Raw genomic sequence first — 122024 nt, forward strand, 5'->3', positions numbered from 1 at the left:
TTGCTTTGTTTGTATATTGTACAATCAAATTAGAATATGATATTTACAGGTTAAACTTTGCCTATAAATTTATTGTTATAAGATGTCAATCTTGTCTACAAATCTTGTATAAACAATTATACAAACAAAGCAAGCAAGCCAACCAAAGTTTTACTTTGCAAGCATTAGGAAATCAGCTGTAAAGGTTTTATCTTAAGCCCTATTGCAATAATGAGTTAAATGAACCTGTCAGTATAGAAAGTTTAATGTGCTTCAGTCAGTATCCCATTGTGTCAAACAATTGAAACATGTTCCATTATCACACGTATCTAGTAGGAAATTATATGAAGGAGCAGACGTACAAATCTAATATAGGTGGCATAGTTACCAATGCAACCTGAATATCAATCTATTACTCCAGATAAACAGATCTATGTTGCTTCCAATAATCAAAAGTAGGCCAATATTTTTTGGGTGAAAATTCTACCTAAAAAGCAATAATGACTTAACAGGAACTGATTTAAAGCAAAAGAGCACAGAACGTTAAATTATTTTTTTTGATAGGAATAGAACATACTGGTAATTTTTTTTTCATATCCTTGTTTTGACTTACATTTGGTTCAACTCTGTTTTCCTTGTCTGCCATTCTTTGAACAAGTTCTTTTCTGCATCTTGAACACACCCCTGTAAAATTGAAATTGAAAATTTAATTGTAGCAAGAAAGCATATTTCAAGACATTGATTTTCATTTAAGAAATAAGAATGATCATATGGCTGATTCACTTCTCCTGGCTCCTTGGGCTAATTTGCTTATAAATGATAGTACAAAACGGGTGGTTCATTTTTTTTATATGCATGTCCCAAGTTAGGTACATTGTTAGTAGTTTTTGCATGTTTATTCTTTTATGTTCTTAAAAAAAATTTCTGTGGAGATTTTTTTTTGTACAACTTTTATAGACTTGGGATGATGTCTGACATATAGTTGAAATGTGTAATTTGGTGAAGATTGTATGTTTACCTCTAGTCTAGATGTATGTGTTTACATTTGTTATTGGGGGTCTGTCTAATTTAGCTGGGGTAGCTTATTGTATTCAGTGACATAATTTCTGATAACCAAATGTATGTCTGTATCAGGATCAAAATGACATGTACATCAGATTTTTTGTTCAAAGAGTCACATGCAGACTACCAAGTTATTGGTACTAGCTCACATGAACATTTGATTCATATATATGAGCTGGCAATTGGAACAGCAACAAAATACATGTAAGCATGCACAAACCTGATCCAATTCCAAGTAGGACATGATGATATTTCTTGAGAAAAATAGACTGCTCCTTTGTGATAGCCCTTACAGAAATGAAAAGTTTGCTGCAATATTGCAACAATATAGCGGCAATATTGCGGCAAACAAATTTGTTTGCAAGAAGTGTTTGCAAGAAAGTTGCAGGTTGTTGCAGCTACCTGCAATATTCCCGCAATGTTACTGCAACAAAATTTGTTTGCAAGAAAATTGCAGCAAGTTTGCTGCAATGTTGCAAGAAAGAATTTGTTTGCCAGAAAGTTGCAGGAACCTTTTCTTTTATTATTTAAGGCTATAAAGACTATTTGCAACAACTTTGCAAGAAAAATTTCTTTAATAATGTCAGACATGTAGTAATGCACCAATATTTCAAGCATTTTAAAATATTACATTTTTAAAGATTTAAGGTTCAAATAATACACAACGTATATGGTTTCTTTGAACATTCAGTTATGGAATTACTTCAAATTATCTAAATTTGTTATGGTCATACTTTATTTTTCGCAGATAAATCTGGATATTTGAATAATTTATTTGAAATAATCTTCAAATAACAATTAATGCTTATAAAGAATTCCTAAACTGCACGTTTATCACAATTTTAGATATTTTGTAAGGAAAGAATACTTTGGGATTCATTTCAACAAATTAAATCTAAATAATTGAGTCATAATACTTTTTGTTCTATATGTATTATTATGCCTTTTTGTCACTTTTTTGTGACATTTTTCTATAAACAATATTTTTAATTCTAATATTTTCCATCAAATGAATTTAGCCTCACCTGCAGTTTAATTTCTAGTATCATTATTTTAAAATTATTTATACACAAATTATCTTTCTCATCTCAGTTAGTAATATGAGCTGGTGATAGAAATGTAATGTGCACATCTGGTTTTCATTATCTGTGGAGCTGTAGAGACAGGAAGTACCATAAATTAATGTACACAGAGTTTGAGGCCAAATTAAGGGCAGAGCATTTCTTGTTTGTATATATTTCCATTATAACTTATAAAACCAAAGATAAAAAAGATGTATTTATAATTATTTATATATTATAATAAATAACAAATATTCAAGATTTAGGCAATGGATATTTATAATTATGGGCAAATTTCAAAGGGATCACATTGAAACAATACCCTAAGCAACCTTGATCAACATATATTCAAAATTTGAACTGGACATGACCATGCATACAACAAACAAAGATGTCTTCTATCAGGAACAAAGTAATATGAATTTTACAATGGATTTAGACATGTTAGATCCAAAAGATCCAATTGATTCTATTGACACTGGGTAATGCAGATGCTAGCCTTCAGTTGACATGACTCTTGGATTCAGGAAGATTGGTGTTTACACACAATTTGGACAACATCTTTTGGTAAGTAAAATGGAGTTGAATGTCCACCATTTTGAATAAGTGCATGCTCTTTAACAGTTCAAATAGTGATAAATAAAGAGTCTTCTTAATTTAATAGAGTTGGCAAAAGTATTAGACAATAGATTTATGCACATGAATATTATCAATATTGTGTAAGACAGGAGATATTTTTTTAAATCTTTTAATTACTGTATGTTTTAGAAATAACATTACTTATATTGAAACAAGAAATCTTCTAATAAAAGCAGTTTGGTATTAAATTAGAGATCTGTGATTTAACTGTGCCAATAAGAGGTTTGTCAACAAATGGCAACAATGTATAGCTTTCATATATAGCTTTCATATATATATATATACACAACTTATCACAAAAATTAACATTTTAAAGAATAGACTAGACCAATTATGTTATAGTTCAATGAAAAACAAATATTCAAAAAAACCAATAACAACCTAGTACTGACATGAGGTTAAATGTATTCTATAGTTATATGCAATTTCTAGAAGGACTTGATCACTTTTAGACTTTGGCGCTTTAAGTGAAACAAATTCACGCGTAGCGAGTCATTTAACAGTGAGCACCAAATTTGTTATGTTATTTTGAATAGACAGAAAAAATATTACAGTCATTTCTTATAATTTAATACTAAATTCCATTTTAAACCGTAAAAAGCTATGATAAAACGTTGATGATATCACGGTCACAAGACTAAATTATGTACATGGGCTGATAACAAAATAACGTCAGCCAATCAGAAGACAAGTTACATCCAAAATTAAACCATATAGTAGTAACTTATATCTGTGTATCTTTATAATTTTAGTTATTTTTTTTATGTCTACTAATTAAAATTCTTCAACTTTTATTTTGCAGTATTTTTGAAATCAGAAAATTCAACTTAAAGGACAGTGAGACTTATAGAGAAACAGAACTGAAAGCTACACAGATGTAACACGACAACCTATAGAGGACAGAGACCATTTCCAACCTACAGAGGACAGAGACATTTTTTTTTATTATTAAATCATAAATTATTAAATGTTTAGTTTTTAATTCCAAATTTTACACCTGAATTGTTGAAAGATTTGCTGCAATGTTGCCGCAATATTGCAAGAAATTAATTTTCCTGCAATATTGCTGCAACATTGCAGCTAATGAACTTGCCGCAATATTGCTGCAACAATCACCGGTGCAGCTACTGATTTTCCCACAAACATTTGCTGCAATATTGCCGCAATTTGTTGCGGCAATGTTGCAGCAACTGTTTGCAAGAAAACTAATTTGCATACGAAAAATGAATATTTGCAGCAATATTGCCGCAACTATTTGCAGCAACATTGCCGCAAATATTTGCAAGAAGCCTTATTTTTCTGTAAGGGAGTGCCTTTCAAGTTGCTCTTACTGTTTGTACATTTCCATCCTATGGAACATAGTGTACTTGGTCTCCAACCAACACCAAGAGCAAACCTTTAAAAATTGAAAAAATAAAAGGTAATAACTTACTAGAACAATAAATTCTATGTAAAAATCACAACAAAAACAGCCAGGATATCGAGTCAGAAAAAATCTTGTTATTACTTCAGTACAGATTGTTCATTTGAGGGTGGATTGACTTTTTTTCTTCTATTAAAACAACTTATTTTTTAGACTCAAATAAATACAATGATCTAGTTACCCTAATCTTTATAGCACACCTCAATTTTTTTCTCTCATATACATGTGGTCATTGCATAAATCCTTTCAGGAATGTGGTAAGTGACATTTTCAGCAGTTACAACTTTAGAAAATTAATCATAATTTGGATAGACAAGGGCTCAAGTTCTGGAAAGTTATTCTTATTCTTAGAATAAAAGTTGCCTAGGTACCTGTGTTTCGGGCATATAGTTAGCGTATCATCATCTTCCTCAAAAAGACCAGCTCTTATCTTCAATAATGAACTTTCACTGTCAATACTCCTACGACTTATTGAATATTTGTAAAGATGCGAGTCCACTGAATCTTTACAACATGTTAGGGGAAGAATTCGACTTGGCCAGGTCTTTTTATATTCAATTAAGCCACACTGCTGTACTGTTGACTTAACAAAACTGCAAACAAATTGTGACTCGCCTGTAAATACAAATACATGTATGAATATCATAATGTGAATGTATTTAAGAGAAGTTTAGTTAACAATGGTTAATAATAATTTGTTTTACACCTTTTAGCAAACTTTTATAGCAGACTTTACTATAATATAATACAGTATTGTCAAATGATTGTGTTTTGCTCATTGTTGAAGACAATATCAAGTGACTTTCATTTGATTAATTATACTCTATGTTATTTGTACAAGCTGGTCTTATTGGCAATTATAATCACATTTATAATTGCTACCTAGATCATATAGATGAAACAATTTAAGATTGTTTTCCCTTCATGATTAGAATAGGTAACTTATCAACTAGTTTGAACTCATATAAGCAACACGACTGCTGCAAATATGGACCAGGATCTGCTTACCCTTCTGGAGCACCTAGTTTCACATCAAAATTTAGTGGGGTTTGTGTTGCTCAGTCTTTAGTTTTCTATGTTGCTTGTTATGTACTTATGTTTGTCTTTTTCTTTTTTAGCCATGGTTTATTTTCAACTTATGAGTTTGAATTTCCCTTTTGTATCTTTTTCCTCTTGATCTATTGAATAATAATAATATTTGTATTTTAAACAGTAAGCTATGGACAAATTAGATAATTTGCATAAAAATAGAATGGCATGAGCTATATACTTTCAATAACAATGAAATTAGGGCATTTTTGGTAATGCATGTTTCATTATCATGATTATAATACATTATTCTGATTGGCTAACTGCACACCACATGTTATTCCTCAAGCAATTGCATTACACAATAAAGCATATATCAGTCATAATAACACAAGGTCCCACAATAAAGTCCACAGGTGAATTAAATAAAAAAAAATGATATGACTTGTGGTTTCTTTATCCTAGCTTAAAAAAGTAATTATACATACATGTAGAATATTTAAGAATTGAATACTTCTTTTTGTAACTTATAGGGTTGTAAAAGCTTTGACTGTGCCCAATTTTTTTGGAATGAAGAGCTTACACACTTCATACAAAATGTACTTCGGTCAACACTTTTACACCCTAATGAAGTTACAAAAAGAAGCATTCAATTCTTAAATAAATTTAAATATTTCACACTATAATGATCATGTGTACTGTACTACAAGTCAACATGCACAACTTGGGGGTAAATTTATCTTTAACTAATAATCTTCAACCTGATATGGAACAGAGCATCTAACATATGTACAGGCTTACAAACAGACATACATCATGTACATACAGACCAGAAAACATAATCACCATCATAGGCACAGTGTAAAAAAATAACCATTGTTTAAACATGTATGTGAACCTCTAGTCCAAATAGTTATGACGTCTGGCAAGGCTTTTTTAAATTTTTTCTGGGAGTAAGAAGGCGTCCCAGAAAAAAAAAATAGCCTTGCCAGACGTCATCATTATTTGGACAAGTCAACCTCTAAATGTTTTTTGCCTAATTGAGTTATTGGGTTGATTTCCTCCTTGACCTGGCTTTTTTCTGTTATTTACATTATAGACCAAAAAGTTATAACAAGCATGAAGTCTTTAGTCTCAGCATGTGTCTCATATTATATTATAAACATATGTGCATGCAAAAATGATAAACCTGGTTGTTATTTTTAAGCCCTTTTATTTCATCATGTTCATAGGTATAGGAAGATATGGTGTGAGTGCCAATGAGACCACTCTCCATCCAAATAACAATTTGAAAAAGTAATCCATTATAGGTCAATGTAAAGTAAACCATTATGGGTCATAGACCATGTAGACATGATAAAAAAAATATTGCGTTAAATAAATAGGGTGGGCATCTTTAAATCACATATATATAAAAAGAAAAAGTTTGAGTCAGGATTCTTATGAAAAATCTCATTATTGTGCTCTTTCCAATAAAATATTGAATTGAATTGAATTATGAATGATAAATTTAAAAAATATATTTGTTTGTTGATTTCAAAATCACCCCCCCACCCAAAGTTTACTAACATCCATAATCTGACATATTATCTAAAACTTACCATTGGCAGATCAATAGGGGGGTCAGGGGTTTGGAACCCTCTTTTTTTTATGACAACCAATGGTGAATGCATTTGAATGGGAGCATATAGTTGGACACCCCTTTTACTCTGGGTTGGGCCCCCCTTTTTTAAATGGTTGGATCCTCCCCTGTTTACACTGAAGGAACAGTTATCACCTTCATTATGACATCATGATTATATTCAAAGACAAAGTCAGTCATTAGTTTAGAACTATCTTTTGAGAAACTTTTTTATTACCAATACCATGTTGTACAGAATTTTAATGTAAATATGAATTTTAAAGAAACTTACAGGCATTGTTTTCTGTCATGTTTAATAACGATTCCTCCTCCTGTTCCACATTATCATTGCTTCAGAGTGTGAAAAACAAAACCGTCTGCTTGTCTGCTTGTTGACAATTAAACTGGTCCGCCGTTCCATCTGTAGCTTTGCACCGAAGGAACGGGTTGGAGCTATTGTCACATTGGAATTAATTGGACGAGTCTTACAAATTCAACGATTCGCTAATAAAATTGGCCAATTAAAGTGATAGGATTTTGACCTCAAATGTTAATACTGCGATGCCGCAAAATAAACAAGTATCTGTTAATTAACCCCATGGTAGTAGCACGGATAAATGACCAACGAGCTTGTTAACATGTTCTTGAAAAACTGAGCCGGTATCTTTTATTCCCTTCAGAACTCAGTAGGGTAATAAATGTGCTAATTTTTCTTTGATTTGTTATCAGTATAATACATGATTAAACATAGCCCATGATGTACTAGTCTCGTCGAATTATTAAATCCCGTGGTCAGAATTCTGACCACGAGATTTAGGCCATACCTGTTGTCAGTGTAGCGATAAGTGAACACAACAGGGGTCCAGTTTAGTTGCGTCCGTTTAGTTGACAATGACAATCTTGTCAACATCCTGTGCATTTAGTTTATCTCTAGGCGAAGAGTTCAATCAGGGGAGATAATCATCTTCAATACAAGCACTTTTAGTACTATGTTCTGAAGCAAATTTTGTCTTTTCTAGTTGCTGGCTACCAATTTTTATTTTTGAACTTATTAGTCCAAATTATTCATTTTGGAGTACATATCGAATATTTCCACAACTGTGTTGCGTTTTTGAGTTTTATCATTTCACAGAAGTCAAGAAAAATTCTGATTTCGAATCAAAAAGGACCATTTTATCTAACAAACAACAAATTAACACATATTTTTGGGCTATTAATCACTATGAACACTTGAAAATGTCACATACAATCAGCCTGAGCAATGTTTTTTTTATTTGTGATCTATATCAAAATAAAACACAATACTGTAACAATTCACATTTTTCAACAAAATTGTTTATCCGTTACCATGGAAACAGTGGATATATAACTTCAGTAACATGTATATGAATTACCAATCATGTATGCTACCATATATCAAAACATCAAAAGGAAATATTTTTTTTCACTTTCTGGTCATAATATGGACAATACTTGATAGTTACTGACACTGTCTCTTTAAAATTGTATTTTGCCGTTTTGTAGAATATACAGTTAAAAACTCTTTTCGTTTTTGATGGAAAAAAAAGATAGAAATAAAATATAGAAAACAAGCATGACTTTTAAGAAAACCATCAGTCGACTTCCACAACCTTTGCCGAAAAAAATCGAATTTGTTCCTATAACATCGATAAGTAAAAGACAAACGAAAAAAACTATCAATTGCCTTTAAATCATAATGTATAAAGACATTAAAGAAAACTACAAATATAATCAGTTTCAACAGGATAACTTTCGCAACCAAAGAATGTTTTGAACAGCCTTGCATCCAAAAGCCGTCATATAGTATCAATTCCATGTCCAATGATCACTTGGTAAATTCAAGTAAAAATAAATAAATTTGATATATTTACTGTCTTCTGATTGGTTTAAAATATTTCTTTTATTTTCAATGTTGACAATTTTATGGCGACACGCCCACTCTGACGTTGTGTATTCATACGCCAACATTGGTGTACTTTGTTATTATTGTATAAATTATATAAAAAGCCTCAGTTTTGGTAGAAATTTATTTATAATGAATGGCCTTTATTTATTGTGAATTTTTTGAAGCATATAAAATAACAGATAATTGTGCTGTGTAAAAGGTTAACAGCTACCTACAATCATCAAGTGCTTTCATCATCTATCCCAAGTTATTTATGTAGCATAAATTTTCATAAACATGTCATGCATTACTACCTTTGACTTGAGTGTAATTATTTTTTTACATATATATCAACAAAAACATCCTCAAAATGGTGGTCTACCAATACGCCCCGAGTGCTGGCTTGCAATGTTTTTACCTTTTCATAGGACGTTGACTGATCATTCGTTTGATTGTTACCGTCAAATGCTACAAATGAAACTGCATGTCTGGCAAAACAAGATAATGTAGCGACGTTTTTTGTAACATCCTTCTCAGTCAACTGAGATAAAATTGTCATTGCCGTCTAGAAACTTCTACAAGAAGTACTAACTATTTAGACTATATCATGCCTTAACATTTCATTTATGTGCCCGTCTGATATATCAAACATTGTCTTTTTTTGTATAAGTTTATTATATATTCTGGAAATGTATTTAAGGAATATGACAAATGAAAGATACGTGAATATGTTTTTATGATAAATAATTATATTGATGCGAATTTTCTTCCCGTCTTATATCACTCATTTTTATCATAATGTTATGTTTTATTACTTTCGAACGGCAGTATACTACTGTTGCCTCTATTTCTTTCTTTTTTGAAACACTAAGAAGCAAAACAGATTAAAAGTTTAGTAATTGCAATAGTAGAACAAGTACAATGGCTGACAAATTATTTATTAAATTTTCATTCATTTAATGAAATCAAAAATTGAGTTCCCATTAGATCTATAGTTAAGGCTGTTCTTTTATAAAAGGAGAAGTAATCCAACGACTGATGTATCTGAAAACAAAATTCATTTCAATCAATTTCATAATTCATAAATTAAAAAAAAACCATTATAGCATTACAGAATCCGGATTCAAAAAAAATAAAATATAGAACTATGTAAGACATAGTAAAGGTATAGGATTCTAAGTGTATTTTTCTTTAAGTTCTAAATACAATTTAAATACTCTATGAACACACGTATACACCATTGTAACTATATAATCTTGACAATCTCTCCCTTATCCTCGTTACTGAAAAACACATCGAATAGTGTTCGTGTGAAAATTGGTTTTAGAAGTTTGAATATTTGTGCATCTCCGAGAATGATATTCATTGAACATGATATATTCCGTTTTATCTGATACTTTTGAAATTAATTCTAGTAGAACATACTATTTTGGATGGAGAGTTGTCTCATTGGCACTCACGCCACATCTTCCTATATCTATTTACCTCTATTGACATAAACACAGCACTCTGTGTTCAAGGCCTTACTTTGACCGTTAATATTTTACTTTTGACCTATTGTAACTTGAACGGAGAGTTGTCTCATACCATATGTTCTTATTTCAATGACATTCGTTGCATATATAACTTACCGTGATGTACAATGACGTGAGCAGAGGCAGCATCTTTACCAAACTCATTTAAAGCTACACAGGCAATTATTCCGGATTCTTGCATATTACTTATTTCCAAAACTTCTCCATGTTTGAATAATGTATGTGGTGGTAAAACAGATGTTTGGTGTGAAAACTATAAAATTCATAATTATTTCAAACAATAGATATTTCAATTGCAAGTTTCAAAAGTCTTTATTTTTCCCCATTTATAGATTATTCATTAAACAATTTTTAAACTATAGTTAAGGCCACACCAATTTAATTTTTTGGTCTACTGATGTTTTGACCTCCAAAAATGAGGCGAGCGAGCGAATTGAAAAGTTTGATAAAAAAATATTTAATTTGCAAATAATTGAGGCTTGAAAAGTAAAGGCGAGCGATTTTTTTTTTATTAAATATAAAATAGTAGGTTTTGACAATATCAAAACTGGATTTATCACTTGTATTTTGTCATTCCTTTAATCTATGAAGATTTTTTCCCTATTCACCAACAAATAATTGAATAATAGAATCTAATCTATGTGGATGTAGGTGTGCCTGACAATGAGACGTTTCTCCATCCAAGTCATAAATAATCTGGTTTGGATCAATTTCTTAATGTTTTAAGTATCCCTTTTAGGGGGAGTCAATCTAAGTTATAACATTTTTTTTGTAAAAAAATACTTTTTAGTACAAAAGGGCTCATATTTTCCAAAGTTACGATACATCAATCTGGTATTAAATAGTCAAAACATGTCCAAGAATTTTGTAATATTTCTTGACTTTTATCATTTTAACACATTTACTTTAACAGTTTAATATTATTCAAAATAAATGGACCCCTCTTTTAGAAAAGTTTAAAATATGATATATTTCTCAAAGTTTTCAAAGGTTTTGTAAAGTAGCACATTTTTTTCTTTTTTTTTCTTTTCTACAACAGTTAAATAACCCCTTGTCTGAGGGAGGGTTGTTCCAAACCTAATAATAAAAAAACACTGTTCAAAGTACGGCCTTTTACACAGGGCTTTGATCCAGACCAAACAGCAAGCTATAAGAGACCCCAGAAATATTAGTGTACACAATTCGAGTAGGAAAATCAACGATTCAAACGGGAAAATACAAATGAACCACATCAACAAACGATAACTGCTGAACGACAGGCCACTGAATCAATCAGGACAGGTGCATAAACATGCAGCGGCTATGGAGAGTTTTGTTTCACCATCATAAAATATAATTGCAGTTGAAGGCAAATCCTTCAGAAGTTATTTGTACTTTATTCTAAAAACGAACAGTTTTTGATAGGGAAAACAAGTAAGGGGGAAAGAAACCAATGTTTTGTCCTGTACAGGTATTTCGGCTGTTGTAAATTTATAGGGAAACGGTACTATTTATTCTGCCATAGGCGACAATACTAATATTTTCAAATTTACCAGTTTTTATAATAAAAACCTGGATAAAAGAGTTATGTGTGGTGTTAGTACTTTATTACTGTATTACTTTATTCTGAAAATTGAAGCCACATAGTATCATGACCAATTTCCAACGGAGCTTGTTTATGTTATTCATGCCCACCGTCATTTTGCACCGAATTTATGATATTTGGGAAGCCTTTTCGAATTATTCTCTAGAAACTATTTCAATAGGTTTTAAAATTTATATTGTAAATTTACACACTGCAGTTATTCATAGATAAATAAAAATAAATGGTACCCTTACACCCAATCTCAGCGCTCCTAAGTTGACTTCCTTAAACTGTCTTGGGTACACAAAAGGCCAACCTAATGCTGGGAAAATATAATACTACCGTTTTCCCTAAATCGATGCACTCCCACTTGGGATAAATTTGTTTCATGCTGAAACAAATATTCTCACAGATATTTACAGTGTGGTGGGGTGCTTTTATGTTTAAAGTCGATATATACAGGTAAGACGGGTTACACTAATGACAGGATTATTGACCGGATAATGACAGGATTTTGACAGGATGAAATATAAAAGATCATAACTTTTTTGTTATTTGATAGATTTAAAAAATATTTAAAACCCGAAAAGATACTAAACTATATTTAATGAAAATCTAAAAAAAAATGGAAAAAAATATGTTTTAGAGCAAAAAAAGTTGACCGGATGGATTTCAATTGCGCCGAGATATTGCCAGGATTTTGACTATGAGGAAATATGAATGGTCATAACTTTTTTATTATTTGACAGATTCTTAAAATATTAAAAACCCGAAACGATGCTAAACTAAATTTTAATAAAATCTAAAAAAAAATGGAAAAAAATATATTTTAGAGCAAAAAAAGTTGACCGGATGGATTTTCAATTGCGCCGAGATATAGCCAGGATTTTGACTATGAGGAAATGTTAAAGGACATAACTTTTTTATTATTTGATAAATTTTTAAAATATTAAAAACCCGAAACGATGCTAATAAAATAAAAACTATACAATTCATCATCTTAAATTTTGTAATTCATTCATATCATACAGCATAACTTGATGTAGATTTTTGTTATTTGATATGTATATTAGCGACAACAAAATATTAGCCGACCTCTTCCGTCTGCCAGAATTAATCTGCCCCCTGCTCACCAACGGGGAGGTGGAAGTAGGAATTTTGAGCAGGATATATTTTATTCAAAATCATTATTACAAAATAATCTAGTGTTGTTCATTCACAAAATTTCATACAGGAGAAATCCTTTCAGTAAATAAAATAAGCACTATCTCAAATAAAAAAGACACAGAAACAACATAATATTCATAACATTTAGTTCAATCAAACTTTTAAAAGTTCATACAGGACAGATACTTTTAGTCAACATTAGCACTAATAATTAACATGTATTGAAATTGGGAAGAATTATTTCTATTCAACAACTTATGCAGTTGAACGGTGTTCATCACATTTTGGGTCAAATGAACCCCCATTGAAACAAAATTCAAGCAAATTTGCTATGGAGTAAACCCCGCAATCATAACCATTTGGTTGCTGTTGTACCTCGGGAAGTTTGACTGAAATGTTCTTTTTACCGTGACCATAAATAGTCAAAATCCTGGCTATATCTCGGCGCAATTGAAATCCATCCGGTCAACTTTTTTTGCTCTAAAATATTTTTTTCCATTTTTTTTTAGATTTTTATTAAATATAGTTTAGTATCTGTTCGGGTTTTTTAATATTTTAAGAATCTATCAAATAATAAAAAAGTTATAACCACTCATATTTCCTCATAGTCAAAATCCTGGCAATATCTCGGCGCAATTGAAATCCATCCGGTCAACTTTTTTTGCTCTAAAATATATTTTTTTCCATTTTTTTTTAGATTTTTATTAAATATAGTTTAGTATCTGTTCGGGTTTTAAATATTTTGAAAATCTATCAAATAACAAAAAAGTTATGACCATTCATATCTCATCCTGTCAAAATCCTGGCAATATCTTGACGCAATTGAAATCCATCCGGTCAACTTTTTTTGCTCTAAAATATATTTTTTTCCATTTTTTTTTAGATTTTATTAAAATTTAGTTTAGCATCGTTTCGGGTTTTTAATATTTTAAGAATCTGTCAAATAATAAAAAAGTTATGACCATTCATATTTCCTCATAGTCAAAATCCTGGCAATATCTCGGCGCAATTGAAATCCATCCGGTCAACTTTTTTTGCTCTAAAACATATTTTTTTCCATTTTTTTTTAGATTTTCATTAAATATAGTTTAGTATCTTTTCGGGTTTTAAATATTTTTTAAATCTATCAAATAACAAAAAAGTTATGATCTTTTATATTTCATCCTGTCAAAATCCTGTCATTATCCGGTCGATAATCCTGTCAATAGTGTAACCCAGGTAAGACTGTGATTTTAAAAACAACTGTTGATATCTTTTTATAATATTTACAAAAAAAAAAGGTGCGGGAAATGGACATGATTATATTTTCGGATGCGGGAAGCGGGAAAATAAAAAAAATTAAACTAATCGGTTTTTAAAAAATAGGTGCGGACGGGTCGTCGAACAAGAAATTAAATTGGTGTGGCCTATCACATTCTCAATTTTTAATTGTTTGTTTAAAACTATCACCCGGAGTGTCATCGAATAGAGAGCGGATGTATGTAACATAGGCGTTCAATTGGTCGAGTCTTTAAAAAATATATATAGGACTGTTCGTTTTTGAACTCTATAAAGTACTAATTATATATCATCGAATGCTTACATTAACTCCAATGTTAATGTGGATTGAAGTATCTTTCATTGCTATGGGCTTTTGTTGATGATAAACGACTATAAATTGTTTAGCTGACGTCTTTGTCATATTTACTTTAGATTACGGACTTTCCGATTTGAATTTCCTTGGAGTTCGGTATTTTTGCTATTTTACTTTTAACTATTAACTTCACCACCTTTTTCGTTGGCGTCAGTTTTAAATTCATTTGAATGTTTTCCACAGTTCTTTTGTTGCTACAATCAAATATATTCGAAATAACCTATTATGTCTTTTTATATTTGTCATACCTTTTGTGAGGGCTTCCCATTTTAAATTTACATAGGTTATGATATTTTTTGTTATGCTTTTCTGTCAATCGAGTGAATATATTGTATGTGTTTTAAGTTATAACTTGAAATACATTTCTTTTTGTAATTATATCAGGTACATAATCATATCTTATTTTAGGAATGAATCATACGTTTGTTTGCCTTAACTGTATATTATGTTTACTCTTTCTCATCCAAATGGTTGAGGTTAAAAGCCTCCAAGTTGAATGCATTTATTTTGTATGATATGATATATTTGAATGTCAATCAGATGTTTGAAGAATGCAAAGAAACAGAAAACAAATGTTGATTCGACATACCGATGTAAATGTCCATGTTATCTTTGGATGCGGATGACCAGAAGCTTCACAAGTAAAATTTTGAGAAACACCAGCTTTGCCACCAAAAGGGTTTGGAGGAAACAATATGGAAGGTGGGTCTGCGAATAAAAAAAATATCAATGGAATCTTATCTACCATCAAACATTCATAATTAAAATTGTGTGGTTTTATATATTTTCTTGTAAACACAGTACCGTTCAGATAATTTCTTACTAGGCAATTTCGCATTGCTTTTCTTTAAAGTTGATTGAAGTATTTATCTGATCCTTTTCATGTCTTGAACTGTATGAGCATGCTTTCTTTATTTCATGAATTGACACAGTACTTTGACTTAATTTGAAAATGTAGATGTCCATTAGACATGTGCTGATTGCAGACGATAGGAATATTATGAGTTAAGCTGTAAGCACGCTCTGATAATCTTGCTTGATCATTAGAAATATAGATTGTTGGAAATTTACGAATGGCCTTGGTCGTGATATTCATTAATTTTACCTCTCGCCAATGCTCAGGAATAAATTCGAAAATCACGGCCCATGCCATGTGAAAATTTCCAACAATCTATGGCTTCCATGAATTATTTCTTAATTATGTTAATGGCTATGAACGTATGCTCTAGAATAAATCCTACAAACCGTGAACAACCTCAACTTTTACAAATGCCTTTGCTGAACCTGCATCATTTGAAGCGATACATGTGTATAAGCCGGTAGCTTCATTTGTTGCATTTAAAATTCGAAGAGTTCCTCCGGATACCAATATTGCCGTATTGTTGTCCTTAAAATAATGTAGATATTTATTAATTCATTTCATTTTTATCGTGTTTATATCTCAGATTTCCATAAACATCAATAGAACAAATTTAATACTATAGCTCTTCATCTTTTATATAAGCTTTGGATTTCAAATATTTTGGCCACGAGCATCACTGAAGAGACATGCATTGTCGAAATGCGCATCTGGTGCAAGAAAATTAATACCGTTAATTTTATTATACCCAATTAAATATAGTGATCTCATGTGAATTGATGTTACAAACATCATTGGAGGTTTATGAGAGAATGAAAAACAATAGGAAAAATCTAAGACACGGTTTTGGAGGTCAAACTGTGTTGTATGATTTATAATCAGAGCTTTAATCATACTTTGTTGTTGATGAACTGATGAATACATATGTTTTTGTACAAGTTTTTTTTTGGTAAGAATGTAATTTGTATGTTAACTTTGCTCAAAACATGATTTGTCCACAACATGATTGTTCAAATTACAGGAGTATTTGTATAGGTATTGTTTTATTTTATATAATTTCTGGTTGATCTACCTAGAAAGTTTTGACGCGACGAATGTCGATATATTACAAAATAAAGTTATACTGTATAATCAGAAACTTACATGGTCGTATTCCCATTTTATATCTGGTGTAGGATAACCGGTTACATTACACACAATCTCAGCTTCCGTGTAATATTTTTCTATAATACTTGGAGGAACAGTTATAACAGGTGCAACGAGATGTTTTTCAGTTACTAAAATTCAGAAAAGTGATATATAACAAGAAAAAAAAGACAAAACAGAGGAAATATTTGTATAATCAATGAAAGGTATTTAAGTCTCGCAATGGTTGGTTTGTAAAATCCGACCGTGCAAGGACTGTATAGCCGGTCAAGGTAGTTAAACATTTACATTTGTTGTTTGTGAAATCGACATATAGAATGTAACTACACATAGTGTAGCGTATCCTTTTCTTTTAAAAACACCTTTGTATCAATTTTAGCAAGGAAATGATTGGAATGAATTAACAAATTCAATGACATTTGCAATATTTTTTGTTTTTTTGTTTTTTTGCAAGGTTACTAGAATCAAATCAAATTTAAAAAAAATATTGTTGAATGCATTGATAGATCCTTTCTAGAAGGTCATTAGCAATTGCCTTGTCATTTACAATGTTTTAAATTCGAAAAGAAGTTTTCATATGTTTACGCTCATGAAAACTCATAATTGTGAGCATGTTCAAATTTCAATTTCTAATAGCTTTTGATTTTAAGTCTTGCACAAACTAAGTATCTTGTCTTCCCCTAATTGTAGACGCCAACAAATCCTATGGTAATACAACTACCAGAAAAAAATCCTAATTCTCTTAACAGTGAAGGAATCATATCATAAAATTGAGAAAAGAAATGGGGAATGTGTCAAAGAGATAAAACCCGACAAAAGAGTGGAAAACAGCTAAAGGCTTGGTCTTCAATACAGCGAGAAAATCTCGCACCTATAGCATACATAGATAGAGCAGTTGAATCATGGTTAATCGGATATCGATCCCAGTATGTAGGGAACAAGTACACGGTACATGGAATGCGCACAAAAATGAAATAACCAACACAATTGTGCATATGGTAAACAAATTTCTAGCAAGAATTACCTCGAAATATGAAAGCAAGGTTGAATTTGGCCTACTTCTGTAAAGATAAGATACCAAAAAGCAAACAAGGCTGAATATCCACGCTTTAATTATCAAGTTCAATACAATTGTTTATTTCAATTTTTATTTGATCACACGTTAAATGACTCTCGTTTAAACGGAAGGTATATATTATCAAAATTGAAATAGATCAATCAACATTCATCTGATATTATTTAGTGCCTTCTATTATATGTTTTGCAATTTCAAGATATTAAACACATAATAAATCGATATTTTAAAGAAACATGCGGTATTCCCTTTATACACCATTATAGAAAAAGATGAATTTGAGCAAAATTATATGGAATTTGCAAAAGAAGTCTACAGTCAAAATTGCTGATGTCGTTTGGTTTGTTTTGACAGAAACTGTTCATTATGAGTATTTAAGACCTCTTCATTGAACAATGTTGATCTCTTACTTTTCGAAATTCAATTTATATGTACAATTTTGAGTAATGTTGTGAACTCTTGAAAACAGATTACTTATTCTTTTTATTTGGGTCAAAATATTAGTTAAAAAATAAAATAAATATTATAACTTACCATTGACAAGGACATGAACAGCTTTAATGTCGACCCCAACACGATTCTTTGCAGTGCAGGAATAATATGCTGTGTCTAAGACGGTGACGTTTTGTATGACTAGGTAATGAGCTATTTGTTTTACATTTGACGGTAAAGTACCATAAACAAAAACATTTTCTAACAATTTATAGTGCACAACTACTGCATTGTCCATATTTATATTAAGTTTACATATACAACCAATTCGGCAGTTTTTAAACTCGATTCAGTAACAATGTTTTTTCAATTTCATATGTGTCGGTGGCACATTTTTTTATATATACGAACGCTTATCGTTAATGGAGAAGAATCGGTACACATTGTGTTTGTGAAGGATGTATATTCAGAGTTAGGTTATTCTATAAGTTCGTGTTATAATATAGACCATACGCCTAGATTGTATACAAAATCTGATTTGAATTAATTTTGTTGTACATCGCATGCTTCTTGTACCTGGCCTGATGTTTTCTTTGAGTCTAGTGAAAAACTAATGTACAGGGGATCTCACTTACGTGGTACCACAATTTTTGAGTCAAGATTAAGTTAAAAGAATGTGCTAGCCAGACTTTTTCATCTAACTTTTAAGTTAAAATCAAATTGAAAATAAAGAAGAAAAAATTAATTGCCTCAACAGAAATGCAGTTGCAAACTTTAAAAATGTTTCAGAATCTAAGTTATTTCATATATAATATCACATATGCATAAGAATGATCTTACATCAACTGCCTCCCATGTCACGACTGGAATAGGAATACCCTCTGCAAAACATGGAACCTTCACCAGGGTGGTACTATCTGCAATTACTTGGACAGGAGCAAGTGAGATTCTTGGTGCGTCGGTTATACTGTAATCTTTAAAATAAAAATATACAACTGTAAAGTGTTTCACAATAAATGTTTGTTTATTTTTCCTGGATGATAGATAATTTTCGATATAATAATAATATAAGCAAAAAGTATATCGTGGATTTTGTTTTTAACTGTACAAAAGGGTATTATCAAATGTTTTGTTTTACGTTGCTGCCTACATTTATGTTTGTGTTATAACGCTTACCTTTGCGAAATAACGAAAAAAAAAATCGATTGCAGCATACATTTTGCAAAATATAAATACTGGGGACTCATTTATTTTCACGGGTACTTATTTTTTTGAGAAAACTTGCATATTCATATGAAAATCGGCAATTTCAATAGCAGTGTAGGCCTAAAAGGAAAACTCTCTTTATTTGACATATTTTGTATCATGCTGATAGCTACTTGTAAGAACAAACCACAAGCGTTAGCACTCGTTTTATTGATTCATCTGGTTTTTGAAGTACCGCAAGGGAAACAACCCAAATCTAATAATACAAAACTTATTGTGGAAACCCGCCAACAAAGTGTAGAAATAATAGGTATTGCTTTTATATTACTTGTGTTACAAATATTACTGATTCTTAGTGGTATTAAAACAAATCCAGGTCCATCTGATTACGAAGCATCGTCAGATAGTTCTATCAACTCTAACGATTTGTCAAATTTTTACGATTTGTTCTCGAAATATTTATCTTTCCTACATCTAAACATCCAGAGTTTAGCTCCTAAGATAGATCTAATTGCAGCTGAATATGAAGAATTCGATATATTAGCATTTACTGAGTCTTGGTTAAATTGTCGTAATACTGAAGATTCAATAAACTTATTAAACTTCCATAGTCCTTTCCGACGCGATAGGGGCCCTCAAAAACTGGGAGAGGAGTGGTAGTGTATGTTAAAAAAAAGTTGAATGTACGACGTCGCCCTGATTTAGAAATTGACGAGCTTGAAGCTATCTGGTCGGAGCTTAAAGTACAAAACAAAAATATTTTATTTGGTACTTTTTACATTCCCAAATAATGGACACGAAACATGGGATAAAGTTGAAACAAGCTTAGATCTGGCATTAAACGACAACAAAGATAATATTATAGTCTCAGGGGACTTCAACGAGAACCAACTGAATACCTCTAACTCTAAAGTCAAAGCTCTACTAAAGCAGTTCAGCCTAACCCAAATGATAGATGAACCAACACATTTTACAGAAAATTCAACTTTACTGATAGGCATAATAATGGCAAGTAACGTAAATGATATTTCGCACTGTTGCGTTGGCCCACCGTTGACAGACCAAATTCGGTATCACTGTCCAGTTATTGGCTTTTTGAGCTTATTAAAAACTCCACTTAAAGCTTTTAAACGTAAAATATGGTTATATGACAAAGGCGATTACGAATTATTTAGAAATACTCTAAATGAAGCGGACTGGAACTCGATAATAGCATCCGACATTGTAGAAGAAGTAACTGAGAATATAACAAATACGATACTTCAAGCAGCTGCTATAAGTATCCCCAATAAAATTATTACAGTTCGAAAAAACAGCCCTGTATGGCTAAGAAATGATATTAAAAAAGTTAGTAGGAAAAAAAATAGAATTCACAGAAAGGCTAAAAAATTTAATAAACAATCTGACTGGAATAAGTTTAAAAAGTTAAGAAACAAAGTCACTGGACTTGTTAGAAAATCTAAAGAAGATTACAATAATAACCTAATAAACAAAATTATGAATGGTTCTCCGTCTAGCACTAACTGGTGGAAAACAGTAAAACAATTTTCTGGTATTAAACATAGCGATAAAGGTATACCACCTATTGAACGAAACGGAACATTAATCTTTGATGATATTGAAAAAGCAAATGAATTTAACTCTTACTTTGCTTCACAGTCTAAAGACGACATAGAGACCGATAACCTAAGTAACCTTAACGATGCTGTTAACAACGAAATTGAATTAAATGAAACAGAAATTGAGGAAGCCTTGAATGTTCTTAATACGTCTAAAGCATCTGGATTTGACTTGTTAAGTCCAAGGTTATTAAAAGAAGCTTCATCGATCATAAAATATCCTCTTTGCAAATTATTTAATCTGTCGTTAAGGAAAGCTGAATTTCCTAGCCAATGGAAAAAAGCTTATGTCATACCCGTCTTCAAAAATAGTTCACCAAACGAAGTTAAAAATTACAGACCCATATCTCTTCTCAGTGTCTTTTCAAAATGTATGGAACGCTGTATTTATAAACATATTTATAATTACCTAAGACAGAATAATATTCTAACACAAAACCAGTCTGGCTTCACCAGAGGGGACTCTGCTGTAAACCAGTTAGTAGACATTGCGAATGATTTTGGTAAAGCTTTGGATAGTGGCAAAGAAATACGGGTTGTGTTCTGTGACATAAGTAAGGCATTTGATAGAGTTTGGCATAAAGGTCTTCTCATTAAATTGCAGAGATATGGTATATCTGGAAACCTACTTAAATGGATAGAAAACTACTTGAATTGGAGGTCTCAAAGAGCAGTTATAAATGGTTCAAATTCTGACTGGTTATCTACTAACGCTGGCGTCCCACAAGGTTCTATATTAGGTCCCCTTTTGTTCTTGGTATTTATTAATGATATAGTCACTGATATTGAAGCCCAAATTAAGCTTTTTGCTGACGATACAAGTCTATATTTAACTGTTGATAACCCAATAAAGGGCGCTGAAATTTTAAATAGCGATTTGAATAAAATTCACGAATGGTCCCAGAAATGGCTTGTAAAATTCAACCCCAAGAAAACTGAAACCATGACTATTTCCCGTAAAATTTCAAAACCTTACCACCCACCTTTAAACATGAATAACGAAGAACTACATCTAGTTGAAAAGCACAAGCACTTAGGAGTCTATTTTTCTAATAATGGTTCATGGAATGTCCATATTGATTATATTGTACAGAAAGCATACAAAAGATTTAATATATTAAGGAAAATAAAACACACTTTAGATAGAATGACCCTGGAAAAAATATATATATCGTTTATAAGACCTATCATTGAATATGCTGATGTTATCTGGGATTCAGGAAATCAATCTTTAATGAATAAACTTGAAAACATCCAGTTGGACGCCGCTCGTATAGTTACAGGGGGGACTAAGCTCACAAGTACGTCGATGTTATATAAAGAAACCCAATGGGAGAAACTTTCAGATCGAAAAAGTAACCACAAATTAATATTGCTTCATAAAATTGTAAATAATAAAACCCCAAATTATTTGCAAGAGCTATTGCCTGGCTATGTCTGTGGTCGACACGACCACAGTACAAGACAAAGTAATAATCTATTACAGGTTAAATCACGTACAAAACTTTATTCTGATTACTATCTTCCGTCATCCATCAAATTATGGAATCATTTACCTTTAAGTGTTAGAAATTGTGAATCTATTTCTCTATTTAAGAAACAAATTTGTAATCAGAACGATCGCGTCCCTTTATACTTTTATGCTGGATGTCGGAAAGGCCAAATTCTTCACGCGCGACTTAGAATGAATAGTAGTTCTTTAAACTGTCACTTGTTTCCAAGAAACTTAGTTTCTTCCCCTAAATGTCGCTGTGGTGACTTAGAAACTAGCTCACATTTTTTATTATTTTGCCCATTATACTCGGACATAAGACACGAGCTGATAATATAATTTGGAAGCCTAAAACTAACGGCACTAATGGACACCGAATTTCTATTAAATGGTTCAGATACAATTTCGAACGAAGAAAACATTAGTTTATTTCTCATGGTACAAAGGTTCATTATCAAAACTAAAAGGTTTACAAACTAATGACTCACACAATAAACCTGTAAGCATTTCGTCTTATCAGTTGCATTTTTTCTTTACTTTTCAGTTCATTATGTAACTCAACTGACAATATCAATATTCTTATTATGTAACAGAGCATGTAGTTTTGATATATTTGTGTATAATGTATTTAATTTACCAAGGAAACAGATTAATATAAGCAATTGTTGCTTGTTTCTGGATCCTTTTTGTGTATGTGTTTATAATTAATACTTGTATTTACCATAATAAAAATATTGTTTACACTGATATATAGTTTGTTTGTTTTGCAAATTCTTCGTACAATAGGTATATGAAAATGCGGTATGAGTGTCAATGATACAACTCTCCTTCCAAATAATAATTTATGAAAGTAAACAGTTATAGGTCAAGGTACGGCCTTCAACACGGAGCCTTGGCTCACACCGAACAACAAGCTATAAAGGGTCCCAAAATTACAAGTGTAAAATCACTCAAACGGGAAAACCAACGGTCTACTCTATATAAAAAAAGATAAATGAGAAAAATTTATAAATTGTATAAACACTAGAACACACCCGCGAAATCGCGGGCATTCAGAGCGTATTTGAAAGGATGTAAAGTGTTGTAGGAAGAATTTTGTAAAAGATTTAATGACTTGAGAATTTCAGGAAAAGTATCAAAAGTACTAATAGGTACTTGGGGACAGAAAAATGTTTTTTTTTTTTAACCCTGCTCCTTTATTTCCAAAGTTCCCATTTTTTGTTTTCTATCAATTTCATTATTAACATACATTTAGTGTACATGTATTATGAACACTCACGTCAGGAGCCTGTAATTCAGTGGTTCAGTGATATTTGTTTTTCGTTCATTTTTTGTACATAAATAAGGCTGTTAGTTTTCTCATTTCAATTGTTTAACATTGTCATTTCGGGGCCTTTTATATCAGACTATGCAGTATCGGCTTTTGCTTATTGTTGAAGACCGTAAGGTGACCTTTACATGTTAATTTCGGTGTCATTTTGGTCTCTTGTGGAGAGCTATCTCAATGACATTCATACCACATCTTCTTTTTTTGTAAAACATTTAGTGACTTGAGAATTTAAGAAAAGGTATCAAAAGTCATAGGTAATTTAGGACAGGATAATTGTTTTTTCTAGCCCGGCTCCTCCTTTTTCCATCAAAAAAATCCTTTTTTTGTTTGTTCTCTATTAATTTTAATGACACATGAATAATTTTAGTATATAATGAACTTTCATTAAAGGGGGTTGGGACTGGGCGGATTTAGGGCCCCCTCTTTTTCTGGAAAATAATTGGTTGCTTATATAGGGAATCACTGAAGCATGACTGGAGCGGGCCCCTGTGTATGAAAATTTCTGGATCCGCCACTGCGGAGGGATCCCAATATCCCGGGCTTAAAAAAATGAAATCCTGAGGTTCTGAATTCATTTTATCAATTTAATATCTCGACATCCCGAAATTTGAAAAAAGAAATGCCGGATCCCGAAATGGTCAATCCTGAAATTTCGATCTTAAAAATACCCGTTCCAGACGTCCCGAAAGTGTATTTTCTTTTTACAGTCAATTCTTAGTTTAGTAATTGATCCACAGCGGTCATTGATTGATTATTCAGACACTCTCTATTGAATAAACCCTGTGACTGCCGTAGATAGTAGTAAACTTGAAATTTATATATATTCGTAGTATATTTATTTGTTTCAAAGTAAAAAGAAAAATGCAAACCGGGGTTCTAATTAGATTTCGTCCAATGACGGATATAAGACAGAAGATACACTGTATTCGTAGTATTAATGTATGTTCAAAGTATACAGAAAAACGCAAACCGGAAGTCTAATCTGACTTAAAATTTCGCCCAATGACGGAAACATATCCGGACGTCTTTTTTTCTCGTTTTTCACCCAAAATAACTCAATCCGAATAATCATATGAATGGATGACAAATGCGATTATGCACTGTACCCATAGGACACAGATAGAGGCATGATGATTACCTTATTGTGGAAAGAAGAGAAGCGACACCCAAAATGATGTCTTCTCGTTTAATAGTATAGAAACGACAACTATTGTACATTAGATTTCTGACTTAGGACAGGTGCAAACATTTGCAGCCGGATTAAACGGTTTAATGGTACCAAACCTTCTCCCTTTTACTGAGACAATAGTATAACACCACATAATAGAAAGAAACATATGACATCCTGATAATACTCAAAAAAATTTAAGGACTGAAAGTATATATATACATAATAGTTATGTTATTTAGATTAAGGGTACAATGGTACAATCACGGCGAGCAATCATTATTATCTTTAGGTTCATTACATATAAAAGTTAAACGGGATTTTGTGGCAAATAAACCAATATTTTTGTAGAAAATCCACAGATATTTTAAACAATAGATTGGTAAATTGGTTAGATAATAAAGATATTTTACATGAAGAACAAAATGGATTTCGTAAAAGTAGAAGTACTATAGATCACTTAAGCACAATGACGTCCATTATTGAGACAAGGAAATTGAAAAAAAGTCAACTTTTGCTGTCTTTGTAGATTTTAAGAAAGCTTATGATACAGTTAACAGAAGTATATTGTTTAAAGATTTAAATGATATTGGTATCAGTTCAAAATTTTTGAATACTATTAAAACGATTTATTCTCAGGTTGAATGTGCAATTAAATTGAATGGAAATTTAACTGAGTGGTTCAGTGTAAACTTAGGCTTAAAACAAGGGTGCGTTTTATCACCTATATTATTTAATATTTTATAAATAGTTTAATCACAGACATAAAAGGTCTAGACATCGGTATTGATATTGATGGTGAAAAAAATCTTTTATATGCAGATGATATTGTATTAATTGCTGAAAATGAAAATGATGTACAACTAATGCTAGATATTCTTAATACATGGTGTTAGGATAAGTTATTGAATGTTAACTTTGAAAAGACGAAGATTGTGCATTTTAGAAATCCCTCTGTACAACCAACAAACGTAATATTTTTACTTGGTGAAAAACAATTGTGTATTGTATCAAAATATCAATATCTTGGTCTATTTTTGACTGAATTTCTTGATTATAATGAAATGGCAAAATCTGTAGCCAGGTCAGCAGGGAGAGCATATAGTTTACTGATTGTAAAGAGTAAAGCTCATGGAGGGTTCCACTTTAATACATATCCAAAACTTTTTGATAGCTTAGTCTGGTCAGTCATAAGTTATAGTGCTGCCATTTGGGGCACCAGAGATTTTTCTTGTATTAATGCTGTTCTGCACAGAGCTATCCAGTTTTTTATGAGTCTTGGTAAATATACACCTAGTGATGCCATTAATGGTGATATGGGTTGGAAACCTCCATGTGTGAAGCAGTGGAGTTGTGGTTTTAGACATTGGGCTAGATGTAATGTTATGTCAACAGATAGGGTGAATTATAAAGTATTTCAATGGGCAGTTAGAAATGCCATTGATAAAAAGAAAAATTGGTGTTATAGAATTATGTCAAAATTTAGAGAATATAATGTTGATTTATACACTAATTTGGATAATGTGTTACATAAAAATGTTATTACACAGTTAGAATATTTTTTATTTGAAAACTATAAGATAAATTGGCGGAATAGAAAATTGTCTCAAAATGCTGGGAAAAAATTACGTACTTATAAATTGTTTAAAGATATTTTTGGAACAGATATGTATTTGAAGGAAAACATTTCCATACGATATAGAAGTGCATTTGCTAAATTTAGGTGTGGCGTTGCGCCCTTGCGAATAGGAACAGATCGTTATGAAAACAATACTGTAAATGAAAGAGTTTGCTTTGTGTGCAATGATCAAGTTGAAGATGAGAAACATGTTATTTTAGATTGTCCTTTATATGCAGATTTACGTGAAAGTTTATTTTATGAAGTTAAAATAAGTAATGGTGATTTGAATATTTTATCTAATGATGAGAAGTTTATATACCTTTTTAAAAGTACTGATTGTTGTGATATGGTTGCCAAGACCTGCTTTAATATTTTAAGTAGAAGAAACAGTTTTTTATATGCTTAATTGATATCTATGTTTTTACAGACCTGAAATATTTTATAGACATCATAAATGTAGTTTCATAGTTTTACATAATGAAAATGTTTTATATACATGATAAATATATAGTTAATAATTTATATTGATTTCAATAGTCTCTCATAATTCTTTATAGAATGGCTCTTGTATTTTAATCACTAAAATTACTGTTTTATTCAATGTATATATTATGATGATTGTATTATATGTATTGCTAGTGGGGAAACTCTAATAAATTATTGAATTTGAATCTGTATTTTTGTTATAAAAGTTTAAGCATAGATTTCTCACTTGATTTTCTATGATGTGCTAGTGTTTATAGCGTTTATTATTTACACAAAGTCCTTAACAACATTTAAATTAAAAAAAAAATCGACCGCACACTTGAAGGTGTTCTTGAATTTTTTCCATATTTGTTTAAACCACTACCTAAATTTATGAACTTGTTTTTAGGAATTCATTGATAGCACTGCTTGCAATATCCTCCATCTATCAAGCACCAAACTGCCAACTATGAGAGTACAAGGGGAAATGCTGTGGATTTTCTATAAAAGTTCCATTTGTTAAGCATTGAATCATCACAAGGGTACATCCTCCTTGAACAAAACATAAACTGTAAATCCGCTTCTAACTTATTGTAATTCAAAGAACTTTTTAATTCAAACTAAGACTATAGGAAATGAAATTTAAGGTAAACCTGTGTGTATGAAACATACATATTATGAAAAAGGCCATTTATATGAGTTTTTTCAGTGGATGATGAATTGGTGCCGTGCTCCTCACAATTTTAAGGTAATAATCATTTCATGGTTGAGATAGCAAGTAAGCTATCCAAAGAATCTACCTGTAGCTTCATACTCGTTTGAATCTGCTGTGAATGTATATTCTAAATGAAATACCATATAAAACTTACGGACTTCACAGTTTTCCCCAGAATCTCCCTCTACGCAAGTACACATGTACTGATTCCGAAGATCGTTACACGTCCCTCCATGCATACATGGATTACTTGCACATTCGTTAGTATCTACGAAAACGAGACACTGTTTAAATAGCAGTAAGGTACTATAATCAGAAACCTAAACACTTTGCTAAGAATTAAATTTAGAATCTTTATTAGCACGGGTAGTAGGGTCGTCACATAGAGGACTGTTTAGTACAGTGATTTTGTCATAGTTTGGTAAATTTGGTCATGGATAAGTTATGTCACTTCCCAAATCGATTTCCTTAGTTCTTCTCAAATGAGTAAATAAAAAGCAAATTACATGTTTGAATCCATTGTGTAAGTCAAACAATCTAAATTCTAATTGTTGTATTTAAGAAATTAACGCAGGATAACCAAATTATCGAAATTGGTATGGTTTGTGATAAGCGATTGACATGGTTCAGTTAAGAGTCTGAAATTGGTCATGGTTTTTGTTACACTTGTAATGGTTTACATCCAAATATATACATATGTGTGGCACACTAATATCGTTAATTTGTATCCGGACTTGTGCCCAAATGAGAACGACAAAACGTTAATAAAATCGAAGAAAAGGGAACATTCTAATTACAATAAAAACATAATTTCAGACATTGTATAAATAAGAAATACAATATTAACAATATTAAACGCTTCATATCTAATTCACAACATTGTCCTGTATATCCATTATTACATGCACAATAACCGTGAGACGAACCCACGCTGCGATAATACCCGTGATGGCGACATACATATTGATCGTAGCATATACTTGAAAGTAAATGTTTTCATTTCATATTTGTGATTTTCGTTCCTTATTTCATACATAAATGAAGCCGTTACTTTAAGCATTTGTATTGTATTATGTTTGTCATTTTGGGGCATTTAATGCGGTGTGGGTTTGCTTATTATGGAAGGCTATACGGTGACATATTTATTTCTTTGACATTCAGGCTCTGGTAGAGAGTTGTGTTATTGATGGTCCAATTTGATATCTTTCGCCCCTCTTTTGATTAACTGGATAACACTTGAACCTAGTATGTATTAGTTCTGTAAGGAGAAATTAACAACAAAAAAGGAATACAAGCATTATACATCTAAACACGAGAACGATGGTATGTATGATAGATATATATAATACATTCAATTTCGAATTGAATAAGTTACCTTATCTTTATTTACTTGTCATTATGTTTGAGCAAAACCAGTGGTTTTGACGACAATTGATTGAAATGGTTAAGATGTTTGAAAAAAAACAGGATGAAAGTCAAAGAACATAAATAGCTAATACGCTTACCTTCAATGATTATGGGTAGTGTCAATAAAATACCTTAAAAAACAACCAATGAAGGTTAATTCTTTTAAATACAAATAGTGATAGTGAATACTAAAATTTCAAAATAAGTGTACATCATTTTGAAATGTATACTTTAATATGATGGCCTATTATCGTCAGCCAATATGATTGCAGTTTATCATATACTCATTATCAATATGATAGCTTTTGCATATGTGTTTTGAGCGGAGGTACACAAGCCATAACCCATCCGGGCTGAAAACTAATATCATGTGCATCTCGTGCACAAAACCCGTAAAAGTGACTCTCTTGCAAGTTACTTTCGGTATTTCCGATATCGTCTGTTTACTTTTCCATTGTGACGTCAGATATTTTTTATGATGACGCCAAAATTTACAGGAACTTTTGTGATGTCCATTAATGACGTACAAGTATCGATAAGGTTTATTGGATCCAATGGTAAATCTGTTTGTACAGAACCAGCTGTTATTGAAATATAGAAACATGGAGTAATAATGATCATAAAACTCTTATACATTTTCAATGTTTCAAAATGCCTCTAAGGAAATGGTATCATAAGTAAATATGGAAGTAGTGATGCTCTTGTTGGACAATTATAGTGTATTTGTTGGGTTCATAATTTTTTTTGATAAGTTTATTTGCCATACACAAAACAATTGTCGGAAGTATATGATAATTTAAAACGTGTCGGGCTAATATGGGGGTCTCGGTATGATACCAGCGGCCGATATGATAAATGCCATGTAATAATCTCTATCTACTTTAAGCACAAGCGCAATACACAAGCCTGACTGTTAGCCTGACGTCAACCCTAATAATACTTCTAGATATTCTCATTTTTTGACATCAAAACCAACAGTTTGAATAGACCAAGAATCAGATACAATTAAGTTCCCTCTATTCTAAAAAATAATAAAAAAATCAGTCCATTTCAATTTGTTTTTCGTAGTAAAATTTCATAAAAGGAATATTCCACGAAATGTTATCTTTTTGCACGGCAACGAAACAAGGTGACGTCATATGTATGTTTCCGTTAACAAAACAAATCAAATGTAAACACCGGGCTTCTTGTACGTCTCAGATTGCAATGAAATTACATAAAAAGAACATATATATAGATAAAAGAAATTATCATTTAATAATATAATATTACTTATATTATTATATTGGGGTAAAACAGAACTTTCAAAACACTATCGTGTGTAAATGGCTTTCCCAGTTAACAAAATGACAAAAATAAGTTTTCTTAGAATCCAAATAATTCATGGCAGCGTACGCTCAGGGTAAAATAATTGAATATAAATGCCCAACCGATGGTTAAATGAAAACAAATCTACGGCTTTCAAATATTTTAAATCATCTTTAAATTTTGCTAATTTTTCCTTTTTGTGTTATTTGTCTGGTTGAATGTTTGCATGGTATTTTCACCTGAAGCATAGCATATGGTAGCTAATCATCGTGCAAACCGTATTGTAACAAAGAGCTGCACGCATCCACCTCATTTGGTTATTCGTGGGTAGTTGACTAATTGTCAATTATACTCTCATGTGGGGCAAGATCTGCTTACCATTTATTCCAAAAAGATATTCACTAATGCACAAAAACAGAAGTCGCTGTTAAAATGATTCTTATCCTACAATGAATGTTAATTTGTTGAATATTATTTACAAACACTAGACGTAATAAACATAAAGCAATAACACAAGTGTTTTCCCCCGCAACTATATGATGTGTTTAGTTATGTATTTAGGTATTCATTAATATATATTATATCAATCCATTTCAACGTGTCTAATTGTATTTGCGGCTTGTTAATTGCACTCATATGAATAAGAATGCATTAAGAACCTTCAAAAACAGAACGATCAATGCATATGGCAAAGTACGTTAGACATAGTCAGAGAGTATGTGACATGTGTGATACTCTCAGTATTTGTTTGTTTGTTGGCTTGATAAGTCTCTTTTGAATAGATGTACCATATTCTAAAATCAGTAAACTAATGAAGCTTTGAATAAACGTTTTGCTTGATATATATTCCATACTGTTTCATGTGATTAAACATTTTTTTAAGACTTTGTATAGTTCGATAGCATTCACATTGACATGCCAAAATTTCCGTTAATCCATAAAAATGAGCCTGAGATAAAAATTAATGTACATAAATCGATAACAGACAATAGAAGTTATACAATAAGTATTCATTACATAAAATAAAAATATTATTATAACTTTAGAATAGAAAATGAATAAAACTTACAAATAAACAACATGGCTGCGTTGTTTATCTGCCAAATGCACGCATGTCATTCGTAATGTTTCATTACCAGTGCAAACCGTTTAAACTAACTGTGATAAGCAACGTCTATTTAACTCACACTATAGGTAATATGTAGAAGCCGCCAAGGATTTATTTGATTAATTCAAATGTGTAAACTGCACAGGCATGGTGACTTATATAAGGCGATGTGACAAAGTCAAAGAGTTGGTTGACCGTTATGGAATAACCGTTTCACAACTGATATCGGATATGTTCCTTACGTCGTGACTACAATCCCCTTCCCTTTCATGAATGTGACCTAGCGAATTAGACTATTTACCGGATGTGTATCACATAAACAACACGACGGGTGCCACATGTGGAGCAGGATCTTTTTACCCTTCCGGAGAACCTGAGATCACCCCTAGTTTTTGGTGGGGTTCGTGTTGTTTATTCTTTAGTTTTTATTGTTGTGTCATGTGTACTATTGTTTTTCTGTTTGTCTTTTTCATTTTTAGCCATGGCGTAGTCAGATTTTTTAGATTAATGAGTTTGACTGTCCCTTTGGTATCTTTCGTCCTCCTTCTATGTAGTCAGATATATAGGTCTTATGCAGAAGAGAATGCTTCTAATAATTGGTTTGCCTCGTCATTTTGTCATTTGTTCTGCTGTTATATATATATATATATATATATATATATTACTAAATGAATATAGTTGAAATTTGGTGTCGCGTTTTCTTCTTTCACAAAAAATATTAAATATTGTTTTATACCACAAAGGGGTAATGACCAACGTAGTTTAGTATGTGTTCATAGTAATATCTATTATGGGGTATTTGGGAGTTAAAATAGAATAAAACCCAGTTCGGATCGACTATCCTTCACGACGTTCGGCTCTGATGTTTACGTGCTGTCATTGCACGTCTGCCCGGTCATTTTTTTTTGTAGTGGATACGGTAAATAATTACCTTACTCTGAAACACTTTGTTTGTGATACACATTCCCTTGACAATAGATTTATACACATCAAGTGCTTTTTAGAAATTTTGGTCTAATGCCCTTCAACTTCGTACTTTTTTTGGCCTTTTTAACTTTTTTGGATTCGAGCGTCACTGATGAGTCTTTTGTAGACGAAACGCGTCTGGCATATATACTAAATTTAGTCCTGGTATCTATGATGAGTTTATTTACAACCACTGGGTCGATGCCACTGCTGGTGGAGATTTATTTCCCCGAGAGTATTACAAGCCCAGTAGTCAGCACTTTTGGTGCTGACATGAATTGTCATTGGTATGGTTATATTTATAAATTTACTGTTTACAAATTTTTGAATTTTTTGAAATACTAAGGCTTTTCTACCTCAGGCATAAATTACCTTAGCTGTATTTGGCAACACTTTTATGAATTTTAGTCTAATGCTCTTCAACTTCGTACTTTTTTTGGCCTTTTTAACTATTTTAGATTCGAGCGTCACTGATTAGTCTTTTGTAGACGAAAAGCGTCTGGCGTATATACTAAATTTAGTCCTGGTATCTATGATGAGTTTATTTACAACCACTGGGTCGATGCCACTGCTGGTGGAGATTTATTTCCCCGAGGGTATCACAAGCCCAGTAGTCAGCACTTTTTGTGCTGACATGAATTGTTATTGATATTGTTATATTTATAAATTTACTGTAAACAAATTTTTGAATTTTTTTAAATACTTAGGCTTTTTTACCTCAGGCATAGATTACCTTAGCTGTATTTGGCAACACTTTTAGGAATTTTGGTCTAATGCTCTTCAACTTCGTACTTTTTTTGGCCTTTTTAACTTTTTTGGATTCGAGCGTCACTGATGAGTCTTTTGTAGACGAAACGCGTCTGGCGTATATACTAAATTTAGTCCTGGTATCTATGATGAGTTTATTTACAACCACTGGGTCGATGCCACTGCTGGTGGAGATTTATTTCCCCGAGGGTATCACAAGCCCAGTAGTCAGCACTTTTTGTGCTGACATGAATTGTTATTGATATGGTTATATTTATAAATTTACTGTTTACAAATTTTTGAATTTTTTGAAATACTAAGGCTTTTCTACCTCAGGCATAGATTACCTTAGCTGTATTTGGCAACACTTTTAGGAATTTTGGTCTAATGCTCTTCAACTTCGTACTTTTTTTGGCCTTTTTAACTTTTTTGAATTCGAGCGTCACTGATGAGTCTTTTGTAGACGAAACGCGTCTGGCGTATATACTAAATTTAGTCCTGGTATCTATGATGAGTTTATTTCCACTCAGGTAACTGCATTAATTCAACATGAAAAGTTTGGGGGAAATACTTCAGTTTCTGCTTAAAAATTGATACACAAGTTCGACTGGAAAGTGACCCCCATTTGTAAAACACATTCCCCTGACGCGATCATCAATTAAACAAGAGCTTTTCCTTCCGAGGATATTGATTCTTTGCGCACATTTTTTTCTAAAACCAATTGATGGCATGATACGTGTAATCAGATATAGGAAGACGTGGTGTGAGTGCCAATGAGACAACTCTCCTTCCAAACAACAATTTATAAAAGTAAACCATTATAGGTCAAGTGTACGGCCTTCAACGCGGAGCCTTGGCTCACACCGAACACAAAGCTATAAAGGGCCTCAAAATTACTAGTATAAAACCATTCAATAGGGAAATTTTCTTCTAATATATTTCATGATGGTATAATTGTAAACCGTAAACAAGTTGTGTATTTTGTTCATACAAAGACAAATCTTTCAATCAGTTTAATGCTAGTAGTCCTTTGTTCCTTCAAGTATCACTGTTAGTATGCTTAGTTTCTTTAGTTACTTATTTTGACATCGGACTCGAACTTCTTTACTACAGAGTTTTATTGAACGTATTGCTAAGTGTTAGTTTTGTTCTACATTAAATAGGGGTAAAGGGGAGGGTTGAAATCTCATAGAACATGTTTAACTCCGCCACAATTTTTGTGCTTGTCCAAATTTAGGAGTGTTTGGCTTTGGTTAGTCTTTTATAGTTTTATAGTTATTAATTAATATTTCATTTATAGGTTTTGGAGTTTAGTACGTCGTCCATTTTTTACTGAACTAGTACTCATTTTTATTATGAGCCAGCTGTAGTCTGCTTTCCGGTGCATGATTTGTTCACTGGGTTGAAGACCTATTGGTGGACTTCGGCTGTTATCTACTCTTTGATCGGGTTGTCTCTTTGACATATTCCCCATTTCCATTCTCTATACCATTATCCAGCAACGCATATAAACCATATTTCAAGTAACATGGCACAGTAAATGCTTAGCTAATTTCTTGTTAAAATATCGTTTAGATAAATTCTATTTATTGAAAGAAGTGAATATTTAGTGAAGTATTAATCATTTATACTTTGGTCAATCTGTGCTAGGAATCCTGTTCCGATTCCTATCGGTTCTATCATTGTTTTATGGAGAGCAACTCAATTTATCCGGCTACTAATTTGACATCAAACATAAACATCTACGGCATAACTAGCCAAGAAAAGAAATTAGATTTAGATATCGCAATTATTGTTAAAATGAATTTTGTGACAGGGTTTTCGGGATCCTGCTGGTAGAGTATACATTGACCTATAGTTGTTAAGGTCTGTGTCATTTTGGTCTCTTGTGGACTGTTGTTTCATTTACAATCATACCACATCTTCCTTTATATATATATATATATTGTAACGATTCCAACCAAATTGCATTAAGCTTATTATATGGAAAATCTTTTGTTGAACTGAATTCAGTATAGCAAAGGATGGCACATTGAATCCACTATTTTATTATATAGGTAAGTAGTATGAATGCCAATGAGACAAAATGTAAACATCCTGTGTACTATTTTATCTAGCTTTAAAATTAAGCGTAGTGTCTAGTTTCCATGAATGTTCACCAATGAAGTTAATACAAAAAAACAAGAAAAATATATGTAAACGAATAAATCGTTATTAAACATATCAATTTGTCTATACGTTGTTGACAGACAAATGGAATGTACAATTAGAATGAAAACACAATATTCCTCAAAAAGATTGATTCACGTGACATTCGATTTGACAATTACATTAATTTTTAAAGTACTCAGAACAATTTGAAGATATCGTATCATACATACAATTTAATTGTGTTCTCAACTAAGGATATAATAAAGGTATATCAATAGTTTGAATGTAGTTAAGGGTGACAATCTTCTTTATATAATTAACCTTCGAAAAGATTTCACTATTAATGTTCTTCATATTTAGCCGCCTGACAAGATGGTTTATGCAAACTATCATTTAACTGTGAAGCGTTATGTTCCCGGTTGTGAAGGCATTGACAGACAAACCAAACTTTTTTTTAGTATTTCGTATTCTGTATATGAGCTGTACAACAGTTAAAAAGGCATAATAGACTAAATGTTCATGCACAAATGATTACATTCGTGACGAATGTTTACCTACTTTGGTCCAACTGACGACTTTCTCGTGATAACGTTTTTCTTCGCGTTTTGTCGTCTTTCTATTCCAACATAGTGAGAGTAGAATAACAGAAAATTATTAACGAGTACCGGAATCAGTAGAGCAAGAAGGCACACCCCAGTTATTGCACAAATTGACGCGATCAGCCTTCCTTGGACAGTTGTCGGGTAGATATCTCCATAACCAACTGTCGTTAGAGTGACAATAGCCCACCATGCAGCGTCAGGGATATGTGCAAAGGCAGAATCTTGCGAGAAGTAGGCGAGAGACGAGAACAACAAAACAGCTGTACACAAAGTTAGCAGCATAACTAATAAATCCCCCACACTAGCACGTAACGTGTACACCAATATTCGGAATCCGCTGATGTGCCTTACCAGTCGAAATAATCGAAAGACTCGAAATAACTGAAGTGAATACACAATATCATGACCAGAATCCTTATATACCTCTTTAGGATTCACTTGATCTACGATGAGCGACGTATACATTACAATAAGGGCCAAAACGTCTATGAAGTTTAAAAATGTAATAAACTCCCTCCATGGCAAAGGAAACACTATAAGTTTGCAGATAAGTTCAATCGTAAAGTACGCCAATGTTATCATTTTGAGATACCAAAAAGCATCGATTTCAACGTAAACATGTTTTGGTAGTATAATTGCGGTGTCGTAATATGTTTCATTAAACCAGTAATCATCGAACAGTTCCTCCTCCTCCTCAGTGAAGTAATCAAACCATTCATCTTTTGTTAATTTCCTTCTAAATAATGGATGTGTGCTGCTGACCAGTAGGAATAAAGACAGCAAGACTATCGCATTGCTGATGTATAAATATATCTAAATGTAAAAATAAAATAAAGAAAACTTTGTTAGTATACACAACTGCATATGTAATAACATTGTATACTTTTTTGTCCACATTGGCTACATGTACAGGAGGAGGTTTGAGATCTCAATCACAAGTTTAACCCCGCCGCATTTTTGCACTTTCTCAAGTCTGAAGCCTCTGGCCTTTGTTAGTCTTGTATGATTTTCATTTTTAGTTTTTTTGATTTGTTTATCATATACATGATATACATTTCGGAATTTAGTATGACGTTTATTATCCCTGAACTAGTATATAACATTGTTTATGGGCCAATTGAAGCACGCTATTGATGTGGAATTTGTCTCGCTACATTGAAGATCTTCTGGCGGCCGTGGGCTATTATTTGATCTGTAATTGGGTTTACATTGATATATGTAAATTTTAAATTATAGATATGGGTATTACATGTAATAAAAATCTAACAACACTTATATATCATACTTATATCATGATATACAAAAAAAACATTGATGTTGTCATATAACAGTGCGTTTTATAATTTCACAGATGTATCAATTGATCTTTATTACTTTCTGTGTCATATGTATTTTTCTGCAATTTAAAAAAAAAACTCTGTGGTTATTCCTTTTGTGCAGCCATATTAAACAAATATTGTGAATACAAGTTTCTTTTATAGTCATTAGACAAATATAAATATTTAATTTCAATTCACACACAGCAAAATAAATAGGGTCGTAAATTTGCCTGTTTTATAACCTTTTTTTATGGACGAGTACAGTTGATGCTTGTTGCAAGACAAACATGTTGTTCTTTTTCAAGTGTATATCTTCATTTTCCACAGGTTGTCAACAAAGTCAATTTCCTCCAGGTATCTAAATTTTCAGAATCTACTAATTGGAATGACTAGTTTGCATTTTCAATGTTAAACCATATTCAAGCAATTGCTATCATTTTATTTTTCTTTACTACATATTTGATCTTTTTAATTAACTGCTTGCGCGAAAAGATACACAATATGATTACAATCTCAAGATAGTTAATTTATAGAAAGTAAAATATCAATAGTTCAAAACTACAAGGAAAATTAAGTCTGTTAAATTGTTGGATTAAACCTACTTTTTTAACAATTGTCATTTACATCAGACTATCCAATTTACTGCTTGTAAGAAATAATGGTTACAAGCATTCAAGACACACATAATGATTACAGTCGATCTCCCAAGAGTTAATTAATGGGGTTCATGACACGTTCCACCAAATTAATTCAATGTTCATTCATTGTGCTAATTTTCATAAATTTCCCGATTACAAAACTTTGAATTTTTCGAAAAACTAAAGATGCTTATTACAGGTATAGACTACCTTAGTCGTATTTGGCACAATATTTTGGAATTTTGGATCCTCAATGGTCTTCATCTTTGTACCTGTTTGGCTTTATTCATATTTTGATATGAGCGTCACTGATGAGTCTTATGTAGACGAAACGCGCGTCTGGCGTACTAAATTATAATCATGGTACCTCTGATTACTATTTACATGACTGGGTCGATGCCACTGCTGGTGGACGTTTCGTTCCCGAAGGAATCACCAGCCCAGTAGTCAACACTTCGGTGTTAACATGAATATCAATAATGTGGTCATTTTTATAAATTTACCGATTAGAAAACTTTGAATTTTTCGAAAAACTAAATATTATCTTATCCCAGGTATTAATCCCTTAGCCGTATTTTGCAAAACTTTTGGGAATTTTGGATCCGCGATGCTCGTCATTTTTGTACTTGTTTGGCTTTATACATATTTTGATATAAACGTCACTGATGATTCTTATGTAGACGAAACGCGCGTCTGGCTGACTTAATTATAATCCTGGTACCTTTGATATCTATTTACACCACTGAGTCCATGCCACTGCTGGTGGTCGTTTCGTCCCCGAAGGAATCACCAGCCAAGTAGTCAACACTTCGGTGTTGACATCAATATCAATAATGTGGTAATTTTCATAAATTTCCAAATTACAAAACTTTGAATTTTTCGAAAAACTAAGGATTTTCTTATCCAAGGTAAAGATTACCTTAGCCGTATTTGGCACAACATTTTGGAATTTTGGATCCTTGATGCTTTTCATATTTGTACATGTTCACTGATGAGTCTATGAGGACGAAACGCGTGTCTGGCGTACTAAATTATAATCCTGGTACCTTTGATAATTACTTTTATAGTGTGTACCATTTTATCTAGCTTTAAAATTGCAGTCAACATTTGAATTATTGGTAAACATATCTGCCTATGTCTAGATTCCTTGAAATGTTCACTTTGGTAATACAAAGGAGCAAAAATGTATATGTAAACGAATTAATCACATTTAAATTTGTCGATACGTTATTTTCAGACAAAGGGAAAGTACAGTTATAATGAATAATTCCATGTTGAAGGACCCCGGCATTTTAAAAAATTTAGAAAAGTAAAATCCCAAAAATACTGAACTCCGAGGAAAACAGAAAGTCCCTAATCAAATAGCAATATCAAAAGCTCTAACACACCAAACCAATAAACAACAACTGTCATATTCCTGACTTGTTGCATGCCTTTTTTGTGAAGAACCTTGTTTTATAGCTAGCTTAACCTCTAAGGTTTATATTTATTAACGTCATATTATTTTTTTTATAATTATGTTATGACATATAACATTATGATCTCTCGGTTTAATCCAAATAATGAGTATGAATCGCTCATCTGGATATAAACATAGATACCGAAAATGTAGTACTAGTGTTACGTTTTGCTCACTTGTTCAATCGTAGGTAATTAATGAAATGAAATAAAAACAACTTAGGATCAAATTAATGACCAGTGAATAAATTAACAAAATTTAAAACCAGATATGGCAACATGTATTCCCAAATTTGATAAATTCTATTGTTTATTGGCTTTGATTTCGATTTTAAATTGTTTAAAGGCCGCCCGACATTATTTGCCTAATTTTACCAATTATAATTTTCCTGTGCATATTGTGAAATAAAGTTTCTGGCTGTGTGATTTCTGAGAAAAAGTGTTGAAGGCTGTGCCCTTCCATTTTTAAAGGCTGTTGGGCTGTGTGTTTTCATTACACAAGGTGTTTGAGCCTTGTGTTTTCAGAGTACAAGGTTTTTACATTGTATTTTTTTCCGGATCATAAGGCTGTGCGCTGTTTGATTTCAGAATGATAGGAAATTTGCTTGCATGCTTTCAGTGTAATAGGGTTCTGGGCTGTACGTGTTCTTCATAATATATTTTTGGTCTGTTTTATTTTGGAATAAATGTAATCTAGGCTGTGCGATACAAAAATTATTGGGTTTTAAAAGGAAACGTTCCAATTTTAAGTTTTTCAGAGAGATTAGAATACCTTTAGAACTTAAAACATTGTGCCACTACAAAGCATCTATACATCAATCTAACTCTCTTTCATCTTGTAACAGTATTAAAACATTTGACTTTTCTACTCTTTACACAAGTATTCCACATTCCAAACTAAAAGACAAATCAAAATAGTTGGTATTACTTTGCTTCATAAAAAAGAATGGCCAACGTACATACAAGTATCTTGTCTTAGGGAGGGATAAATCCTACTTTGTAAAGAATCACTCTGATTCTAACAAAAAATTCTCTGAAACCGATATTATCAAGATGCTTAATTTCTTGATTGACAACATATTTGTTACGTTCGGAGGACGTGTTTTTCAACAGACTGTCGGCATCCCAATGGGAACAAACTGTGCCCCTCTACTTGCTGACCTTTTTCTTTATTATTATGAGGCTGACTTCATGCAGGAACTTCTTAGGAAGAAAGATAAGAAGTTAGCAATATCCTTTAAATCTACTTTCCGCTATATAGATGACGTTCTTTCACTCAACAATTCAACATTTGTGACTATGTGGAACGCATCTATCCCATCGAATTGGAGATAAAGGATACTACAGATACAGTTATGTCGGCTTCATATCTTTACTTACATCTAGAAATTGACAATGAGGGTCGGTTGAAGACAAAACTTTACGACAAAAGAGATGATTTGAGCTTTCCAATTGTGAACTTTCCATTTCTAAGTAGCAACATTCCAGCAGCACCTGCATACGAGGTATATATCTCCCAATTGATACGATATTCCCGTGCTTGCATTTCCTATCATGATTTTCTTGATAGAGGGTTACTGCTCACAAGGAAGCTATTAAACCAAGAGTTCCAAATGGTGAAGTTGAAATCATCCCTTCGTAAATTTTACGGACGCCATCACGAGTTGGTTGGCCGTTATTGAATAACGTTTTAATACTGTTACAAGATGAAAGAGAGTTAGATTGTATGTTCTCTAAAAGATCTTTGGAATTTTTAAGTATTCACATCTGATTCACGCCACCCCTAAAATAGGCAGTTTCACAATAACTTTGAAGCCCGTCTTTGATTGCTGATAAAATAGATGTTAATAATTTAGAAAAGGGGTTTCGTGGAGCACTTGGAAGACCCAGCAATATACCGTTGTTTGTTATGACATTTATGTAGTTTAGGTATCCAATACAGTGATTGAAGATCCAGTTCTTCATCTTTGGTTGCAATACCAAAGGAACAAAGAACAGACCTATGATTATCCAGGATTTCCTCTTTGGTAAGTATCGTGAGGGTATATGTTGAGTTTCCAAGTGAATTGTCTATACCTAATTCGTTTATCAAGCAATTAATGTAATGACTTTTACAGACAAAAACGATGTTATTTGGGCTTTTGTCTGCGGGGACAACAACATATTTATCATGGAGGTCGGATAGGTGTTTAGCAACATTTGGGTCATTGCAGATTGACGACATACATTATGATTACAGTCTCCTGAAGGAAAGAAAGTAAAATAACAAAAATAGTAAACTCTTTCGAAAATTTGAAATGGCAAAATCAAAAGCTGAAAGGTAGGAAACGAATGTAGAACAGGCATTTAATTTTGTAAAAAAAGTTGCATTAAACGTGATTTTCTAGCTAGCTAAACATTTGTTGTCATTACCATGGTTAAAAGCAGTTAAGACACTCATAACGATTACAGTCGATCTCCTGCGAGGTAATTAATGGGGTTCATGACACGTTCCATCACATTAATGTAATGGTTTATTCATGCAATTGATTTAATTTTAAGATCAAACTTTTGTTCTTGAAAAAGTTTATTGACAGTCATTTCACAGTTTATAAACTAACATCAACATATATGAATAAGCTACTATTAGTTACTGGTTCTTATGTTCTAATGATTACCTTGTTCGATTAATCAATTTATATTCACCTTGAAGATGAAATGTATTTATCAAAGTTGTACAAAATCGAACATGTAAACTGTTGTTTGTTTATAGTTAACACGTGTTTGGTTAATTATAGTAAGGTCGGTTAGATTGGGATATTGAGTTCATGCACGAGTGAACTCAGGTGGTTTAAAGTCATTCGAGCCATTGCAATCAAAGTGTACAGTAGCATTTTGCAAAATAAATAATATTATTAATCATATTATTTATTTTCAGATTTGTGGACCACAAGTATGGGGAAACCAGTACAAGCTGCTTAATAGTTATATATTATATGAACTTTCAACAATATTATACTCATATTATATTTATAATAAAATGTGCGCTTGTCTCTGCAAGTGGCGTCTCCCATGTAAGAGATTGTGGTTATTTGATACATATTTTATATTCGTTTGAGTTTACGAATTAGAATTTAAAATAAGATATTCGCCATTTGATATTGAGCAATCCGTTATGTATAACATATCTTTTCGTCATATTTATAAAAATCAACAAACCACTTGTGACTTTAATGATTTTGTTTATAATAATTTTATTACCTTATATACTCAAAAAGGATAAGACACAAGTCAATCACACTTATATTATCTTCTCCCATGATTTTATTTTACCATCGTAACACGTGTTTAACTGTTTGAGTGAACAGACAAAGGCACCAGTATTATACCGCTTTTCGAAAGACATAAAGTTGAAACGATGAAGAAAATTTAAACACAGTGTACTAATTGTCATAACATATTTTACCTTGGCTAACATAGAGGAAGTAGGATATTCCATAACAGACCACACTCTCGCTTGTACAGACCTCCATCCGTTCCCGCCGGCCATCGTCGCTACTATTTCAAACATAGTATTTCTTTTGCATTCCCCTTCCTCTAAAACAGTTAAAACTTGTAGGTTATCAAAGTATGAAATATATTTAGTGAAGCAACACGATTCTAATTCAGTTTCTGGTAATCCCCAAAATTCCAGTTCTTCGTTAAATTTCTGTGGACATATGTCTTCTGGCATGTGTAGTTTTCCACCATTTAAATAATCAAATATATTGTTTGTAGACGTTGTGTGTCTGTTGATTTGAAAGTCCATACATTTAGAATCATCCTTAATTGTTGCTAAGATATGATCTGCGGCATCTGAGTTAGTTTCACGAATTCTTTTTAATAGTTGATCTGAAAATTCGTGTTTTATTCCTCTATTTGAAATACAACGTCCTCCTGCCATAATTTACTGCAATTTCTTTCGCAATCTATATCTAACTTAATAAATGAACGAACGAATTATCTTTTTTTTTTTGAGTTTTTGATCTGAATTGTCATATAATTTCGCAGTTCGGTGAGTTAATGCCATTACATTCAATTTTCGTCTAATTGATGTAAGAAACGCTCATCCATTTCCGACAGTGGCAATATTCTAAGACATCAATTTATAAGTTACGAATCAAGTAATTAATCTGTAACAAGTTATTAACCTCCATCTCGATAATATAGAACTAAGGTGAAATGGGTTGATTGTCAAAGAAACAATTATAAGACTTTAAACATTTATCAATGTACAGCATACAGCACATTCGAAGTAACAACATTCAGTGTACAAGTATAAATAATGCAGTAACTTAAATGTTGTACATACATGCATGGGCATTTAGAAGTATTGATTCATCTTAAATATTTATATTTCTCAAGGACTCTCTACTAAAATTTGCTTTAATTGATGATTATTAATATTTGATACATTTGAATATCTTTTCGAGAAGCACGCCAGTTTTAATTATGAGCTATTTTAATTGAGTAAGAAATTCAGATATTACATAGACGTCATCGATATTGAACATTTTACAATGTATATTGTTGTATCTTATACTTATAAGCATGTTTTCGGAATACTTTTTCATAAAAAAACAAATTACCAATTGGCAATTATTTACCTGAACTCAATCGTCACAGTTTGCTGAGTTAGTCATTTTACAGACTGAGACCCCTCTTATTGATATGAGAATCGTATCTGATGTATATGGAATAATCTAAGATAGCAATATGTTAGTAATTATATAACACTACTTATTAATTTCCATTTATAAGAAGCAAATACCATACAAACATAAGGAATTGTGATATGTTTGCCTATGGAACAATATACTATACATATGTATAAATGAACAAAGGACAACTTGTTCATCGTAACAATGCAATTTAAAAGTTTAAATGATGCAATACCTGAAACAACTTTCTGAGCACTGCGGACAACGAAATCTTTGTGCATGGGGAATTAAGAAGTAATGATTTAACTGGGATAGGTTAGGTCTGTAAGGACACCTAATAATGATTGTTGTCATGAATATTTGATACATCCAAATAGCATTTAAAGTAGCATCGACAGCATTGAAATGGTTGTATTTAAATAATTAAGCCTTTAATCTCAAGTAGACAAATATCATATGGAGATAGCTTTTGTGGAAAAATGAACAACGCGTTTTGTTTTATATTAAATTTATAAACAGCTTTATGGCATGTGTGTTTTTTCTTTAATTTTTTATACATATAATCGGAACGTTTGTAGTTGTATTAAAATGCTATAATTTAGAGTTTTTTAATTTGAAAAATCTATAAAGTGATAATTATATATCTTAATTGCAATGGATCGATACCGTTGCTTTAGTACTTACTAAATAATAATAATTCTTTATTCCTTAAGCAAATATACAGCTCATAGGATTAAATACATACACAAATTATACAGTTTACATAAACATATACATAAACATATACAGCATTAATATATAGCGGAGTTTGGCATACAATTTACATTGGTAATAAAGGTAAAAAATAAAAATCAAGTGTTACGAATTTTCTCTGCCTCGTACAGGTGTTTACCCAGATTATTTAATTTTTTGATATTTCTTACAGATAGTAATTGAACTTATTTGAAGGTAGATGGGTTTTTGTAATAATATATCTTAATATATTTACTTCTGACATTTACATATTTATCACACTCTAATATAAAATGATATTCTTTTCGATTATTTTCTTATTACACATATTACAAACACGCTCATTTCTGGAAATATTAAAGTATATTCCAGTTTCTACATTAAGTGAATGTGAATTGATTCTATATTTAGTTACATATGACTGATATAAACTGTTCTATGGTCGATTCAAATTAAATTGCAAAGTATGTCCTTCATGTATATATTGATATAAATAACATTTTGAAGTGTTTTCAAAAAATGACAAGGCCTCGGCTATATAATTATCAACAATTCTTTTTTTAAATTCATGCAAAAATAATTGACTATTTCCAACACTTTGTGCTAACCATATATTATTAAATCCATACCTGTTTAGTATGTCTCTTATTTTACAACTCCAATTGAGTTTATCATTCGGTTTGACAAAACTAGATTCGTACATATCTTCATAAATACTATTCAATATACAATTATTAGATTCTAATAACGTCAACCAATAACGTACTATTCTTACATATCTATTAACATACAATGGTAAACACCCAAGTTCAAAATACACCATATGGTTCACAGTCGTTTTTCTCACTTTCAAAATTCTTTTTAAATAATACAAATGAAGCGTTTCTATATCAGTTCACTTATGGAAACCCCATATTTCACAACCATATTTCACAATACTTGTTACATATGTATCAAAAAGGGACATCAAAGTCTCAGTGTTATAACAATCATCATAAATCTTACTCAATAAACAAAATGTAGCCTTTCTACCCTGTTTAGATAGTGTTTTCTGTGTTACAGTAAAAGTACCATTATAGTTTAATAAGAAACCAAGATATACAAACTGATCACACATTTCTATCATTTTACCATTCAAATACCATTGTTCGTTCTCTTTCAGTACACCTTTTTTACGAAAAACAAATATTTTGGTTTTTCTTAAATTAATATCAAGACCATTCTTTAATGAACTATCATATACAGTCACTATCATTTTTTGTAAATCAGAAATACTTTCGCTGAAGAGAACTGTATCATCAGCATACATAAAAAGATAAAGATTTAACAATTTTACTTCATATGGTTCTATTCCTTGTTTAATTAACTCAATTTCTATGTCATTTACATAAATTGCATATAAAAATGGTGATAATGATTCGCCTTGCATTAGGCCAACATTACAATGAATGAAATCTGAAAATTCACCATCTAATTTAACACAAGTTTTTAACATAGAATACATTGATTTAATAAGATTCAGTAAATTTCCACTTATACCGCATTTCAACATTTTTTGCCATAAAACATAATGTGACACTGTCGAAAGCTTTGACAAAATCAATGAAACAACAATAGAGACGCTTTCCTTTACGTTAACTTTTGATGCAATAGAATGAAGGGAAAAAATCGCGTCGTGTGTACCATATCCAGGGACAAATCCAAATAGCGCATCAGTCAATATACTGTATTCTTTGCACCACTTCAATAGTCTTGTATTAATGACAAAGGTAAACAATTTCCCAAAATGAGACACAAGCGAAATTCCTCTGTAATTTCCTGTATCATCAACTTGACCTTTTTTAAATAGCGGAACTAAAACACTCTTGACCAATATTTCTGGAAACCAACCGGTAATAAGTATTACGTTAAAAAGTTTACATAACTGTGGCAGTAGGACTAATTTACACTCCTTCAAAAATTCATTTAATAGATTGTCATAGCCTGTTGCTTTTTCAGCTTTCAATTTTTTAACGCAAACATCAATTTCTTGCTCCGTAAAAGGTCGGTCCATTTCTTCGTAAATGACTTCATTGTTGACTTCTACTTCCGGTCCATCGTCAATTTCTTCTTTAGAAACTAAGTTTTTAAAATGAGTCACAAAATCGTTTAATTTTATGTTGCTTTGTTTGGCCTTTTTTCGTTTCCTGAATTTTCGATAAAAGTACTTTGGATTCGTTTTCTCATAGAACTCAACATGTTTCCTCTCTGTTTTTTATATCGTCTTTTTAAACTATTCTCACGTCGTTTAAATCTTTGTTTCGCAAGATTTAAAATTAGTCTGTTTTCTTCAACAATCATTTTGGCTAAATTGTTTCAATGAGCGTTTATATTCAATATATACAATTATTTGCAGTCATCAGTTATCCATGGTTTATCTTGTCGTATATTTATAGGTTTATAAGTTCGCTTTAAGCTGTTACAATAATCACATTTTAAAACTTTAGTCACTTCTGTTTTTGTATATTTATTGACAATATCTGAGAGACACGAATTAATATTGTTCACAATTTGGTCGATATTCCTTGGCTCGTCGGATAAACTATTCATCAGTTCATTAACTTTATCGGAATTTGCCGCAAGGTCCCTTTGAACGTCATCTTTAAACCCTTCATTCCATTTATAACAATCATATTTAACAGTTTTACAAGTACATATTTCATTTAAAGTTAATCCTTTAAGTTTAAAAACAACTTTTATCGGTGCATGACATGAAAAAGTAGTAAAATCACCAATGACAAAATCATTAACAATGGAAAAAGAATCATACGATAAAAGCAAATAATCAATTATGCTACATCCATTCTTATTTTGAAATGTAAAAGTTTCACTTTTTTTTCCAAAACGACCATCACATACTCTTATACCAGAAGATTTACATAAGTTCAAAATTTTACGACCAAACGAATTAGCCGGCATTATGTCCTCTGTTGTTCTTTTACTTGGTAGATCAGGTTCATAATTAAGTAAATCAGTGTTATTGCAGTCAAATACATTTAAATTGTCTTGCATTATGAAGTCATTTTCTAAACCTATTCTTCCGTTGAGATCACCAATCACTGCAATGTTACCCAATACACTATAATGTTCTATTTGTTCCTGCAAAACATCAAGGACATCTAAGTCATACTTTCGGTAAAACACATTATTATCAGGGGGCATATATATAGCACACAGATACAAATCTTTACTATCAAACATAATAACATTGCTTATTTTTAACCATATCATACTATTAGCACAACAATGCAATACCTCAATATACGGATTTAACCACTTTCTATAGAAAACAATTACTCCTCCTCCGTTGCACTTTTCCCTATAAACAAACTTTTTATCATAACCATTTAATTCGAATTCCGTCGGGCATTTGACCCAGCACTCATTAAAGCATACGATATCACAATTTGTTATTTCCATTAAAAATTCTTTGTCTGTTAGTTTCCGTAACAGACCTTTATATATATTCCATGAGCACACATTTAATGAACATTTATTACACTTATCACTTTCAGCAGTAGTACAGCCATTCTCGGCAAACTCCTATTCCTGCCACAACTTTCCTTCAACGAACAATTTATCCCCTACTAGATATGCCTCTTTATTTTCTTTACGTTTTTCCTTCATCACTGGTATCATTTTGTTTCGTTTTAATAACACCTCTGTCGGGTACTGAGGACTAATCCCAAATTTTGTCTGTCTTAAGCGACCCGAAGCTTTTCGTACCGTTTCTCGATCACCGAATTCAGAAAACTTCGGGTTTCTGGCATTCGTCTTTTTCCTACCAAGTCTATAGGCTTTTTCGAGTTTTATGCACTTTTTAGTGTCTTTAATGTTCAACCTTTGCTCGAGAAAATCTGTAATAATGTTCATGCTATTTTCTGGTTCTTTTTTTTTGCGCCGCATTCGCCTCCTCGTGATCACCCTGTGCCCCGTTTATTCCGGTATCCATTTCAGCAACTTCACTTTGTTCATCGATAGCAACGAATAGAAGGTTATTGCTGAAGTTTTGTTTTTCAACGTCGACAAGTCTATTTTTCACATTTAAGTTAACTGTAACTGGTAACTGTTTTTGAGGTTTCTATGCTTTCAGACACCTTTTCAAGTTTCTTTTTAATAGCTTGGTGTTCATCCGTTATATCGGACATGAATTGGACACTATGTTCAAGCGTGCTTATTCTGTCCTTGCAAGCTTTCACATCAACATCAACAGCACTAAATTTCGATTCGTATTTGTTTAATCGCTCTTCAATAGAGTCTAAGTTGTTTAGTTTTGTTTCCATCGAATCAACTTTTTTACATAGTTCATTTAGTATCCTCTCAATTCCGTTTGTTGCTATATGAAACGGCAGGGGTGGGGGTGGCGGTGGTGGACTGGGGTATTGTTGAAACTGATAGGGCTGGCCATGGTACTGGAAATTTGGTGGACTTGATTGAATGGGTGTGTATTGACTAAATCCCTGATTAATCGAATTGTTCATGTGTGTATTTTGATTGTAATTAATAGTAGGTGAGTTGTTGTAAAGACACAAGAAGGCCTCGCTTAGTGTATCTGTTAATAATACCTTGTTTTCGTCACCCTTTATGTCATCTGAACACTTTTTCTTCTTTCCTTTTGTTAACAAAGAACTGTCACTTGTCGAGCCTTCAGATGAATTATTTCCTTTAGCCTTTTCCCTCTTTCGTTTTTTGTCCTTTTTATCCTTTTTGTCCTTTTTATTTTTTTTGTCAGTCTTTTTGGGCATTACTAATCACACATTTAAATCCAATACAGATTTACTAATGCTGCATATTCACAAGTTTTACGCATTTTAATATCATAATTTAAGAACGAAAATTTTCACTACCATTCAAACTGGCGCATGCGTATATAATACTACCCACTACTTATACGACATAAAATACTTTCTTATATTGCCCGTTGATTTTGAACTTTAAAAATAAGGCAAGATATATATTATAAGACCAAACAGTAAACACACTTGAAAACTAAGGTTGAGATTAAGATTGCGAACGGGAGTGTGTAAATCGGATAAAACCCGCGTTTTGCATCGGTGTATAATATAATATAGTATTTGGAACGGAGATTTTAATATGTATCTAGAAAATAAATGTTTTTAATTTCCGATGCATTTTTTAGACATCATTTTAATATAATAAATCTTGAAAGAAACATCTTTTTTTTTAGCATTTCCCCCATATCAGGGTGATAGTGTTAAGGTTCGATTTAAGTGAAAAAATGTGACCACTGAAGTCGATGTAAGATTCATGAAACATACGTTTTTTTTCGAGCATCTTCACGAGTTGGTTGACTAATTTCACTGTTTATTTATGTATCCACAGCAGGAGACACATACCCTGTTTAGTGATCCTTAATCTTTCCTTGTTGGGGTTCATGCCTTCCCGTTCGATTTTTAATACTTCAATGATATGTCTATCTTAATTATTGATTTATTTGATTTGAACATGGATAATCTAGCTTAATGATCGTCTAAGTTTCTCAGTTGAGATGTTAAGATTGGTATGGGTCGAGGGATGATACCAGGAACAATATAGAAAAGGGCTATTTATAATCTTTTTATCACATATTTAAGTTCTGCAGAAAAGAGAAAAAATGTTAATTATAACAATTTAATAAAACATGAAAGGTAAAATCTTAAACATTTTATCACAAACGTGTCGTTAGGATGCAATGCCGTCACGTCATTTTGAACCAGGGCACAATATCATAGTACTTTGTTTTGCCCCTGGCGATTTTGAGGTTATAACATGTGCAAAACCTAAGGTATTCATAACAAATATGTGATAATTAATCTTCTTAACCATTTCGATAGAAGTGGATAGAACTGGACTATTAATTTAGTATTATGTTGTAATGTCAGATTTATGTACTCTGTTTAAATGCAAAAGTTCAAACTAATATAGCGATAATGCATTTCTGAATAGTATAAATTGAAAGACAGTAACTCTATTGTAATTATTTAATGAAATATATTAAGTATAACAAAAAAACGAAAATGATAAAATAAGTAATTATGGTATCAATAATCAACAAAAAAAGATTTCAAACTTTAACTTATTTGAAAATAAGAATACAATGTTTAAATGCATTGATCCAAAGATATCGATGAAAGCATATCTTTTGTATTGAGATGGTTTTTAAACCCTAATAAATATACACAGATATTTTTAAAAATACCTTTATCAAATAATAGACTGAAGATTGGTATTGATTGGTATACAATGAATAATATTTTATAAAAAGAAAGTACGATACAAGTTAATGTAAATGGAGGATAACGAACATGAGGTATTGTAAATACAAAAGTTGTCGTAAGGTTAAAAATGTTAAAATCTCGTAATTTTTTTTCAAAATTTGATGTCATATGAATTACTAGTAACAAATATCCGAAAAATAATATCTGTTGAAGGATACTATTGCGTTTGGTTTTCAACTTAATGAAAAACATCAATCCTACAAATACACGAAACTGATCATTGATTTTTGTTTTACTGTCTGTGAAAAAAAGTCAGGTTTTGTCTTTACTAAAGACGATTGTTAGAGCATGTAAATCTTAATATAAGATATGATATGGCAAATGATTTGTAATTGGATGGCAAAATGTCTTTCTGGTTTTGTTTATATTCTTGTTGTTGTTTTAGTTGTTGAAGTTCATACAAGTCTCGTTTATTCTATAATTATTCTAAATATCTAGTTAAACAAGATTTATCAAACAGTATTATTACTTCCTTGTTTATTTATATCACAAACAACGTAGATATGGAAACTAATCTAGTCCCAACTCATCAGCGGGAAGAACATTTTTGCGTCTGCACGTCCTTAGCGAAATTTGGCACATCTCGGCGTATTTTTGTAATTTGGAGAATTTGAAGCCTTTTATTCATGTATTTCATCAAGTCTGTTCAATCTTAAAAGTATTAAATTAATATATGGACGAATACGCTACGGATTAAGCGAGAAGCTATATAAACTGATATCACAAAGAGGAACTTAGAAAGAATAGCAAAACTTTTATACTTTTAATAAAATATGGTAAACTACAAGCCACGGCAGTATACAGCTATAACTAGCTACCTTATAGTACATATCATTTCACCGGCAGTAAGAGAAATAATAAAAAAAAAAATATTTTGAAGATTTCAATAAGCCATGTTTAGCATGCATAATATTGGTATAGTAACAATAGAATTAAACACATTTTGTAGAGAGGCGATTGGTGTGTTAAATGGGCCGTTAATCACACCAACTTAGTAAAAAGTCCGTTAATACGCCAAGTTCAATCATGGAATTTTCCAACTTTATCTTATATTAATATAAAAAAAATTCATTCACTAATATATTATTAATATTCTTTTGCATCTGAAACAGAAATAAAAAGAGTTTTTGAAGCCTGAATTTGTTTGGAACCACGGGATCTCACATTTGTTTGTCTGTGTGTCGTGCATGAATAGATAACGGTGAATTTGACCTTAATGAAAAATATGTGAATAATATTTTAACGGAACAATTTGATTGAACTAAAAGTAGGAATGCATTAAATTAGATATATAAATTTAATTTGCAAAAATATTTTAACTCCCTAGAACAGGATATATGAATTGACGTCAATAAAACTTATAATACGCTATCTTCAGTATAATTGTTAATTACATTTGTTTTTCTTTTAAAGAATGGCGATGTTGACAACACATTCTGAAATACGTTTTTTTAGATTTAGTATCGATAGGAAAGACCGTACGTCGTTTTTGGTTTTCCATTATTCTTTTTTATTCTCGGTGATGTACTGTATAACCAACAACTCATTCCATTCCTTGTCTCATTGCAATGTGATGAGCGAAAGTAAAATCTTCAATATTATGAATTTGGTTTTTTCTTTTCAATATATGAATGCATGTATTCACACTATTATAAACATATGTTTTTCGAAATGTTTATTCGACGAGAGATAATTTTTGTTTTTACCTTCAATAGATAACAAGACTACAAGAGCTGTTCAGAGGACGATTTACGTTTCAGGAAACACAGTCACTTTTCAACCATTTCCATGGAGATTGTCTGGCAGCTGCTAATTTTGTCATCGATGGTAAATAAATTTATTTTTATTGAAAACAAAATCTATATCATGATTGTGAAAAACATTTATATATGGTATAGAAATAACGTACATGAAGTTAAGATTATTCTGGTTTTGATTCATATTAGATTCATTACCAGAAAAGGTAGTTATATTTTACTGATTTATTAGGACAGACTAAATGTTTATGGGTGAAATAGATCCATGTATCTATTATTTTTATTTTTTTCCTCCTGTTTAAATTAACCACATTCAATAGTTTACCCCTCCCCCTTTTTCAATGAAATCTACCCAAGTGGGCCTCTTGTTTAAGTCAAAATTGAAAAACTACCCAAAACTTTTTTATATTGAAGAATTTGCTACAATACAACTATCTCGACACTAGAAAGACCACACCTTTCTTTTGTTTGGCTATACTGGTCTTTATACATGCCTACTTTATCATGGTTTTTAGACTGTAGTTGACCCACCAGTGCATATAAAATTTGAAATAAAATTCAAGAAAAAACAAAATGAATAATCAAGTTAGTGTTTTGGTAAGAATATGTATTACTTGTCACACCTAATCACAAAAATCCATGTCATGATGGATAGTTTTTAGAAAAATTCTACTTTTTAAACAAATTTTTAACCCAAATATGGAAGTTTCAATTAACCATGCAGTGCCGCAGACAGAAAAAGAAGTATTCTAAAAACAGATGTTGGCATGACACGGGTTATGTTCTTCTCATATATGTTATGATGGTATGATACTAAACCCCTAACGAGAAGGATTGTGCCTGATGTTCATATGATGAAATCATAATCTTTCAGTCAGTTTAATTGAAGTCTGGAGCTGGCATGTCAGTTAACTGCTAGTAGTCTGTTGTTATTTATGTATTATTGTCTTTTGTTTATTTTCTTTGGTTACATCTTCTTACATCAGACTCGGACTTCTCTTGACTTGAATTTTAATGTGCGTATTGTTATGCGTTTACTTTTCTACATTGGTTAGAGGTATAGGGGCAGGGTTGAGATCTCACAAACATGTTTAACCCCGCCGAATTTTTGCGTCTGTCCCAAGTCAGGAGCCTCTGGCCTTTATTAGTCTTGTATTATTTTAATTTTAGTTTCTTGTGTACAATTTGGAAATTAGTATGGCGTTCATTATCACTGAACTAGTATATACTTGTTTAGGGGCCAGCTGAAGGACGCCTCCGGGTGCGGGAATTTCTCGCTACATTGAAGACCTGTTGGTGACCTTCTGCTGTTGTTTTTTTTATTTGGTCGGGTTGTTGTCTCTTTGACACATTCCCCATTTCCATTCTCAATTTTATTTACTGATAAAGTCATGTGTCTGCTGAAAATGTTTAAAGATTCGTCTTCATTTTCGTCGAACACACACAACAAATGACGCAAACTATCGTCGCCTTATGGAAGCTGGCGTGTCATGTTTAGGATTTTTTGTCACATTTTCGGAATCCTCTGGTTTTATCCATTTGAATGCCTTGAAAACAATTGCCTGGTGACCCGCACTTTTCTTTTTGTAAATCTTTTACATGTATAAAGATAAGCCATCTGTAAAAGTGTTATACATTTTTATTTATTCTTTAACAGTTTTTAAAAACTTCAACTCGTCAAGGATAATATTTTCCCGTCAAAATTTCAATGGCTAATACCTCGAAAACAAGCATAGTGACCTATATATATATTGCGCTTTTAATTTTTTTTTTATTAATACCCTATCAATATAAACTGGTGTTTTGAAAAAAAGTATTTTTTTTGAAACTGATAAGCTAACTCCCTTAAATGGATTACAATTGTAATCAACGTAATAATTGTAAGTGTGTTGCTTATTTTATGTTCAGTGGCAAATATTTATTAATCATGAACTTTTGACGAAGTCCATACGTTATATATACCTGCAAGATTTTTGTTAATGACCCATCAAAGTACTTAAAAAAACAAGGCTTCGGATACGTACAATAACATTAGAACACATGATTTTCATATACAATTCAAATAATAAAATGCTACACTATTTACAATATTGCATCATATCTAGATAAATTACATAATTACAATTAACAGTTTGATAAGGCTACGAGAGCTGTTAAAGTGGATGGAAGTTGGCACGTTCTACTGTGGTGAGACGATGAAATGTTATTTTCTTTCTGCATTGTGTTACTACACTAAAGGTTGACGAATGTGTCTTATATTATATTATGCCCTTTGATTATGCAATCAATATACACGTTTTCTTTGCAGAAGAACCACAAAGAGTCAGAGATGTTATTGGCACCGAAAATGAAACGGTAGGATTATTTTTGTGCATGTTTACAATTTTCTAAATAAATAAATTTATATTCAGGAATCCTGAAGTTAAATGGTCTATGCTGACGTGCGATGTCCCCTCGATGGTCCCATCGCTGATGTGCAATGGTCCATTTGACCCTAACTACAGTTTGATACTAAATGAGAGATTGATCTCAGTAATTTAGCTGTGTGTGAAAATAATTCTGCTGTGAAAGTTTGTCCTTGTTTACTTCTTCTCTTGGAATTCCTGTGTACGGGATACAATTATTATATTATGTAGATATAAACAAAAAGATGTGGTATGATTGCCAATGAGACAACTCTCCACAAAATACCAAATCAACATAGACATTTACAACTATAGGTAACCGTACGGCCTTCAACAATGAGCAAATCCCATACCACATAGTCAGCTATAAAAGGCCCGGTAAGGCAATGTAAAACAATTCAAACGAGAAAACTAAGGGCCTCATTTATTTTTAAAAAATGAACGAAAAACAAATATGTAACACATAAACGAACGACAACCACTAAATTATAGACTCCTGACTTTGGACAGGCACATACATAAATAATGTGTCGGGGTTAAACATGTTAGCGAGATCCCAACCCTCCCCTAATCTGGAACAGTGGTATAACAGTATACATAAGAACGAACTAAAAAAATAGTTGAAAAAGGCTTAACTCACCAGATTAATGCATGTTTGCAATTTTTTAAATAAATAAATTTATATTCAGGAACGCTGAAGTAAAATGGTCTAAGCTGACGTGCGATATCCGCTTGATTGTCCCATCGCTGATGTGCATGGACCATATGATCTTAATTACAGTTTGACATGAAACGAGAGATTGCTCTCAATAATTTTGCTGCGTGTGAAAACAATTCTGCATAGATGTTTGTCTTTGTTTACTTCTTCTTTTGGAATCAATGTTTACAGGGTGCAAGTATTATATAACGAAGATACTAAAAAGATGTGGTATGATTGCCAATGAGAAAACTCTCCACAAAAGTTCAAAATAACACAGATATTCACAACTATAAGTCACCGTAAGGCCTTTAACAATGAACAATGCCCATACTGGATAGTCAGCTATAATGGCCCCGCATGGCAATGTAAAACAATTCAAACGAGAAAACTGAAGGCCCAATTTATGTTTACAAAATGAACGAAAAACAAATATGTAACACATAAACAAACGACAACCACTGAATTATCATGATTATAGACTCCTGACTTTGAACAGCCACATACATACATAATGTGGCGGGGTTAAACATATTAGCGGGATACCAACCCTCCCCTAACATCGGACAGCGGTATAACAGTACAACATAAGAACGAACTTTAAAAATCAGTTGAAAAATGATTACTCCATCAGATGGACAAAAATACAAGTAAACGTGACCGGGTACTTGTACATCCCAACAACAAAAATACACTAGGAACAGATCTGGGAGTATGTGGATCTTTATGTATCTGTTAAGAGAATACCACGATCCTTGTAAGTAATAAAGAAATGGCATTCTGTAGAAAATAAAAGGATCATCAGTATAAAAGATTCCCCTCGATTTAGAAATCCCCTTTCTAGCAAAGCCCATACCGCAACCCATAAGAGGTTCCGAAATGATTTGTCTCGTTTTATAGTTTGCTATCTGAAAACCTACCATGCTTTTAAGTTATGGTAATAACATGTAGTTTTTGATTTAATGAAACAACAACTTTTGCATGCACGTCTGTGGTTGTCAATTTCAGGACGATTGTACGAACAATAGCCTTATTCATGAAACACAATCTAAAGTAACAACTGGCACTTCTCTTTTAGATTTCCTTTCTCTTCCTTTTTCTTTTTCTTGTAAGTATTATACCATTCTCTGTTAACAAATAAATCCATCTGTGATTGATCGAACACTAACTCTAGAGGACCTGTCAAGTTCATGGTAAATGGAGATTTCTCTGTACAACTTATCACATGCATGATTATAAAAGATTCTTATATAACAACGTCATTGGTCAAACGTCGTAGTACACAAGATCAGTCAAATATGACATAATTTTGTTTTGATATAGGAGGCGGCTACTCACAAGTAAATTTTAATAAACGTAAAATTTATTATTATGAAAGTTTAACAGATGACATTAACATCGTAAGATCGGTGTCGTTATAGTCAATTTGTATCTTCTGTGCGGATTTTTACTTGTCGTTCCTTCTTTTTTTTCTGTTGTCATGGTCATATGCGATTACTACTTGGACATTTGGTTTGTAGTTGATACCTTTTATTGTTGTCCTTTGTTTGGTCTAATAAAATGTAATCGGTTACTATTGTAAAACGAAACATTCGCCTGTAGTTAATGACATTTATCACTTATTTTTTCTTCCAATTTGGACAGTTTCTCTTATTTTGTTTTTTATTTCTAGTGGCAAATTGTTGCAAATAACCACAATTGGAACAACCTTGTGCGACAAGGAATTATCCCAAAACAGGAGAGACAGTTTGCATGCGGACCATGTGATAACGTTTGGTGGAGAAAAGTTCCAAGTCGAAAGCTGGTATGTTTAATTTAGTTGAAAGTGTTTTGCAAGAAGCAAATGTTTATTTATTTTAATCTGTGTCTACACTATGTAATTAAAGGACCTATAATTTTGTCGTGATATTGTTGTATTTGTGCCATAACATGTCTGAAATGGACTATTGCTATAGCATTAAAAACTTAAATCACAAAAATACTAAACTCTAGGAAAATCTAATTGGAAACTCCATAGTCACATGCGAGAAATGTCATATTCCTGACTTATTACAGGCATTTTCAAATGTAGAAAATGGTGGATTAAACCTGGTTTTATTGCGCCTAACCTCTTCTTTAAATTTTGTGTTCGTCTAGGACCAAGGAATTGCAGATTGGTAGGATGTAACATTTTTTTACAAATGATGTATGCTTGTTCGAAGGACGATATGGTCCAAATAGTATATAAATTGCGAACAAATTTAAATTTTTGAAGTATTAATGATGGTTAACCCAGGATAAATAACTACCAAAGTTAAATCTGACAATCTCTTTCGGAACAAGAACATATCAACAATAAACCAATAGGTAGGTGAATTGACAGACCTTTCTTTCTTCAGTTCGAAATTTGATCAGATATTCTGCATTGAAGAATCGTTATGATAAAGTATACATTTAGTTTTCCGTCTTACATAGTCGTTTTAGTAGCATTTACTGTAAAGTTCACGGTCAAATTGAATTACATGTGTGATATCGTGTTTTATTTGCACTGCTTTTCGCATAAGTGAAATGCAACCCTATATTAAAACGTTGATCTTATTCATTGTGAAAGATGAACTGTACACTAAACTCATTATATTATCCAAATTGCTAGCTCTACTATACTTTAAACCAGGTATCAACATGTATGCTGTGTAATACAAGATATGAAGCTGTACCAAAAGAATATGAATGGGGAAGAGCAAAATATCGTTGCCAATTTTGTGGAAATGTCTTTATGTATGTATAAAAAATCAACAATATAAATTTTAGATTTTCATTAGATTTCGTGGGATTGAAAAAGTATAACAGTAGTAGCTCGCTTCAAGGGTAATTCAAAAGAATATTGAAGGTCATACAAACTGACATTATCAAACATTAAACTTGATCCAAACACAGAGAAGTGTATGCGTTATTAACTAGCAATATTCATAATTAAAGAATAACAATTTCTGAACATTGTTAAGTTCGACTACTTTACGTCTGTACAGTTAATTTACTTTATACAATATAACATGCTCAGTGGTATGCTGCGCATACTCTTTTTATTTTGAACATCTAAATAACATACCTTTTGGAAAGTTTGTATAATCGAAACTAATGTCCAAATAGATCTATAATATTTCCTTGTTATTCATGTTGTTGTAATACAGAAAATTCTGAGTTAATAAAGGGGAGAAATTAATGAAATTTTACAATGAAGAATGGGTAGAACCTTAACGTATAATGTTTCATCCATCATTTCAGAGGATTTGGACAAATGGGAATCGCTTCTAGTTTGTGTTACAGATGTCAAACTGCTTGTGCTCCATTGGAAATCCTACCAGGACGACAAAGAACTGAAGGAACCCCATCGAGAAATGTCCATTCATGTCTTTGTCATAGTTGTTTTAATCGTGCAGGTATGTTTTCAATAAGAAGCAACTTCTTGTTCATTTAGATATTTTGTTTTCAACATCTTTCCAAATGGCATTCAAAACAGTAACATTTACATAATATTACAAATATGAACATACTCTAAGCAAACATAAATAAACATTATAAAGGTATAAATTGCATATGAAATATAAATGAAAACAACACATTATATATTTCATGCATCCGAAGCTTTTTTACGGATTTACCATCAACAAAAAATACGATCAGATCCGAATCTTAGAATGCTTAATAGCATAACTAACAGTTGGTTAATTACCCGTTATAACTGTCATGCTTTAGAAAAACTTCCTCAACATCGCATTCATAAAAACTGCAAGAGCCTAAACTTTCATACGCTAGAAATATGATTTTGATTCAAGACTGTCATATATGACAATCCTTTTCATTGTTTTTATCCATTCATTTAATGAGTTTGACCTTTTTTTTTGCACTTTAATCAGGGACTTTCAGTTTTGAATTCAGTATTTTTTTTTATTTTACTTTATTTTACCAGCAAATTCCAAGAATTTAGAACTTTTTAGTAATTTGTTAATTCGTTTTTTTTTGTTAAATATAATACAAATCAAATTATATTTTAGATATTAATTTAGACACATATGCAGGTTTGCCAAATCGTGATTGACCTCGTCTTATTTTTTGAGTGTATAAAATCTATATTTCAGATGGACATATTATAGAAGCATCCTGTGTGCATCCTCGATCATTGGAAAGGCAGGTAGTTTATGCTAGCCTTCAACACTTCAGTAGTGGATCCACAGTTGATACTTTCTTAACACAAGATGACCTGGCGTCCCTGGCTTCAGATTTTGAACCAACTTTATCAGATATTGATGAATAATCGAGCACCAGATGAAAGATAGAAAATAAATGTTAAAAGCATCTTTTTTCATTTTTTATACTTGTGAAAGTAACACCGTACAACATATGATTTATTAAACAGCAGCTGAACAGCATATCATTTAGGGACTTGATGCCCATGAGCTACATTGCATCTGAAAATGTCACCCAGGTGTCTACCAAACCCGATTAAAATATTACAACGTTTTGTTTATTCTTGAGACTCTAAAATCAACCAAAAATAATGTCTCTTATTATAGTGACTATCATATCAGTTGATTTTTCATGGTCATAAGATGCTTAACACAAGGACATTTTACCCATATCCTCTCCAAACAGAACAACACATTGCAGCTTTTTGGTTTATTCTTGTAGTTAATGCGTATTATACTACTACTTTTTATAACAACTGCTGCACCTAGTAACTCTAACGAAAAAAAAACATGCTGTCATGGCCGTTTTATACTTCCGCAAAAGTTATACCCAACAAAATCATTAAACTAACAAACAAACGAACAGATACAGTTAATTATCGCGTACATTTATTATTGCGATTGTGTCATTTAAGACTATGCGATTTAAATATTTGCTAAATTGAAAACAATCATATTAAAATTATCAAAGTTGCGAGTTAAAATTATTGTGATTATAACAATTTTTCGCAATAACAGAAACATCGCATCAGTTTCTGGATTTACAGTAAATCAACAGACAAAACCTTAGGTTCAACAAACAACAATAACAAAACCAACATCAACAGTAAAATAACTATAAAAACAAACAAACAAACAAAAAAAACATTGTGCGCATTTGCTGAATAAACGCGGTATTAAATTTTGTATCACAGTTTTTCATTTTGGTGCGATAAACCGATAAAATACCGTGTTATTGAACATAGGGTCAAATACATTTTGCGGAAAATGATGACAAAGTCGGCTCTTGATTACTAAGGTGTGAATTAAGTACTCAAATACCTGCAAAGGTATTTAACATTTTAAGTAGACCATGTTTAAGTTTAATCTTTACGATTTAATACCGATATTTTAATTATAGAGTGAGATAACTAAGAATCAAATGTTTTGATTAAAAGAAAACAAGTATATAAATATCAGACCGATTGGGCAATTATTAATCTCGGTACTGTGTATTCAATTTCATTATATGGAAAGTACATTGCCTTGTACTTTTGTTGACTAGTGTATATGAACAGTTTGTCAAATAGTCTTACAAAATTTGCATTAACAAGATGTTTTGTTACACTCATCATATTCAAAATACATTCTGATGTATTGGATCAAATGTTTGCAATTCTACTATTATGAATTATAGTCGTGCACTTACTATTGTCGTGATGTTTTCTCAAGAACTTTAAAAAGCACAAAGCACATGTGTAAGGTACACACATTGTTGAAAGAAAAGATAGAAAGGATAACTTCGATAGTGCTAATTGATTCTTACAGAAAAATGAAGTTACACAAAATCCTTTTACAAATGGAAAGACAAAGATTTTCACGTGCCTCGTAATACTTTTGTGAATGTTTATCAAGTTACGACAGGTTAACTTAGAAAATATACAACAAAAGTTCATTTCAAAATACCATAAACGCTTTGTTCGTCATAAAAATACTTCGTTTTTTTGTTATCTTTTTTTATAATTTCGAACTAAAACTATAAAGGAACGGAAAATCAACGACAACCCCTAGATGAATTTCAAAAACCCAAAAAATTAACACGATTTGTGACATGTTGATAAGTTGAAATATTATCTTTGACCTAAATATGAATAATTTGTAAATACCAAAAACTGTGATAAAATAGTGATATGATATTATCTAGATTACAGATGTGAACTTGGCCATGTCGCGAGGATTTAAAGTGTGAAAACGGAAGAAGACAACTACAAGGTAATATATAATTTGTTAATATGCAGTGAACCTTTCTGTTTTATCTAATTAATTTGAGCCATTTCTGTTTTACGGAAGTCGTGCCTGAAGTCAAAGATATTGGTAGATAGTTGAGAAGAAAAAGCATATAATATATACAAATATGGTCTTTGTCTGGTGTTTGTAGGTACATATTTTCGTGGATTGAGTAAAATTTGTGGACAGTTGATTTTAAAATTGGTATTCCAGGAATCAAATGAAGCCACAGTAACTCATGTTTTAAATGATATTATTTGTGTCATTTTACTGTTTTTTTTTGTTCAATCATAAATGAACGTGACATAGTGAAATGATATATAGCTTTAGCAAGTAGTATGTTTTAATTTTGTCAAATTAAGCTGAGAGACATTGATGATGAATTATACACTTGGAAGTGATTAATTCGACTGCATTAAATCCGTAGTCATGCGAACTTAATTTTAACCCCTATGATGGATACCGCATGCATGGTTCAAAGAAAAAGAATGCCAACATTTAAAGGGAACCAAAGGTTAATCATTTGATTGATTGATTCAATCCACAAAAAGTAATTTTAATACAGATAAAACAGATTATTTAGATACATTCAAAATCTTAAATAGGAATTTGAACTGACATAAAATAATCCAAAATGCACGAGTCAGATATCTTTTCATTTCTATATTTAGGTTTATATCGATCATAACAACTTGAGGTATTCGGGGTTCAACTTGTCAGTTTGTTCGATGCCGTCTAGACTTAAGAAATAATTCATGGGGGCTTGAATATATCGTGATTTTACCACGGGTTGGCCCTTTATGACAAGTATTTTACCCTGAGCGATAGCGAGGGTTAAAATATCGGCATAAAGGGACAACCCGTGGTAAAATTTAGATATATTCAAGCCCACATGAAATATTTCGATTCTAATAGGACAAATACGGCAATTATTTTGGATCGAAGCGCTCTAGGTGATGGCATTTTTTGCCGTTCCAATAAATAAACGCACTTTTAAATTGACGTAAAATAACAGAGCAAACTAAATAAATGATGATGCTCAAACTATTTATAATAACATATTTAGATAATTTTAGACGAATCTAATTATTAGTGTACTTATATGTTTCATATGTATACAAACATGGCTTATATAACTCATTTTAGCATCATCTGTTTACGTTTCCATGTTGTGATGATTTTCCGTTTCACAAGCGTGTATTTTCCCGTAAATTGCATATATATGCTGACGTCATTGTTCTATGACGTCGAGTAGCTTATTCATAAAAAAAAACATATGACGTGGGAGAATAATCGGAACAGCCCTTACAATATATTCATATTTTACCACGGGTATGTACTCAAAGCGTTTTATGGACGTCATGTTAGAATAAAATACTTACAAAACACAGTTACATATTATCACGCCAATGCCAAGTCTATGAATTTTTTTTCACTTTTTACAACCTAAATAAATGTTTTAAATCAAATATGATGATTTGATTCAAATCGGTGAACATGAACTTGACAGCTAGTACCCCTTCAAAATAATTTTACAAATACAATATTTAAAACAATATTGATGTTGATACAGCAATGTGTTTTTTTATTTCCTATCATAGGCAATCATGGCTTCATCATCGGAAGAGTTTTGTACGCTCTGTGGACAGCTCCATATAACAAAAGTAGCTGAAATATGGTGTTATGACTGTCAAGATTATCTTTGTTCTGATTGCCGAAGACCTCATAGTGTTTCAAAATTGTCTAAACGACACACTTCAGTTGCAATTGACGAGTACAGGGCATTTCCAGCCTACATCCGATCAATTAAACACGTCTGTATGGAACACGACGAGCAGTTTGATTCTTTCTGTCGAACACACAACGTTACTTGTTGTAGAAAGTGCATATTTTTAGAGCACAAATCTTGCACAGACGTATCACTCTTTGAAGAAACGACGCTAAACACCTTACACGCAACAAAATTATCGAACACAGAACAGGGCGTACACGATGTCAGAGAATATATACAAAAAGTAAAGAAAGACCGGGTTAATAACAAGCGAAAAATTTCAAAACAAGAACAATCAGTAAAAGAAGATATAAATAAAGTTCGTAAAATAATAAATGACCGCCTTGATGATATTGAAAAGACGACTTTGAGCGAACTTTCTAAAGTGGTGCAGACTGAAATCAAAAGCAATGATCGATCTATAAATACATTAGATACGATCGAAACTGATGTTACAAATTTATCACACAACGTTCAACTTTTGAGAGAAAATGCAACCAATATGCAAATTCTTGTAGGGATTCAGGCAATAGATACATCATTGGTGTCTGCTGAACGAAATCTAGAGACTTTCCGAAAAGAAGGAAATACAGATATTAGATCAATCATATTTAAGGCTGAAAATGTTGACACCATTCTTAAAGATGTTAATACCCTTGGTACTTTAGAAATTTCAAAAACATCAAGTGGTATTGATATAACTGAGACCAATTCGGCACAAGCGCAGATTGTCCCAATACCTTCAAATACGCATTCTACAGTTTCTCTGCAATTAAATAAAATTATTGAAATCTACCACACGGATTCGAATTATTTGATATGCGGTTGTACATTCTTGACCAATCACGACGTGTTAATAGGTGAATTTACACGTGATGGTTACTCTAATCAATTGTTTTGGGTCAATAAACGAGGGTATGTCAAACGATTACAAGTTGAGAAAGGCACTCCAATATTTGATATAGAAAATGTGTCGAAAGATGGATATACAATTGCAATCTCTACCCGAAGTAATAAAGTTTTTCTTTTAAATTTGACAAATTCGAAAATTACAGAAATACCAGTTAATGGCAAAACAAATGGCATTTCATATCACAATGGTACACTTTACTGTTGTGTATCACCCAAAAGGAATTATTAGCCTGAACATTGATGATGAATCAACCAATGCGTTTGATCTCCTTCCGTATAGTTGCAAATTATACTCGTACATAGCAATTTATAATGACCATCTTTACTATACGAAAACCGAGACAAGTATTGAGTGTTGTGATACAAAAGGAAACGTTATATGGACTTTCGAAGACACACATATCTTAAAGCAACCACGTGGTATAGTCGTCGATAAAAATGAAAATATCTTTGTAGTCGGTCGGCGTTCTGCAAATGTGGTAGTTATATCAGCAGATGGTAAAACATGCAGAGAAGTTTTAAATAGGGATTCTGGACTGAGTTGCCCTAGAGCTATTGCATACGACAGGCAATACAATAGATTGCTCGTTTGCAACAATAAATCGAAGGCTTTTATTTATGATATTGTGTGAATAAACTGACCTGTAACAGGAAGTTGAAAGAACAGTGTTATGGATCAATGACATAAAGCTTGACAAACAAAGACTCTTAAAAAAAAAACAATAATTTTCTCAACTATCTGACCTTCCTCACATACTTTTAATGTGCAATCAATTTGAGATGCTCTATGAATAAGTTTTTTCAGTTATAATTAAACTCATAATAGATACCAGGATTGAAATTTTATATCTACGTCGGACGCGCGTTTTGTCTACAAGAGACTTATAAGTGACGCTCGAATAAAAAAATGTTTAAAATGACCCAAAATAACGAATCAATATAAAATAATTCAAACGAGATCATGAAAGACATGATTAAGTATAATACAATGAACAAAAAAACAATTATGATACAGCAACATACCACAACCACATTGTACATTAAATTGTATGCTTCTGTTCAAATATGGACTTCCACATAATTGCGGATACGGGTTAAAATTGATTTATGTCGCCATACCCATTTCTAAAACCTGGGACAGTGATGAAACATACATCACAAGAATGAACAAACGAATCAATTGAAAAGGGAATTTGAGGATTTTCACCACTTTCTAACATTGCTAATAATTCATTATACACAGTTAACTTTCATTTTACTAATAAGAATGGAATTTGAAAATGTATCAAGACCATTTACCTTTTTTGCTATTTTTAAAAACCTATGGTCACAAGTGCTTTTATGTCTTTTATCATGCAGTTTATGAAAAAATAAAAAAATATTTTTTTTTTCACCTGTATGTAAAATTTACTTGACATTTTTCTAGAACGGATTCTTCCCTCAGTTTGGGAAAGTATGTTCAGTTTTTGTCCAATTACACTGTTCAGGTACATTAACTAGGAAGGGCACATACAAGAGCAACCTATTTTTCAGAATTAAAATACTACCATGCTACCTATAAACGACGTCTTTAAATAGTTACTTATCACATATATATTCTGATTGGTTGCTTTATGATGTAGCTGAGATACAACGACAGCTATAAAGTAAAATGAAGTACAGAATTACAGACTTACAGACTTCTCTCATTTTTAAAACACAAAAAGACTAAACAATATAAAAGCCTTCAGCATCATTTAAGTTCACAACAGAATACGTTTTGAAGATTGATGTTTTGTTGGTTGATTGACGTGCAGTAGAAAATGTTGCATATAAGTTCTAGACGAGAAAAAAATAAATACTAACTATAAAAGGTAGGTCTTATGATAATTTGCGTCCAGAATACAGACAATGACATAGATATTTGGACTGTCTTTCGAAAAGTAGAGTTTATACGATACGGTAAAAATTTAGCTTTGAAACAGGCCGAAATAATACATATCTTAAAGAGGGACAACAGATACCAAAGAGACAGTCAAACACATAAATCTAAAACAAACTGACAACGCCATGGCTAAAAATGAAAAATACAAACAGACAAATAATAGTACACATGACACAACATGGAAAACTAAAGAATAAACAACACATAAGATATGTTCCAAATGTTTTAACGTGCAGGGATCCTGGCATTCTCTAGTTTAAACAATATTTATTAATGAAAAATTACAAGACATATACTAGTATTACAATGTTATACAACGTTCAAATATGGGATTCGGATACAAGTTTGGAAAAACTATTATAAATCCGTCTGGCATTCTTTTAGTAGAGGTATCGGATTTAACTATCTTATTCTAAAGGCGTGGCTGCGTCCTAAAGAATCCTGACCAGCAATACAGCCGCACCACTTTGGCGAGGGTTAATCTGCCATTCACAAGAATACAAAACTGACCAAAACAAACACTACATAAAATCAGGACTGAACTCACCCGTGTTGACAATAATTTCTTTGGTGTGGTCATGATTTTTAATCAACTAATTACAAAACTTTGTTTCAAAATACTGCAGTGGTCTACCCCTGGCAGAGATAACGTTATATTCTCCGTATTTGCAAAACGTGCGTATGGCGTACAACATAACGTTTGGTATCAATGCCGAGCTTATCATTACGTGAAACTCGTCGTATTATTCCTTTTAAACGACGCAGAAGAGTTACCTTTTAAACAAAATATCAAATGTCGATCATCTCTTTTAAGGCAAAAAGTTACTCCAAACGGGAGATTTCAAGAATAGTTTTTTGAGCAGCTGCATTCACGTCTAGCTTCTCAGTAACTTCTAAATGTACGTTGACAATTTCTGTTCAGAACTGTCATTTTGTAAAACAAGTCATGTACCAAGTAAGGAATATGGCAGTTATTATCCTTTCGTTTGATACGTTTGAACTTTTGATTTTGAAATTGAATAAGGGACTTTCCGTTTTGAATTGTCCTCGGAAATGAGTATCTTTGTGATTTTACTTTCTAGAGTGTTTATTGCTCTGTGTTTATTTATTCTTCATTCGCTAAAGACTTGGGTAAACGATGGCGATTTAACTAACCATTTGTGTGCCTGTGACAAGACGGGTACCCGCAGCTGTTGATATAATTTTGGATCTTATGTGTTTCTCAGTTACAAATGTTACAAATATTAAAGAAGGCAATTCAATAAACTAGTATACAATAGTGTTTTGAACCGTCTAAACATGCCTGCACTGTGAAGCGAGATATTCTCACTTCGTTACAGGCCGAATTGAGGCTTTTGAATGTGGTATTTTCTTTGGTTTTTGTCTTTATTACAAATTCTCTGTATTATCAAGTTTATGTGCTCTTAGTAAGGTATTATCTTCTTGAATCTTACAGGTAACATAACGATTATCAACGTCGGCTCTGTAAAGGTAGGCAGATCCAATTGTCAACCAAAGAAAGCCATTAGAAGTAAATATTAATAAATATTCAGGGATGTCAAAAAATGTTTCATGATGTAACGCATGTGTTACTTGTAAAATAGGGTGACGCTATAATGTTAGACAAAGTGATTTGTTTGTTTTGTTTTACTTGATTGAGAGATTAATGAACAATCTAGATAAACTCATCATAGATACCAGGACTAAATTTTGTATAAACGCCAGGCGTGCGTTTCGTCTACAAAAGACTCATCAGTGACGCTCAAATCCTAAAAGGTTAAAAAGGCTATATAAAGTACGAAGTTGAAGAGCATTGAGGAAAAAAAATCCTAAAAGTTTTGCCAAATACAGCTAAAGTATCTATGCCTAAGGTAAAAAAGCCTTAGTATTTCAAAAATTCTAAATTTTGTGAACAGTAAATTTATAAATATACCCTTATTAATGATAATTCATGTCAGCATACTGGGAAATGTTTTGTTTCAAACATTGTAAACCAACACAAAGGAAGAACTAAACGACATTTGATTGAAAGGACAAATTACAAAAACAAAATGAAAAGAGAGAGACCAAAAACAAAAAGATAATATAAAGTACTGCTAATGTTTTGTGACATGTCGTCAGACGGAGTAAAATTGATATATACTGCAGCTGTGCTATTTGAGCAGTCAAATTGCATTGACTGTATATTTATATGTGATATACAGTCACTATAGCCGTGTATCACCTTGTTTATGACGTTAACAATGCTTTTCCGTACAGTGTTATTTATGACGTCAATAAAACATACAGGTTCGCGGCAATTTTACGTTGTCCGCTCACAATTAAAGAGTGACCTTTTTGTCCCTAAATACCTCATTTTGAACAGTTATAAGAGTTGCAGTATATATAGAATAACCATACAATCTCTAAATATCAATCTGTTATTTGTACTCGGCTCAAAACAGGTAGAAATGCTCGGCAGAGCCTCGCTTTCTACCTGTATTTAAGCCTTGTACAAATAACATTGATATTTCGAGAAAATGTATAGTTATTCTATATGTACAATGATATATATGTATTCTTGTTTTTCCTTTTGGTATTATACAACCGAAAACAAAAGATCATCGTTTCAAGAAAGTTTAACAGACATACAGACAACAGTCAGTGTACAGATACGATCGTTCCTATTTTTGACACGATCTCATACATGTGACATACTTTTAGTTGTTGGTGTCATGCTTTTTCTATAGAGTGTCAACATGCCATTTTTGTTTTTCTTTGTTTACATAATTTCATAGTGATTAAGGTTAAAACACAAAGTTGACTGTTGTACTTCAATTTTGACAATAGTACCAATTATGTAAATTTTGTGGCAACTTATTATTGTCAGTAATATAATTAAAAGTGACTTTCATACATGTACACATGAGACGTTTAGCTAGTAATAAAATATCATCATTTACATTTTATCTATTTTACAATTCGATGGTGTTGTCAACTATTGTTGGAAGAGTATAGCATGAACTATAAGTACATTTAATTTTGGACAGCAATATTTAACTGATAAACTATACGAGCATCAGTTAGAAGGTAGAAGTTAGATACGATATTTAAACAAGAACCTTGAAATGAGAACAAAATGTTAAATGTATTGATTTGAAATGATCAAATGTCATCGTGCCTATTTAGTAAAATTTATTCTTAAACAATTCTTAAATGTGTTTTGTATGAAATTCAAAACAATTGGTAATATTTAATCGATGATAAACTGCAGACAAGTATTTTATTTATATGTAAACACAAAACAGGAAATAATGTTATCTGAACAGATATGATTTTATGGTCAACATAAATGGAGGACAACGAACTTGAGGTATTGTTAATTTGTTTTCGTAGTGCAATTTTCGTTCATATTATATATTATTTTTATCCTCCAATAGGATATTAGATAAAGTATATTTAATTCGCGCATGTTTATCCATACTAGATAAAAGAAAAAGATAAATGATTCAACATTGCTATTAATACCAACTACGTTCTTTTGCACAGGTAACACCTGTTCTATTTTACATGTACATGTACATTTATGTAACTATAAAGATAACAATATGTTAGGCTGAGATATCATACATAACGTGTATAGATGTTATATGATTTGCATGTCGATAGATGTAGAAATACTTTCCCTGTTGACGAATCAGTCTCGAACGTTTGCTTTGTTCACTCTATTTCCTTGGGTGTTGAAGATCGAAAACCAGGACAACGTTTACCTTATTTCATTTAAATTTTCAAAGACTTGTTACTTTAACTTGAGTCGTATCATTATTTCCATTACAAGTAATATCAAAATCAATTAACGTGGTACACATAGTTTGCTCAATCTCAATGATGACGTCCAATTTCAGTTTGTTTTTCTCTGTGTAATGACAAAAACGACACAAGTAGAGGGGTCGAATTTAAGTTTTTTTGTGTACTGGCCAGCCGGATCAGTGAACTGAAACTCTACTGGTCCGGCTCCAAATCTACTGGTTCTGCAAAAATGACATTAATTTTACAAACACTTATATTAACGACAGTTGTTTAATTTTGATGCTTTCGTTTCCATAAGTTAGACAGTAACAAAGGAATAGTCTTTATTCTGATTTTGATAAAGGCTTTGGTAATCTCAATGATTTTCTTTATCAAAATTAGGATCAAGGACAGAAAAAATATCAACATTGTCTTCTATGTCATCGCAATCCTCACGACGACCATAGGGTGCCTGACTAGGTCTTCTGGAGCGCTGTCCAGAAATATTTCACATTCCAATAGCCGGGACTGGATCAAATGATGCTATATCTTCACTTTGAAACATAATGAACAAACGATCTGATAGAACAGTTGGACGCAATTTTGATTGCCAATCTTTCTTTACAAGTTTCATCTCAGAAAACCCCCATTCTGCATCACCAGAATGAGCAGGAAGCAAATGCACTTGTCTCAGAATTTTTTTTTCTATATACCTTAATATATTTTTTCTTCTTAGACAAGTGCCTGTGGCAGGAAGGGACAGGATTAAATTATCTTATTTTTTGTCCGGCGGTTTAACTCCTTCTAAAAATTTCCACATTTTATATTGTTGTGAAGGACGCATACCCGAGATATTAATTAACTTGATCAATTGTAATATCCCCCAATACCGTGTAAGTAAGTAAAAGTAAGTAAGTAAATTATTTATTATAGTGACATGTGTAAATATGTACAGATTAGAATTATACAATATATGATAAATATCAATACACCCGCCCCAATGGACCTATAAGTCACCTCAAATGAAATTAAGTAATTTTAAAACAATATATCACGTTCTTCAAAATAACAAATTATTCATGAAATTATCTTTTTGTTGACGAAATTTAACCTTTAATTAATTTTAAAATAAAAATACATAAATATTAAGCTATTTGTAAACAAAATTTCGTCTTTTAGAATATGCCTGTACAATGTATTTGGCTAGTTTTCGAGTATGGCTAATATTTAAAAGAAAAAGTTTTTCATTAATGTTCATAGAAATAAAGGAAGTAGTTAACAAAAGTTCACCAAAAACATGTTCTCGTATATCAGAATAGAATGTACAGTCTAGTAAAAAATGAGTTTCAGTTTCTGACACGTCTGAAGTGCAAAATTTGCAAAGTCTTTCTTCTGGTCTTTCAACTATATATCGTCCTGTTTCTATCCTCAGAGGTAATATTCCACACCTGAATTGTGCTAAATGTGAGCGTTCGACTTTGGTTAAATTAAATTTTACATACTGTTCCTGATTAAAGACAGCTTTGAAAGTTACATAGGTACGAAGTTTTGGTACTTGTTGTATATTGTCATTCCATATGTTTGAATAAAGTCGCTGAATGTTCATTTCTACAGTTTTCAAATTAACAGCTGTTTTTGAATCAAAATAATGTTCTAGATGAAGTTTACAGAAAATGTCCTTCAATTCGCTACACCAATTGTCGGTACGAAGTTTTGGTACTTGTTGTATATTGTCATTCCATATGTTTGAATAAAGTCGCTGAATGTTCATTTCTACAGTTTTCAAATTAACAGCTGTTTTTGAATCAAAATAATGTTCTAGATGAAGTTTACAGAAAATGTCCTTCAATTCGCTACACCAATTGTCGGTGCATCGGTTATAGTCTGCATTAAAAGCGATCTTCGTTATGCGATCATCTTCAAACTTGACTAGTCTGTTCCAATACCTCACCATGTTTGTCCATCTTCGAAACTGGCTAGGGACCCATCCAACATCACCATGTAAGGCGAGAGTAGGCGCAAAACGGTGAACACCAAGAAAATATCGTATTGTACGGTTTTGAATATTGTCTATTGTTTGAAATTTTCGGTATCCCCAGACACTTGAGGCGTAATCTAAGATTGGAACTACACACGAGTAATACAGTTTTTCGTAGGCATTGAATCCGAAGTCTTTATTGTTGTGAATTTTAGATATGATTGTTCCTAGTGCTCTTCCACCGCCATTTGACTGTTTATCATTGACTTGTCCATGCCGAGGGTACTGAATTTGAAACAGAAGCCTACTTTCAAAGTATCACTAGTCTGATCCAGCAAGATCGGTATTATTAAAGGTTGCTGGTTTAATAAAAGAACATTCTTATTCTTTTCATTCTAGGATTATGCTGAAAATACTATGAATGAACTTCTTGGCTTGTATGGTTATGACAAATTTTCGACATTGGTTTTGAAATTTCCGTTATGACTGAATGTAATCCCTAAATATTTGTAATTTTCAACCTTCTCCAATTTGTTTTTACCAATTGTAAATTCGAAATTAGTTTCTTTGGTTTTTGGTTTTCTGAAATGAATACACTTGGATTTATCTGTTGTTTACACCATTGGTGAAGTGTATTCAGCATACACTGAAGATCCTCAGCCGACTTTGCAACTAACGCTATATCATCCGCATACAATAATAATGATAACTTCGTTTCAAGTAAGTCAACCCCAAGATTAAGGTCATTAATTTCTTGTACAAGATCGTTTATAAATATGGAGAACAATGTCGGGGATAAATTATCTCCCTGTTTCACACCAGTTTAACAGCAGCACCACGATGTTAGTTTACCGTTTATACGAACACAGGACTCAGAACTTTGGTATATACTTTTGACAGAGTTGTATAACTTCCCATCAATTTTGTTCAGCAAAAGTTTGTATAACATCATATCCCTGTCAATAAAATCAAAACATTTCTTCAGATCGATGAATGCAACAAATACTGATTTATTATTTCTTATAACACTATTCAAAGTAAATATATGGTCTTCACACGATCTGTTTTTTCTAAACCCATTTTGTTCGTCGGCAAGAATATCATCGTTATCAAGATTACTGACGAGCCGTTGATTAATAAAAGAACTATACAATTTGCTAGTGCACGACAATAGACTTATACCTCTGTAGTTCATTGGTACTCGGAGATCTGATGACGGGTCCTTCAAGATTGGACATATGATGGCTTTTCACCATATGGTTGGAATTATACTGGTGTCAAATATTAGTTGGAAGAGCTGTTGTAATGTTTGAATGATTATTGGGTACTTTAAAACGCCGTATGGAATTTGGTCGGGTCCACCTGCTGACTTTGATTTTGCATGCATTACAATTTTAGTTATTTCGTCAATCGTAATATTAGAGTTTAAATTTTCATTCGGCATAAATAACGGATCTTCCATTTCAGATTCCAATAACTGTTTGTGAACTTTTGACTGATTATAATGGTCGTTTTAAAATTCTATGTTGTTTTTCCCGTTGTAAAGATTTTCAAAATCAATACGCCATTTGTTAAGTACGTCCTCCTCGTTTGTTAAGATTTCCCCAGATTCATCAACGACTTCCATCGGAATATCCTTTACTTTTCGAGGACCAAGCTTTCTGATCTTTTCCCAGAATTCATTAGGATTCGTTGTTACCATTGTTTCAATATCGACTGCCATAGCTTTCTTGTATGTCCGTTCTGTTCGTCTAAGATTTTTATCAAAAACATCTCTCGCTTGACTGTACTCGCGTCTGATAGCTGATTTAACACTTCGATTTCCGTTACACTGTATAAATTCATTTTCTTTATGTCGCATATCATTCCATAAATTCGTTAGGTTATCATTCCAATATGGTTTCCGGTTTTAAAGTCTTTTGTTAGCTCTATCATATCCAGTTTTAGGTATTTTTTCGTTCATTTCGGTTAAAATTACAGTGCACAAATTGTCATAAATTTTGTCTACATTACCTTGGGTTTCCCTACATCGCTCAATTGTTTCAATTACCTCAAATAGTGCGGACCTTCTTATATCACTTGACATGAAATCTAACGGAATGCGATCAAGCATGAAACGCAGTTGACAGTTAGTTTGGTCTTTAATCCTATACGATAGTCCATGCTGCGTAACATTAAATTCACACATAATAACCGAATGGTCAGGTAATTTTGATTTGTCACCAATTAGATCTAGCAACATATTGTCGTTAATAATTGACTGAATAGTTAACACCTTGAAGTAATTCAAATAATCGTAAATATCCTGCGGGACGCATATATAATCTACTACGGCTTTCCCTTTTTTCGATATTGAGGTAAAATTGTCGTTAGGGAATCTTCCGTTGAGTACACAAAATTTGGCTTCATTCAGAAAATCTAATACTTCGTGTCCGTGCTGGTTAATACTTTTGTCTATCGGGTGTCTTTTTGGTAGATTATCGATATAATACAATGTTTCCGAAAGACTTCCAATTCGTGAATTAAAGTCTCCTATCAAATATATTCCATCATTCTCGTTATTCATGTATATTTGCGATAATAGATGTGCATAAAAACTTTGAGCATCACGGCCTCTACTTGAGTTCTCGGGAGGCAAAACACACGCAAATACAAGAAATTCAAATTCTGTTGAACGGCCGGTAAACTTAATTCCAAGAATTCCATCAAATGACTTATCAACCACGGAGACATTAAAAAGTTCAAGTAGCCAGTTTTTTACAAGTACCCCGACTCCACCAGATGCTTTAGGTGCCTTTTTGTGTATTTTCAATCTGTTAAAGCCAAACCATGTATACCCAGGGACACAAATATTATCTTCGTTAGTAAGATGAGTTTCACATACGGACATTATATCACAATTAGTTGCTTTAATAATTTCAATTCTCAATGTACTGTTTTCATTAGTCCATCCACAAACATTTAAATGACAGAGTTTAATGGAGTCAATAGGCCGGGTGGGCTGCTACCGGTGATCAGTTTCTTGGGTTTCAGGTTGTGTAGTTGGTTGAAGATTTCTCGATTTAATGTGTCCGTTTGCATCAACACGTAGACTTCTTGCTTGAGCATTAGGTAGATTACGCAACACTGCATGGGCATTCATTTCGATCAAGCGTTCTATTCGAGATTTACTGCTTTTTATGTAGACTTTATTGTATATGGCATTGTCTTTTAGTTTCATTTTGTTTCTCAGAACTTGTACCTTTTCATGCGTGCTTCGAAAGCTTATTTTCACGATTCCTGGTCTGTTGGTGGATCTTGTTGGTAAGCGTACCGCACCAGTTACTCGAACGTTCTGGGTAACCTCATCTCCAAGAGCGGAAATTAAGCTCTCGGCTTTTTGTATCAAATTTTCACCTTCAGTAACCGGAATACCACTGGCTGTTATTGTTATTTCATTGTTATCTAACGGGTTTCAGGGTTGAACTGTAGATAATATACCGTTATCATTACTGTTTAATAAGTGAGAGTTGATCTGTTTTCCTTGTTCTTCAACATTGTCTATACGTGATTGAATTGACTGAATGGTATTAATTATTTGATCGGTTCGGTTAGTTTCTCTAGCAAGATCTAGTGATATTTCATCACGAAGTGTTCTAATTTTGTTGTCAACACTAGCAATGAGATCAGTTTTCAGTTTGTCAAGTTTAGACTCAAACATGCGTTTCATACCCTCTTGACCAACTTTCAAATCTTGAACAACTTTTATTAATGTATCTAGTTTATCGGAAACGGGGGAATCGACGTCTGCTTGTTTTTGTGGGTTGCTGCTTGATGCCATTTTTGTTTCTTTCGTGTTCGACTTTGGTGTCTTTGTTTTCTTTGGTGGTTTGGGTGTTGATGGATTTAATTTATCAGAATATAAATCAGCGAATACACTGTTATCAAGTTCATCAAATTTCCCACTCGAGTCGTATAATATAGAGTTAGTTTGATTCAACAATTCACTCACCGATATACTGGTATCGTGATTACTACTCGTAGGGTCCTCGGGTTTGAAATGTTTTGGTTTACAGTCTTGTTGTGAATCACTACCACTACTGCCCCTGTTCCCTTTTTTTTCATTTATTCTGTTTCTCTTTATCCTTTGTCATTTATGAGTATTTGACCGTGTTTTTGTTCACAATAAAAGGTCCATATAATCACATTTTAGAATTTCAGGAGAGTGAAAAATTTACACGTCCATTTTACATAAGTCACGTGATAAACCGTGTAATTAATTTCACAGGTAAATTTTTTTTTTAAACAAACGGATATTGCGATGCAATCAGTGATTTTTATCGTCAAATTTCTAATGGTCCGCCGGACCACCAGCTGACAAAATATACTGGTCCGGCGCAAATTTTACTTGTCCCGGACTACCGGACTAGCGCTAATTTCGACCCATGTCGCCTATTGACACCATGCAGTAAAATACACATCAGAAAGGAGAATGACATTTGCCTTCTTTTTTGTCTGAACAATTCGATAGAAAAACAGATTTCTCGAACACATTTCGTAATGTAATCCTCCACTCTCAACTCTTGGTTTTAAATATTCAAAACAATCATCAAGATTCATGTTGTAGTTTTGAAAAATTAAAGTCTCCAATGAAGAAATGTCGTATCATATTCGATACATAAGGAGAACAGTTCCAGCAAAACATTTCAGAAGTAATTTGATCCGTTTCGTATTTACTTATTTCCATTTTATATTTAATTTTGCTTTTTGTAGATAGTTAAATTATTGTTATCAGAATTGTAAATGTATTGTGTTCGTACCATTCTATTTTAATAAACAAATTTTACTCCCAGTGTCACAAAGATGATGTATACTGCCAAAAACTTTAAACAATACACGGAATTAGTCATTATTGCTGGAATATTAGAGTACACAGAATTTGTCACCTACCCAGTATATCGTTAGCACGTGTTTTTGATACTGGCATATTCAAAGTTTGTATCTAAGTATTTTATTTAGCAATTTTCAGTCAATAAATTATTTGATATATTTGACGAAAAGAAGAGTTACATCTGCTTTTTTGCAGAATTTAATAATATTTTCTTTGTACATCCAGGGTAACATATTTGTAAACGCTTATTTTTGAAACCTTTTTAGACCATTAACTTAGTAACCTTCGCTATCATATAACTTCGATATGTGTGATTACACCTTGTAGTCAAAGATAGATGAACACTATTTGTTAATCTCTGTTTATAAATACCCTAAATGTTTTAAAAGTTCAACAACAACACAATCCGGATTATTGGGTGTTTAAAACCATAATGACACTTATCAAGTCTATTACTTACAATGGTGACATTTTGGCTAGTGATTATCGCATTCAGACTTAAATTCAACCAATCAAATTACGAAATTATGTCAGTTTGAGCACAACATTTTCCTTAGGAGTACAGTGTAATGTTCAAAAGGCTCGGTAATAAAGATCATTACACACAATTAGTTTTTAATTTCAAACACTGATAACCATGTTTCGAGCTAAGACATTTGATTAGTCATGTCGAGATTTTGATATTTATCCATATGAGATCGTTGGTTATATAGTTACTATAAATTCTATAAATAAATTTACCTTATTGTATAGGCATTTGAAATCCTTCATGGAAAAAAGATACTAGTGCATCGAATGCATGTCAACTAAAAAGATTCATCTTAATCGTTTACCTTAAATATAATTACTTTAATGGTAAATTTTTAATTAATTAAAAATACTTAATTCCATCTCGGATGTTTTCGACATCACTCGTTACCTTTCGACATTACCCGTTACCTGTTTGTACAAAAATTTATCGTTCGTAATTTATACGCATTTGATTGGTTAACAGAAATACCTGTTCACTTCAGGTAAATTTTCATAAATATGTCCTAGTCATTTCGAAAAGTTTACTGGTCAGTTCAACACGTTAAATTTACCCACCCTCCCGCCCATTTTATTTTTTGTATTATTTGATATTTTTGTACATGTGTTATACCTTATTAAATAGAAGAAGTTAGTCTTTTTCAGATAATGCAGATTGATGAATTTGATGTCTGTTTGGGAAGTGACTGGTGCATTTATATATTTTGGAAATTAATATTTATCAAGAATATGGACTTTAAATGAAAAATTTATTTATGACATATGTATGATTGTGAATTGTTATTTATGCCAAAATATGATTATCATTACTTATGTGTTGAGTTTTTGTTTTATTACATCGAAATGGGAGCGGAGGGAATTGATTCTCGATTAACATAAGGAATAGACAATTGTTATTTGGATGGAGAGTTGTCTCATTGGCACTCACATCACATCTTCCTATATCTACTTTTGCTTCTCAAAACGTTAAAATATATTATAAATTTGATTAATGACGTTGTCGTTGTTTTTCCCCAAACGTATACACATTGTCAACTTCATTATTTTTTTTATACTTTACAAGATTTAACCAATTCTGTGATTTACAACAATTTTTGAATTTAACCGTTTTGATAATTCTTTTAAGAAACTTGAGCATGTTGTAAAATGAGTATTGTATTTTCAAAAATAAACGGTTCATGTTTCAACCCTTATAGATCAAAAAGCTAAGAGAGTTGTTCAGAGGACGATTTACGTTTGAGGAAGCACGGTCGCTAATTGATCATCACCATGGAGACTGCCAGGCAGCTGCTAATTTTGTACTTGATGGTAAATACTTGTGTTTCTGCTTTTTGATTATACTTAATATGAAATAAGCTAACAAGGCACTTAAAGTTGCACGGACAGGCTTTATTGTTAATAAATTCTAATTATTAAAGGACATGTTTGGCAGAGTTTGCATAGCGAGCGCTAGTCATCTGATTGAGACTAGAAATATATCTCCTACCTTAATTATTCACTAAAGAATGATAGCAACAAAAACATTGTTAACAGAAAAGTGCGGTTTAAAATTTTTCTTTTTATTACAGTAATGTTTTTCTTATGGTTAATGTTTAACAATATAATCTTAAAAAGGAACTTATTGTAAGGTAATACAATAATTGAATTTCAGAGGAGCCAGTAACAGTTAGATATGTAATTGGGACGGATAATGATCTGGTGAGTGTAGCTGGATATAAATGTTTTCGAAAATTCCAAACTATTTATGGTAATTCAAAGAACTGTAATATATTATATTTTTTTTGTAATTTTAATCAATGAAACCAAAAGTCGTATATAAGAAAGTTGCATATTATGACACAGAGGGATATAAGTAAAGTAAGAAAGAAGGAAAAGATAAATACACTGATACTATTTTGTCCTTTTTTGGTAGGATTTCGAGTTTTGAGAGTCGAGACTCATATCTACAATATCAGGATATTATGACAAAATATCAAAGTTCAGTTCACCAAATGTATGTATCAAGTCAGCAATATGGCAGTTGTTTGCCCTTATTCCGTTGATGTGTTTACTTTTTTGAATTTGCTTTTGAATCTTAGAATAAATATGTAAAATCTAAAAGATATTACAAAAATGTAAATGCTCACAAGTGACAAATTCTGACTATCATGATTTTCTGTTTATGTATTATCAAGCTTTCTTACATCGAAAAATTTTAATATAACAGTATTTTATTGTAGTGGCAAGTTGTTACAAATAATCAAATATGGAAAGACTTAGTACGACAAGGAACTATTCTAAAACAAGAAAGACAGTTTGCATGCAGCGCGTGTGATAACGTCTGGTGGAGAAAAGTTCCAAACCGGAAGCTGGTAAAGTTTTTAGAGCACTGGGTCCTGAGATGGATTTGGCTACTTCAAGGGTTGTGTTTAGTCAGATAACTCAACTGTTCTTATTTAAACATTGATTTTCTTTTTAACAGTTGTATACTACTGTTGCCTTTATTCATACATCATAGTCATTCAAATATTCGACTTTGAGCGTTCATCATGAAAGTAAATCCAGAAAATCGATTTGGATTCATAAAATACATAACGTATTGTTTCCATTTTATACATTCTTTACATAATTCGCTCAGTACTGTACATTGTGAAATGTCATTATTTCACGATCGCGTACTGTTTGCGTCCTAGCAGTGATAAACGTTGAACACTCTTAGTATACCCTTCTTAACACTACGTGCAGGTACAATACAGTGAATTCGATCCATTATCGTAAAAACCAGAAAGAATCATAACATTGTATTAATATATTTGTGTTACGCGCGGCACGTAGATGCAAAATATTCAGGTTTCAATTTTTACAAAACAGGTTTCTAAGTGTGTGCGATGTAAGATACGATATGATGCTGTACCGACAGAATACGAATGGGGAAGAGCTGAATTGAATTGCCAGTTTTGTGGAAATGTCTTCAGGTATGTCAATTATTTCTGTAACATTATAACAAGTTGTTAATAAGCATGATAAGCTTGATGTAGAGCTAGTTTTCTTATTTTATCAAATTCAAATTGATAACTCAAAAAACAGAAACTGTTTAACGAACTGCACATGTTTCCTTAATTTTTCTCTCGAGTTCTTTACCTTTGAACTAAGTTATAAAAAAAACTATTGTAACAGTGAGATTATTGTCGTTGATCGGTTCTGTTATGGAACGATGGTGATATTGCCGAAAATCAAGCATACGTTTGTAAATATTTTTCTTCGATTTTCACGGTCAATACTTTAACACTGTTCCAAGCATCTTTTCACTTAAAGGTCTGTTTATACTTGCAGTAAACAAGAGTCACCACATAGCTGCTCATCATAAGAACTTAACATAGATATCTTTAAACATTACATGTTTAAATTAAAGACCCATTGTTCTTCAATAAATTACAGAGGGTTTGGACAAATGGGAGTCGCTTCAAGTCCTTGTTACAGATGTGGCACGGTATGTTCGCCGAAAGCAATCATACCAAGACGGAGGTTACAAGGAAAAAGATCCAGAAATGTTCATTCATGTTTCTGCCGGAACTGCTTTAATCGAGCAGGTTTGTTAATTGACACTTTATCGTTACAATGACCTACTAACGTTCATTCACGTCCAAAATTAGGCAATACATCATTTAGTTGATACAATTGGTGTTTTTAGCAGGTAATATAGACGTATGTTGGTTTTCCCGTTGGAATGATTTAACACTTGTGATTTTTGGGACCCTTTATATCTTGATGTTGTGAGCCTAGGCTCCGTGTTGCAGGCCGTACCTTAAACTATAATGATTTACTTTTATAAATTGTTTCTTGGATGGAAAGTTGTCTCATTGGCACTCATACCACATCTTTATCAATCTATTTTTGATAATTATTTAAGTGTGACATTAGTTGTTACAATTGATAATTCAATTAATATTACGTAATGTAAACTTGGGTGATCATTTGAGTGCGCATAACACTAGTTGTTACAAGTTAATTTACTTTCTTATTTCTCATTATGCAGACATTTTGAAAATTTGGATACGTCAATAAAAAAATCGAACGTGTTGGTATAAGTATCAAATATTAACTGTGTGGTTGGTTTTATTACAAAAACATGATTAACCATTTGTGTAACAAAACTCAATGCAAACAGTAGTGTCAACTGTTTCATTATATAATTACTGAACAGATTTCCTTTAAATAAATCATTGCTTACTTTACTCTTTAAATACAACTTTGACATGCAATAAACATGTGATAAATAAGATTTGTTTAACAAAAGAATCGTATAATAAGTTGTATTCGTTACATGACCTTTGATTATTTATACAACATATTAAATGTTGTTTTCTAAACGGTCATATAAAGAAACACTTTATTTTCTACATTTTGTCAAATATTTTATTAATGATATTTCTTTAATGCCTCTTTCAGTTTTCGAAATGTATTTTTTGTTATCAAATCTGAGGTCATAGTTGTTAATCTCAGTTTCAATTGATCCGTACTTTATTTCATATGTTTTAGATGGGCCTATTTTTGAAGAAACCTGCGTCCATCCACGTTCATTGCACCGGCGTGTAGTGCATGCTAGCCAACAACACTACAGCTCCGGATCTACAGTTGATACGTTCTTAACACAAGATGACTTAGCTTCACAGGTTTCTGATTTTGAACCAATATTATCAGATATTGATGAATGATGCTGTCATGGAGTATGATGTTTTTTCATAGTTAATAAATATACATCCCTTTCTGTTGTCAATTTGGAATACTATAGTACATGAATTACGAAAACAAATATAACTGAAGCATAAGGTAAATATTATACCATTTAACATGTGTTGGTAATAATATACTCTGAATAAGGACTAAATTATTGCCATCTTAAACTCTGAACCCAGAAAAAAAAAACAGAAAAAAACAAAACTAAATAAAAAACGATCAAATAAAACAAACCATGGTCCTACATCTTGTCGATAAATTATTTGACATTGAACAAGGCCCTGATTTTGTGATTTAACCCGCCTTTTTCAGCCTGCCTGTTCGTATAAATGGCTGAGTGTCTTTCGATGCTGCCAGTCATACATGTTTGTTTTCTGTTTCGTTATGTCATGAATCAAGTTGTTTGTTTGTAATGTTAAAATTCCAAAAGAACCATGCAAATACAATAAATGTTCCAAGAATTTTCTACGTTTTATAATGTTGATGATGAATTAACTTTGATAAATGACAATTTTAATCTTGTTAAATATCAAGTGATATTTATACAACTTCAAAATCAAAGTTACAGACATCACTTAGTGAAGTTACCAAAGTTGTTGATCAATTGATGAAGGACATTCTGAGCAAAATCAGAAATACAAAACATAGGACAATGTTCAGAGCTAGTCTGACGTTATATCCATTATCCTGTCCGGTTAAAAACATTAAAAAAAATATTTCGAAACCAGGATAAACTTTTTGTACATCAGACATCTATAAAAACACTCATCAGTGAAACTTAAATTAATTAAGTTTAAAAGGCCAAAAAAGTATAAAGTGAGAATTATTGACCAAAAATTCAAACGATTTGCCGAATACATCTAAGGTAATCATAGTTTAATGGAAACAAGTTGCAAATTCTTTGATGATTTTATGTGGTCTGAAGACTTTACTGAGATTTCCCGAGTTAACTTGCTGCACTGAACAAAATTAGACAATCTAGATTTCGTTACTTTTAGAATTAATCATTTATTTTTTACTTAAACTAGTAGTTTTAAAAACCGTGCTTTGGACTATGACGTCAACAGTCGTCTACACAGACAAATGATCATGCAGACAAATGAATGTAGAATATTTGATAAACAACCAAATGTCGACGACTAACTTAATTTAAACCTAATCGTGCTTTTGTTGTTGTTATCCCCTGTGCTGAAGAAGTACTTGTGTCCTGCATTCGATCATTGTACTATACAGATACATAAGTAAACGCATAATTATCTTTTATCTGGTTTCTATTACAAACTAACGGATACATTGAAATCATTGTTTATGTTGCGGTTTACCTTACGCTATCCATCAAAATATTGTCGATTTTATTGAAAATTAAAATTGGTAAAACAAAGGTACATGTGTTCATGCGAAAATCATAAATTGTCCGCTAAAACAGTATTTTGTACATTTTACGTAAATACAACCTGTACTTGTACTCGTTGCGAACAAGGAGAAAGCTCGGCGAACATTACATTTAAATTTAGATTTAAACAAATAAATGTTATACAATGAACGAATTTTGTATTTTATGATGACGACTTTAAGAACAGATCCTCACATAAGAGATAGACTATATGTGAACTGCAAGCTACGCTAATTATCCAAAAATTTGATACGACCGAATGAAGAAAAACAAATCACACACAGGATATGTGCTAAAATGAAAAAGACAAAACAGACAGACAATAGTATACATGACACAACATAGAACTAAAGAATAAATAACACAAACCCCACCAAAAACTAGGGGTGATCTCAGGTGCTCCGGAAGGGTAAGCAGATCCTGCTTCACATGTGGCACCCGTATGCTAAGCAAACTATAGCTTTTGCCAAAAAACTATTTATCAACATTCGGGTTCTTTACCGTTTTAAGTCCTTTAACATTACCCTTTTGCTCCATCGTTCTTTAGCAAGCAAACAATTTAGCGTTAACACCATGATCGTACTTTAGCGTAGAACATCGCACTTTAGAGACCGCCATATATTCAATGTTGTTTGTGCTGTTTTTAGACCCTTCTACAACGAAATTTGTTTTTACATGCACACGTATAAAAATTGCGTTTTTTTTTCAACGCAATCATAGGTTGAACGTAGTTTTCAATTTAGACTCGTTTATATATATATATATACAGGTAGTAATGTACTTTTAAAAAAGTACCACAAAAGCTTAATATGGAACTATTTGAATTTCAACAGATGGTTATGCTGATATTGATGTTACATCGAACTAAATGATTTTTGATTTATAGTCGCATTGGGAATCGTACAGATCATTATGATCATTAAATGAATTTTTAAAATTTATATAATCATAATGATGAATTTAATTACTAGTTTATTTAGGTGATGATCATGGTCCTAGATAATACTCCTAATAATTATGTAAAATTAGCTTGTAAACATATAAAACGTAGTGTTTTTGTTGTTGTAAAATCAACAAAACGGACGATTAATTTCTGATGGAGAAAATAAGTTTTGATTATTGTTGATATTGCGACAAGTTCAATTAATATGATGTTTGAAATTAAAGATTGTGAAGTGTTATGTTTATTTAGATATTTACGTTCATTATGTCTTGAGTTCAATAGTGAAAATTAGATAAGTACATGTAAATGGGATCATAGACACATCTAAGTGTTTGAAAGTGATTGAACTGTATGGGGAGTAAATACTTTATTTTCACGTTTTTTACGAAATAATATACTCCCATTGTAATAGTAGATTATACAAAATATAAAATAACAAATAAATACAAATCACGAGGAAAATGCAAAATGGAAAGGTCGTTTTCCAATGGCTAAATCAAATAAACGAATCGATAACAACAGTAATATAATATGTAACAAATATTTTTGTAAAACCTTGTATGATCATTAAAAATAATAATAATGATATTATCATTATAAGTAATAATAATAATAATAATAATAATAATAATAATAATAATAATAATAATAATAATATAGGGTTATTGCATGAATATTGGGGAATATTGTCCCAGGTATAATTCAATAATGAATTAGCTTGCGGGTGCAATATATGTTCTACGAGGGACAATATACCCTAGTATTCATGCAATAACCCTTTTATTGTATAGCAATATAATATTTAAAAGTAAAAATTGGTTTACACTAAGATTTTGTCGTTGATGACGTCATTGATTTTGAAGATTTATTGCACTAGTGCAATATTGGAATTTGTTGCACGCTAACTTTTGGGTTACTTTCTGTGGGAAATATTATATTGCTATGCAATAATAATAATAATAATAATAATAATAATAATAATAATAATAATAATAATAATGTATTAATTTCTAAAAAGCTTGACCATGAAATGATGCTCGCCTTCCTACTCACGGTACAACAGTTATTTATTCATATTTGAACTGATGACTATATAATTCATTTTAAGGATAAAATAATACATATAATGTATTGAATACAGTTCAAGGTATGCGAACATATGTCAACCTTAATTGTATTTTCATAATTATTTAAATCGTTTCAGTCTATATAAGATAACTTGTCCTTTCAGTTGAAATCTGAATTCGCCTGGGATATTTGAATGTCCATGCATTAATAATTCATCAAACAAAATGTTTAGTGGTCTGAAAGAACATAATCATTTCAGATTTATCAATATTACAGATCATATACATCATTGTTTTCAGTCGGTGATATAATTAATAATTTAAACAATATAAACTGACGATTTTTACAGTACATTCAATTTGTTCATTGTACATGTGATACTATTAGTATACTTATGTTTGCTATATGGAGATGGACGTTTACAAGTTATAATAGTCTTATTACTTGCTAACTGATGACTAATAATATTGTAATGACAGTAATTGATGAAAATTATTGTATATTAATTATATATAGGACTCCAGTTTTTGTTACTTAATACGCTTTCTCAGTAAAGTGTGATATTATTACTACAATTAATTAGATAAGGTCAAAAACTTTTAGATGGTTAATTTATTGTTTCAATGTGTATGCGTGATATCGTTGCATAGGAAATTGTAGAAGAAATGGAGAAAATACGCTACATTTCAAATAGAGGTGTAAGACACGAGTTGTCGGATCAAATTTTTGGGAGAATTTGTGAAAGTAACTCCAACGCTGCTGACCATATCATCACAACAATTAAGGATGAATCTAATTGTATGGACTTTCAATTCAATAGACATACAACGTCTACCAATAATATATTAGATTACTATAGTGGAGGGAAACTACACATGCCTGCAGACATATGTCCACAGAAATTCTCTGAAGAACTTGATTGTTGGGGTTTACCAGAAACTGCATTAGACACGTGTTGTTTCACAAAGTATGTTTCCTATTTTGATAACTTAAACATTTTGAAAGTGTTAGAAGAAGGTGAATGTAAAAGAAATACTATGTTTGAAATAGTAGCAACGTTGGCCGGCGGGAACGGATGGAGGTCTGTACAAGCGAGAGTGTGGTCTGTTATGGAATATCCTACTTCCTCTGTTTTAGCCAAGGTAATAATGATTTATGTCAGTGAGTATTGAAGTAATTTTTATATTTAGGAGGTTTGTTACTCAGTTTCAAAATAACAAGTTTTTCATAACACTATTATATATTCATAGGAATTTAATAAAAGAACCAAAAAAGCAAAACAACATATATACATGTAGATCAATGTGTCCGTTTTCGATATAATAACCATTGAAATTTTGGCGGGAAATTGTTATCTCTTAATTTTTCATAGCTTCATCATTGACAAGTTTAAGTTCTCAAAAACTATTTAAAAATAACAAAGAATTTAAAAGACTTTAACAGATGGCTTATAATTATACAAGTAAAATACTTATAATATGAAAAATAGGGGTCAAAGGTCAAAACTGTTAAGTTTTCATATGGATAAACCCAGATGATTCTGAAAATCTGGCAAAAGTCTCAAAATCTGACAAGCGAACATCCGTAATGTACATTTGAGACAAGATGGAATGTACAATTGATTCATGCTTGATGAACGTCCATTGCCGAGTATTTCATAGAAATTCAGGATTAGACAGATGAAAAACATTTAGGATTAAAATATAGCTAAGCAGAACAGTATAAACGGCGGACTTTTTTTCTCACAATGCAAATTTACGGTATGTTGATAGAGTCATATATTTGCCTTAAGTTTAAGACGTGCAACCTGTGGACTGATGTTGTTTGTCTTCCTTTACATTTGCAGATCATGGCGATCTATTCATAGATGTAAGAAAATGTTAATAAAGTGTAAAATATGACAACTATCCATCGAAGTCATAATTTGTAAAAGTAAACCATGCAAGGTCAAAGTATATACTTCAACACGGAGCAGATCTACATGAATAATGCTTTTATGAGTAAAGCGAGTTTTTCCCAATTTTCCGCAATCGACAAACTTTTGTTAAAAAGGTAATCAAATACAAATTCGTGAGCCACTCCGTGGTCAACAATTAAATTATGTTAAAATCTATGCTTTGAAGCTGCTACGAATAATGTAACGATATGTATCATATTTTACAAATTAAATTTCAGATGAATAGTATGCTCAATTTGTAACCTATAATTACAAATCACATAATCAAGGTATTCGATTATATAAATTTATATTTCTTAGTAAATACAAAGTTTATATATATCGACACCCCTATGATCTACTATAGAAGGTTTTATTTTAATAGTTTTAGAGTTTATACAACGTCTTCATTTTTTAATAATTTAATTTAGGATGTAACGCGTCTTCTGATTGGCTGGAGTTATCTTGTTATCAGCCCATAGGCATAATTTAGTCATGTGACCGTGACGTCATCAACGTTTTTCATGGTTTTCTCCGGTCTTATTTAGTGTGCACCAATTTTTTATGTTATTTTTTCATAGACAGAAAAAAATATTAGTCATTCCTTAAATTTTTTTTTTGTTCAATCAGAAGTCCAAAACTGGCGAATTTAAAAACGGATCTTACCAAAATATCAATAAACTCTCATAGTGCTAATATAACAAAAAATGAATAAAAAAAATATAGTGATCAATTTTTTTATGTTTAATTGCTGCGAAAATGCAAAAGATAAGTATTACTGACGGACAAATGAAGGCAATACATGACAGAGTATTTCAATCTTTTGACTATCACATTTCATTGGATATTGAAAAGCATGTTGATTTTGTTAGAGAGAAGGCTCCTACTTTAGCTTTTGAATAAAATGAGTTATTCGGAAGTTGTTCGTACCAAATGAATTACATCGTATTAATGTTGATTCATTTATTTTCGTGGATATCAATTTTCGTGGATTGCTGAAAACTTGCATATTCGTGGATATCTAATTTCGGAGTTTTGCCAATCTCTGTATATACAAATCCTTTTGCAAATATCTTATTCGTTGAATATTTGATTTCGTGGTTCACCTGTACTCCGTTAACCATTTACTAGTCTTCTGTTAATTCAAATCATTACAGAAACAAAATAGAATAAATTGATTTGAAAAAACAGTATAACAAAAAAAGTAAGATAATTGTCAGTGTAAACTTTTCATTAGAACAAAATGACATGAATTGACATAAACAATGTCTGATTATATGAATTATTATTAATATGATATATTGATTTTGGTCTTTTGGATAATTGCATTTCAATGAATTATTTATCATATTTATATACTAGTGTAATCTGACTGTTTAAAAAATAACTATAACGATATTTTATTGTGTAATATAAAACAATTAATGGTATATCAATTCCCTATTGGGTATCTGAAATCAATATGAAAATCTTACATGTTTGTGGTCAATCTTTTTCAACCAGCAGTAAACAAAAGACCAATTTAGTATAAAAAAAAAAAAAAAAATAATTTGCTTCTATTTTTGAGTAAATTTGAGTAGAAGTTAGTTGTTTTTTCAAAGTATTGTTATCTTTTTACGTTTGGTTTTTTCTATAGAGCATACATTACAAGAGAGATGAACACTTTAAAGAAATAATTAAACTAATTTTTCGAACACAAATGGATTGTTGCTAAAACAAAAAAAACACACCCAACACAATATACAAAACTACAGACTATACAGAGCTATACGAACTTCATCCAACAGGGGTTAGTAGCAGGTGCACCGGAAGAATAAGCAAATTCTACTAAATATAAGGCACCTGTCGTGTTGGTTAGTTACAAAAATGTACGTTGAAAAGGGCGGCATTTTGGCAACTAAATTTGGAATATATCAATCCTCATCTTTGGTGACATCCCATTAGTCCGACAACCATTATTCCGACAGCCCATTACTCCGACAGCCCATTATTCCGACAATGCATTTTCTTGTGTATGGGTAAATTTTCTCTAAAAAGACCAACTCCATTCTCTGTTATACTTGCGGTTGTCCGTTTTGATCCCAATGTATACATTATTCTTTCCATGCGGGACATAAGTCTCAGTATATTCGAGTTGATACGCATGCTTATTGCAACTGCTCATTCCTTACCCTCGTGTCTGGGTATTTTATTTTAAAAAATAAAAGGTGTCAATGTTAAATGTATGAAAAATCTAGAGATATTTATTTCCCGACAAATTTTCAATGGCCTATATCTCGAAAACAAGCACACGGACTCTCTATTTTTTTTTTTTAACTTTTTTAGTTTCGTTATTTATATGCTATCCCTTTATAACAGTCATTCAAAAAGCTTGTAATTTTTAAACAGAGTACCGACCATCCTTAACTTAACCACTTGAAACTTTTAGTTTTAACATCTCCTTGTTAACAAGAAGGCTGTCTAAAGTACATTAAGATCAGAAATGCAAGCATTGCAATATCTAGAAAACATATTTTCCAAATGCAGGAGCTGCTTGATATGTGATGTGTACAGATTTATTAAAATAAGGGTGTGATCTAGAATATCTCATTAATTCTGCTTCTGCTAGGTAATGGCCATAATCAACGGACTGATCATACTGCCATGAATTGACGGCATCGAGACCTTTGTATACACAGAAAAGTTTACGATTTTTTTTATGCCCTCTTCTTTTTTTCCAATGCGAACCAGTATGTAGAAGAAGATTTGCAAAATTCTATATGATAGCTGTAAATGTGTATTAATTCTTAAAAGTGATCTCCAAACGCAATTTCAGTGGCGTAGCTAGGCTATTTTGAAGTGTACGTCCCCACCACGGCGAAAGGTTTGAGAGCCCAATCGGACCAAGCTAATAACACCTTCTAGCAGTGGGTTTCGAAAAGGGGACATTTCTTTCATAAAAAATAATCAAAAGCAAGTTGAACATACCTTATAGACTACCCTTTTTTTTATCTTTTATATTTAATGTATTCATTATGTTGATTTGAAATCTAATGGTCATTGGTGTTAGAGTAAATATCCAAACCGGTTACTTTAAATATGTTTAAAGGAACCGTGGGATAAGACCCTTTATTGTGCAAATGTCGTTAATGGATATGAAATGATTAATTTGCAAAGATGTTTAGATGTATGATGAAAATTCGTAAAGGGTTCCGTGAAACCGTGGTTCTCGCTAGATTGAAAAAAAAAGTGAATCTATAATAGGATTTTAAATAATGAAACATTTTCTTTAGATTGTTTTTTCTTGATCCGGTATCTTAACTTCTACCCTAGTCTGATGACAACATCTGATGGTTTCCAAAATCATCATGTAAAATACAATATTCACAGAGCGTCTGTTAACTGCTTAAAGATAAGTCCGTATGTCAGTTGAAAAATGAAAACAAATATAAATTTTTGCTACAAACATTAATCACAAACATTCTGCAAAAGTGTCATTAAATTCAATAAAGGGTTCACAGACTGTATATGCAAACAGAAATAATACGGGAAAATTAAAACTAAAAATTCAGCATTTATATGGTGTGGATAATCTTTTGAGAATAAAAAGCTTCTGCCCAACTTCCGTAAAATTTCATAAAGGTTTGACAAAATCATTTATATTAAAATAAAACGTTTACACCATATTAAACCTTTATATTGTCGCCTCAAATGAAATCTAGGTTCATATTTCTTGTTTTCGCGTCATAAATGTAGGCTCGACTGAAATTCAAAGAATATATCGAATCCCAGCTTATTTTGAATTACTTTAAACGAAAGGAAATGTTCCCAAAAGATTCAGACTTCGACAGACAGAAAAAAGAACAATTATATGATATATGGTATCATTTGATCGATAGAAAAAAAATTCGCTTTTATTCGCAATTACAAGGAATTGAGGGAAGTTTTAAAAGACTGATGTGCTTTAAACCAGATCTTTTTGATTTATTGAGATTAAAATATTTTTTTTACTCAAATTTAAGTGTACGCCCGGGCGTTTTGACGTAACGTAGCTACGCGCCTACGCAAATTCTACAGTGATTGCAGAAAATCATAATAAATTTGTCTTTTCAATAAATTGTTCAAGAATCATACAAAGTGCTGTAAGGTATTTCAAATATTATTGTTGTGTAAAAGTACATTGTAAATAAAGTAAAAATCAAAACGAAAAAAAAAATACTGTAAAAAAAGCTCAAAAGACATTCTGTGATATAATGTTATAATTAACAGAATTAACAGATTTTCTATTTTTTTACATTTAGGTATACCTATACGCCAGCAATGCTATTGTCCTGCTGTCTTTGTTCCTACTGGTCAGCAGTACACATCCGTTATTTAGAAGGAAATTAACAAAGGATGAATGGTTTGATTACTTTACAACAGAGGAAGAGGAAATGTACGACGATTACTGGAACGAAACATTGAACGACACAGGAATAAAACTGCCAAGTCATGTCTACGTTGAGATTGGTGCTCTGTGGTATCTCAAAATGATAACTTTGGCTTACTTTACGACTGAACTTATCTGTAAACTTATAGTGTTCCCTTTGCCATGGAGGGAGTTTATTACGATTTTAAACTTCATAGACGTTTTAGCCCTGGTTGTAATGTATACCACGCTCATTGTTAATCAAGTGAATCCTAAAGAACAATATAAGGATTCTGTACACGATGCCGTGCATTCACTGCAGATATTCAGAGTCTTTCGATTGTTTAGGTTGGTACGGCACATTACTGGTTTTCGAATATTGATGTACGCGCTACGGGCTAGTATTGGAGATCTATTAGTTATGTTGCTAGGTTTGTGTACAGCTGTTTTACTGTTTTCGTCTCTCGCCTACCACTCGCAAGATTCTGCCTTTTCAAATATCCCTGATGCAGCTTGGTGGGCTATCATCACTCTAACGACAGTTGGTTATGGAGATATCTACCCGACAACTATCCAAGGCAGGCTGATTGCTTCAATGTGTGCACTAGTTGGGGTGTGTCTTTTTGCTCTTCTGATACCAGTACTTGTTAATAATTATCACTTATTTTCCTCTCATTATGCTGGAATTGAAAGACGACAGAATTTAAAGATACAACTGTTGACTAGAAAAACAGCAGTGTCACCAAAATGAAGTGAAAAAAAGAAAGAAAGTTGTGTGATTATATTTGGTGTCTTAATTTTCGTGGATTGAGGAACCCCTGCATTCAATCTCCGTACAGCGCTCGTTTCCTTTACTTAGTACACTACACTACAATGATATTTAAGGTAGTGATACGAAGTAAGTCCGGAACGGATGTGAGCTCTGCGTCGGATATTGCCCTGCATTATTGTGAAGGCTAGATGTCGTCTTTATGATCAAGTCTGCAAACAAACATTTAGTACTTAATTGAATACTCAAATTTGAATTTAGGTTTTATTCCTCAATCCATTAAAAAACAGTAACAAATGAATAACAACGAAACCACAGTAGTTGGAAGTTAATATGTAGATGTATTGATAGGTGTTGTATTGAAAATTGTTTTATTCTTCTACATTAAATATGGAATATATAATATGAAGATTACTGTCACATGTCATTTGAATCTATAACTGGTGATTTCAGACATGTTACGTTAACAGCTCATTTCACCTGTATGTTGGTACTAAGCTATACAAAAATGTGGTATAAGTGCCAATTAGACAACACTGCATCCGAGTCACAATTTATAAAAAGATGTGGTATAAGTGCCAATTAGACAACACTGCATCCGAGTCACAATTTATAAAAGATATAGTATCAGTGCTAATTAGACAACACTGTATAACAAGATTTGGTATAAGTGCCAATTAGACAACACTGCATCCGAGTCACAATTTATAAAAAGATGTGGTATAAGTGCCAATTAGACAACACTGCATCCGAGTCACAATTTATAAAAAGGTGTGGTATAAGTGCCAATTAGACAACACTGCATCCGAGTCACAATTTATAAAAGATATAGTATCAGTGCTAATTAGACAACACTGTATAACAAGATTTGGTATAAGTGCCAATTAGACAACACTGCATCCGAGTCACAATTTATAAAAAGATGTGGTATAAGTGCCAATTAGACAACACTGCATCCGAGTCACAATTTATAAAAAGGTGTGGTATAAGTGCCAATTAGACAACACTGCATCCGAGTCACAATTTATAAAAGATATAGTATCAGTGCTAATTAGACAACACTGTATAACGAGATTTGGTATAAGTGCCAATTAGACAACACTGCATCCGAGTCACAATTTATAAAAAGATGTGGTATAAGTACCAATTAGATTAAACTGCATCCGAGTCACAATTAATAAAAAAAAGGCATTGTAGGTCAAAGCCAATCAAAATCAGACAATTCTCCATCAGAAACTTAAATACTTAGAAGTAAACAACTACAGATCAGTGTGCTGCCTTCAACAATACGCGAAGTCCATACTGCATGGTCAGCAATAAAAGGCTCCGATAAAAAAAATGTTTAACATTTCGAAACAAGCAATAATGATCTGATTTATGTAGATAAAAACAACGCAGGAAGTACAAATGTGATACATAGCTACAGACCAGACGTGGCAAGGTATATTTGCATCCGTACAACACAACATAAATATACTATATATCAAAGGTATCAAGGTACTGACAAGATCCACATGTATTTGCACCTACTTTAATCTTCTGTTTGTAAATTGTTTCTAATCTAAGAGTTTCATAATATCATCATGTACAAGCTAAATTAAAGTATAAACACTAATAAAAGATACCAAAATAAAAATCGAAATCGTGCTCCCACATTAAATTAAACACTTATAGAAACACATGCAAGCAATTCATATATACCAACTTAATAAATACTTTCCGTTAGTTTTAATCGATACACATTTGTCATATGGGGTTCTTTTACAGCAGTCTATAAGATATGGATTTTGATCATTGTTGAATGCAATACTTTGACCGATCCCACCACACCATGCCAGATATAACCATTAATATCAATGGCATAATTTCACTTCTAGAAAAAAAAACATATACCCCCATAAAGCTAATGGGTCTGGTTATATCCCTGCTATTTTCCTTAATAAACTCTCTGAAGAAATATCCTCTTCCTTGAAATTTTTTCTCAAAAATCCATAAATGATGGAAAAATCCCAGAAGAATGGAAACAGGCAAATGTTATCCCAATTTTTAAAATGGGAGATAAGCATAACGAAATAAATTACAGGCCGGTTTATCCAACAGATATTTGCTGTAAGTGTAAAAAACACGGCATAACAAGCAATATTAGAAAACATTTAGATTCATATAATATTTTAAATGATTGCCAACATGGCTTTAGGAGAAAACGTTCCTGTGAGGCACAAATTGTTATCAACATACCGGACCTATCCAAATATTTGGCAGATGGTTATCAGATCGATTATATTTTTCTAAAGTTTTCGATAAGGTTCCCCAACAAAACTTAATTACTATGGTATACGTAAAAAATAATTTTCTTTGAATAAAAGGTTTTTAGTCAAACTGGCAACAGGAAGTTCTACTTAACGGTGTGCAATCTTCCAAATAAATGTCGAAATACGCATCTGGTGCAAGAAAATTGGTAACGTTAATTTTATTACTACCATTGGGTCGATGCCTCTGCTGGTGGACTATTAGTCCCCGAGGGTATAACTACCTCAGTAGCCAGTACTTCGGTACTGGCATGCAAATACGTATTTTTTGCGTTATTAAAATTAGCTGTTACAAAATGATAGAAATTATTATAAATTAAGGAATGTATCTCCCTCATGCAAAGCTCTGATTCCTTTCACGGATTTGGCTATACTTTTTAGACCTTTTGGATTAAAGCTCTTCATCTTTTATATAAACTTTGGATTTCAAATAGTTTGGCCACGAGCATCACTAAAGAGACATGTATTGTCGAAATGCGCATCTGGTACAAGAAAATTGGTATCGTTAATTTTATTCCAAATTAGATGTTGACTCATGGCGCAGTATTAGGACAAACTTTATTTTTGTTATTCATAAACGACCTACATGTACAAGTATCGGAGCATGTCTCCTGTAATGATCGTCTTTTTGCTTGCTGACGTCTGTATTACATTATAAAACATCTAAAAATATTAATGAGTCTGGCGCACTCCAAAAAGATCTATCAACCTCACAAAATAGGAATCTGCAGATCAAATTAAATTTAATCCTGAAAAATAGGATGTCATAACTATTTCTAAAAAATCAAAACCTAACTTATTGCAATATAAATAACATAATCATGTACTTGAATCTGTCAAAGACAGCAAGTACAAATGTATCTGAGATTTACAATAAGCAATGATCTTGACTGGGGGCATTTGTATAATATAACTTCTAAGGCTAATAAAACACTAGGCTTTCTACACAGAAACATGAACAACTTAACACGTAAGGTTAAAAACCATACGTACACATCACTTGTTCGTCATATCGTCGAGTACTCCTCCATTCCATTTTATATTTTCCTGCTAAGAATGTGATATTTTACTTATCATTGTTAACTACATAAGTGAAATGTATAATGAGAGAAACAATTATAATAGATATAGGAAGATGTGGTTTGAGTGCCAACGAGACAACTCTCCATCCAAATAACAATTTAAAAAGTAAACCATTATAGGTTAAAGTACGGCCTTCAACACGGAGCCTTGGCTCACACCGAACAACAAGCTATAAATGGCCCCAAAATTACTAGTTTAAAACTATTCAAACGGGAAAACCAACGGTCTAATCTATATAAACAAAACGAGAAACGAGAAACACGTATATATTACATAAACAAACGACAACTACTGTACATCAGATTCCTGACTTAGGACAGGTGCAAACATTTGCAGCGGGATTAAACGTTTTAATGGATCCAAACCTTCTCCCTTTTTCTTAAACAATAGCATAACATCACAACATAGAAAACATACGATAAAATAATGTCAATATATGAACTGTGTAGTTGATGGCTCAACATATTTTTTGTAACATAAGCATAATATTTTAATTGATAATTTTAGAGAGGAGACATGCTGCCAAAAATAGTATTATAATCAATACTAATAATCTATGTTTTTGTTTTTCTTTCAATGCTACATGTTTGTAGTGTTTAATGACTATCGTTTTGTAATTAATATGCCTGTCTGCTTGTTTGTTTTTGTTGTGTATTTTAGTAACAATCCTATTGTTTGGATTTTATACTAATAAAACTCTTATTCTTATTCTTATTCTTATACACAAAACCAATTAACCAAATTGAGCAGAAACAATGAAAGGCAGCAAAATATGGTTTAATGACTATAATGGTAGATCACCAGGAGCTGTCACTGGTACATGTACTAGTATGTTTAAAAAACTTAAATGGGAAAACTTACAATCCTGCTGAATTAAAGCTTAACTTATTTTTATTTATAAGATTAATGTGGGGGGGGGGGGGGGGGGGGTCGTTAATATAAGTCACTTATAACGTCCTGGCTCAAGCTGACAGGCGTACTAGAGGACAACATAATTTAAACAAAATATATACAAATAAAGACTTTTTTAGGTCATCTTTTTTTCCCAAGCACTATTGCTGTCTGGAAGCAATCTGCATGTCACCCTCCCTTAAATCTTTCAAATGTGGTATATCCGCCTTTACATTTGAAGGATCCTGTCTGGCTAATTAGTTATTGTATTTAAGCCACTGTACATAATGTGAATATGTTTAGCATTACGCTCCAACTAATGTTATTTTAAATTGTAATTTAACTGTGGCAAATGTATCATTTTTTTGACATAACACAATTTTCGACCTTCATTTGCATGTACAAGGCGCCACAGCTCTGGAATATTCCACACTCCGGCACCGGAGTCTTTCCAGCATCAGAAAGAAGAAAGAAGATTTGTTAACTTCTTTGTTATTTGGTTTCTAGTGGGAGTTGTCTCATTTTGCAATCGTACAATATCTTGTAAATTTTATATTGAACGTATCTTTTTATTGTATGAATATGAAATGCGTTTGGGCTTCGTGTGACCCAAAAGCCACTTTTTTTCGTTCAAATAATTAAGACAGGTTAATGTTTTTCCCTCGCGTCACGGTGCGGAGCTATAACTATACAATGTAAGTTTCAGAAGACATACACGCCATCTAGAAATAATAACTAACCACTGATTGGTTACTTTATGATGAGGCTGAGAATTAGCAAGAACCATTGGTTAAAACATGTAAAATGAGATAAAGAATTACAGATTTTTTTCTCGTTCAGGATAAGTCATTAAAAGACGGCAAATTAAATATATGTATATCAGTTCTGATCAACTGGCATTAATTCATGTTCGTTTTATTATGTATATATTGCACTCTGAAATTCAATATTGAAAGAATTATCAATACACGTTTACTTGCTTTGTCAATCTGCAATAACAATAACGGTACCAATTTTCCTGCACCAGATGCGCATTTCGACAATACATGTCTCTTCAGTGATGCTAGTGGCCAAAATATTTGAAATCCAAAGCTTATATAAAAGATGAGGAGCTACATGTATAATCCAAAAGGTCCAAAAGGTCCAAAAAGTATAGCAAAATCCGTGAAAGGAATCAGAGATTTGCTTGAGGGAGATACATTCCTTAATTTATAATAATTTCTGTGATTTTGCAACAGCAAATTTAAAAAACAAAAACAATCCGTATATTCATGCCAGTACCGAAATACTGGCTACTGGGCTGGTGATAGGCTAGGGGACAAACAGTCCACCAGCAGAGGCACCGACCCATTGGTAATAATAACAATAACGGTACCAATTTTCCTGCACCAGATGCGCATTTCGACAATACATCACTGTGCTTAAACGGCTGTAGTTACCCACAGCCCAATATGGATCCGCCTGGCTTCGGTTAGAAAGTTTGCTCCTATATAATTACAATACCATGAATACAAAAGAAATGTTCAGTAATAAAAAAGTTAGATAAATCCTTTAGGGAAACTATGCAGTGTAAAACGAGGTTTGTTACTACAAAATAAACGATTACAGCACGATTTGCCAAAACACTTATGATGTCCGTAACTTCAAAACAACTTGTCCGTAACTGTTTTCCTTATACCAATAGGGATGTCCGTAACTTTAGCATGATGTCAGTAACTTTCAAAGAATCTTAATTTATTCATGGATGTAATTATTTTAAAAAAGAAATGATAAATAACAAAAATACTGAGCAATATTCAAACGGGAAGTCCTTTATGGAATGGCAAAGCCAAAAGCTCAATTTAACACACCAAACGAATGGGAAACAACAGTCACATTCCTGCCTTGGTACAGGCATTAAAAAGTAAAATTACAAAAATACTGAACTCTGAAGAAAATTCAAAAAGGAAAGTCCCTTATCAAATGAAAAAATCCCAAGCTCAACCGAATGGATAATAACTGCCATTTTTCTGACTTGGTACAGGCATTTTCTTATGTGGAAAATTGTACGGCAAAATTAATGTATCTTACATTCTACTGGCTTTATAGATTGTTTACTGCTTAATTTTTAGATGATAAATCATGACATGCAGGTTATAAATCTCACAATTTCCATTTGTAGAAATTACATTAATAGTGAATATGTGAAAATCACCTTAGGAGAACAAGTTAGGAGGTCAATCCTTACCAAATACATAGATGAATCAGTAGAAACCTCTATAGAACATATGTATGATTTGATACCGTGCCGATCTTATTGAATCCCTCGGTCAATGAAACTTTTAAAAGATTTTTAATCTACCTTTATTGCTATAATAAACTGACACCTGTTCAACAATATAGCCTTCCATCTTCTCCTAGATATTTGCATCTTTTTCACACAATCAACAACACATCACACTAGATATAGTGAAAAGACCTTACTTTTTTGGCCAACACTTCAAGAATTATTTAAAGGAAAGGAATTTTTTTCCGTGGCTACACAGGCCAAGAACTTATCAGTGAAAAATCTATAAAGCTAGAAGAATGTTAGATAACTTCGCCGTACCGTCAGATCTCGTTTTATCCCGGGAATAATTTTTAAAAATTTAACGGAAAATCCGTGACACTCTAGTTTGCTTTTTCTCTTGTTTAGTTTGAAGCATATCGTTATTGTATAAATCTATGTAATACTGACTTAAGGGGTTTGATAGTGTTTATTGTCCTTTAAGTGTTGAAATTGTTAATCTTCCAATTTTGAAAAAAAAGTTACCCACATCCGAAAATAAAGTTACGGACAGTCTGATTATTTTTTACTTATAAGTTACGGACATCTTTTTTTAAAAGTCGGCCTTGCGCTAAAGTGAAGTCAAAATTAACAAATTTGTAGTGAAGGTAAGTGATTTCTTTTTTCAGACATCCTATCAATATTTACATGGATCATGAAAAACGTTGCAAAAAGTAGATTTCGTATCAACTATCATCTCAAAGATTTAAGTGTCCGCCATCTTGGGCTGTGGGTAACTTAAGTTACCCACGGCCGTTTAAGCACAGTGATACATGTCTCTTCAGTGATGCACGATTTGTTCTGCTAAACAATGTTCCTATACAACGTTTAGAAAAAAAACATTAATTTAACTGTATTCTAAAACTTCGCCTAATCTAGACACACCTTATGAGAGGCACACCCGTAACGCACACTCTTAAATTAAATCCATTTTATATCAATCACCTATCTAAAAAATACCACATGCACACATATTACATTATATTAGGATAGAGCGAAGCAGTCCACAGCTTTAAGGAAATCTAAAATATGTAATTGAGTATTATACTTCAATAAGTGCTGTTGATATTTTTATAAATTGTACAACAATTCTACATGAAGTAAGAGGAATTCCATACATAATTATAAAAGAACAAGAAAATAAATATACTACATCGGCACACTAAGTATCATACTTAAAAGAATAAACACATGCACACATAGTCGTTTGTTTGTAATGAGTGGGTACTAGGACATCCGACATGTAAACTTAGAACATGTTAAATAGTATTTAAATTGGTTTAGTTAAACGTTTTTTTTTATTGTAAGCTGAGGCCCACCTCCGGGTGCGAGATTTTCCAGCTGCATTTAAGACCCATTGGTGACCTACGACCGTTCTCTGCTCCTTGTTGGAAATGTTGTCCCTTTGACATACTATAGTATTTCTCATTCCCATTGTCAATATCATGCTATTTATTAACGCTTTATGCTATATACAAAGAAATGTTTGAAACATTTTTGTTTGCTTGCAATCATTGAATTCAATTTGATGGCTATATTATACCACAACTCATGCACACACAGAGATACAGAACACACGAACATTCAAAGTATCCGTGTAACACTTTGTCAGTTAAATGCACAGTAAAGGGGGCTCGCGGGTCTAAATCAATTTTTTTTTATTTACTATAAGATTTCTCTATATTTTTCTATAATTGAACTTTATCTTATACTTTATAGCAAAATGAAATAAAAAAGATTAGGCCACCGTTCATTCATACGCTCACAATCAGCTTTTCGAAAGAAGCATACATTTTTGTTAATGGTCTTTTTTTTTGTTGACGTTGTGATTATGTATTTTATATGAATTTGTAATACGAAAGTTTCTGTAAACTAAAGGCAATTAGTGATAATCCCTCTGATTAATAATTTACATTTTAAAACAGCGCTTCATCGGTTCTATAATTATATATAATAATACATCACATTAACATACTAAACAAATCAATTTCCTGATGGTTTTTTTAACTTTTTTAAAGTATGTTGGTATGAAATGGAATGACATCTGAAACGTTGCTGTTAAAAAATAAATTCGGGATTATTAGACGATAACCATCACATTTGAAAATTCAATTATCAAAGCTCACCAGTAATTATAGGTCGTACATGCAAATACATTATATATCAATAAAAGCGAGTCGATTTGTACGTGATAAAAACATATGTTACATAAAATTTATTGAACTTGGAATATAGCATTTGTGGTATTCAGACATCCAACAAATATACACCATGGCAAATGTTATTTACACGATAAATAACAAGGGTGACAAATTTGAAATTTCGACAATAATTTTGGATAAAATTACGTGTAATGGGTCAAGTGCTGGTAAACAGATAATATCTGATCTAACTGAGGACAAAACAGCAATTGAATTTAATTTCCATCGACACCAAACTTGTACATCCAGTATATTGGACTTCGTAAGAGGAGATTTATTACATATCCCAGCAGACGTCTGTCCAAAGAAATTCCGACAGGAAATGGAATTTTGGGGAATACCTGAAAATGAAATAGCAACTTGTTGTTTCACAAAATATCAAAGTTTTTTGGATGATGAGAAAACATTAAGAGTTTTACAACGAGATGAAAATACGCGACATGAGAGAAAGGAAAGAGTACATGTACTTAGCAAATACAAGGGATGGAAGGCAATACAGGCAAAAATGTGGCAAGTTATGGAATATCCAAGCACTTCAATCATGGCAAAGGTGAGTAACATACATATATTATATTTTTCATGTCGGGCCATTTTATTCGACTTGACCGCAAGGTTTTTTTTACTGTTGTGGGCTGTATAGTTGCCTATCATTGCTTGTATAAACTTTATAAGAACTTTGGTGGACAAATTATCTCGTTTTCATACCACATATCCTTATCTTTATATAACATAAAGACTTCAACTTTTATTTTTTTATGATAAAGTTGTGTTCGAAAATATTTGGTGAATTGCTATTTAATTTGTTTTTAAATAATTTCTTTTGAAATTGAATTGATAAAATAAGGTGAATTGATATAAACGAAATGATATTATGTCAAACGTTTATATATACCGTTGAATTCTACACTTTGTACCCTGTATGTTCTATGTTTAAAGAATGTAGATTTTATTACTTTACCTATTTGACTGAGATCTTTTTCTAAATTCAGTAACTAATACCAGAGATTCTCCGACAAACGGTACTAAGACAACATATATTCAATAAAAGTTATTTACTTAAAAAAATAAACAATTAAAGGACAAGTAATGAACACATTTGCTGGTGAATATAGACATGCATAGAGGTATAGGCGATGGTTGAAATCTCGTAAACATGTTTAACCCCACCGCAATTTTGCGACTATCACAAGTCAGGAGCCTCTGGCCTTCATTAGTCTTGTTTGATTTTTTATTTTAGTGTCTTGTGTATAATTCGGAGCATAGTATGACGTCCATTATCACTGTACTAGTATGCATATTTGTAAGGGGCCAGCTGAAGGACGCCTACGGGTGCGGGAGTTTCTCGCTACATTGAAGACCCATTGGTGGCCTTTGGCTCTTTTCTGCTCTATGGTCGGGTTGTTGTCGCTTTGACACATTCTCCATTTGCTTTCTCAATTTTATGCATATATAGATATGAATGCACCATTAACTGTCGATCTGATAGCAATTCAACAAAAACACATGTAGTTAATAAAAATTAAAAACGCTGTTGAATTTTAAAGTAAGGTTTTGAAAATAACCAAGTTACACACGCCAATTTGTAAAAACAAAATTATAACTTGCTTTGTTTCACTATTTTTTTTAGATTTTCATGGTATTCAGCAATTTAATGGTCATGCTATCCTTATTCATCCTTGTGGCTAGCACGTCTCCGATGTTTTTTGAATCACTAACAAAAGATGAATGGGAAGAATATTTAAATGAAAAAGAAAAAGAAACATACGGATGGAAAGAAGAGGGTAGTTTTAATGTAACAATAATCGACCTTTTGCCAGACCTACAGAGTCGAGTGGAATTTTTGGACTATTTAGAATGGATAACTATTGCTTATTTTACAATTGAGATAATTTGTAGGATTTTTTTCTTTCCCTTGTCATGGAAAGATTTCTTAAACTTTTTTATTGTTGTGGATACCGTGTCTCTGATAGTGATGTACGTTGACATGATAGCAAACGTGGTCGACGTACGAGAGAAATACGAAGACAGTTTTGTAGAAGCGGTAAATTCTTTACAGATCATTCGAGTGTTGAGACTTTTTCGATTGTTGAAGCATGTGTCTAGTTTCCGCATTTTAGTCTTTACTATTCGTGCAAGTTTGAAAGATTTACTTTTGATGTTACTTTGTCTTTTAACAGCAGTGCTCATATTTTCCTCAATGGCCTATTTCACACGGGATGCTGCTTTTACCAGCATCCCTCAGGCCTCATGGTGGGCAATTGTTACCTTGACAACTGTAGGGTACGGAGATATTGTTCCGAAAACACTTCCGGCAAGGTTAGTTGCCTCCGCATGCGCGGTAATCGGTGTATGTATGCTGGCTATATTAATCCCATCACTTGTTAATAACTTTATGCTTTTTAACAGTCAACTTAATGTGATGCAACAAAAGAAGAAAACAAAAAACGAAGCATTTCTGGAAAATAGTGTTCTACCAGTCAATCAAAAAACTTGAATTGTAACAGGCACACGTCTCTCTCTCTCTCAAGAGGGAGAAGGAATATGACAATTATGAATAACTCAGTATGTTTCACCATCTTGAGTTTTCAGTGCAGTGTCACTCTTTGGATATTTATTCTTTAAGTATTTTGACATTGAAGGAAATATTCTAAAGATGCAAGAATACGCGTTCACAATTGTTTTTCTAACCCTAGTTGATAAAGTATTGACCTAAATTGTTTTAGGTCAGAGAAGTACAAACGTTTATCAGATGTATGTCACGGATTGATTTTATAGGAAAAACAATCTTCTCATTGTGACAAATATAAAGATATTAAATGTTTTTTAGAAATTTGTCTATAGATGAATTATTTATCTTTGCCTCTGGGTAATTTCTGTGTTTTATTGTGATATTGAATAATCTTTTACTTACTAGTAACATTGTGGGTCTCATTGGGGTCTAAGCGTGACGCGTGAAAGTCAAATTATTGTGTCGTGAAAACGGGAAATGAGGTCTTGCGGGACCCGGGAAATGACAAAAAAATGAGAATTGCTTATATATATAGTATAAGCGGGATACGGAATCTGACAAAACAGTAAGCGGGATCCGGGATAGGAACTCCCAATAAGACCCCCAACATTACTCCTGAGTCTTCTATTTTAGATCATTTTATAAAACTTTTCAATAGTTTATGTTATGCTATGTTTGGTTTACTAATTTTAAGTCAACATGTACTACAAAGCAATTATATTCGTCAAGCAAAACATTGTAACTATCAAATACTTTGGATACAATTCCCAAAAGTAAATACGTCTAGTACTTAGTTTTTTTTATCAATTGTTCCGCTCAGGTTTCAGTTATACACGGACTTGAAATAGAAGATATTTCTCTGAATTATTGAAGGTAATGTATATTACGTACTATGGAAAATGTTCAAAAACAGATGCACTTTTGGAGATCAATTAAAACTGTGGATTTAAATTTCCCAAAAGAGCAATTCAAATTTAAATAGAAATTTAAAAGTCACGTGTATTTCTGAACAAAAGCAATTATTACTTCAGTTTGTATAGAGCTTTAATTTGGATTTTCCATTTTGAAAGAGTATATAGACAAGACAAGACAAGACAAATACTTTATTTAAGTCTCACCTCAAAATTGACATACATTTATACATTAATAAAATAACAATAATATTTAAAACAACATGAGCCACTCTAAAAAGAGTCATGAGAGACTATAAAATTTCTACAAAACACATTATTATCTACCATTATATAAAATACCTTGTCTTTTTATATAATAACACAATTATTTAATGTGAAATAAGAGACGTTTTTTTCCGCAATTCAAATTTACATTTGCAATAGGGTTTTTATTCGTAAAATGGCAAATTATGGTTATCTATTGTTTAATTACATGAACCCATTTATCGGTATTCCAAATTAAACAAAACTCTCAAAAATGAATTAAAGATACACAAAGCAGTATATGTAGTCACCATGGTAACTTTTCTCCTACATTTTTGCATACAAAATAATTTTCAAAAGTTATTGACGTCTTTACTCATTTTACGATTTGATAAAATTTAAATAGCATATATATGTTTAAGATCCAAGCGCTTTGTCAAAAATTCAAATTTAATGTATATAAAAAAGAAGATGTGGTATGAGTGCCAATGAGACAACAGTCCACAAGAGACTTAAATGACACAGACCTTAACAACCATAGGTCACCGTACGACCTTCAACAATGAGCAAAGCCCATACCGCATAGTCAGCTATAAAAGGCCCCGATAAGGCAATGTAAAACAATTTAAGGTGGTACCTAACACTACAGGGAGATAAATCTGTAAAAGCAGAATGTTTTAATGACGTTGTGGTAATATTAAGTTTCTCAATGATCAAAATAAGTGTTTTTCAAACTGCTATATAACCAGTGTATTTTTTCTGATAAAATGGTTGGTTCAATTTTTTTGAAATTTTTATATTTTTGTCAAAGGGTCAAAGAAAATACTGTGTCAAAATTTTAGGAAAATTAAACGAGCAAAATTAATTTTAGGTAAAGTGTTAGGTACCATCTTAAACGAGAAAACTAACGGCCTTATTTATATAAAAAAAATGAACGAAAAACAAATATATAACACATAAATGCTCTTATAGAAGTCATTTGAAATTGTTATGAAGACGTCGTCATTGCTCTGCTATGAGAGAAAAAAACTGTTACCAAAACGAATCAAAATGTATTTTATTTATCAGCAATGAGCAACGTCGAATTAATGGATAATCAGAATATGTTGAAATACAAAAAAAAGAAGATGTGGTATGATTGTCAATGAGACCATTTTCCAAAAGTGTTAAACTGACAATTGAATAATCAGCAACTACATGTACATAGGTCACCGTTCCGTCTTAAACAATGCGCAAATACTATACCGTATAGCCAGCTCTAAAATTACTTGCAGGAAGAAAAACTAATGGTCTTATTACAAACGACATCCAATGAATTACAGGCTCCTGACTTGGGACAGGCACATACGTGAAAGTATGTTTAGTACATAGAGATTAATACATGCCCTTTTCCATATCCTTAAACAAAACATTGTAAAAAGCAAACTATTTGAATACATGTTCAATACTATTCCCGCAAGTAGTAAACGTTGTTTTTTTATCACTGCTCCGCTAGGGTTTCGGTTATACGCGGACATGAAACTGAAGGTAGTTTTCTGAAATATTAATGGTAATATATATTACGTATTATGTAAAATGTTTAAAAACAAATGCACTTTTGGAGATTAAAACTGTGTAAAATCCAATGAATTACAGGCTCCTGACTTGGGACAGCCACATACATGAAAGTATGTTTAGTATATAGAGATTAATGCATGGCCTTTTCCATATCGACCCGGGTATCATCCCGAGACTCCCCCCTCCCCCATAATCAGTCCGAGACGAAGTCGATATTAGTCAAGGGATAATACCCAGGTCGATAAGGAAAAGTCCATGTATTAATCTCTTTATCATATACTTCCGAAAATAGTTTTATGTAAGGCAAATAAACAAATGATATAAGGAGTTAATCATGAATTCAACAATACACTATAATTGTACAACAATAGCATCACTACCTCCGTATATGTTATGGTACCATTACTTATAGTGGATTTTGAAACATTGAACATTTGGAAGCTGGAAGCATGGAGGAAGTATTTACAATTTTATGATCATTATTACTACATGTTGTACTATATGAGATGATTCATAATTGTCAATGACATTTGTTGGCAAGTTCTACTTTTAATTCCCTTTCATGAATGTGACCTACCGAATTTAGACTATTTACCGGATTTGATATCACATAATGTCTCCTCTAACATTGTGACGTCGCTGATAACCTGTCCTCTCATATTATGACGTCGCTGACAATGCCTGCTATCGTTTCAATACCGTGATAAGAGAAAAACGGAGTTCCTGACCAGGTGATATAGGTGTATAGGGAAGTATTGTAATAAAAAAGTTGATGGTTTTTCGTCTTGTTGATGTTATGTAGTAGTATGATGATTGTAGAGTGCCCGGGTCCTCCACCAATTATTGTAATGAGAAATATTGAATGTTCGTCTTGTAATTTGTTCTGCTACTTGTTCTTTGTCCTCAGCCTCTCAACAGACGAACGACATCTGTGAGAGTTGGGTCTTGATTTTTACATGCTGGCGATGTCAAGGCAGTCCGGCGGGCTTTGTTGGCGATGTAAAGGCAGGCCGGGATCGACTGACACCTATAAGATTCAAAATTCAAACTCTTTTAATAAAATAAATAAAAACAAAAATAATACAAAACAGTTACAATCACAAAAAAGTAAAACAAATATTGGCAATTATTTCTTTAAAAGAAAACAATGGATATTTTATTAAAACTTTATTTATGAAAACTATTAATTATCTCTATTTCAATTTAACTTGTTTTAAAATATTTTACTTTAAATCTTAATAACTTTTAATTAACAATTCAAAACTCATGACTTACCTATAAGATTCAAAATTCAAACTCTGACGTCTCAAAGCAGAATTTTGACTTATATAGCAATCATGACAAAATTAGAAATTTCCAAATATGGTTAGGGTCAATTGTATTTGTACAATTCAATTATATAATTTTTATGAAAGAGGTAACTCTGTTTATATCGGCCACGTAAACAATCGTGTATTGGTTCCAAATATGGTTAGGGTCAATTGTATTTGTACAATTCGATTATATAATTTTTATGAAAGAGGTCACTCTGTTTATATCGGCCACGTAAACAATCGTGTATTAGAAATTTGAAGTAGATAAACATATTAATTAAATGGACAGAGAAATTGATTATTAGCGCTATAAAAGTTAATGATTAATTCTAACAACATATGTGTCCTAAATTAGTGTCAAAATACTGTCACAATAGATCTTTCTCCTTTAGAAAATCTTGTCCCAAGATTTAAATTAATTAGAAAAAAAAATTAATATTTCATAAGATTTAGAGCAACTTAAAATATCATAATTTACTAAATTGATTATTGGATTTATAACTTTTAATTATTAATTTCAGTAAATAATTAATATCCATATGAAACTTCAAAATAACAAAGTAGACAATTAAGTTAAATATAAAGCAAGAATAAGGAATGAACTTTGTTTTAACATTTTTCTATTTTTTTTATTTTTTTCATTTTTTTGAGAGTTTATTTTTTTTAATCACATTTTTTATTGTTTGTTTTATTTATGATGTGAACTTTCCACAATAGTTTTAAATGTTATTATTATTATTTATTTATTACTATTATTCTTCTATTTGCTCAATTTACAATTGGACATTTATTTAAAAATTATGAAATTTATGGTACAATAATTATATACGCCTAAAAGTTTCAACAAAATGTTGTAATTCAAAATGAATTATGATTATGCAGAATAAACTTTTAACAGAATTTGATTAAGCATCTTTTTAGTCTCTAAGTTACTGTTAATCGTATGCATGGCGTTCCTACCTGCGAGGTAACCCATTTTATTTGTGGCGCTCCTTCTTTCAGGTAGCCCATTTTTATGCTTATATATATGTGGCGCCCCTACTTTGAGGTAGCCCAATCTCAATATTAAGTTAATATCTACACTATTTTTATTACTATATTGTACGATTTTCTTTACAGCAAATGGCAACAGGACTTCCTACCATGTTCCATGTAGATTAATTTTACAAGGGGATTCACTTTATGTGTCCTTTAAATAAAATTCAATCTAATCTTAGTAAAAAACTATATGCAAATAATATTCTGAAAAGTTATTCAATGAAATGAAAATTTAAATGAATACATAATTTACAACATTTTATCGAGCAAATTTGTTAACTTAATTATCAATGTTTTAGTCATTTCAATTAAAAATTTACAGATGAAACACAATGTAGTTTATGAAAATAAAAATGAAGATTTAGTTTCATCGCTGGAAATCTTAAAATCAAAATTAAATTTCTTATTTATCATTTTGGAATTACTTACAGTTTCATGAAAATACATATTTTAAACAATACACAATAATATAACTTTACAATTGTTATTGTCACTGATGTTAATAAATGTTCTAACATAGTTCTGCATACTGTATCCTTTTTGTTGATTTTCTAAATGTCACAAATGAAATATTCTGTATATACTATGGAATCCAAAAGTTTGAAAGTTACGAAAATTATGTCCAACTGCAAATAGTTAATGTTCGAATTGTCCTTCTAGCATGTTATTTGGTCTGGATGTGATGATAAACTTTGACTTTTATAGATGTCTGTATAGATGTCAGCTTTAAGGGTCGTCCACCAATTATTGTAATGAGAAAAGTTGAATATTCTGGTACTGAAACATGGTCTGCTTCCTTTCGGACTCTCGACAGATACACTACATCTGTGAGAGTTGATGTTGGGACCTTTACATGTTGTGGGGAAAACTAGTCATGGACATCTTGGTTGGGAACTAGCTGGGAACAATGCCTTGGATGGTACATGGCATTGCTGCCGCTGTAAAGGCAGTTTGGGCGTTGTTGCCGATGTAGAGGCAGGCCGGGATCGACTGACACCTATAAGATTCAAAATTCAAACTCTTTTAATAAAATAAATAAAAACAAAAATAATACAAAACAGTTACAATCACAAAAAAGTAAAACAAATATTGGCAATTATTTCTTTAAAAGAAAACAATGGATATTTTATTAAAACTTTATTTATGAAAACTATTAATTATCTCTATTTCAATTTAACTTGTTTTAAAATATTTTACTTTAAATCTTAATAACTTTTAATTAACAATTCAAAACTCATGACTTACCTATAAGATTCAAAATTCAAACTCTGACGTCTCAAAGCAGAATTTTGACTTATATAGCAATCATGACAAAATTAGAAATTTCCAAATATGGTTAGGGTCAATTGTATTTGTACAATTCGATTATATAATTTTTATGAAAGAGGTCACTCTGTTTATATCGGCCACGTAAACAATCGTGTATTAGAAATTTGAAGTAGATAAACATATTAATTAAATGGACAGAGAAATTGATTATTAGCGCTATAAAAGTTAATGATTAATTCTAACAACATAGACAAGACAAGACAAGACAATAGACAAGACAATATTTTATTTAAGTCTCACCTCTTCATTATATAAAACATACAAACAGTTGATAAAACAACATCATAAAACATACAAGAGCCACTCTAAAAAGAGTTATGAGAGACTATCTAAAAAGTATATACAGTATATACATTAAAATTAGCTATATAAAATACATTTTCTCTTCAATAAAATGTCATTGCAGATTTTGGCAATATAAAAGTACATATTTTCATTAGTGAATAAAAATATAAATTTATCGTCATCAGACAATTGCATAAAATTAACATTAAACAGAGATGCTTGATAAAACAAATAATAACGCAAATCTTCATACAAAGGACACTTCATTAAAACATGTTTCTCATCTTCAATTAAAAGATTTTCATTACAAATACTGTTAAAACAAATTCTATTTTCAACTAAAAGACCTTCATACCTTCCAGTCTCAATTTTCAGAGGAGCAGTACCACTTCTAAATTTGGCAAAGGCACTCCTATATTTACCAGGTATAGTTTTTAATAAATAATTTTCTTCACCAAATTCATTTTTGAACAGTCTGTAAGTACGTAGTTTACTACGTTCGTTTGACATTAAATCAATATACCATTGCTCTTTAAATCTATTGAAACAGATATTCTCAATATTTTTTATAACATGTTTATCAATAATCAAATTAGTATTACAAAAATGTTCCATGTCAAGTTCTTTAAACTTTATCTGTACTCTGAAATTCCAATTTTTCAGTCTATTATTGCATATATTATTTGCCCATATAAAAACTTTTTTGTTTATTCTATTATCACACATTTTCGTAAATCTACTATAAGTTCTAAAAATACATGTCCATTGTTTTACAATACATGGCATCCAGCCCATATCACCATAAAGGGCTATATTAGGTGTGTACTTTCCAACACCCATGAAAAAACGCATTGCCCTATTTTTTACAGCATTTATACCAGAGTATTCTTTACTTCCCCATATCGCAGCACCATATTCAATTACAGACATAACAAGAGTGTCAAAAAGTTTAGTAAAAGTAGAATATTCAAAACCACCATTTGCTTTACATTTAGCAATTAGTAAACCTAGTGATCTGCTGGCTGATTTTGCTACAATTTTCGCCATCTCATTATAATCCAAAAACTCTTTTAATAATAAACCAAGATACATATATTTTGATACAATATCTAACTGGTTTCCGTTCAACATAAATTCAAAATTTGTTTGTGTTACAGATTGTGTTCTAAAATGAACAATTTTTGACTTATCCATATTTACAATTAAGTCATTTGCATTACACCATATACTTAAAACATCTAATATTCTTTGAAGGTCATTTTCATTTTCGGCTAATAATACTACATCATCTGCATATAACAATATACAAATCTTTTCACCATTTATATTTATACCAATATCTAAGTTTTTGATGTCATCAACTAAGTTATTTATGAAAATATTGAATAATAACGGCGACAATATACAGCCTTGTTTTAGGCCAGAATTTACTCCAAACCAATCAGTCAAATTGCCATTTATCTTGACACAAGATTGAACATTATAATATAAAGAATGTAAAGCATTTAACATTTTGGTACTTAAACCTAAGGATTCTAATTTACTAAACAACAAATTACGATTAACCCAGTCATATGCTTTTTTAAAATCTACAAATGCACAAAATGTTGAAAGTTTACAAAGTTTTCTTGTTTCAATGATAGTTGTTAAAGTTGATAGATGGTCTATGGTACTGCGACTCTTTCTGAAACCATTCTGTTCGTCATTGATCACTTCAAGATCGGTAAGTTTTCCGGTCAGACGTGCATTTAGGACGCCACAGTATAGTTTATACGCCACTGGTGCTAGACTTATTCCTCTATAGGACATCGGATCTCTGGGATCTGCCGTGGATGACTTGGGGATCGGTGTAATGATACATTTATTCCACATATCTGGCACTTTGCCGGAGTTATAACATATATTGAAAACACGAATAAGCGCATTCAATGCTGTTGGATTTTTATATAATTCAACTGGAATATCATCAACGCCAGGAGATTTGCCACATTTTGATATTTTCACTACATTATACACTTCACTACTGGTAATTTCCCCATCTAAAATTTCATCACAAATTATATCACTATTACAATTTTCTATTTCCTTACTAATACCAGTATCGCTATCTTTATTTAACATTTCTTCAAAATCACTTTTCCATTTATTTATTACTATATCCTTATCATCACATATTGATCCATCATTTAATTTGATCTCCATTGGAATAGTATTTTGACGCTCGCTCCCTACTCCGATCCTGCCAATTTTCCGCCAAAATTCTTTCGGGTTTCCTTGCGAATTAATTAATTCCTCTTGCATTGAATGCCAATATTGACGTTTTGATCTTTGGACACCTCGATCAAATAGTTTTCGCTTTTGGACAAAGATATGACGCAGTTCCCTTTTTTTGTTACTAAGACGACATTTATTCCAGTTTTTCTCCGCTTTACAAACATCATTCCACAACATAGTAAGCTCGGAATTCCACCACGGTTTTTTACATTTTCTAGCTTTGTTGTTAAACGCATTACTAATTCGAATTTCCTTACTTGATAGCTTTTCGGACATTTCTGTTTTCAGTACCGATACAAAATTTTCATACATGTTATCGATATTTTGTTGTGAAGCTTCGGATTGTTCCAACTGTAATATCACACGATTAATTTCTGTTACAATAGAATCTCCGATAAGCCAATTTTCCGGTAAACTTTTAGTATCATATTTAATTTTGGTAACAGTTTGATTGTTGTCTTTCTTTTTACTGACTTGGTCTTTAATTGGAAAATATAGGCACATATTCCATGTCAATAGTGAATGGTCCGGTACTATTTTACGAAGATCATATTTACCGGGCTCGTCAAGACTTTGAATGATAGTAGTAGCTCTTGTTACGTTAAAGGAGTTAAATGAATCCAATTTTTCATATGGTAAAATACAGTAGTCCACTACACTGGAACCGCGTGTTGATACAAAGGTAAAGTCGTTAGTTACAGTTTTCCGACCATTAAGTATGCAACAATTAACATCAATTAGAAAATCACAAAAAATGTTCCCATATCCGTTTGTCTGAAAATCGACTATATCGCGTTCTGGTAAGCAATCTATTCCTTCGATTGAATCCGAGAAATCAGAGCAACGACTGTTAAAATCACCACACAGATAGAACAAATTACCTTGCGGGATTGTGTATATATGTGTCATTAATGTTTCCATAAATTCGTGTACATTGACTGCTCTAGTTGAGTTTTCTGGTGGCAGGTAGACGACGCAAACGTAAAACATATTGGCATTACAACGTTTATGTTTAAACTGTACCCACATTATACCATCAGTGTTATCATCGACAATTTCAATGTTAAATTGTTGATCAAAGTCATTACGGACCAAAATTCCTACACCACCCGATCCATTCTTCGCTCGAATATGTATATTCCGTCGGTTATGTCCGTACCAGCAGTAACCATCCACGTTTACAGACTTAGAACCCATCAGGTGTGTTTCGGCAATACCCAGTATGTGTAGATTGCGTTGCATAATACAAGAACTTAAAAGACTATATTTGTCACTATTTACATTATAATTCCATCCGTTAATGTTCCAAAATCCGCATTCTACCTAATAACCGCCACGCCCACTTTTGTAGTGTTTCCCTCGTCGATTTCCACCTCGTGTGCTGTTATATCCAGGTGTATTATAATTTCGATTTTCATATTCTTCACCTGTTGGTAGGTGATCTCTTTGTTGGTTTTCACTACGACGTTGGTTGCTGTCGATTCTGTTGTCACGAAATCTTGATTCTCGAGATCGGACTCTGCCTCCTTTTATTTCTAGTCTATTTTCGCCAATTGCGTTCACAATATTTCGTAAGTTGTTATTCATAATCCGTTGCGACTTCGACAAATCATTTTCAATAAATATGTCTTTAAAGTTTCGAGAATCCTTTAAATTGCGCTTTTTATCCATGACTTTTCTTTTTTCGTTCAACGATTTGAAAACTACAATTACTACACCGTTTTTCCCTTCTTTGTAACTCTTCTTACGATCTGCAGATACCGCTTTTACGTCTTTTAAATGTAGACCATCTTTAATTAAAGCGTTCACCTTGTTTAAGACATTCTCTCCGTTGGACTCGGGTAAATTCCTAACAATAACCCGTATAGCCTCGTCTGAAGTTGGTTGCTGTTTCGCCGCGTTTGCATAGGACTTTTCTATATTTTCAACTTTGTCAGACACAGTTTTTAATTCTTTTTGGAACTGTTGTTTAACTTTTTTCATTTCTGATGAAATTTTACTATCGATCAATGTTGCTATTGTATTCGGGATTGTTTTTTCAAGATTATCCATTCTTTGTGTAATCATCTGACAAAAACTGTTCATAGATCCCGTTAGACCAACAACTAGGGACTTTAATTCACTAAAATCACTTGAGTTATGTTCATTTATACAAATAGAACTATCTTTACACTGTGTGGATTGTGTTAAGCGTATAATATCTTCATGGTCATCATTAACTAAAAATTTCAACTTTTTCGATGTCCCTTCAACAGATTCATTTGATAGTCGCCTTTTATTTCGTGATGGTGTTTTATCAGACGTACTATTAACGTTACTCACAGTTTTTCCTGGGTGAATTTCTGCTGTAGTAGTCACTTTACTAACATTAACGGGTGTTAATACCGATTGTACGTATGTGTCTGCCAGTTGAGAATTGAGGGGATCAAAACTTAAAATGTCCAAATGCTCCATTTCCTCTTATGAAAACACTCAAAATTGTTCCTCCACTCAAAAGTAAGCACTAACGATTGCAGATAATATATTCCCAATGTTTATATATACTTTAAAATGCACTAAAATCGGATTTTTTTCGCCACAGAAAATAAACACTTTTGAATTTCTTGGCGCATGCGTATATTTATACATATTTATACATATGTGTCCTAAATTAGTGTCAAAATACTGTCACAATAGAAGGACGATAATAAAAATACTTGACGCCACAATGGAAAAGTAAACATTCATTCATTCATTCAATTCTTTATTTCCTCTATCAAGAGATTCAATGAACAACATATATGTTAACAAATTACATTACAAAAGTTTACATAACAGGCAACACAATACAACATTACAATATTACACTAGTTACACTAATTAAAGCAAATGACCAAAAGACCATTTAAATACAATTACTCTCACTAACGACAGTTCATGTACTTAGCACGCTATTGTATCACCCTTCTCGTTACTCTGCTATACTCAGCAACACAGAGTGCAACGTGTACGTGGCACAAACTAAGAAAACTGTCAGTGTCGATATTTACTGTTGATATGTGCTTGCCCAAAAGAATGCAATATAACTGTTCATCATCATATGAATACAGTGCAACAAATAATTCCAATGGAAACCTTTCAATAATGAAATCCCACCATGCATCTCTGATTGATTGAGTACCACAACAACTACAACACGCATGTACGAACACATCTAGAAATGGTCTGTCGCATAGCTCGCAAGTACTTCCCGTGTTGTTAGGGATGTCAGTTAGTAATTTTGTTATAAAGTATGCGTTTATGATTCCTCTTGATGATCTAGCGCATTTCCAGAAATTAGGGACTTTGACCGAGAGGTGAATATTTCTAAAACGAGAAAAGTTATTGTCACCCTGTATTCGACGAGTCCATTCATTAGTTTGTACTTTGTCTACCGTATTATTTACTATAATTTTCCAAGATTGTTTTGTAGGGAAAACTCCATCTCGCATAAAGATAATCACATATTCATGAAGATAATATTTATATAAGATATCCATAAATTCTTGAATGAACCCATAATGTTTACGTTCGATGTCAATAAAATAAGAGTACAGGCGCACAAGAAATAGTTTTTTCGTCAGGAATTGACCATTAAGGCTACAAAGTTTTTGTAAGAAATATAACGTCTTTATCTCTATAGTTGAAGTCATGGGATGCAATCCAAGTATACTCTGACACATATCCGACCTAGTGGAAGTTATCAAGTCTAAAATACGCTTGACTATAAAGTGCTGAAAACAATTCAACGTTGCTATATCGGTTGACTTTAAATTAGTCATCATTTCACAACCATACAGTACAGTAGGTAACACAATATATTTATACAGTTTAAGTAGAACGCATGGATTTGCTGACTTGAGACATACACCGTTAAGAGCGAAAAGTTAGTTATTGCCTAGTTATAGGTCCTTTCTGCCGATCTGAATTTATAGTTTAGTTCAATACTGATATGAAAAGATTATCACATGCTTCGATGATTGTTATTACATGCCTTTCTGAAACGTTATCGCAAGGCATTCCGGTGATACTCGGCAAATTCCGCAAAATACACCTCAATGCTACGTTTTCATGTTTTGTTGTCCAATCACACTGCTCAGATACATTGACTAAAGCAGGATACACAAAAGAAAACATAAATTCCGGAATGCAAATACTACAGTGCCAACTAAATATGTCTGATAAACATAAATGTGTGTACAAAGTTCGATCAAACTACTTCTGTGTTATTAATTTTTTTGGATGACATTTTCTTGGCAGGATTAATTTGATTAATTGCTAGAAATACATGTATATAGGAGATCCCATTTGATTGTTATGGGGGCTATGATGAATTTTGTCTTGCATTTTTTATTATTTTCTCTCTTGTAATCATTTTTTTTTGCCAAGTTGCTTATTCTGCTTTTTATTTTTTCTAAAAATTCCTGTCCTTCCTATTTTCAAATTTGACCCAAGACCCCCCCCCCCTTTAAATCAAATGGTAGCTCCCTAAAGATATGTGTCGTAGTTTCGAATGAGATAACTAATCGCAGTAGTCCAAATAACGTTAATGTAAGCCACAAAATTGGTATCGTTAATGTTATTACCACCACTGGGTCGATGCCTCTGCTGGCGGACTGTTAGTCCCCGAGGGTATCACTAGCCCAGTACCCAGTACTCCGGTACTGGCATGGAAATACGCGTGTTTTTTTTATTACATTTGCTGTTACAAAATGTTCAAAATTATTATAAATTAAGGAATGTATCTCCCTCGTGCATAGCTCTGACATAAAACGGATTTGGCTATTCTTTTTTTGTTGTTGAATTTTTTTATTGCAGCTCTTCGTATTTTATATAAGCTTTGAATTTTACATATTTTGGCAACGAGCATCACTGGAGAGACAAGTATTGTCGAAATGTCCATCTGGTTCAGAAAAATTGGTACCGTTAAAATTATTATGTCACCGTACGGCCTTCAATAAAGATCAAAACCAATATGGTAATATGTGAAACATATTTATAAAGCCTGTTATTTCCTTTGTTTTGGCTTTTACACAGAAACAACAAAAAAACTATATCGTAGTGAAACAGCCTAACCTCGGTTAAAGATTAGATGTAGAACACATTCACCTCAATATTTGTTCACCGTTTATCTTTTATATAACTGTGTCATGTCGCCTTAACAATTACATCTATATATTTGTGTAAATAATCCTGTAAATAAAACGTATAATGTTGAGATATATTTATGTTTTTATGAGGTAAGTGTTTAACATCAAAGAAACAATTAGTTTAATAGATTCGAAAGAAAAAGTTATTTTCATAGATGAAGTATCTGATATTATTGCATAGCAATATAATATTTTCTTCAGAACGTAACCAAAAGTTAGCGTGCAATAAATTCTAATATTGCACTAGTGCAATAAATCTTCAAATTCATGACGTCATCAACATTTAAATCATAGTTTAAACCAATTTTTACATTCAAATATTATATTGCTATACAATAATAGGGTTATTGCATGAATATTGGGAAATATTGTCCCTCGAAGAACATATATTGCACTTGCAGACTTGTGCAATATAAAATTCTACTCGGGACAATATTCCCCAATAGTCATGCAATAACCCTATTTAATATAAACGGTACTATTTTAATACACCAGATGCCCTGTTTCATAATTCATATTGTAAGTCATTATATATCTAGTAACCTGTAGCTGTACAATAGAACCTATGGGAATGCAACAAGAGTATAAATCTCAATAACTGAAAATTATACCATAGCTATCTATGGTATAATTATCACAATTTTTCCATGGTTTTGTTATGTATGATTTTCGAAAAGAAAAACAAAGATGACAAGACCTGGACGAGATCGCCTGATTTTTTTAAGTGACAAAGGAACAACAGAGTCAGTGAGGGGCGACTAACCTAAACTGCCCGCTTTGCACCAGCTAATATAAATTAATGCATAGGGTGGGAATCGACCCAAATAACACCAACTCCGATGTCCTATATTTATAAATGAACAAAAAATTCGCTTTAAGAACAAATACAAAAAAAAATGGTATAAATATGTTAAAAATATTACATAATACATAAAAATATAAGCTGATTATAGGTGATCCAGATGTGTACTTATATAGTAGTCCCATATGTTCCTCTGTACAGCTACATGAATATACTTGTATAGGGTAAAAGTGTTCTAAATTGTCCAACTGATGTTCCCTTTGTTTTAGAAGCCCATGCTTATTTTAGAAAGAAGGCAGAGCTTAATTTGTAGGGTAAAAAAAAAGGATAATTTTACCGATTCTTATAAAAAGATGTGTTTTTTTTAAAGTAAAATAACAAAAATATATGAAATGCATTTTTTTAAACAGCAATAGATGCGATAGGTTAAAACAGAAATTCCATATGTTTTGGAAAGTTTTGTGGTGTTTCGTAAATTATACCATAATTTTTGTTGAAATCCCTCGGTAAAGGCCGGGAGTTTTAACAAAAGCTATCATGGTATAATAAACAGATATATCATGTTCAGAAGGGGTATTTGCGCAAATACCAATCAAGAACATGCTATATCTGTTTAATTACATTAGTTTTTTGGACTGAATAATGACGGTAAACGAAATAAATAAATTCGAAGATGTGGTATTAGTGTCAATGAGACAACTCTACATTCAAGTCACAATCTATAACATGTTAACAATCATAGGAACAAATTACGGCTTTAAACACGGAACAATGGGTCGCATCCTACAGCAAATTTAAAAGACTCCCAAAATGACTAGTGTGAAATAATTGAAACAGTAAAATCAACGGTCTAAACTATATAAAAAATGAGAAACTTATTATCCACACCAACAAACGAAAACCACTAAACAGCAGACAAATGCGAACATGTACTTCGCCAAACCCTGGTTTGTGAACAATCATTTTAAAATTTGACATTAAACGGCATTTGCCGTAAAGTTTTATTTTTATAACATGTTGCTGCTGAACATAGTTTTAGCTATGTGATCGCTAGAGGACATCCTTTTCAACTAGTACTATTACCTATTTAGACACAGTGACACAGGATGCCCGGTAGAGGGGGGATACAATTGTCAACCTACAATTTGGGCAAAACTAATAATATTAAAACATATTTAAAGTAAAAAACAAATAAAACAGGACAATGGCTAACTTGTAGATTATTGGATTGTTAGACGATATAACATATTTGTATATCTCCTTGATGAATTTGTGTTTCCTCATTCATAAGTTTGATCTAGTGCAAGAAAATTGGTACCGTTAATTTTATTACTACTACTGGGTCGATGCCTCTGCTGGTGGACTATAAGTCCCCGAGGGTATCACGAGCCCAGTAAAGTACTGGCATGAAATACGGATTTTTTGTGTTATTAAAATTTGCTGTTACGAAATGATAGAAATTATTAAAAATTAAGGAATGTATCTCCCTCATGCAAAGCTCTGATTTCTTTTACGGAGTTGGCTATACTTTTTTGACCTTTTGAATTATAGCTCTTTATCTTTTATATAAGCTTTGGTGTTTAAATATTTTGGCCGAGAGCATCACTGAAGAGACATGTATTGTCGAAATGCGCATCTGGTGCAAGAAAATTGGTACCGTTAATTGTATTACTTCCACTAGGTCGATGCCTCTGCTGGTGGACTATTTGTTCCCGAGGGTATCATCAGCCCAGTAGCAAGTACTTCGGGTACTGGCATGAAAATACGATTTTTTTGTGTTATTGAAATATGCTATTAAAAAATGATAGAAATTATTAAAAATTAAGGAATGTATATCCCTCATGCAAAGCTCTGATTCCTCTCACGGATTTGGCTATACTTTTTGAATTTTGGACCTTTTGGATTATACATGTAGCTCTTCATCTTTTATATAAGCTTTGGTTTTCAAATATTGTGGCCACGAGCATCACTGAAGAGACATGTATAGTCGAAATGCGCATCTGGTGCAAGAAAATTGGTACCGTTACTTTTATTACTTCCACTGGGTCGATGCCTCTGCTGGTGGACTATAAGTCCCCGAGGGTATTACCTGCCCAGTAGCCAGTACTTCGGTACTGGCACGAAAATACGGATTTTTTGTGTAATTAAAATTTGCCGTTACAAAATAATAAAAATTATTAAAAATTAAGGAATGTATCTCCCTCATGCAAAGCTCTGATTCCTTTCACGGATTTGGCTATACTTTTTGGACCTTTTGTATTATAGCTCTTCATCTTTTATATAAGCTTTGGTTTTCAAATATTTTGGCCACGAGCATTACTGAAGAGACATGTATTGTCGAAATGTGCATTTGGTGCAAGAAAATTGGTACCGTTAATTTTATTTGACATTAAAGTTTAATATCATATTTCATACGCATATATCTTTTTAGTTTGTTCATGTTTACGCTCGCATATGAGGAAAATATTGAATGTGAGTACGCATTAGATTCCAATTTTACCTGTTTATGCAAGGTGGTTAAAACTGCTGTAGATATTGACTGTAGTTACCTAGATCTTGTGGCAGTGCCGTCCGGCATTCCAAACAACAC

The 122024-nt window shown here is 32.0% G+C and overlaps 7 protein-coding genes and 2 long non-coding RNA genes across 9 annotated transcripts in view; 6 read left to right on the forward strand and 3 right to left on the reverse strand.

Annotated features, from left to right (window-relative positions):
* Positions 1–7220, reverse strand: part of LOC134717721 (uncharacterized) — a 7944-nt gene extending 724 nt beyond the window's left edge. Inside the window, exons 1-5 of the mRNA XM_063580214.1 lie at positions 7107–7220; positions 4536–4779; positions 4052–4137; positions 1262–1327; positions 593–663 (exon numbers count right to left, since the gene is read on the reverse strand). Of these exons, the coding sequence (XP_063436284.1) occupies positions 593–663; positions 1262–1327; positions 4052–4137; positions 4536–4779; positions 7107–7125 (486 nt within the window). The 5' untranslated portion in view covers positions 7126–7220. The remainder of the gene's footprint in view (positions 1–592; positions 664–1261; positions 1328–4051; positions 4138–4535; positions 4780–7106) is intronic.
* Positions 1964–4051, forward strand: LOC134718638 (uncharacterized). Its single transcript, XR_010107410.1, has 3 exons — positions 1964–2669; positions 3544–3859; positions 3929–4051. It is a non-coding gene; the product is annotated as an uncharacterized LOC134718638 (long non-coding RNA).
* A 28768-nt stretch (positions 7221–35988) lies between the features above and the next one.
* On the reverse strand, positions 35989–43373 carry LOC134717722 (potassium voltage-gated channel protein Shaw-like). The gene is made up of 2 exons (XM_063580215.1): positions 42897–43373; positions 35989–36849 (listed from the first exon to the last, which is right to left on the reverse strand). Exons 1-2 carry the CDS (start codon positions 43371–43373, stop codon positions 35989–35991), a joined length of 1338 nt encoding a protein of 445 aa, XP_063436285.1.
* A 7719-nt stretch (positions 43374–51092) lies between these two features.
* Positions 51093–60375, forward strand: LOC134719496 (shiftless antiviral inhibitor of ribosomal frameshifting protein homolog). Its single transcript, XM_063582485.1, has 7 exons — positions 51093–51211; positions 52895–53006; positions 55245–55291; positions 57711–57842; positions 58692–58795; positions 59303–59457; positions 60157–60375. Exons 1-7 carry the CDS (start codon positions 51191–51193, stop codon positions 60330–60332), a joined length of 747 nt encoding a protein of 248 aa, XP_063438555.1. The 5' UTR covers positions 51093–51190; the 3' UTR covers positions 60333–60375.
* Positions 60376–63857: 3482 nt separating this feature from the next.
* LOC134717723 (uncharacterized) lies at positions 63858–65162 on the forward strand. Its single transcript, XM_063580216.1, has one exon. The coding sequence runs from the start codon at positions 63858–63860 to the stop codon at positions 65160–65162; it is 1305 nt and encodes a 434-aa protein (XP_063436286.1).
* Positions 65163–70117: 4955 nt separating this feature from the next.
* LOC134719497 (shiftless antiviral inhibitor of ribosomal frameshifting protein homolog) lies at positions 70118–82748 on the forward strand. Its single transcript, XM_063582486.1, has 7 exons — positions 70118–70209; positions 79198–79309; positions 79653–79699; positions 80221–80352; positions 80852–80955; positions 81419–81570; positions 82520–82748. The coding sequence occupies exons 1-7, from the start codon at positions 70189–70191 to the stop codon at positions 82693–82695; spliced, it is 744 nt and encodes a 247-aa protein (XP_063438556.1). The 5' UTR covers positions 70118–70188; the 3' UTR covers positions 82696–82748.
* Positions 82749–86786: 4038 nt separating this feature from the next.
* Positions 86787–93195, forward strand: LOC134717724 (potassium voltage-gated channel subfamily C member 2-like). Its single transcript, XM_063580217.1, has 2 exons — positions 86787–87263; positions 92338–93195. The coding sequence occupies exons 1-2, from the start codon at positions 86787–86789 to the stop codon at positions 93193–93195; spliced, it is 1335 nt and encodes a 444-aa protein (XP_063436287.1).
* Positions 93196–102041: 8846 nt separating this feature from the next.
* On the forward strand, positions 102042–104502 carry LOC134719499 (potassium voltage-gated channel subfamily C member 3-like). Its single transcript, XM_063582487.1, has 2 exons — positions 102042–102552; positions 103630–104502. The coding sequence occupies exons 1-2, from the start codon at positions 102073–102075 to the stop codon at positions 104494–104496; spliced, it is 1347 nt and encodes a 448-aa protein (XP_063438557.1). The 5' UTR covers positions 102042–102072; the 3' UTR covers positions 104497–104502.
* Positions 104503–108260: 3758 nt separating this feature from the next.
* On the reverse strand, positions 108261–111086 carry LOC134718639 (uncharacterized). The gene is made up of 2 exons (XR_010107411.1): positions 110822–111086; positions 108261–110573 (listed from the first exon to the last, which is right to left on the reverse strand). It is a non-coding gene; the product is annotated as an uncharacterized LOC134718639 (long non-coding RNA).
* Between the last annotated feature and the right edge of the window lie 10938 nt (positions 111087–122024).

Source organism: Mytilus trossulus, chromosome 5, assembly GCF_036588685.1.
Source record: "Mytilus trossulus isolate FHL-02 chromosome 5, PNRI_Mtr1.1.1.hap1, whole genome shotgun sequence".
Classification (NCBI taxonomy): domain Eukaryota; kingdom Metazoa; phylum Mollusca; class Bivalvia; order Mytilida; family Mytilidae; genus Mytilus; species Mytilus trossulus.

Coding starts and splice junctions, on each gene's coding strand:
- LOC134717723 (XM_063580216.1), top strand. CDS start 63,858: ATGGCTTCATCATCGGAAGAGTTTTGTACGCTCTGTGGACAGCTCCAT.
- LOC134717722 (XM_063580215.1), bottom strand. CDS start 43,373: ATGGCAGGAGGACGTTGTATTTCAAATAGAGGAATAAAACACGAATTT. Junction 36,850..42,896: donor CTTCCTCTATGTTAGCCAAG/GTAAAATATGTT, acceptor TTTTACATTTAG/ATATATTTATACATCAGCAA.
- LOC134719496 (XM_063582485.1), top strand. CDS start 51,191: ATGGAGGATAACGAACATGAG. Junction 53,007..55,244: donor TGCTAATTTTGTCATCGATG/GTAAATAAATTT, acceptor TTTTCTTTGCAG/AAGAACCACAAAGAGTCAGA. Junction 57,843..58,691: donor AAGTTCCAAGTCGAAAGCTG/GTATGTTTAATT, acceptor ACTTTAAACCAG/GTATCAACATGTATGCTGTG.
- LOC134719497 (XM_063582486.1), top strand. CDS start 70,189: ATGGAGGACAACGAACTTGAG. Junction 79,310..79,652: donor TGCTAATTTTGTACTTGATG/GTAAATACTTGT, acceptor ATTGAATTTCAG/AGGAGCCAGTAACAGTTAGA. Junction 79,700..80,220: donor TTGGGACGGATAATGATCTG/GTGAGTGTAGCT, acceptor ATTTTATTGTAG/TGGCAAGTTGTTACAAATAA.
- LOC134717724 (XM_063580217.1), top strand. CDS start 86,787: ATGGAGAAAATACGCTACATTTCAAATAGAGGTGTAAGACACGAGTTG. Junction 87,264..92,337: donor CTTCCTCTGTTTTAGCCAAG/GTAATAATGATT, acceptor TTTTACATTTAG/GTATACCTATACGCCAGCAA.
- LOC134719499 (XM_063582487.1), top strand. CDS start 102,073: ATGGCAAATGTTATTTACACGATAAATAACAAGGGTGACAAATTTGAA. Junction 102,553..103,629: donor GCACTTCAATCATGGCAAAG/GTGAGTAACATA, acceptor TATTTTTTTTAG/ATTTTCATGGTATTCAGCAA.